At 37.3% G+C, this 138,537-nt stretch overlaps 2 protein-coding genes and 1 long non-coding RNA gene across 12 annotated transcripts in view; 2 read left to right on the forward strand and 1 right to left on the reverse strand.

Annotated features, from left to right (window-relative positions):
• The window catches only part of ect2 (epithelial cell transforming 2), a 45,286-nt gene extending 39,798 nt beyond the window's left edge, over positions 1–5,488 (forward strand). For all 7 annotated transcript variants that reach the window (XM_048172154.1, XM_048172155.1, XM_048172157.1 and 4 more), the window contains one exon: positions 4,628–5,488. Coding sequence is in view for 2 of the 7 variants with exons in the window: in XM_048172159.1 (XP_048028116.1) it covers positions 4,628–4,717 (90 nt within the window). In the remaining 5 variants the exon portion in view is untranslated. The remainder of the gene's footprint in view (positions 1–4,627) is intronic.
• A 26,557-nt stretch (positions 5,489–32,045) lies between these two features.
• Positions 32,046–121,606, reverse strand: LOC125257086 (spermatogenesis-associated protein 16-like). 4 transcript variants are annotated; one of them, XM_048173521.1, is made up of 11 exons: positions 118,663–118,723; positions 117,384–117,909; positions 115,799–115,944; positions 92,986–93,075; positions 71,399–71,483; positions 67,373–67,520; positions 57,904–58,053; positions 56,268–56,380; positions 50,793–50,957; positions 45,460–45,543; positions 32,050–32,610 (listed from the first exon to the last, which is right to left on the reverse strand). In XM_048173521.1, exons 1-11 carry the CDS (start codon positions 118,674–118,676, stop codon positions 32,371–32,373), a joined length of 1,761 nt encoding a protein of 586 aa, XP_048029478.1. In that variant the 5' UTR covers positions 118,677–118,723; the 3' UTR covers positions 32,050–32,370. The 4 variants fall into 4 exon arrangements, with proteins under 4 accessions (XP_048029480.1, XP_048029481.1, XP_048029478.1 ...); XM_048173522.1 differs by lacking the exon at positions 118,663–118,723 and adding an exon at positions 121,448–121,606 and having other exon boundaries at positions 32,051–32,610; XM_048173523.1 differs by lacking the exon at positions 45,460–45,543 and having other exon boundaries at positions 32,046–32,610; positions 118,663–118,724.
• A 15,184-nt stretch (positions 121,607–136,790) lies between these two features.
• LOC125257197 overlaps positions 136,791–138,537 on the forward strand; it is a 1,934-nt gene continuing 187 nt past the window's right edge. The window contains exons 1-2 of the long non-coding RNA XR_007182265.1: positions 136,791–137,317; positions 138,331–138,537. The exon at positions 138,331–138,537 is cut by the window's right edge and continues 187 nt beyond it. This is a non-coding gene — a long non-coding RNA (uncharacterized LOC125257197). The remainder of the gene's footprint in view (positions 137,318–138,330) is intronic.

A 138,537-nucleotide genomic window follows, 5' to 3' on the forward strand; every position in this document is an offset into this window, starting at 1 on the left:
ATTCATTATTAGTTTATTTACTGTAGTTTAAAAAAAAAAAAAGGTAATAAAATATGACAAGATCTCAGAGTTAAACTGTGTCAGAAAAACATAATCTTAATTATGTCAAATAACACTTAAGCAAAACTTGGTCAGGTCAAAGTGCCTGAATAATTTTTGGTCCCAAATTTTTTTTTATCAGTAGTAATAATAATAATAATAATAATAATAATAACTTTATTTTGTATAGTGCTTTTAAAAGTCATTTCTCAAAGTGCTTTACATAAAATAGGCGTAATAAAAACACATTACAAAAGGTATTTATAAACAATGGGGGAAAAAATTAAAATAAATAAAAAAAAAATACATAAAATACATCACATGACAACCACAAGAATCACTTTTTCACCCAAATGCTTCCCTAAAATAATGAGTTTTAAGGGATGATTTAAAAAATTTTTAGGGATGCTGCATTTCTAATCTCGGAAGGCAGAGAATTCCATAACTTTGGGGCAACTGAAGAGAACGCCCTATCACCCATTGTTCTTAACTGTGTTACCGGAACAACTAAAAGACCAGCATCAGCCGAACGAAGATCACGTGTCGGAATGTAGGGTATTAAAAGCTCAGTAAGATATTGAGGAGCAAAGTTTTACTGGTAGTCCACTGTATGAAGAATTTTTGGGTATAATATATCATAGTTTACTTTATTTTGCCATCCTTACATGAATTATAGTTGCCTGCACCCACTAGAAAAAAAAATATATCTAGTGTCTGAATAATTTTTGGTTTGACTGTATATATGTGCACACACATAATAGAGAGGGAGAGAGAGACCTTATTTGTATATTTTTATTTATTTATTTTTATTTACTTTAATGGTTATATATTTTTTTAAATGATTAGTTCACCCAAAAATGAAAATTCTGTCATCTACACACCTTCATGTCATTCCAAACCTGTAAGAATTTCGTTAATCTTCAGAACACAAATGAAGATATTTTTAATAAAATCTGAGAGATTTCTGTCCCTCCATTGACTGTCTAAGCAACTACCACTTTTACAATCTTTTTATGAACTTTTTGAAGTGTCAAACATTGATCGAGAACATAAACAGAAGCTCAATCGAACCTGCTTGATGCATGAGAACAAACTTTTTTTTTTTCTCTCTTGCAGAAGCTCAAACGTGCACACAAGAATGAACCTCATTGGTTCTCAAATGAGGAAAAAAAAAGTATGCTTGAGCTTCCATTTACACAACTGATGTGTGCATTGATGAATGTTTATGTGAATAAGCCTAAATTCAATCTGTTCGTCATATGAAGTGATTGTCTCTTAAGAAAAAAAAAACGCTAAATTCATATGAATTAGTTTTATAATCTCTCTATGAACTTTTTGAAATGTCAAAGTAGACTGTCAATGGAGGGACAGAAATCTCTTAGATTTCATTAAAAAATATATTCATCTGTGATCTGAAGATGAACGAAAGTCTTAAGGTGATGATACACGTAGCAACTTTTTGAGCAATTCTGCTGGGCAGTGTTGCCATCAACAGGCAACCTGGTGAGACACAGGGCAACTAATTAGGGCAACGGACAGTTGGCAGCAACCAATCAGAGAGGAGCAAATCTATTGCCAACCCAATAAATACTTTATTATTACTTGTTAGGCACTTTTTCAACTTTTCAAATATTTACAGTACAGTCCAAAAGCCACTAACCACTAAGATTTTTTATGTTTTTAAAAGAAGTTTCGTCTGCTCACCAAGACTACATTTATTTAATTAAAAATACAGTAAAAAACAGTAATATTGTGAAATATTATTACATTTTAAAATAACTGTGTACTATTTAAATATATTTGACAAAGTAATTTATTCCTGTGATGCAAAGCTGACTTTTCAGCATCGTTACTCCAGTCTTCAGTGTCACATGATCCTTCAGAAATCATTCTAATATGCTGATTTGCTGCTCAATAAACATTTATGATTATTTTCAATGTTGAAAACAGTTGTGTATTTTTTTTTTTTCAGGATTCCTTGATGAATAGAAAGTTCAAAAGAACAGCATTTATCTGAAATACAAAGCTTCTGTAGCATTATACACTACCGTTCAAAAGTTTGGGGTCAGTAAGAATTTTTATTTTTATTTTTTTGAAAAGAAATTAAAGAAATGAATACTTTTATTCAGCAAGGATGCATTAAATCAATCAAAAGTGGCAGTAAAGACATTTATAATGTTACAAAAGATTAGATTTCAGGTAAACACTGTTCTTTTGAACTTTCTATTCATCAAATAATCCTGAAAAAAAATATTGTACACAAATATTTTGTACAATTGTACACATTAAATATTTCTTGAGCAGCAGATCAGCATATTAGAATGATTTCTGAAGGATCATGTGACACTGAAGACTGGAGTAATGATGCTGAAAATTCGGCTTTGCCATCACAGGAATAAATTACTTTGTGAAATATATTCAAATAGAAAACAGTTATTTTAAATTGTAATAATATTTCACAATATTACTGTTTTTTACTGTATTTTTAATTAAATAAATGTAGCCTTGGTGAGCAGATGAAACTTCTTTTAAAAACATTAAAAATCTTAGTGGTTCCAAACTTTTGGACTGTACTGTATATGCTTTTCAGATCTGATTTGTGATAGGAAAAGGGAGAAGAGCGAGTTTGGCAAAAGGTGGATTTGAACCCGCGTCGATCGTGTCAAAAGCTACTTTCACGTGCCATGCCCTACAGCCTTACACCACTACAGACATTAAACAGAACACGTATTTTTAGTATTAACTGAAAACATTTGATGGCTAAACGCACATTAAATTGGACACCTGTTGGTATTTTAAGCATTAAATGAGGTAAATTTCCTGCTTTGGGTTGACACATGACAACATACCAGTGTAAAAAGAAATAAGTTCACGCTACTTTTCTTCACTCCACCGCCATCTTGTTTGAATTTTTTCTGAAATCTCCAAGCCGGTCATGTGATCAGCTGCTAGCATTCTGATTGGAGGATCTCAAAAAATTGGCCACAACCGATCTAAAGTATCCAGATAGAAATTTGTTGCTCATTCTCAATAGGAAAGTGCCCAAGCAACATTGCTCTGCAACATTCCTCAAAAAGTTGCCCTGTGTATAATCACCTTTACGGGTTTGAAATGACATGAGGGTGAGTAAATGATGACAGAATTTTCATTTTTGGTGAACTAACCCTCTAACGTTTTGCCTGTTATAATTTGATGGGTTTTTTTTTTTCGATCAGCTTATGTTTGATGCCAAATTATGTGCCAATTTAAAACTGAATGGCAAAATATTGAATATAACTAAATTTAAAGGACTTGTTTTTTTCATCAAAAGGCAATTAAAGTAACACTGAATCTGTGTGACTGTGGAAATATCAACACTGCAGAGCTTGACAGAGTACTTTAGAATTCAGTTAATGTGTAAATTCAATATAACATTTAATCTTTCAATTCTTGTTCAAAGCTACTACACCACTACATTTTTGATTGTGGCTCATCTAATCAGAATTTAGGGTCAGATTTATCAGTTTTTATAATGTTAGTTTAACTGTTTTTAGTCTTTTGGGGGTTTTTTTTAACTCGCGTTACATAATGCGAAATCATTTTTATGCTAATGCCAGATTTACAGCATTAATTTTATTCGATTTTTTTCTTTTTGCAACTTGAATGCAAATCAAAAGCTTATTCATAATAAATGTGGATTTGGATTATCTAATATAGGCATTAGTAAATGGGTATTTATTGTACAAGCTATTTCAAAGTGCTCCTATTAAGCTTTTTCGAATTTTACCTTTCATGCAGTGCCTAATATAGCAGTTTGTGAATGTAAAAGATCTGCCAAGTTTTACTAACATAGTTAATATCCTAAAAAGAATCGGTTCTTAACTGCCAGAACGAGTCTTCAGTAATTCCAGTCTCACGTCCTGTTACAAACCTATGTAACGAATTATAAAATATTGGCTGCCCGCAAACAACGTCGTCTTTGACCTGCCCTCAAACACTGTAGCTCTAGCTAAGGCCTGGAAGAGTTTGATTTGTGTTGTCGACATGTCGAGAAGACGCTGTTTTCTTTCATTTCCGACACTCATTGTAAGCTTTAGACGAATCACAACAGACTGGGCCATCTGACCAACCAGAGCAGAGTAGGCTCGTGGTTTTTAGAGGCTGAATCTTCGAACGAACCATTTTCAGATGTTTTGAGAAATTAGGTGAAAATTTAAAGTTGTTTTTTTTTTTTTACCTTGGATGCATGTACACCTAAGAAAAACCCCAAAACAAAATGAGGAAACTAAAATAACACTTTAACTATATCATTGTAAAATGATAGTGTGATTATAAAATCAATTTTTTTTTCATACCGCCCACTTCTATTTTATAAAAAGTACCCTAAAAGCCTTGCAGCTCAACGAACACTCAAACCCTACATTGAATCTTTAACAAGGACTCCTGAGTATGAAAATGCACCAAAGGTTAACACATCCACCACGTACAATTCAGCACTCTTGAGTCTTAAACCAATTACAGACAGGAATGGAAATAACTCAGAATAACACTGAAACTATCCTTTCATCGCTATATTACATTTTTTTTCTTTTCCGTTTTCTTTTTCCAGGCTGGTCATTCCCCATCCATGATCAACCTTTCCTCTGCCTTTGAGAGGAAGTACCATACCTTCAGCAGATCCACAACTCACCTGATCTGAACTTTGCCTCCTGCACTCTACAGCATTGTAATTAATTCCACACTATGGTACCACGTCCGCCCAACGCCTCTGGCCCATGCCCCCCACCTGGGTTTAATTTACAGGTCCAAAACCCACCAAATGAAGGAACGGCTTGTTGATGGCGATGTCTGTGCACATTTAATTAACATGGAGACATTTATATGACACGTTCTGATTTTATTAGAGTAGAGTTTTCACACAATTATTAACCACTGAAAGTATTTCTTAATGTTTTATGAGATAATCTAAACTAATCTAGTTTTCAGCTTTTATAAAGCTATAGACATCTGGTCATTGCATTTAAGAGGAAATGCACTGAGCTACCACAGTAATGCAGCCTTGTACTTTTAGAAGTGATTTTTATTGTTGATTCAGGGGTATTGGTTTCTGAAAGTAAAAAGAGAGTCGTTGCGGTCAGCCTGCCATGCCACATGCCACAGCCTGCCACTTCTATAAATGTTTATGTAAATCCTTCTTTCTGTCTCTATTTATGTGTAAATATTGTATTTTTCCACTTGTGATTGTCATACTAATAACAGTTTGGCTCTAACTTTTTGGAGTCTCTGCACTTACATCAGCACTAACATTACTTCATGTGTAAAGCAAAATTCACTTTTGTCTGTAAATGGGATTCATATGTCCTTGCCTACTGCAGATTTGTTTGGAGTGGGTTTGTTTTATGTTATTGGTTTGACTACTTTTGAAGGTGACTTCATTTATTCTTTATCAATAAAAGAAGCATAAAGCCTTCGTCGTGTTTTGTCTGTTTTGAAACGTTTAAAAAACATTTTTATGAAATATACAGAACAGTCCAAAAGTTTGGAACCACTAAGATTTTTAATGTTTTTAAAAGAAGTTTTGTCTGCTCACCAAGGCTACATTTATTTAATTAAAAATACAGTAAAAAACAGTAATATTGTGAAATATTATTACAATTTAAAATAACTGTGTACTATTTAAATATATTTGACAAAGTAATTTATTCCTGTGATGCAAAGCTGAATTTTCAGCATCATTACTCCAGTCTTCAGTGTCACATGATCCTTCAGAAATCATTCTAATATGCTGATCTGCTGCTCAAGAAACATTTATGATTATTTTCAATGTTGAAAACAGTTGTGTACTTTTTTTTTTCAGGATTCCTTGATGAATAGAAAGTTCAAAAGAACAGCATTTATCTGAAATACAAAGCTTCTGTAGCATTATACACTACCGTTCAAAAGTTTGGGGTCAGTAAGAATTTTTATTTTTTGGAAAAGAAATTAAAGAAATGAATACTTTTATTCAGCAAGGATGCATTAAATCAATCAAAAGTGACAGTAAAGACATTTATAATGTTACAAAAGATTAGATTTCAGATAAACACTGTTCTTTTGAATTTTCTATTTTGTACAATTGTACACATTAAATGTTTCTTGAGCAGCAGATCAGCATATTAGAATGATTTCTGAAGGATCATGTGACACTGAAGACTGGAGTAATGATGCTGAAAATTCAGCTTTGCATCACAGGAATAAATTACTTTGTCAAATATATTTAAATAGTACACAGTTATTTTAAATTGTAATAATATTTCACAATATTACTGTTTTTTACTGTATTTTTAATTAAATAAATGTAGCCTTGGTGAGCAGACGAAACTTCTTTTAAAAACATTAAAAATCTTAGTGGTTCCAAACTTTTGGACTGTATTGTATGTTTGAAATGGGATAATCTCAAATGAAAGTCTTGCACTCTAAACTGAGGCACAAAGTTTACTTCCATTTTATTTGTTTCGATCAGTCTGATGGACTGTGCGTAATGTAATTTTTGTCATTGGCACAAATCAAATTTTTTTTTTTTTTTGTGCCGTTTCATTTGTGTGCTCACTGCCAGTGGAGTTCTTTAAAAGACTTCCAAGACTGCGTGGAACACGGAAAATGAAGTATACCTTAAAGGGATAGTTTACACAAAAATGAAATTTCTGTTATGAATTACTCACCCTCATGTTGTTCCAAACCCGTAAGACCTTTGTTCATCTTCGGAACACAAATTAAAATATTTTTGATGAAATCCAAGGTTTTTTTATTCCCCATAGAAAGCAACATAATTATCGTCATTCAAGGTCCAGAAAGGTATTAAAGACATTGTTAAAATAGTCAGCTTGACTACAGTGGTTCAACCTTAAAGGATTAGTTCACTTTCAAATAAAATTTTCCTGTTATTTTACTCACCCCCATATCATCCAAGATGTCCATGTCCTTCCTTCTTCAGTCGAAAAGAAATTAAGGTTTTTGATAAACATTCCAGGATTATTCTCCTTATAGTGGACTTCAATGGCCTCCAAACGGTTGAAGGTCAAAATTATAGTTTCAGTGCAGCTTCAAAGGGCTTTAAACGATACCAGATGAGGAATAAAGGTCTTATCTAACGAAACGATCGGTCGTTTTCGAAAAAAAAAATGTAAATGTATATGCTTTATATAAACACATGATCGCCTTCCAAGTGCTTCCGCCAAAACAGTACTTTCGTATTCTTTAAAACGCTTACGCTGCAACTGTAATTTTGACCTTCAACCATTTGGAGGCCACTGAAGTCCATTATAAGGAGAATAATCCTGGAATATTTTCATCAAAAACCTAAATTTCTTTTCGACTGAAGAAGGAAGGACATGGACATCTTGGATGACGTGGGGGTGAGTAAATTATCAGGAAAATTTTATTTGAAAGTGAACTAATCCTTTAATGTTATGAAGAGACAAGAATACTTTTTGTGCAAAAAAATAAATAAAAATAAGACTTTATTCAACAATTTATTCTCTACCCTGTCAGACTCATACGCAGTGAATGCAGTTCTGTGTTTAAGTCAGAACGTCAGCTCAGTATTGGCTGGCTCCTGCGTCAGCATCACAAAGCATGCGTATCGAACAGGTATCGGCCAATACTGAGTCGGAGTTCTGACGTAGAAACTGGAAGCGCTGCAACGAAAATAGCATAGGAGAATGATGGGAGAGATGAATTTGTTGAATAAAGTCGTTATTTTTGTTTTGTTTTTGCGCACAAAATTATTCTTGTCATAACATTAAGGTTGAACCACTGTAGTCACAATCACTAGTTTATCAATATTTTTACTGCTTTTCTGGTCCTTGAATGTGGTAATTTTGTTGCTTTCTATTGAGGACAAAAAAATCCTTGGATTTCATCAAAAATATCTTAATTTGTGTTCCGAAGATGAACAAAGGTCTTCAGCTCTGCAGAGTTTGAAGCTAAAAATAATGCATCCATCCATAAACAAAAGTAATCCATATGACTCCAGTGGGTTAATAAAGGTCTTCTGAAGCGAAGTGATGCGTTTTTGTAAGAAGAAATATCCATATTTAAAGCTTTATAAATTCATAAAAATGTATAAAACCGTACGCAGAATGCACAAGTCGATTTGCGGCGGAAGAGTATCCTTTGACCTGACCTGATGAATGCGGAGGCGCAGAGGATGAAGCAAAACAAATCACCGGTCACGAATTATAAGTCTAAAACGATAATTTTTAACCCTTTGATGTGCAAGCTATGAAAACCCCTTCTAATGCGCAACATGGGTCAAAAATGACCCGAATTCATTTCCTATGTAATTTCAATCATGGTTGAGTGTTTCTTTGCTGAATCTTTGAAAGAAATGTATTTTATCATTCATTTATTTCAGGTATTCCTTAAATATCTTGTTTTGGATTGTCAAAAATCATTATGTTCATTTTTTCTTTCTTACTTTATAAACAAACACAGTTTTTGTATGTCTACATCAATTTTACACACATGGGTCAAAAATGACCCGTATTCATTTCCTATGTTATTTCAATCATGACTGAGTGTTTCTTCGCTGAATCTTTGAAAGAAATGTAATTTGTCATTTATTTATTCCAGGTATTCCTTAAATATCTTGTTTTTGATTTTCACACATGTGTGTAAAATTGATGTAGAAACTGTGTTTGTTTATAAAGTAAGAAAGAAAAAATAAACAATTATTTGTAGAAAATCAAAAACAAGATATTTAATGAATACCTGGAATAAATAAATGACAAAATACATTTCTTTCAAAGATTCAGTGAAGAAACACTCAGTCATGATTGAAATTACATAGGAAATGAATACGGGTCATTTTTGACCCATGTGTGTAAAATTGATGTAGACATACAAAAACTGTGTTTGTTTATAAAGTAAAAAAGAAAAAATGAACATAATGATTTTTGACAATCAAAAACAAGATATTTAAGGAATACCTGGAATAAATGAATGATAAAATACATTTCTTTTATAGATTTAGCAAAGAAACACTCAACCATGATTGAAATTACATAGGAAATGAATACGGGTCATTTTTGACCCATGTTGCGCATTAGAAGGGTAGTGATAGAAAAATGATTTTTATTCAAAAAGTAAGAAAAAAAAATTAAAATGAGGATTTGTGATGATCAAAAAGAAGTTAATTGAGGAATACCTGGAATACTGAATGATGAAATTAATTTCTTGCAAAGATATAGAAAATAAAAACTCAGCCGGGTCATTTTTGACCCATGTTATGCATCAAAGGGTTAAAGAGAAATGTCGATATAAGAGAAGAGGAGCTTGACTTTGTTGCACAGCTCTATTTGCTTGAACAGCGAGATACATCTAAGCTTGCGATACTCCTACATCCTGCGTCATACATCGCGTCAGAGGATTACTCATTCTGCGTATGGTCATCCACCGGAAGCTAGTTATTTGAATTTATAAAGTTTTAAATATGGATATTTTTCTTACAAAAATGCATCTCTTTGCTTCAGAAGGCCTTTATTAACCACATGGAGTTGCATGGATTCGTTTTTTTTTATGGATGGATGTATTATTTTCGACTTCAGAACACCCCCCTCCACAATTATTATAAACCTTAGAGGACTAGTAAGGATATTTTTTAAATATATCTCTGAGTGTGTTTATCTGAAAGAAGATATTCATATACACCTAGGATGGCTTGAGGGTGAGTAAATCATGGGATCATTTTCATTTTTGGATGAACTATCACTTTAACCCCTTCACACAAGCACTCAACATGGGCATCTATTTTTGGAACTGGATTAAATATTTTGAATGGTACTAATCCACAATCTGCCTTCTGACTTGTGATGCAGCCTGGAATTAAAGCACACCAGGTTGCTTCATTTGGCCAGAGGAGGACTGGTCCCCTGACCGAACCTGATTTCTCCCAAGGTTCCCAAAATCATGATTAGGAAAGGCTAAATGGTCCTGAAAAAATAGTCACACTTGTGCTCCTCAACTATGCTGATGACATTTATGTATACTGTGGTGTGCGCATAAAAAAAACGTAGTATACTTTAGGCCCATTACAAGTGTCTTTGTCCCAACTGAAGCTCTTATCCAAAACCAAAAAATAAGTCATATATATTCTATTGATAGTTCATCCAAAAATGCATAATCTTCCAATATATACTCATTTATTCTCCCTCATGTTGATCCAAATCCCTATGACTATTTTGAACAATAGTTAACCAGAAAAATAGTGTAGGCTTGGATCGCAGTCAACAGAAATGATAGTTCAAAATATTTGGATCCATTCCCAGATTGTTTGAGAGCTGTTTTGGGTGATGCGCGTCACATCTGAATGTCTTTTTGTTCTTTAAACGTGTGATTTGACTCATTGGAAGATGAACAGAAGGTTCACAAACATAACTGTGATGCAGCCAAACATCTGTTCGACAGAAAAAGTCGATTGGCGTCACTTGCAGCTTTATTTATGGGCTTGTAAAGAAACTCATGAAGACTGAAATGGACCATTGGGTCTGTTTACAAAAGCATCAAATAGACTAATCATTATGCAGTGTACCTTTAGTATACCGTTGACACTTTTTCAACCCCTTAAACAGTAGGTTTAGAGGCTTAAGCAGCTCCGTCCGGTCTTAAGCAAATCCGTTGTGCCATTCCAGGGTGCTCATTATTGCACCAGGAGGTCTTTGCTGGATACTTGTGCTGTTTTTTCCTCCTTCAAAGCACAATACAGGTTTTCGTTGTCTACAGTTTTTTCGTTGCCTTCATTTCCCCTAACTAAAGGCATAGATGTTGTTGAATAGTATCCTGGATACTGAGCTAACACTGGAGCCCTGAGGCAAAGAAAGGCCAAGAATATAAAAAAAAGGATAACAGAGGTCTTGATTTTCTTTTTATATTTGCCTCTTTTCCACTTCAAAGCCAATGAATGCCTCTCATTTATCGTCGGGTAGGCGAGAATAGGCCCTTTGTTCTTGGTTGCGTTTCTTAGACAAGACCAGGTCGCTGCCCTAAGCTTGGCTCTCGCCTCAAAGCAAGTTTGAAAGAGAGTTTAATACAGTAAAGATGACCGGACCTGAGGTGTGAACAAAGATTTTGTTCAGCATTTGTTTTGTAATGGGTTATTAGCTTGTACTGTTTTGCCGGTCATCAAGATTCAAGACTATTTTTTTTGCTCTAATATCTCTGCTAAGACAGGATGACTTTAGGATACAAGCTAACAAGGCCAACAGGGTTTATACAGAGCAAACGTTGCATCATTCTAGTTGTGGAACGAAGGCTCTGGAGCTTCACTCGCATGATTTTATATGGCAAAGTGAAATGTGTCTGATACAAACTCCTATGTCAAAATTTCATCATTTCGCACTTATCTCTACAGAGGGAGCAGAAAAACGCTAACAGTTGTTGTAGAATAGCTGCTTCTGGCAACTTGTAACTTGGGGTCCATTTACACCTGCAGTTTTGTTGAGCAAATCGGGCAGCACTTGACGAAACTAAAAGCAAGCTGCAAATGCATCTAAGATAATTTCAGATTGCTGAAGCCACATCCTGGCGGATTCTGACCACATTTGACATAGGTGTAAATTTGAATACAGTGGTTGCGCTACAAATAATGATTGCTTTGATGGACTGGGTTGTGAATTTCCATCATACTTTATTTGCATCTGTAAATATTGTGATGCTTGGTGTTTTTAATGTAACATTAATATCACAAGAACTTCTTATCAATGACCAGAGCTCTTTTAGTCATGTAAAGCAATGTTGCAGATTCATTTCTTTTGATTTGATTTTTGCAATGTGAAATACAACAGCACTGATTTAATATCTCATGAATTATTTCTCTACCGGAATCGTTCACACATCTCCCCAAATCCTTACTCACATCTCTCTCCTGGTCTGTTTTACTCAAGGTTCTTTAAAACTTTTTGTAACATTTTTTTTTTTCCCTGCTTCTAATACCAGTTAACATCCTTTACTGTAGAAATGTTCTCAAAGCGAGGAAATGCAGTAGACCAGATACCTTATTTCTGATGTCAAACTAAAGCATTTTGAATTTCTGTGAATGATTAAAATGTAGTAAATAATGATGTTAAATTTAATTTAACAAACAATTATTGGCTGGTTCCGATACCGATATTTGTCACTTGCTCTCTTATTTGAACTTGTCATTAAAATCGCAAAATTAGCCATTTTAAATTAGCAAAGTTCAAAAATGCATGCATTAAGGTATACCAGCTAGTTTATTGCTGCATCAAAAAAATTTTAGTTGAAAATTGATTGGATCCATTTAACATTCAACAGGCTAACATAAATACAACAGAACAAAGATGCATAAAATAAACAGTGCTTTTCAGTTAGGTGTTGCAGTAGTTTTCAGGTACAGAATTAAAGTAATCCAATGTAAAATATATTCTTCATTGTATAAATTACATATACATGAATCCTTATTAAAGTTACAAAAGTTATTTAGTTAAGAGTAGTGAGCGATTTGTGTTTTTTTTTTTTTTCGCAGCAGGAATATTAGGCTGCTGTCACTTTGAGAGCTGCACGGATCCAATATACTGATACACAAGTGTTTTGTTTCTCAACTGTTTGCGTTCATTTAAGACATAACTGACTAAGTTTACAAGGATATTCGTCAAGGGGCATTTTGATATAATTTTGTGTGAATTAGATTAGAAGAAAAAGAACTCAATTCAGTATTTGCGAGCTGTCTAAAATGCGGCTTTCCAGGCGTGTGTTTTGGATGTGTGTGCGCACAAAACTTCTCACACAACTGAGTTCTCTTTCGTGTCTTCTTGTGCCAAAATATATACATTTGCAAGGCTTAAAAAAACATGCAAAGGATAAACTTTTGTGAAGATGCAGCACTGATGGTCTGATCAGGACAGTGACAGTACTTATTGTTGAGCCCTGCTGTATTTAATACAGATTTCATTTCGTTTTAGCAAGTATTTAATTATTTTACCAAGAGAAAAACATTTGATTATGCAAAAGACGTTATACAACTATTCATTGCCTTCACACAGTTAATTAATAAAACACTGGTTTGTTATATCAGCCTTTTTAATGCTATAACCAATATGCCTTAAAATAAATTGATCAAAAATCAGCCGATAAATATAGCCAAATCTCTTATATAGATTGGCCGATCTACAGTATTTTTTCATGTGACAACACTGAAGAAATTACACTTTGCTATAATGTAAAGTAGTGAGTGTACAGCTTGTATAACAGTGTAAATTTGCTGTCCCCTCAAAATAACTCAACACAGCCATTAATGTCTAAACCGCTGTCCACAAAAGTGAGTACACCCCAAAGTGAAAATGTCCAAATTGGGCCCGAGGTGTCAATAATTTGTGTGGCCACCATTATTTTCCAGCACTGCCTTAACCCTCTTGGGCATGGAGTTCACCAGAGCTTCACTGGTTGCCACTGGAGTCCTCTTCCACTCCTCCATGACGACATCATGGAGCTGGTGGATGTTAGAGACCTTGCGCTCCTCCACCTTCCGTTTGAGGATGCCCCACAGATGCTCAATAGGGTTTAGGTCTGGAGACATGCTTGGCCAGTCCATCACCTTTACCCTCAGCTTCTTTAGCAAGGCAGTGGTCATCTTGGAGGTGTGTTTGGGGTCGTTATCATGTTAGAATACTGTCCTGCGGCCCAGTCTCCGAAGGGAGGGGATCATGCTCTGCTCATTCATGGCTCCCTAAATGAACTGTAGCTCCCCAGTGCCGGCAGCACTCATGCAGCCCCAGACCATGACACTCCCACCACCATGCTTGACTGTAGGCAAGACACACTTGTCTTTGTACTCCTCACCTGGTTGCCGCCACACGCGCTTGACACCATCTGAACCAAATACATTTATCTTGGTCTCATCAGACCACAAGACATGGTTCCAGTAATCCATGTCCTTAGTCTGCTTGTCTTCAGCAAACTGTTTCAGGGTCTTGGCAAACTTCTTATAGCCTACGCCATCTTTATGTAGAGCAACAATTCTTTTTTTCAGATCCTCAGAGAGTTCTTTGCCATGAGGTGCCATGTTGAACTTCCAGTGACTAGTATGAGAGAGTGAGAGCGATAACACCAAATTTAACACACCTGCTCCCCTTTCACACCTGAGACCTTGTAACACTAACGAGTCACATGACACCGGGGAGAGAAAATGGCTAATTGGGCCCAATTTGGACATTTTCACTTAGGGGTGTACTCACTTTTGTGGACAGCGGTTTAGACATTAATGGCTGTGTGTTGAGTTATTTTGAGGGGACAGCAAATTTACAGTTATACAAGCTGTACACTCACTACTTTACATTGTAGCAAAGTGTCATTTCTTCAGTGTTGTGACATGAAAAGATATAATAAAATATTTACAAAAATGTGAGGGGTGTACTCACTTCTGTGAGATACTGTGTGTGTGTTTATATATATATATATATATATATATAATATATATGGTGTGTGATGGTGTCTGTATATCTATTTATCTGTGTGTTTTTAATTGTTTGGACACTGAACAATTTATTCTGGAAATGGACTTTGCAGTTTTGGTATGAAATTGAACTGTTTGCAAATACATTATACTTTTTAATCATGTGAGACTTGCTGTGAAAGGGCATTTTCCCAAGATATCACAATTCTAAGATCGACTGAGATTGGTGGAAGGCAGTGGGACTCTTCTAGGGGGTTTGTTTAGGACATCAGACAAGCAAGGTAGTTCCTAATGTTCCTACAGTCCCTTTGTCTTCTCCTTTGCTTGCTGCTTGGAATCAATAATGAAGAAATGTGCAGCTAAATGATGTATTAGTACACAGCTGCTGTTGTAAGCCGAGTACAAATAGCTATAAGAAGCTGTTGGGTTGTTTGTAGTAGGACCGTGGATTGTGAAGTCTCTCATTAGAATGCCACAAGTTTTCTCTACAAAAAGACTGTAATGATTTATTGATGATGTATCCCAATGAGCTCCAGGCTTCCTGTTGAAGATCTCATCACAGGTGAGTCTCTAGTGGAAATGGAAAAAGACTGAAGGGCAATGTAGGGACTTATCGCTTAGCATGAAAAACATAGTTATAATTTGTTAGCATTCCTATTCATCTCAAGTTTAGCTGGTGCAGGATCTCATGAAAATCTAGTTAAAAAACAAAACTTGCCTTGTTATAAAATGGTCAAATTATGTTATTTTTGTTTGTTATTGTTTGCTGACGGATACTAGCTAGCATCTAACAGCAGGGGCTAACTGGTCCATGCTAACCAGCCAAACCAGCTTTAGGTTGGGCCGAGGTGCTAATATCTTTCTTTCTCCTTCTGATTAGCGCTCAAATTCCTCATGCGCTTCTACTTTTTCTCCACCAGTTCATTCTCTGCAAACTGCTTTGTCCGTTGAAGTGTTCGTTACGTTCAAAGGACTCTGATTATTCCCAAATGAGCGCGTACCACGTTAACTCTCACAAGGCTGCGATAATGACTGTAGCCCGAAACGGCTCTCTTCTGAAATTCAGACAGCACTTCTCATTTCAGAGAATGAGTTTGTTCAGTCTCCGGGAGACAAAATCAGAGTGTGCCTCATAAATGCGTCCAATTAAATATATTTTCGGAATCTTCCTCTGCGTCTAACGAGCATTAAAAACATAACCTTGAAAATTCCGTCAGGATTATAAAGATGTAACACGCTGCCTCTGGAGAGTGACTGTTAAATAAATCCTTTTGATATCCGGAGTACAGACAGCTACTAGTTAGCTATGGCAGCTCACTGCGTGTCATGTGCGATATGCATGCGCAAAACCTTTGTACCTCGATTTCCATCCACTCTTTTGGCATAAAGCATTGATAATTCGCCGTTATTGACAGTGCTGGCACAGTCTGAGACAATTTAAATTACTGCCACCCTGCGTCTGCTTTCAGATTACCCAGAGACGCCTGTTTATGTGTTCTGAATCTCCTGTGGGTGTCTTCAAAGATGCCACTTCAAGACTTGGTGAAGAAACTCCAGCAGAGGATTCAAACTCGTCCCTTTTGTTTGGGGAAATAATTAGAAAGTCTAATTTCCATGATCTTCCGCAGGCAGGCATTTCTGAGTATAAAATTGCACAAGATCAATAGTTCGTGCTGAGGAGAGGCGTAATAAGCTGTAATTGTTCATCTATTCAGTGCTACAAATACCTCATCCCTTTTACAAAGCGCAGTTACTGAAGTGTACCAGCTAAAGGTCACACATGAAACAGCTTTTTTGATGGTTTGCACGGCGGCATAAATGCTGCAGGTATCATGAAAATCTTAATTAGAGGCATTCCACACTTTAATATTCGATATAACCATAAATATTGCCGTATTTCATGCTTTAAATGCTCGAGAGTTGAATATAACCGTTAGCTTCCTATTTTTCTATTTGTGTGGCATTCTGTTTTTTATAGACTTAAAGACTTTATGATTTTGCAGTAAAAAGGTTTATAAGTTAATATTTGTCAAGACTTTAATAAATCTCATTCAGTGCCCGTAATTTACTACAACCGCGTTGTAAAACTGAAGTATTACCCTTTCCACAGATTTAATGGAAAGTCCCTTACATAATTCAGCAGTGCGTGCTTTGATCATAACCCTGCAGTATGGGGTATGAAAGTTACCAAAAATTTTGTCTCCTGATCACATTCATTCATTCAAGTTCATGCAGAATAGCCTTGAGTCTGATTTCTGCTAAGGCACGGATCTTTTATCGTGATGAAAAATGGTTGAGGGTCAATTTTTTTCAGTGATCATCAAGCCAAAAGAGAGATTTTTTTTTTTCAGGTTCTTTGATCTTATTCGACCACCATAGAAAACGAATCATTAGAAGTTAAGAATACCAAAAACCATAGAGGAATAGACAACCAGAAATTAATGTAAAAGACTTTCTTCCTTGAACATAAAATATGTGCTTGCAAAATGTCAAAGATGCTGTACAATGATTGTAAATGGTGACCATGGACAGGAAAGCTAAATAAATAAATTATGCCATACAATAGCCTTTGTATGAGGAACAGATTTAAATTTCTAAAGCCTGGAACACACCAAGCCGACGAACTAGTGGTGTCGAAAGCAGACTGCGGGGTTGGCTCACATCGGCATCGTCTAGGTCCAAAGTTTCCCTAAAAAAAACCCCAATGGCCAAGAAGCACGTCCGTTCTACGCCTGCGTAAGAAGAAATGCCTTTCCGTACCAGCAGGTGGCAGTAGCTGAACATCAGAATGATCATATGGCCCAACTAACCGACGAGCTCCGACGCCGATTCTACATGTCGAATCGGCTGAAAAAAGGCAGACGAGGACCAACTTTAGCCGACGATGTGGAACACACTAAGAAAACTTACACTGTAAAAAGTAATATGCTATTATCTACTCCATAAAATTTTGGCAACAGATTACAAGCAATATTATTAATTAAATTCAACTAATAGAATTAAATTAGAATTAATCAAATTCATTCCTTAAATGTCAACCATTAAAAACAAGTAAAATGTAAACAAAAATATCTGAATAACAGACAGATGTCAAAGATGAATGAATTCCATGAACTTTTTTTTTTTTTTGTGCTAACATTGAAGACACCTGATGATAACAAGCAGAATCACTGAAGAAAAGAGAAACACAAGAATTAACAGAGGTTTAGATGTTGATGTTGATTTTATTGAAAATATTTAGTCGCCATTATGGTGATCAGTGTTTTATTTAGTTGGGCAGTTTGACCCTTTGCTTTTTATGTCAGTTTGTGGTTTTTGTAATGTTGTTTGCTATTTTTACACATTTTAAATAGGTTGACTTTTACGGAATTCATTTGATTAATTATAACTCAATTTTTATATGTTGAATTTAATTAATAATATTGCGTGTAATCTGTTGCCACAATTTTGAGTAGATAGAGCGTATTACTTTTTATAGTGAGTCCACAAAAACTGCTTAAGTCGCAAGTCATTAAAATCTTGATGTGAAACACCAAATGCCATTGGTTCTTGCAAGTGATCTCCAGACCAGTCATGCTGTGTGAAGTTTGAATAAATAAGAATTTGCATGACTTCAGAGGACTTGGAAAACATCACAAGACTCATATGGACATACTTTTCAAGTATGGTGCATTTTTTGTCTTTTGTAGCTTGACTGGGTGAACTTTCTTCAAAATATCTCCTTTAAAATTCCACAAGAAGAAAGAAAGTCATACGAGTTTTGGATGACATGAGGGCGAGTACAAAAAATGACAAGTTTCTTTTTTGCATTCCTTTAATCTGTCTGATAGTTTAAATGTGGCCTGATGGTTTGATGTTGAACAATCTCCTGCTAAACCATTCCCTTTTAAATGTTTCGCGACAGCTTGAGAACACAGAGTAGCCTATTTCCAGACAGAGCCTTCACGAAACTTGTGTCGTCTTTAAAGCGTGAAGTTCTTCTGAAGAACCCTGTTTGCTTCTGATAGTGGAATAGTTTGGAATGAGATGGGCTCAGATCAGATTTTGTACTCCACACTCTAGTGACAGATTCACACCTGTCTCTACCTTTCCTCTTGGAAATGAGAGATGGGGAAAGAAGGAGAGAGAGATGAAAAAATGAAAGTCATACTTCTTCGGTCCCCCAAGTTCTAACTACAGCAGCACTTCTGTGTTCACTCTATTTGATCAGAAAGATCTCCCAACTTCTTCCTAGAGAAAGAGAAGAAAAAAGAAAAAAACATGGCAGGAGAGATGTTTACCTGCATGCTCTCTTGGGCTCAGAGCAAACAGTTTATTCCACTGAAATCACAGCAAAACCAGCACCTCCTTCCACACCGGGATCTGTCAGCCAAGCTCATCTTCTTTCTCTCTGACAACTGTATATTTGCTAGTCAAACAGCTTGGCTTTCCATGTACTTGTATAATAAAGTTCTGTATTTTCATGTTGCGACTCTCTCCACACGCTCATCCCACCCACATCTAGCTTATTCCTGTAAATATTCATCATATACAGTAGTTTAGCAGTTTGATCCATGGCTCCAGGAGCTGGGCAGCGTTCAGAACAGCAGGCGGTTAGGTTTCAGACCTTGCTGAAGCTCTACAGGGTGTTTAACGATTTTATAATATGCTTCTGAAAGATCTTTTTTTTTAGCATATGGAGTTATTATTGAATTGTGTTTGTTGTTCTTTCGTTATTATATAAAGTGGATAGTGGTGGTCCTAGGATGCCAATTGGTCAGTACAGCACTTAAGTCGTGTTATATATATATTTGACCCGTTTACCATATCACCGCACAGCTCCCATAATGGATCAATATATTTGGTGCATAGCAACACTATTACATAAGAGGCTGTATCTTCAGATGGATACCACTTAATGAATTTGCTTAAACATAACATTTAAATAAAAATGTATTGTATTGTATGATTTAAAAAAAGCATTTAAAAGATGTTCAGCTAACAGTGTAGGAATGGTAACAAGGAACAACAGAGTGATGTACAGTTTTTGTCTGTTGGATAATACATGAAGAAAAAAAAAAACATTTCAAAAGTTTGGGATCAGTAAAACCCGGAACACACCAAGCCGACAAGCTGAATTTGGTCCTCGTCTGCTTTTTTTGGCCACGTCGAATCAGCGTTGGAGCTCTTCAGTCAGTCAGGCCATCTGATCATTCTGATTGGCTGTTCAGCTACTGCTACAGAAACTGCTATGTATTTTAATATATTTTAAAATGTAATGTATTTCTGCAATGGTAAAGCAGTAAAGCTGAAATCACATGAATTTACAAAATGCTGATTTGGTGCTCAAGAAACATTTCTTTTATTTTCAATGTCGAAAACAGTTGTGCTGCTTAAAGGTGCCATCGAATTGAAAATTGAATTTACCTTGGCATAGTTGAATAACAAGAGTTCAGTACATGGAAATGACATACAGTGAGTCTCAAACTCCATTATTTACGTAACAGTCGGGATCATTAATATGTACGCCCCTAATATTTGCATATGCCAGCCCATGATCGAGGCATTACACAAGGGCAGGACGTCTGGATGTGCACAGCTGAATCATCAGACTAGGTAAGCAAGCAAGAACAATAGCGAAAAATGGCAGATGGAGCGATAATAACTGACATGATCCATGATTAAATGATATTTTTTGTGATATTTGTAAATTGTCTTTCTAAATATTTCGTTAGCATGTTGCATGTGCACATAAATGTGGTTAAAGTTACCATCGTTTCTTACTGTATTCACTGAGACAAGAGCCGTCACTATTTTCATTTTTAAACACTTGCAGTCTGTATAATGCATAAACACAACTTCATTCTTTATAAATCTCTCCAACAGTGTGTAATGTTAGCTTTAGCCATGGAGCACTATCAAACTCATTCAGAATCAAATGTAAACATCCAAATAAATACCATACTTACATGATTAGACATGCTGCATAAAGATCCATTTTGATTGTTATATTAACCCTTTCGCACGTAAGTTTAAAATATTCTGTCTGACCCCCCCAGCGTGAGTTTTTTAAGGCGACCGTTATTTAGAACGTATCACTTTATGGTTTCCATGGTGACGCGTCATTGCTTGTTACCTGACACACCGCAGCACTGTGAATGATGATCTGCTTTCATTTGATTTTTCCTTTTTTATTCAAAATATTCACAAATTTGTTAACTATAGCATGAAATATCTAATATTCCGATTGCCAAATATGTGCAAGTGGATGTGTTTTGCTGTTTAAACACCTTTATAACGATCGCGTTAGTTGAGCCATATGAGCAATGGGCGCCGCCATGTTAGTTTGCGCCGCACAGAGAATCGGATCTGTTGGATTTACAACCCATGAATTTATCCACTTCTCCCGAAATACATGAAAGTAAGTGTGCCGGTGAACTGGGGAAGAATAGAGTAGCTTTTAGGTTACTTTCACAATGTGTATCTGATATGAATTAAACGTGTTGTCAAGTTATAATGGAAAGGGTTGTTATTTCCGCTTCTATAGACATCATTGTGTATTTTACAAACTCTAAATATATTGTTTTGTTAGTACTCATGTGTATTTAAATGTCTGAAACCTGAAATGAACATTATTTGGTTGAAAACACTGCATATATGTGATATATGAAAAGCGCTGCGCGCGTCCGTCTCTGGTTTAGCGCCATTTAAAGCGCGCACACACATTTGAATTTGGCAGTTGATCACGTAATGCGCTGAACGTTCTAATCACACCGGTGTGATCGTACGCTCCTGGGGCCAGCCAAGACTGATCACACCGGTGTGATCGTACGTGTTAAAGGGTTAACTGTGTAAACTTTGTTTATGCACTGTTTAAGGCAAGCGCAAGCTCCGTGGGCGTGGAGCGTGAGCATTTAAAGGGGCCGCAGCCTAAATCGGCTCATATTTAATGATTCCCCAAAATAGGCAGTTAAAAAAAATCTATGGGGTATTTTGAGCTGAAACTTCATAGACACATTCAGGGGACACCTTAGACTTATATTACATCTTTTAAAAAGACGTTCTACGGCACCTTTAATATTTTTGTGGAAACGTTGTTTTTATTTGTTTTATCAAATGTCAATGCAGAATCAAAAGTGACCTAAATTTCTAGCATGTGTATGAAGGTTACCAGATAAAGGTCCTAATTGACCATCTCTGTGGAAGCGGAGGGTCCAAAAAATAAGACTTCTGTCTTTGCTTCGCTTAACTGAAGGAAACTGGCTAACATCCGATGTTTAACATCCCTCAAACAATCAAATAAACATTGTAAACTAGAAACTCCCTTTGGAAGTAAGGGAAAGTAACACTGGCATAACAGTGGTATGAAATATTTTATTTCCTAAAAATGGCATACAAAGGGAGCAAGTATAATGACAATTAAACTGGACCCAAAATTGAGCCCTGTGGAACCCCATACAAAACTGATGCACAAGATGACGAATAATTTCCAAGCGCCACAGAAAAGGTCCAATCTTTTAAATATGAAGCAAACCAATTTAAAGCACAACCCTGGATCCCAATGATCTGTAAACAATTGAAAAGGATGCCATGATGAAGAGTGTCGAAGGCCGCACTGAGGTCCAACAAAATTAGAACAGCACAGTTTCTGGAATCAACAGAAAGCAGTGAGTCATTTAATACTTTGAGCAACGCAGACTCTGTACTGTGCTGTGATCTAAAGCCAGACTGATATTTATCAAAAGTACCATGCTCCTTTAAAAATTAAGAAAGCTTTTTAGCTTCTCCAAGAAGACCAAATTCTGCACCCAAAAGACATTTGCTAAATCTTATTTAAAAACAACTAATGTAAATGGTAAACATAAAACCTAGAAAAATTGTTTTTATAGCACCTGTGTGTGTTGAGACCCACACTGGTTTTCCTGCATAAAATTGGACGGCATTCTAGTTATAGAAAACTAATAGCTTATCATGTGAACCACAGAGCACCAGTTATTTTGTAGCAGAATAGAGAAGAGCAAAACTCATCTCCTTTTAATTAGGGCCCAAGCGAAAATTCGCGCAGGGCCCTCTTGTTCTTCTAAATTTATTATTAGGGCCCAAGCGAAAATTCGCGCAGGGCCCTCCTCTAAGGATTATTATTAGGGCAAGCGAAAATGCGCAGGGCCCTGTTCTTCTAAGATTATTATTATTTTTTTTTTTTTTTTTTTTTTATTTTTTTTCCGTCTTCCGGGGCTTTTTGGGGCCTTAACATGCTCAAAAACTTTGAAAATTGGCACACAATTGGATCCGCGGCCATTAGGACGCCGGAGAGGCTGGTACCCGGGCGTGGCAGGGGGCTCGACAGCGCCCCCTTGAAAAAAGTCTGAAAATTTGGTCCATATATTAAACACGCTTGCACGTATTAGTATGAAACTCAGTACACATATAGACCTCATCGGGCCGAACAACTTTCGTGCTCTAAGTTAAACACCACGCCAACAGGAAGTCAGCTATTAAGGGTTGTTTGAAAAACGCATGCTCTGGAATTTGATATACTCCTCCTAGACGATTAATCCGATCGCCACCAACTCGGTCAGCATGAAGTCAAGACACTGATGATTAAAAATTGCCAGGGGATTTTTGATATCTCGAACGGTTTGGCCGTGGCGAGGCAACGAATTTATGGCGAGAAAAAGGAAACAGGAAATGTGTTATAACGTCTGCATACATATATTGATCTTTATGAAACTTCACGAGTGTGTTCGTTATAGGAGTCTGATCACATGGATGTGACATTGTGAGTCAAAGTTATAGCGCCACCAACTGGCAGCAGGAAGTTATCATTTTTGAAATGTTTGAGATCACCCTCTTATTTTTACCTGATTTGCTTCAAACTTCATCAGTGTAATGTCAATACACAGGATTAGACCTAACAGGATTTTTGAATTTGAAATATTGTTGCCATGGCAACAGGTCAAACTTAATAATATTCTTGAGTGTTTTTGAGGCTCTTAACATGCTTAAATTGATGAAACTCGACACACACATCAATATTGCAACCAGTAGCATGGACAAAGCCATAATGGGCGTGGTGGAGGGGCTCATAGCGCCACCTTTTGACAAAAGTGGGGGGTTAGTTTTTCAACACCAAACTGGTACCATATTGTTCTCATAGCCGGACAATTTTCTAATTTACATTCATTAGTCCGCAACAGGAAGTCAGCATTTTGGTTTGAATGTTAATTTTTTGAAAAAACAGGCTATGAATTTTATACTACTGCTCCTACAGGTTTATCCAATTTACACCAAACTTTTTTAACTTGTTGCTAACACATTGAAGTTGTTTAATTGCAAACGGATTTTGGAATCTCAAACGGTTTGGCCGTGGCGAGGCAACGAATTTATGGCAAGAAAAGGGAAACAAAGTGTTATAACTTCTGAAATTAATTGATTTTGATACGCACTAATTGCTGACCCTAACACTGGAGGGGCTGTGCGGACTCGACCAAGGGCTCCTAATTGCCTAAAGATACTGGACGGGCCCATCAGAAACTCAGGGCTAAGCACTATAGTTTGGGACAGTCTATAATTGGGTCCTGGCTAACGGAGATTGCGGGTACTGTATGTTGCAAAGCTCAAGGACTTAAATGAATCAGCACTGTGCATATGTGTGTGTGCATAGAGATTTCCACCGCTGTCAATACGGCCGGATGGCTGAAAACGGCTACCCCCACGGGACCCCTGTTGTGCGCGTGCGAGCGATCAATCTTCACCCGGCACGTGAGTGACGGAGCCTTTGGTGTGTGTGTGTGTTTACTCCTTGTGTTTTGAAGCGCCTGATCAATCCTCCTCCGCCTCCGACTGTAACCTGTGAATTCATACCATTAGTGCAGTAAATGTGGAGCGAATCATAGTCCTTTGATGTTTAACCGTTTTAAATGCCTATTGCCCGCTGTGCACAGTTGCAAGCCACCGGGGTGGCGGTGCCACCGGGCTTGGGCCCGCCATCGCTGCTCGCAGCTATATTTTTTTTTTTTTTTTTTTTTTTTTTTTTTTCCGTCTTCCGGGGCTTTTTGGGGCCTTAACATGCTCAAAAACTCTTGAAAATTGGCACACACATTGAATCCGCGGCCATTAGGACGCCGGAGAGGCTGGTACCCGGCGTGGCAGGGGGCTCGACAGCGCCCCCTTGAAAAAAGTCTGAAAATTTGGTCCATATATTAAACACGCTTGCACGTTTAGTATGAAACTCAGTACACATTAGACTCATCGGGCCGAACAACTTTCGTGCTCTAGTTAAACACCACGCCAACAGGAAGTCAGCATTAAGGGTTGTTTGAAAAACCTGTCTGGAATGATATACTCCTCCTAGACGATTAATCCGATCGCCACCAAACTCGTCAGCATGAAGTCAAGACACTGATGATTAAAAATTGCCAGGGGATTTTGATATCTCGAACGGTTTGGCCGTGGCGAGGCAACGAATTTATGGCGAGAAAAAGGAAACAGGAAATGTGTTAAACGTTGCATACATATATTGTCTTTATGAAACTTCACGAGTGTGTTCGTTAAGGATCTGATCACATGGATGTGACTATTGTGAGTCAAAGTATAGCGCCACCAACTGGCAGCAGGAAGTGTATCACTTTTTGAAATGTTTTGAGATCACCCTCTTATTTTTACCTGATTTGCTTCAAACTTCATCAGTTAATGTCAATACACAGCAGATGTAGACTATGACAGGATTTTTGTTTGAAATATTGTTGCCATGGCAACAGGTCAAACTGTAATAATATTCTTGAGTGTTTTTGAGGCCTAAATTATTGCATATCGACACACACATATTTGTCAACCAGTAGACTAACTGAAATGGGCGTGGTGGAGGGGCTCAAGCGCCACCTTTTGACAAAAGTGGGGGGTTAGTTTTTCCTAATCACCAAACTGTAATATTGTTCTCATCAAGCCGGACATTTTCTAATTTACATCATTAGCTCCGACCAACAGGAAGTCAGCTATTTTGGTTTGAATGTTAATTTTTTGAAAAAACAGGCTATGAATTTTATACTACTGTCCTAAGGGTTTATCCAATTTACACCAAACTTTTTTTAACTTGTTGCTAACACATTGAAGTTGTTTAATTGCAAACGGATTTGAATCTCAAACGGTTTGGCCGTGGCGAGGCAACGAATTTATGGCAAGAAAAGGGAAACAAAGTGTTATAACTTCTGCATACATTAATTGATTTTGATGAAACTTCGCTTAGCTTCGTTGTACAAGGCTACAATGGATAAATTCAAAGTAATAGCGCCAATGGAAGCAGAAAATGTGTCACTTTCAGCATTGAACACCCTCTTATTTTTACCTGTTTGCTTCATATCAGAATAATGTTAAAACTTGGCACATGTAATCCTTGTCAGGGAGGAGGGGCATTGGCACCTTGTAGTGCAGAAATGTGGAGTGAATTTGACATAGTCATAGTTTTAAGTGCATTGCCCGCTGTGCAATTGCCCTGAGGATTGGGCCCGCCATGCTGCTCGCAATATTTTAAAATCTTTCCTCTCAAGCTGTGGATGGGAATACTTCAAAATTGGATCAGTACACATTTATCGTGCTTTATCAAAATCCACAGCGTTCAGAAACATCATTATACAATCTAAACACCACCGAAAACAGCATCACATATTCTCTTTATAGTGCTGCTGCCGTGCAGTGAATTCCTCTTAATTTTACATGCAAGAGTGGATTACAATAACTGTTTACCATTTAGAAAACACGCGGCGGTAATTAATCTCTACAACATGCCGATAGTGTGCAATGCAAATGTCTTCCCTTCCCACGCCACTCGATGAATGCCTTTAATGTATTGAAATGAATACGCACTAATTGCTGACCCTAACACTGGAGGGGCTGTGCGGACTCGACCAAGGGCTCCTAATTGCCTAAAGATACTGGACGGGCCCATCAGAAACTCAGGGCTAAGCACTATAGTTTGGGACAGTCTATAATTGGGTCCTGGCTAACGGAGATTGCGGGTACTGTATGTTGCAAAGCTCAAGGACTTAAATGAATCAGCACTGTGCATATGTGTGTGTGCATAGAGATTTCCACCGCTGTCAATACGGCCGGATGGCTGAAAACGGCTACCCCCACGGGACCCCTGTTGTGCGCGTGCGAGCGATCAATCTTCACCCGGCACGTGAGTGACGGAGCCTTTGGTGTGTGTGTGTGTTTACTCCTTGTGTTTTGAAGCGCCTGATCAATCCTCCTCCGCCTCCGACTGTAACCTGTGAATTCATACCATTAACTCCCCTGCAAACAATAATATAGTCATGCTTCAGTGATGTGTTTTCTGTCTTGGCTTGCTGTTTTTGCTTTTACTGGTTGAGGTGCACCTGTAATGCTCAACAACGTTCCCAAATTTCTATATCCTAATTATTGTTAATATGTAAATCATTTTTCTAGGAGCACATTGCTTTTTCCTTCAGTTAAACTGCTAACAGTGTTTGTAAATTAATTGCCTAAATTATTACATTATTAGCTAACTGCATTCTTTAAATTGTAATGTTGACATGCATTCTCTGTAAAGCTGCTTTGAAACGATATGTATTGTGAAAAGCGCTATACAAATAAATGTGAATTTAATTGAACGTTATATTTTTATTTATAATAAGCAATATATGATTTGTAATTATACTAAGTGGCTGTTGAATGCTCAAATCTATTTGGTTGACCAACGTTCTAAAGTGTGCAATTATTTTCAGGGAAACGCACGGCTAAAGTAGTTCCAGCAGGTCTTGACCACATTGCAGTTCCATAACACTTCAAATGTTTTCAGTTATTTCGGTAGGTCCTTACAACCTACAACCGCAAAAGAACCAAAACCCACAATGACACAGACCAAGTAAATAAACATTGTAAACAATAGGATGAAAACAACAAATTATTTTCATGGTTCTTGCCACAAAATACGTTTTATTGTGTCCTGAAAGCACATACTCTCTTGCGCTCTCTCTCTTTCAAACGTACACACGTATTGTATAGTACGGACACACACTCGCAGAGAAACGTTTGGTCAGCGCTGCTCTGAAGAATGAATCAGTAAAATAGTTTAGCAACTTAAAATACATGATTCACCAGCGAGGTAATAACTGTGCAGTTCTTGAGATAAACTTTATAGTTTTGCTATTAGTAGAGACACTGCTGTCTTAGAGACGCACAGATCAGGTAAGTTAGGCTAATTCACATACAGTGGGTACGGAAAGTATTCAGACCCCCTCAAATTTTTCACTCTTTATTATATTGCAGCCATTTGCTAAAATCATTTAAGTTCATTTTTTTCCTCATTAATGTACACACAGCACCCCATATTGACAGAAAAACACAGAATTGTTGACATTTTTGCAGATTTATTAGAAAAGAAAAACTGAAATATCACATGGTCCTGAGTATTCAGACCCTTTGCTGTGACACTCATATATTTAACTCAGGTGCTGTCCATTTCTTCTGATCATCCTTGAGATGGTTCTACACCTTCATTTGAGTCCAGCTGTGTTTGATTATACTGATTGGACTTGATTAGGAAAGCCACACACCTGTCTATATAAGACCTTACAGCTCACAGTGCATGTTAGAGCAAATGAGAATCATGAGGTCAAAGGAACTGCCTGAAAAGCTCAGAGACAGAATTGTGGCAAGGCACAGATCTGGCCAAGGTTACAAAAAAATTTCGACGAAGACCTTCTCCAGTGTGCTCAGGACCTCAGACTGGGCCGAAGATTTACCTTCCAACAAGACAATGACCCTAAGCACACAGCTAAAATAACGAAGGAGTGGCTTCACAACAACTCCGTGACTTCTTCTGTTCTTGAATGGCCCAGCCAGAGCCCTGACTTAAACCCAATTGAGCATCTCTGGAGAGACCTAAAAATGGCTGTCCACCAACGTTTACCATCCAACCTGACAGAACTGGAGAGGATCTGCAAGGAGGAATGGCAGAGGATCCCCAAATCCAGGTGTGAAAAACTTGTTGCATCTTTCCCAAAATGACTCATGGCTGTATTAGATCAAAAGGGTGCTTCTACTAAATACTGAGCAAAGGGTCTGAATACGTAGGACCATGTGATATTTCAGTTTTTCTTTTTTAATAAATCTGCAAAAATGTCAACAATTCTGTGTTTTTTTTTTCAAAAATGACAAATGTCTTGAAATACAACATCTGAACAGTGTCTTGAGTTTAGCCGTTATAAGCGGAATAATTGACTTAGCCGTTGAATTCTTAGAAAATAATGCAAGAGGTGTAACAAACCACCTCGGGTGTGCATTATTTTCTAAGAATTCAATGACCCGTCATCAGTTATTCCTTACATATTCACTGCAAAAAATGCTGTTCTTACTTAGAGTTTTTCTCTTGTTTCTAGTCAAAATGTCTTAAAACATTTTCTTGACAAGTAAAAATTATTTTCTTGTTTTCAGAAAAAATAAGTCAAAATTAAGTGAGTTTTTCCTTAAAAAAGCAAAATAAGATGGGGTATATAATCTTATATCAAACCAAAAATAAGATATATAATCTTGTTTTCAGTTTGGATTAAGATTATTTTGCTTACACCATTGGCAGATTATTTTGCTTGTTTTAAGGAAAAACTCACTTAATTTTGACTTATTTTTCCTAAAATCAAGAAAATAATTTTTACTTGTCAAGAAAATCCTTCTTGATCTAAGAATGTTTAGATATTTGGACTGGAAACAAGACAAAAATTCTAAGTAAGAACAGCATTTTTTGCACTGTTGTAAAGTGTTTGAAACATGTAATGACAACTGTGCATGTGGGTAGGATGTGTCTGTAAGAGGTGTAGAAGGTGAGCAAGAGAGGAGATAACCAACTTTTGTTTTCTTTCCTTTATTTTCCTCTTTCTATTTGTGACCTGAGTTGAATGTTTATTTGTATTTTTTCTCACTCAATCCCCATGTATGCAGATGAGTATAACAGTGCAAGTCATTTTATTCAACATATATAGGACTTCACTAGACCTTACAGATTTCCAGATGTTACTTGAGCTCCCCTATCTTCTGTCTAAGATGTTTCCACATGAGCCCAGTTTTGTGGTCTGTTTATGCCATCTGATAATCAGGAATGCATTATGAGGGGTAACCTAGACCGGATGCCAGACTAACCTTTGCCTACATTTGTCACCCACATGCTGGGTGAATTTTATATAATTGAGAACTTTATGGTACTGTGTGGAATGTCTGTGATGGACCTTCTCTTGTGTGCACATGAGCTGCATGCGGTCTTACATATGCACCCCAAGTCAGTTCCTGCGGCAAGGCAAGTTCACAGTTTCAAGTGTTTGATGCCGGGGTTTACTTCCCATAACTATCCATCCTGTAGACTCCAGAATAGTCTGAATGTGCACTCAGGAGATACGCCCAATCGGCAGGTCGAACTGACTATAGAGACGCAGAATTCAGAACACCCAAGTAGTGTGTCGCGTACACTGGTTGCGAGCATGGGTGCCTCAGTTAGGCCCAGGTTGGGAAACAGAGGGGAGAGGATGTTTCAGAGAGGCAATCTTCCCCGAGACAGTAAATCTGGCCTCTCTTACCTGACTCATCTCAGGTCACTCAGCCTTCTCTTGGTCACGTTGAAGACCTCACATCCTCATCTTACCGGAACACACCTTTCCGTGTTCAGGTGAACGTTCTGACTAGTTACTACCGGCGATTAATTCACGAATGTGCACGACATGCTGAAGAGCCAATGCTCCTTTTGTGTGGACACAAGACTGTCATAATGTTATAGATTTCCTCAAAAGTAAACTGACGTCTGTGCCTATCTTGAGGTTTCTGTAGTTTTTACTCCCATTCTTCATGCATGTGTGTGATGTCGGTCTGGGTGCTGCTTTGATGCAGAGGGATGAGGAAGGTAGAAACTGTGCAGTCGCCAATGCCAGACGTGCTTTGCACAAGTCTGAACATGCTTACTCTACCCTCGAGAAGTGCCTAGCGGAAATTTGGGCATTTGAATAAGACTGTACACTGAGGGACTGCATGTCCGTTTTTTTCTGCCCACAGCAGTTTGAAGTGGTTGTCACAACCAAACCCCACTGGACGACCATTAGTCTATAGACCATTTTACCTGCATGGTAAATCGGCTGTATATGTGCCCCCACAAGCATAAGCAAAGCTTGGAGAGGCTGTAGGACATTTTCAATCAATAAACTGACTACATATCCTGATGCTGCTATTATAGTAGCAGGGGACTTTCAATCATGCTAACCTTAGGTCTGTTTTACTGAAGTTTTATAACAATGTGCATTTTGCTATTGGACTTCTTTGACAACTGCGCATGTGCGTAGAGGGTGTGTCTGAAAGAGATGTAGAAGTTGAGCAGGAGAGGAGATAACTGCTTTGCAGACTGTTATTTTCTTCCATTTATTTTACTCTTGCTATTTGTGAGTTTATTTGTATACTTTTTCTCACTCAATTCCTATGCATGTGGATGAGTGTTTAAGTCATATTTATTAAACTAAGGGAAACTACGTCAGCTCTCATCACTTGTGCATCTTTTCCTCCGACACCACATATTGTTTTTCTTTCTGGGCAACCAAACTGTTTTTGTAACTGATTATTTAATAAAAACAACTGATCACAGAAATGCACTGAGGAGAGGCTTCCGTCAGGGCCACTCTGCCATAAAGCCCCGACTGGTGGAGGGCTGCAGTGATGGTTGACTTTCTACAACTTTCTCCCATCTCCCAGCTGCATCTCTGGAGCATGTCTGGAGCTCAGCCACAGTGATCTTTGGGTTCTTCTTTACCTCTCTCACCAAGGCTCTTCTCCCCTGATAGCTCAGTTTGGCCGGACAGGCCAGCTCTAGGAAGGGTTCTGGTCATCCCAAACGTCTTCCATTTAAGGATTATGGAGGCCACTGTGCTCTTAGGAACCTTAAGTGCAGCAGAAATTTTTTTGTAACCATTGGCCAGATCTGTGCCTTGCCACAATTCTGTCTCTGAGCTCTTCAGGCAGTTCCTTTGACCTCATGATTCTCATTTGCTCTGACATGCACTGTGAGCTTTAAGGTCTTATATAGACAGGTGTGTGGCTTTCCTAATCAAGTCCAATCAGTATAATCAAACACAGCTGGACTCAAATGAAGGTGTAGAACCATCTCAAGGATGATCAGAAGAAATGGACAGCACCTGAGTTAAATATATGAGTGTCACAGCAAAGGGTCTGAATACTTAGGACCATGTGATATTTCAGTTTTCCTTTTTAATAAATCTGCAAAAATGTCAACAATTCTGTGTTTTTCTGTCAATATGGGGTGTTGTGTGTACATTAATGAGGGAAAAAAATGAACTTAAATGATTTTAGCAAATGGCTGCAATATAATAAAGAGTGAAAAATGTAAGGGGGTCTGAATACTTTCCATACCCACTGTATATATAAAACATTTTAACAGTGTAATGAGGATCATCATTCAGAATATTAAGAATGATTACAATAAACTCAAAGGTAAAATTTCAAATGCATTATGTTAGTGAGAATTTGGGCGGAAAATGAGCTTAATTGTCAAAAAAGAAATATTAATGGTACTAAAAACAGGCTTCAACAAAATATACAGTAATTTCTTTCTTTTTTCCTATTGAATTTGGGGTGAAATAGCCCATGAATGTGTTCATGAGATTCATCCATATTCTATACGAATGGTTACATAAGTGAAACAGACCCCTTTCAGTGCTACTTATGCTCTTTTATTCATGCCAACCCAATGTAGATATCCAGGAGATGGTACAGTCATGTGGGGAAGGGGTTTTCTTGTGTCAAGGAGGGAGTCGTAAAATGAATGTGGGATGGTTTGAGAAAAGACGGATCTGAATGATGGTTCGCCCACAAAGCCCATTTATTTCCGTCAGGGTGGAGTAATGGCCTTTTGGAGTGTCCTACTTCTTGGCAGAAGATAAGTGTTCGTGGGGTGGCAGAGGGTGCTCACTTATTGGATGACTGGGCTGCGGATCGGCCACTGCTTTTGGTTCGCCCTGGAGTGGTGCGGCGGGACTCCTGAGGGATGTCTTTTTTAGGGCTTTCTTCTCTTTAGCCTTTTGCTGTCTGGTGGCTCTCAGTGCCTTCTTCTTCAGATAGGTCTCCTCTAAATGATAAATCATATCCTTCACTGCTTCCACCTGTCCAAAAAAAAAAAAAAAAAAAAAATCACCCACACATGATGATTTGCTCACCCTCATGTTGTTCCAAATCCATATGCTTTTCTTTTATGGAACTCTGAGAGACATTTTGAAGAATATAGCTGATCTTTTTGAAAGCATATAGTGACCAGGCAAACTCTCCAACCACAACCCACAAAAAGAGAGAGAGAGAAAGAGCGCTGTAAAAATATGTAATATTTTTAAATATAACATTTTACACTTTCTAAGATTTTAAGTCTTTCTACTTAAAATGTCATGTTCAATTCAATGTGTTACTTACCATATCTTTGTAATAATTTGTGAAACTAGCAATTTCTAAGTGAAAATTGTTTCTACACCAAATATTTTTGGTGGTTCATTATGTGCCATCCTTTGAAAGCATACAATGTAGCTTTTACAAATTGTATCAAGTTGTTTTTCATTTTCCAAAACTCTCATATCTCATTTGCATTTTGCATATTTAAATGTGGTGATTATATGAAGCAAAAACCAATGGTGTCTGCTGTCATTGATGTCAAACTGGAATCTTGACATGCAAAGTTTGAATATGCGAATGCACAAATTAGATTTGAGAGCTGTCATGGCTTTTGTAGCACTTTTATGATGGTTTTTGGTTCTTTTTGAAGCTTGCCAATCCAGGGACTTACGGTTTGCTTTCCTTACAGCAGAATTCAATGTTTCAGCCCAAAAGATTTATTGTAAAATATAAAATGTTATCAAATTAAATTTAAATATATATTATTACATTTTACATTTTTATACAATACGGGTTGTACTGCATTTGATTATTTAAAAAAAAATGCATACTTTAATTTATAGATTAATTTATAGATTTAAAAAATCTATACTTTTTACTTAAAGGGGTCATGAACTGTGTTGTTTTAATGTTTTATAATGTTTCCTGGGGTGCACTTATAATGTTAGTAGGCTTTTTACATCAAAAATAAAAGGCATACATTTAGATTGTGGCATGAAAGGTTGCAGTGATGAACACTGTAGCCGATCACAGACATGTTGTTAAGCGCATGAAAGCAGTGATCTCGTCATTGCACACTAACGAATGCTTCATCAAAACTAACAGTGCAAACTCGATGTAACTAAGAGATTCGTTGAATAAAACTGGAGTTTTGGCATGATTCAGGAACTCAGTCACTGATAAACCAGCTCCAGCGCACGCTGTTTGATTGACAGCTCTAGTGATTGTAAAGGGAGCGTTCTTTGATCGTTTTCTATATATAATTTATCTAATATTAATATTAATTTATTTAATCACCGTTTAAATAACAGATTAATTTCATCCTACTAAGAGAAACAATGTGAAGTTGACCGTTTAGTCACTGGTTTGATTTTCTGACACATAGACAAAGAACATCTGACTGTACATGAAACATCAGATCAGGCATTAGAATTAACACAGTTACTTACATGTTGTCGCATTACTGTCGAGTCCATATCCTAAAAGTCAGTTTGCAAAGTCTGCACCAAAATGCGATTGATTTACCAAATAATCCACAGTGAAATGTGCCAAATACAAATAAAAGCTCAACTGAGACATTCACGTTGTTGAAAATAAATAACCATATTTCTAGCATTAGGATCCTTTGAAAGGTAATGGTGTTTTTTAGTCCTTTATCGCTCTTCTGTCCTCCTCATCTCACTAACACGTTGCACAGGTTACGTTGCAATGATGAAGTAGGTGTTGATTTCTTCTGCGGAGGTGGCGTTTCACCTAACTATAGATAGACACATTCCAGGATCAGTTGTGAAAGCTTTTATTGGACTGACAAGGAAGTTTTCAGTTCTGAAACTTACAGGATATTTGTCACGGGTGTTTGTGTTCATGTTTTTGATTTCATGTCTTTTATTTTGTAGTTTGTTTCATGTTGCTTGTTTGTGTCATGTTTCCCTTGCTCCTCATGTTCTCCCTTAGTCCATTGTCATATCTCATTGGTTGTTTATAGTCATGTGGTTTTCAGTTCTGTTTGGTCATTGGTTCTCATGTTCCTTGTGTCACTTCCCCATTGGTTGTCTCAGTCATGTGTTCATTCAGTTCTTGTATTTATAGCCCTCATGTTCCATTGTTATCTTGTCTAGCTTTGTTAAATGTAACCCCTTGGTAGTGTCAGGATTTCATGAAGCACATCCAAGCCAAGTCCAAGTCCAAGTCCAAGTCCAAGTCCAAGTCCAAGTCCAAGTCCAAGTCAATCCAAGTCCAAGTCCAAGTCCAAGTCCAAGTTTATGTTGGTATTTTGGATTCTTGCTAATAAAACTGCACTTGGGTTCTACCTACGCTCGCCTCCAGTGGAATTTCCCCTACGTTACAATATTCTTATAGTACGATGACCTCTTATATATCATAAGCTCAAGGAAAAGTTGATTTCTCAATTCATGACCCCTTTAAATTTCATGAAGCACATGCTTGGTTATGTGACAGGTTTGTTTACGATGTAATGAGAATCATCACAAGAATAATGTAAACATCATTTCTCATTTTCTGTTCTACTGAAAAAGTTGAGTTTAGAACAGGGGTGTCTAATCCTGCTCCTGGAGGGCCACCGTCCTACAGAGTTCAGCTCCAACCCCAATTAAACAACCTAAACCAGCTAATAAAGGTCTTACCAGGCATACTAGAAACTTCCAGGCATTTGTGTTGAGTTTGGACACCCCTGGTTTAATAATAATAATAATTTGTACATTTATATAGCATTTTTCTGGGTACTCAAAACACTTTAGACATGTTGCACAAGAATTCCCACCACACACCAGCTTATAAGAATGACATGAGGGAAACTAATGGTAATTTTTAGGTGAACCTTTGCTTTGAGACATACACAAACGCATGCTATCAGAGGACAGGGACATGTCATATAATTTTTATCAAGCTTTTGCATTTGAGAAGGTTGCAGATCAACACAGAAGCATGTTTTTGAGACCTTGTAAAGTAACCCCTGCCACCCCTTAGAGACTTAATTACCTCCTCAAAAACAAAAAGGGACGTGGCTCCCCTTTCGCTCTCTCATTTCTGAGTAGATGGCTGGGCGTGAGAATTTATTATGTCTGCTCTCGGAGAATGGGAAGGAGGGGGAGTGAAATATGAAAGTGAATACGGGATGTGAGTTAGGATATGGGAAAGAAAAGCAAGGTTGAGGGAGAGAGAGAGCGTCAAAGGCTCAGTAGTTCAGAAACACGCAGTTATGGGTAGGTGGTGAGTCGTGTTTGCTTATGAATTCAGTCCAAGTGTGTTTGTTTGGAAGGTTTTTCCTTTTTCTCCTCTGGGAACCGGCCTGAAAGCTCCACAGCAGAGGGCCGAACAGTCATTCCACGTTCAAAAGCATTCTCTCTCCCCTTTTGCTCACTTTTTCACTCAAATACACTTCCATTTTCTCTTTCCTTCTCGCTCTCGGTCCGTGTGTCCGACTCAGAGTGAGTAATGGGCACATGGGCCGGCCACCCACTCATAAACAGACAGATTCAGCTCTATCCCAGCAACAATTAGCTCTCCATTACTGTGCATATCTGTTGGGTTTTGTGTGTTTATGTGCAAGTCTTGGCTTATTGCTTCTGCTACCACTCAGGCATTCAGCAGCCGATACGAGAGCTGTCAAAATGCCTATCAAACCTGTCAGCACCCATCATTCAGTCCCCAAAACAAAAGGCCTTCTTGGCAGAGAGGAAACAGAGCCCTGATCAAAGAGTCCATTCTCTCCCTCAGAATACAGTAAAGCTCATTATGCAGTCAGACTGTCAGTCCTGCTGGCCTTTACTGGCCTTTTAACTGTTTACATAGTTGGACACTTATTCACTAGTTTGGTCCCTAAGTTGCCAGAGCCAAAATTGCTATGTTGCTTTTTAAGCATTTGAATATAAAAATATAAAATCATTTTTTTTATTTTGATGTAGTTATGGCTAAGAAAATCATTGCATGTTTTTTTTTTTTTTTTTCTGTGGCTTTTCGCAGGAATCAGCAATCAGCTTTTGAGCATGTGATACATTATTTGCAACAATTGTGATAGGTGTATTTCTGCCATTTCTGTGCATTAGGCTGTCTGCACTAAAGGTTGAAAATCCACTGAGTGCGAGTGAAAATCTGACTTTGGCAGTTCAAGCCATTTTGATGAAACAGGTTTAAATAGACTGAATGAAAATACCTCGCTGTTTGTTATCTGACGCGAGCAAATTAAATCAGACAATTGCTTTAGCAAAGTGACTTTCTAATAATGGTAAAGATTTTCTCTATTGACTGGCCTTTCAAAAAGCACATTTTGGATTCAGTATATGCTGCTTCAGATTTTCTGTCACCACCTCACCCTTTTCAATAAAAAAGCAACATATACTGTTGTGTTTTGTGGTGCCGGATTCAACTTGTTTAAAATAACTAATTTCCATCCATCCATCCATGAATCCATCCATCCATCCATCCATGAATCCATCCATCCATCCATGCATCCATCCATCCATCCATCCATCCATCCATCCATTCATCCATCCATCCATCCACTTTTACATTTTATTTGCTATTAATACATCTATTTTGTACTTGGGTCAATGACATGACGGGTCATTTTTTTAGTCCAAAGGCCTTAATAATAATAAAAAACAAAGATATGACACCCAAAGTATGTGAGGTAGTACAACTGGATCTCTTTTATCAAATCTAAAAGGTTTTAAAGGGCACCTATTATGCAAAATTCACTTTTACATGGTGTTTGACCATAAATGTGTGTTGGCAGTGTGTGAGCAAAACCACCCTAGAATGAGAAAAATCCACCCAGTGGTTTTTTTACAATCTCAATAATTCATAAGCACTGTCTCAGAACGCCCTGTTCTAAGATTGCTCTCACTGTGACGTAGAATTGCGCTAAGCCCCACCCACGTGGTTTGATTGACAATCTGGTTTTGGCATAGACCCCGACCTCGGTGATCTGTCAACCATCCTCCATTGTTTCAACGACAGCCGGTAATGTCTCCTAAGAAAGTGTTCTGTTGTGGGATGTAATAATGAATATAGTAGTTTTCACTTACTTCCGACATCAGAGCCACTGAAAACGCAGTGGATGGATTTTATTTACGAAGGAAAGGCGCCACTCAAAATTCCAAAATACGTTTATGTTTGCGTGAATCATTTTTTGACTGACTGTTTTGAGAACGAGGGTCAATTCAAAGCAGGTCTTGCTTCAAAGTTAATCCTCAAGTGTGGATCGTTGCCTACTGTTCGCGATCCAACGTCACCTCCAGAAGAAGTAAGTGTATTTAATGTTTTTTGAGCAAATAGTCATTTCAGTCGATGTCAGCCAGTTCAATAACAAATGCGTCTAAAGTTGTTGTCGTCGTAGAATGTCTGTGTATATAATTTAAACCTTGTTTGTATAGTGTGTATCCACACGTGTATATATATATATTTTAAAGATATTGTATTAAAAACTGTGTATGTTTACTTAGCAAACGTTATCACAGTATTTGTGTTTGTAGTTTCAAAAAATTGCGCGAACGTTATCACAGTGTGTGTGTGTGTGTGTTGCACATCCATAATTGCAAAGGAGACGCAATTAAAACTCTATAAGTACATAAATGTATCAAATAACCATTCAGAGACGTCCTGCTCCATTCTCAATTGTGTTTCTTCTGCCGGAGTCTCTTCATCATCTGGGTCTGATTCCGGTTCAAACATGTACGGCTGAATGCCATACAAAACAGCGGGTCTCTCACTCTCAGCCATTCTGCTTCTACCAACTGTTTATTGCCATAGGTATGCAAGTTACGCCCTCATCCAAAGGCAGGGCGGGGATATGCAGCTCATTTATATTTAAGGTGGTACACACCAAAACAGCTCTTTTTAAAACAGGCCCCAAAAATGACATTTTCAAATAGTTATAATAAATTAACTGTGGGGTATTTTGTGCTGAAACTTCACAAATACATTCTGGGGACACCCAAGGCCAATATTACATCTTGTAAAAAAGGGGCATAATAGGTGCCCTTTAATTATATTTTGCTACATATAAATGTATTTTTTAAGATTTTGAAGTGTCAATTCAAATGGTCATTCAGTTTAATCGTCCAATGGCCAATACAGCCATTTCATTTTTGATTAAAATATCTTATAATGTAATACATTTATATATTTTTTATTCTGGCATGATTTTATAACATCAAATATCAACATATATGCAAAATGGTATTAAAATTATGTGTAGAAGTCATTGCTTTGTTATGAGAAAGAATGTCCAGAAAAATGAATTTCATTGATGTCATTCGGAGTAACCAATATAAAGGGACCATTTTGGATCAAGTCATGCGGTCAGTATCATGTGAAAGGATGTGACATCATTCAGACGCCTGCAAAGGACCACATGGTCGTGAAGCAAATTAACTCTATTTGAACTATTTTAACAACTGCTATAAAACATGGAAAATGTTGTAATATTTTAAAAACTTGTACTAAATATAAAATGTTTGATTGTCCTTTTGCTAGCTAGCTAACTAGATATCCAGCTAGATATCAGCCTCTAAGCATTTTTTGAAAATATTGTCATTCGGTATAACCAAAAGTGTCATTCGGTAAAAGCGAAATTTTGGTTAAACCGAATGACTTTTTTGATGACAAATTTTGTCAATCTTGTAAAACATGACAAAAGCAGTGTTAATTGATTATAAAAACCACATAATCTCATTGTTAACATGTAATAAAACTGCAAAATTAATGATGATATCTCAATTATGTTTTTTTTTTTTTTTTTTTTTTTAAACCTTATTTGTCAGTGACCCACTTATATCCATATTGTCCTTGTGTTCACAGTATGTCCTAACATAAAAAAAATATATGTGTGGACATTATGTATGAATACCTATGTATACTAAGGAGATCAGGCTTCCTGAAGTTTTTCATCTTGGGAGGTCAAAGGTCACACGTCTGCGAGGTCTTTTCAGAAGTCGGATTGTTCTCTGCTCTCAAAGTGAATCGACAAGCACCAAAGCGCAGACTTAATGTAGAAACGATTACTCATATCTATTCTCCCTCTCGTGGGAGGAGTCAGAAATAGATGGGATGGCAGCTGGCAGAGAATGAAACGAACTAAGAGCATGTAGCTTATGCTCATACATGTGAAGACGCCCGTGTGCTGGGGCAGGAACGAGTGCACTTAAACTAGTGTGGTGGAAAAAAACAGCCCGAAACACAGCATCTAATGACTCTCCAAAAACAAACAGCCAAATCAATACATGTACGGCCACAATATGAGAACACCAGCACTCATCAGAATGTATCAGTTAATGCTCCTTTGATTCATTTAGAACAAATAGGGGTTGGAAATGAAACCTGCTGCTGGTGTATTTCTGAGAACCTGCTGCCGAGCTTCATAAATTAACTACTCAATAATTTGAAGGAAATGAAGGGCTGGGAAGCACTTGAGCTGCATATGAAGTTTATTAAGGCTTTTTATGCCTTTATGTGAAGCAGTTCATTTTTTTTTTTCACTGCAGTTTTTCACTACACGAAAAAAATTCTCAAGTTACTTTTTCTAAAATTTTGCATCTGGTAAATCAGTCGTTCTCATTTATGTCAGGCCACTGTATGGTACTGTTGCTATGATGGTATTTTTATCTTCTAAGGGCAGATGGATCACGTCGTGGAGATTAACAAAAGGAATCCATGTCCAAGACTGTATGTATGTATGCTGAGATATCAGTCTTCATTCAGTATTTGATAACAGAATTTCCCCTTGGGCTCGGATCCTTGTTGAGCGCTGGGTTGGCAACTGTTAATCTTTTGGCCTGGTCTCTCTAGAGACCCCTAGATGGAGATTTATCCAGTGACTTTATTTCAAAAACATGGTTCCTCAATGTTTAGTTTAAGATTAAAAACTTCAAAATTGGGAGATTGAAGCAGAGGACCACATGCTACACAGAAGAGAAAATACAACACCCACAGATTTGTATCTCTTTCACATGCCTCTGATCTCTGATTCCTGTCTGGGTTCTGATCTGTTCTATAAAGAAAAAAGAAACTGTGATAGTGCTGGGATTTAAAGATTTATAATATATTCAATATTAATTTGTTTTTAAAGACACTTTGTATTTATGTCTGAGAATCAAACATGGAGGAAATTTTGTCAGTTTGGCAGAGTTCTTTTTAGTATTATTTATATACTACTATAGTATTTATTAATATTTTAAATTTTTATTCATAACTTTCATTTTAATTTTAAAGCTTGATAATCAACGGCTAGGTGTGCATTACACAATTTTAATGCATAATGTGGAGGTAAAGAAACCACCCGAGGGGAAGCGGAGATTGTTTGTCTCCGCAAAGTGCATTAAAATTGTTTAATGCACACCTAGCCGTGGATTATCCTGCTTATACTATGGTTACTTGCCAACACTGACAAGAACGGTAATCAAACTACATGTACGTTACGCGGTTTGAATGCACACCTTCTGGCCAATCAGAATCGCATATCTGACAGACCATGTTATATATATTAGGGTGTAACGGTACATGTATTCATCCCAAACCATACGGTATGGTATGGATGCCATGGTTCAGGTTCATGGAGTTACACGACGAATACAGTCACACCATGTCAACACCAGACGCGACCATTGTCACGTCGCATTGCGCCGCAACAGCTAAAAGCTGTCTAGACTGAACGCGACAAACCGACATTGCAAAGCACTTGGACTACGTCAGAAATAGAATTTGGGGGGAATTTGATTGTGTTGCATTGCATCGCGCCGCATCCAGTGTAGACAATATCACATTATAATGGGTTCTATTGCCTTTTGACGTGTCATGTCGCGCCGCTTGCGTCCAGTGTAGACACGGTGTCAGTCACAGGCGATTCAAACTCTAATCCAGAAGGGGGCGCACGCGTTAATGCAACGCTGTTTTCTACCAGTAAATAGAGCAGAAGAAGAGACAGTCGCTCGATATGTTTACATGTCTATCAACCAGTGTTTCAACTGTGGAAAGAAATCAATAGAAGAGCTTGAAAATAACATCTCATGTAGCATTACATTTACCTCAGGTATTTAGTGTCGACAGCATGTTCGTTTGCTATAGAAGGAACTCTAGAGAGGAGCATTTCGTATATGCATATTAGCCTATTCATTATATTTACTTAAACTGTTAGTAATATCTTGATCATTTAATGTGTTTAAATGAATTTGTCATGAAAACAAGTTATGGCAGCCGCTGTAAAAATAAAATATTTAATAAATGAATTGGAGTAGAAAATTACCTTTTATAATTAGATTTAGAAGTTAAAGCGAAACCTGCCTTATGTGCAATTTACATTTTTTTTTTAAATGTTTATTATTATTATTATATCTAAAAATAAATAGCAACTTTTATAATACAATTTTTATAGTTATTTCCCAGCACTAAAATCCAGTTCACCTGATTTCTGGTTTCTATTGCAGTAATGATTTGAGACATGAATGTTGTGTGTGAAAACATGGCTTGTTGCTTTTACAGAGCAGTATCTTTCATCTTAGAAAGAAAACACACAATTGCAACCTTCTTCTAAACCAGCCATCCCTCCAGAGGTCTTGCCCTTGAGCAATTACACTGATGAACTCCATGGCTGTGCCAGAAATGTCTTTCCCCTGCCCCTGGATTTAGTATTTAAACATCACCGGCTGCAGGACGGCCTCATCTCTGCCCGTTGCCCTCTCTTCCTCCCTCACTCCCTTTGTCCCTAATGCTGGCTGGATGATGTATGAGACAGATCTGGAGTGAAAGGTCACGTCCACCAGAGAGTGTGGGCTTTAAAGAAGAGTGTGTGTTTTAGCAGCAGTGTGTGATGTGATCAGCTCTGAGGTGCAGGCAGCTGATGGAGTGATTAATAAGGGTCCATCAGTAACCCCTGGCGACAGGCGCTGCTGTGGCTGAGAGCGAGTGACCCGCTGATGCACTGTCTTTGACTGTGTGAGTGTCATCATTTCTTCCTCAGCGTAATTCATCACCGCCGTGGTCCAGACAACACATTCCCTTTCTAGACCCAACAATCCCCGACTGAACGGAGCCCTCGAGTCCAACCCATAACCCCACTGTCCTGAAAACAACATCCTCCATTCCACCACTAAAATGAAACCCCAGCATAGTTAATAACCTCTGAAACAACTGTTCCTGGCTTAACTGAAACACCCATTTCAGGCCTTGGAGCCTCTACTAATGAGCTGATGACCTGAATCAGGTGTGTTTGGCCACTTGAAAAATTCAGAATTGTTGGTCACCAGCTTAAAGGAATAGTTTGACCAAAAATGAAACTTCTGTCATTTACTCATCCTCAAGTAGTTCCAAGCCTGTATGAATTTCTTTGTTCTGCTGAACACAAAGAAAGATATTTGGAAGAATGTCAGTAACCAAACAGATCTCGCCCCCATTTAATACCACAGTAGGAAAAATAAATACTATGGTAGGCAATGGCGAGATCTGTTTGGTTACTGACATTCTACCAAATATCTTTTTTTTTTTTCTGTTCAGCAGAACAAAGAAATTCATACAAGAACTATGTGACGAGCAGGGCAGGCAAGAGCCGTGAGGGAACTGCGCAAGGCCGGTGATGCAAGTGATAACGAGCATCACCTGCGAGGCGCACCGGCCTGGAGTCTCTCACGGAGGAGCTCTGGGAGCATAAAAGGAGGAGCGACGACAGTGAAGGATGAGAGAGGACCAGGCCTGGACTTTATTTTATGTTTTATTATGTTTGTGTGCCGGCATTATTTCATTTTGCTCTTTATTTTAGTTATGTTGAATGTTCGCCGGTTCCCGCCTCCTTCTTCCCGTACATACCAACTGTGTTACATTGGTGCAAACCCGGGTGGAAGGAGGGACTGGAACCAGCATGGGTAGTGGGAGTTCTGGTGGACCACCTACACCAGCTCAGTTCTCAGAGAACAACATGACTTTCGAGGAGAGCACATGTGTATGCAAAGCCTACAAAATCTTATCAATTGACAAACTGTAAAAAATAAGTCAACAGAGCCCTCTGCTATGAACACTAAAATGCAGATCAAAATAATTCTAGATGCTGGCAGTGTGCAAAGCTACATCTGATAACAGTAAAATCTTTCTGTAGGCCTAAAGGAGAGCATATCAATACAAAATACAGGGTCGACATTAAGCCTTGTCATGTGCTTGTCCTTTGGGCAAGTAAATTGGTCACTTGTCCAAACAAAAAAGTTGCTTGTCTGGAAAAAAATTGAGTTATTTTGGTGTAAATATAATTTATTCTGAAGCTATATTCTCAACAGTGTTCCATCAGCTTTTGCATATTTATATCTGCATATTTGTGCATATTTACCCCAAGGGCATTTTTTTCCCCTAATCTTATTACATGCTTCATCTTTTATTTCTTTTTTCTTTTTTTACATTTGATCAATAAATTCAATAAGAAAAATAAAGCAGGACTGTTACGAATCAAATTAAATAATTTACACTGAAAAATTACAACTGCATTAAATAATGCTTTAAATATTTTGAATATACAAATAAGAAATGTTGGGAAAATTTAAACATGAAACTGAACCACTAGCAGGTGGCGGCAAGTGACTGTCCTAGTCATTCATTCAAACGATTTGTTCAAACGGCTGAAGTGTTACCAAAATAATGTAATGTAATGTTAACCCATAAAGCTAAGTAGTTTTTTAAGTTTGATAATTAATCTGCTATGTCATGTTTATGACAGGTTATGATGTATTGGTTTATGTCAAGTTGTCGTAACAAAGACATCTCAAACAATGTCATCTTTGCATTAAAAATGACATAATTGAGCGAATGACATTTAATGACAGTTGTCATAAACATGCATAAAACCTCCTTCATATTCATGACACGTGTCATGTCAAGATTATGAAGGTGTCATGTCAGTCTTATGCACACCCCTTCAAGTAAAGTGTTACCATTTCAGCTTTACTTTACTTTATTTCAGTTAATTTAGTTAGTTAACAATAATAATACTGGGAAGTTATGCATCAATAGAAATAAAACATTTACTGCACATCACCATAATCTGATAACTGCACCGCTCAAATCTGATATAGAGATTATGTAGTTATTGATTACAGACAGAAGCCCTCGAGCATGGCATCATATTCTACTGCATATATTTTGACATTTTTGTAACCTTCTCTGGGAACCTGATCTCCAACCTGAGCACCTCCTAAGCACTAACTAGATTCATTATCAAGCTTTAAGCATAAAAATTCCACTCAATAACTACAGATTTTAGTACACCCATGAATCCCTGAGAGGAACTACCTTTTTTGAATCTACTATACTGTAGCCTTCAAAGTTTACCCAAACTTCCCTTGGGAGGTAGATTCGATTCATTCAGGCACAAGGCGGTAAACAGGCGAGCATACACTGCCAATAGTTTCCATGGTGCTTCAGAACAACATTTCAAAAGGCTCAGCGTGTTTTATGAAATATGAATCATGATTCTAGGGCTTAATTCTGCTCTTCCCAGGCTCCTGGCTTCATTTCCTACTCTCAGTAGCAATTTGAATAACCTGAGCCAGGCTAATTACCAGGGGAAATTCATTTATAGACGAGAATTAAAGAACTGCCCACATCAAAAGTGCCATTTTGAAGTTCACACGACTTTGTTAACCATAATAGAGATGACAGTCCTGCCAAGAAGTCTCCACAGGCCCTGAAGACCACCTCGGAAAATGAATTTTACCCTTCAGATTTAGTGTATCAAATGTCTTTTTTGAATTCTGAAGAGTGTGCGTATGGAACAATGCGTGTGCGCTGGGCACTGAGTGGCATTTGTGCCCAATCTACACACGCTGTCATTGTCCTTTTCCCTTTCGCTGTCTATTTACCTTTTTTATTGCATTCCACACACGTTCTCGATCAGACCGCTTGCCTTCAAGGGTGTCCATGGTGTCTGCCATTAGAGCCAGCAGCTGCCAGGAGGAGATAAAGATTATCACAGCTCAGTTCACACAAACGCCATAACTTTTCTAAACACTGCACCTTAAAAGCTAATTAAAAATCATTTGTTGGCAGCTGATTTTTATAAGTCATCCCTCATATAATGAGGGCTTCCTTCTTGTTCCCCTTTGGGTAGTGGAAAAGGGGGAGGGGGTGGTCTTGGGTTTTTACAAGGCTGGTGGTTAGAAACTGAAACAATGTGGACAAATTGAGGAACAACACTCGTCCATCACAGGGCACAGCAGATGGGAATGTACACAGTGCTGCACGCTGAGACCCATTTAGCTGAAGGCCCAGGATGGAGGAGTAAGAGAGAGAAGGAAGGGGAAGTTAAAGAGACAGAGAACGCTGATCACCTGCTTCACTAAGTGCTGTTAAGTAGGGTGAGTTGGCTTTGTAGTGAATCCACTTTCGATATACTGTACACCCCACACTCTCTTCACATAACCGCTCTCTATACTCTCTTTTCTTCTGATTTATATAAGTACATACCATTTTCAGAAGCAGCATGTGGCTCTGAACCCATATTCACCAAGACGACAAAAACCGTCTCTTTTAAAGCAACAGTTACTTACATATACTTATATAGCCTACATATATGTGCTTCTATATTGTAGGTTTCTGTTTACAGTAACTACTCAATTAGGTCTTTGTAATTTGTCAGTATGATTCTGGGAGGTGTTGTATTGCACCTATAACAAACATCACACTAATTGAACGCCCCGTGGCTCTCCATTCATGGCAGATTTGGTCGCAATCTCGCATACATCACGCTCTATTGATCTGGGCTAATCTCACCACTGTGGAGCGCTAATCTAGTCAAGAGGCAATTATAGTGCTTCAGCACTGTATGCCAGAATGAGATTTATGCCATCTCCTTCTTCTATTCTCTCTTTTTTCTCACTCATTTTCTCTGTTCTGTTCCGTCACTTCTATATCTGCATGCACAATAGCGGTTGTCTTCTTTGTCTGCGCTAGTTTCTCTTTCAGTCTCATAAATATTCACAACAGAGCCGTGTTTTATTGCCGTGCATAATTCCAGACTTTATTAAACCAAGCTGGCCTGGTTCTGCTCTTGGGGTATGATGTTACATGATCGCTCCCTCAAAACATTGCATCAAGATTTTCTCACGGGTAAGAAGGAGGTCTATAACTTCCTGACTAATTTTTAGCACCGATTTCCTGATCTAAATATTGTATGCCTTTACGAGCACTCCAAAAAAGATTCAGGCTATAATATTAAATGTTGCTTGCTTGCAAAAAAATTGGATTTCCCAATTTAAATTAAATTCTCATTCACAAGCTCTCAATTCAATTTGAATGGATTCTGATTCAGTACACTGATCAGGCAGGACATTATGACCAATTTTTCTAATATTGTGTTGGTCCCCCTTTTGCTGCCAAAACAGCCCTGACCTGTCGAGGCATGGACTCCACTAGACCCCTGAAGGTGTGCTGTGGTATCTGGCACCAAGATGTTAACAGCAGATCCTTTAAGTCCTGTAAGTTGTGAGGTGGGGCCTCCATGAATCGGACTTGTTTGTTCAGCACATCCCACAGATGCTCGATTGGATTGAGATTTGGGGAATTTGGAGGCCAAGTCAACACCTCAAACTCATTGTTGTGCTCCTCAAACCATTCCTGAACAATTTTTGCTTTGTAGCAGGGCGCATTATCCTGCTGAAAGAGGCCACAGCCACCAGGGAATACCGTTTCCATGAAAAAGTGTAAATGGTCTGCAACAATGCATAGGTAGGTGGTACGTGTTAAAGTAACATCCACATGGATGGCAGGACCCAAGGTTTCCCAGCTGAACATTGCCCAAAGCATCACACTGCCTCCGCCGGCTTGCCTTCTTCCCATAGTCATCCTGGTGCCATGTGTTCCCCACATGTGATGCATTCATCCATGTGATGTAAAAGAAAACGTGATTCCATTGTTCCGTGGTCCAGTTCTGATGCTCACGTGCTCTGCGGCTATGCAGCCCAACACACAACAAACTGTGATGCACTGTGTATTCTGACACCTTTCTATCAGAACCAGCATTAAATTCTAGGGCAATTTGAGCTACAGTAGCTCGTCTGTTGGATCAGACCCCACGGGCCGGCCTTCGCTCCCCAATGAGCCTTGCCCGCCCATGACCCTGTCGCCGGTTCACCACTGTTCCTTCCTTGGTCCACTTTGATAGATACTGACCACTGCAGACCAGGAACACCCCAGAAGAGCTGCAGTTCTGGAGACGTTCTGACCCAGTTGTCTAGCCATCACAGTTTGGTCCCTTATCAAACTCACTCAAATCCTTACGCCTTATCCTTTTCCTGCTTCTAACACATAATTTTGACGACAAAATGTTCACTTGCTGCCTAATATATCCCACCCACTAACAGGTGCCGTGATGAAGAGATAATCAGTGTTATTCACTTCACTTGTCAGTGTATTTGCAGATAACAATGGAAAAAATGGACAGCGTGCCAGGCGCACGGTCCAAAAGTCTCTTAATGAGTAATGGGTGTGTTTTGGGCGTAATTCCCTGTGTGTGTAACAAGCAGAGTGTATGCCACGTTGTGCACCCGCATATAGGCGCATATTACTAACGAGCCCTTTAAATAACACAAAAATAAAATAAAAAATACTGCGCCATTTACTTTAGACCAGGTTTCAGTTGGTCAATGGTGCAGTCTATTTCAGTTGCCTCAAAATAGCAACACACCAACAATGCCCCTAAACACACCTCGTTTTCAGACCAGTACACCCATGGGCCATTTAAACAATTTGGGCGTGAAAATGACAACTGAGTTGGGCTGAAACTAGCTGTATACTGTATGATAGGGCCCAAGAAGTGTTAGTAATACGTTTCAGACATTGTTCAGAATAGTACAAGCTAGCAGGATACAAATAAATTGCTCACGGAAGAGATGAGTACTAGATGAGAACTATTTCTTGAATATTGTCAGGGATTTGGCTGGGGAAGCTGGGAAGATCATTCCACCAGCAAGGAACGGTGAATAAAAACATTCTTGAAAGTGATTTTGTGCCTCTCTGTGATGGTACCACAAGGTGCCACTTACTTACTGACAGCAGGCTTCTGGTGGGGAAGCCTCCATGTTTCAGAAATCAGACTAGACTGGTCACACTGTACATTTTTGAGTGACTAAAAAGAACCAGCTCATAAGAGTCTGTGAATCAGACACTGCATGGGCTCTACCAACTTGGGTAGAGCCCAGTGAGAGCAGTTACCATCAAAAACTGTTCTCAGATCAGTGTTAAATGTGCCTAGGATGGTCCAGAGCTTATCAAGAGATCTGCATAAGTAGCTCAGTCTGTTCACAGCAAGGGGAACACTTAAATAGCAATAAAAAGAAATAAAAGAATGATCTCTATGTAAATGTGCATTTAGACTAAATTCCCACTTCAGACTGATCTGAATCCGATAGAGGATGTTTATAATCCTTTGATTTCATTTCATTCTTGTATTTTTCAGTGCATGCACACTCCAGGGATCGCCACCGCATCTCATTCCAGCTGTATGCTTCCTCCACCTGTACTCAGAGAGGAAACTTGGCCCTGTGCAGCAGTTTATCTGCATATTATGAATGCCTTTTGGAGGAACATTCGTTTGAAGTTGGAGATGAGGAGAATAGCTTTGTTTTCATGTAACCTTTTTTTTTCTTTCATCGAATGACATTAAGAAGCACAAGAGAAATGTAAAAATCGGCATCCAAGAATTCGCTACAGGAATTTTTCACCCCAATAAAATAAACAATCCTGTCCATGAGAGGATACAAACACATGAAACTCTTATCACTTTCTCTTTCATGGAAAACAAAAGGAGTTATTAATAGGGGAATGCCCATGCTGCTCTTGTTCATACAATCAAAGTGAATGGTCACCATAGCTTAAAGAGATTTTTAGTTATTAACAGCTTAAATTTAAGTTTCTCTCACAAAGTTATTGTATGACTTCAGAAGACTTGGAATATAGCATTGTATGCCCTTGTGAAAGAGAAGTGCACTTTAGCATTCTTTTAAAAAGAGTACTTAATATACATTAAAATAATATACTTGTAAGTTTGTACTAAATGTTATATTTATGGGCACTGAAGTTGCAACTTATTTAAGGGATAATTAACAATCAACTCCACAACGGTGAGACAAAGAACCACCCAATGCTTTAATAAACAGCGACTTTACCTCATTGGTAATATATACCGAGTAATATAATGTAGCAATTCAGTAGTAAAGCTAATTTATAAATAAATAAATATTTATTTATTTATATTTATTTTATTATATATATATATATATATATATATATATATATATATATATATAAGGGTTCCCCCCTTCTGGTCTATGTATCCCTGCCTCTGCTGAATTATTTTTATCCCCGCACACTGTATAATTACTTTATTATAGCTTAAGCTCAAAAGAAACTATGAACAATGACCGTCGTTATTCGTCGTTGTTCATGAAATGACCAAACATGCGATTAAAGCTGCCTCAAAACTGTGCATGCATTTATTTGTTGACATGGTTTTAAATTACCCAATTTGTTGGCCTTAAAACGTCTTAAAAATGCACATGTCCCAGTACCCCCCTAGCAAACTACATTTTCTGGTCTGAAAACGAGGTGTGTTTAGGGGCATTGTTGGCGTGTTGCTATTTTGAGGCAACTGAAATAGACTGCGCCATTGACCAACTGAAACCTGGTCTAAAGTAAATGGCGCAGTATTTTTTATTTTAATTTTTTTGTTATTTAAAGGGCGCGTTAGTAATATGCGCCTATATGCGGGTGCACAACGTGCATACACTCTGCTTGTTACACACACAGGGAATTATGCCCAAAACCACTTTTTTGACACTTTTGGAGCTCATGTTCCCTATTCACTTTCATTGTATGGAAAATACCATCACATCGACATCGACATTTTTCAAAATCAAAAACGTTCTTTAAAGTCACCATGAAATCACAATTGACAATTCTTATTTTCATGGAATATTGCAGTATTTAATATAAATGATTTATCTGTTCACATCATTTTTTTTTATTATTGAAAAAATAGCAAACGATCCAACAATCTAATCAGTTCCTGATGGACAAAATCAATTCCCATCCAACAGTTTTTCTTGTCTGACACAATAGGGAAGAAAAGAAGATCTCAATTTCCGTTTCATGATGACTTTAATACAGTGAGGGGAGAAGGAAAAAGTAACTGACTCACCAGCTGTGTGTCAGAAGGACTGATGTCCTGCAGATATGGTGCGACCGCCAGCTCAGCCAGTGTGTACTGTAGTACATGTGTATGCTCTCTGAACCTATTCAGCTGTCCCAGGACACTAGCATACTGAAGTCTCTCTATGAGTCCAGATCCTGTGGAAAAGTCCACCTAGACAACCAACCAAACACATGCTCATTTATACACGTAATATGAACGTAAATATAAAAACACACTTATAGATTTTTTTGCCACTAGTAGCACCAAATGGAATTGCAATCTGCTTATTTGAACAGACCGTGTAGGCCCAACACTGGCTCAACCAATAGGCGTGAGTTTGGAGTGGGACTACTTGCTTTTTGACCAATGACAGACGGAGGAGAAGTTTGAAAATCCCCCAGAAACTCGATGGAACAGATTGGGCTAGTTTTGGACGGTTTTGGGTGGGTTTTCAATAGAATGGTGCAGGTATGATGTCAGAAGCCAGAAGTCTTATTCTCCGCTGGTTCCTTTGAGATTTTCCTATGGGGTTTTGTAATGGGGTTTTTCGATTAATGTGTAAAATAAATCATATGATAAACTTAACATGACCATACTTTGACATTTGGTTCGACAAAGTAAATGACACACACCCATAGTGAAAACGTACATTTTGAAGCAGTTATGTTCATTTTTTTTTTTTTTAAATAGATAAGACAGCTTGGGATGTGAGTGTGTGCAGTGTACGTTGTAGAACAAAACGTATCGTCAAGTTATGTTTACCATGACTTCCGGGTTCTGTCGTCATATCTGCGCCACTCTATAGCAATTGTGCTGGTTTTGTTACGTAAATCTGGCAACCCTGAATTTAGTTTCGTGCTGTGAGCGGTGCAGAAGATAAACATTTCCGCCACCTACTGGACTGGAGTGTGAATGGCTCAAAAGGAAAGCAATGGTTTTGCCACAATTTCCTGTTAAAATGTTTCAAATATCAGACATCATTTTTGGACTGACATTAGGGTGAGTATATACTGGAAGAACTTTTCATTTTTGGGTGACTATATCACAGAAAACTTTTGACCGAAAAGGTGTTACATTCATTCAATCTAACCAAAGACAAATCACACAACTCGTGTTAGGACTCTCAAGACAACTGCCATGCATCGCTTTGACTTCCACATGAAAAGCTGCTGTAGATAATGTCACAGAAGGGATTTCATGAAGTGTTAATGGTGCCTGAATGTGTTTTTATTGGGTTGTGAGTGTACAAGTGTGCTTCTGTCATGTTTCCTTGATGCCCTGAGTTGTGCTGTATGTAAATGAAGTCATTATAAATTGAAAAGGGGACGCTGACCTTTTCCACAGAGAGTAACAATACAAAGAAGAAGAACAAACACTTTTAAAAAGTGTCAGCATACGGCGCTTTTGTTTGAAACTGACAGCTCCCAGTGCCAAAGCGTCCCTCAGAGCCGTTTCACACACGCCGCGTCAGTGCTACAAAAGCAACTCCATGTTCCCTGATGATTCATTATGTCAAATACCTTTTGGCATCTTGTGTTACACACATTCTTCTCACGCTGAAACTTGACAAAATGCTACATAATGTTGGAAGTCAAGTTGAAAAACTGCTGTTCTTCTGCTATTTTGTTGTACGCTCAACTCCACCCCCCAGCCCAAGGTCGCCTCTTTACTGGTTTCCCCTGCGGACCGTTTTTGGCCTGTCGAGGTCGCTTGACTAAATGATGCTGCTCCTCCACTCCATGTCCTTTCTAGACTCCTTTTATATTGTGTAAGCTCTGTTACACTCTAGTGTCATTCATCCACTTTATGGTTATTTTTATTACCAACACATATCCTCCAGCAGGTATCATTTTTCACCACCACTGTCAGTTTTTTGGGAATTTTATTTTTATATTTTTTATCACAACTGTTTACTTTCCATAAGCCAAGCAGAGGAAACAGTGAGCTGGTTAGAGAAAAAGAAGAAGGAAACAAGAATAGTGTGTTCATTGCTCTTATTTAAAGGTGCCCTAGGACCAGTTTTTACAAGATGTAATATAAGTCTAAGGTGTCCCCTGAATGTGTCTGTGAAGTTTCAGCTCAAAATACCCCATAGATTTTTTTTAATCAATTTTTTTAACTGCCTATTTTGGGGCATCATTAACTATGCACCGATTCAGGCTGCGGCCCCTTTAAATCTCGGGCTCCCTGCTCCCCCGAGCTCTCGACTATAATACAGTGCATTTACAAAGTTCACACAGCTAATATAACCCTCAAATGGATCTTTACAAGATGTTTGTCATGCATGCTGCATGTATGCGTCGGATCATGTGAATATAGTATTTATTTGGATGTTTACATTTGATTCTGAATGAGTTTGATAGTGCTTCGTGGCTAAAGCTAACATTACACACTGTTGGAGAGATTTATAAAGAATGAAGCTGTGTTTATGCATTATACAGACTGCAAGTGTTTAAAAATGAAAATAGCGAACAGCTCTCTTGTCTCCGTGAATAGAGTAAGAAACGATGGTCAACTTTAACCACATTTAACAGTACATTAGCAACATGCTAACGAAACATTTATAAAGACAATTTACAAATATCACTAAAAATATCATGTCAGTTATTATCGCTCCATCTGCCATTTTTCACTATTGTCCTTGCTTGCTTACCTAGTCTGATGATTCAGCTGTGAACAGATCCAGACGTTAATACTGGCTGCCCTTGTGTAATGCCTTGAACATGGGCTGGCATATGCAAATATTGGGGTCATACATATTAATGATCCCGACTGTTACGTAACAGTCGGTGTTATGTTGAGATTCGCCTGTTCTTCGGAGGTCTTTTAAACAAATGAGATTTACATAAGAAGGAGGAAACAATGGTGTTTGAGACTCACTGTATGTCATTTCCATGTACTGCAACTCCTTGTTATTCAACTATGCCAAGGTAAATTCAATTTTTGATTCTAGGGCACCTTTAATATATTTAATAGATTTCCTATTAATATAATTTATTTTGAATTCAATTAGATTTTAGATAAATGAAATATATTATTTATGTAATATAAAATTAATTATATTTGTTATTTATCATATTTTGTCAATGTATTATTTAAAAAAAGCTAAAAGTATATATTAGGGCATTTAATCAATGACATTTTTAATGTCATTTTTGGATATGCTGATCAATAAAATCAATTTAATCACAATTATTTGTTCACTTGAATTTATGCATCAGCTACTGCAATAGTAGAATTATCACATTATTTTTATATTAAGTAAATTAAATGAATATTAAATCAATAATAATTTTATTATTAATGAGAATGCTGTTCATTCACTCCCTTCACCTACATTTCCTGCCGGAAACTCAAACCTGCGACCTTCGGGTTACAAGTCTGACTCTCTAACCATTAGGCCACAACTTCCTAATGTTAATTATAAATAATTTTCTAATATTTTATATTTATATCAACCTATATTTTACTGTGTACATACACTCTTTCTGGACATGGATACAGTGTAGCTGTCATTTCAGAAACTTTGATATATGAAATAAATCCTAAAATGCCCTGGGATAATTTAATATTGATGTACAGTACTTCATAATTTATATATTTGTATGATTCTGAGAGTCAGCAAAGGAGCATGTGTGTGGATCCAGAACAGAAATCCGCTGTACTGTTTGACAGCTTGAGTTCTTCATTCTCAGAATAAATGTGTTGCAACAAATTTCATCATAGTGAGATGAAATCAGCTCTGTGTTTTAATCGAGAGCTGATGGCTGTTCTCGGCTGGAGAATAACTGACTAATGTAATTTAGCGTTATGTCTGGGCCAATCAAACATTTGCTGTTGCTGCTCTAATTCAATCTCTGTCTTCTGAAATAAACACCCTGAGAGTTCAGTCTCCAAATGAAATGAAAACTTCATCTTTGGGTATGTTTGTGTCTCCAGTAGACCATTGTGAGGTTGGAGAAAGATTGTAATTATTAGTGGGATGTGGCAGGGATACTGACAGCACTGGCTTGTTAAACATTGACAGCAAGTGTATATAATTAGTGGTGTTAGCTAAGGCAAGAATCACTAACACTATTGCTCATACTTGGATAAGTGATTTGAACAAACTCCTAACCCAATATATTAACATTGCACATATATCTTCCTGCTCTGTGCTACAGACATGAATGATACATCAAATCATGAGGCTTGCTGAACTGAGGTATGCTATTACTTTTCTAAGTGATCAGACCATTTTTATCTGGTGGACGATGCAACAAACAGAAAAAAAAATCTCATATACTAAGTACAAAGTAACCACCTATCATGCTAAAACTCTCTCAAAACACCATAAATGGATAGTTGACCCAAAAATGAAAGTTCTGTCATAATTTACGCACTCTTGAGTAATTCCAAACCGGTATGCATTTCTTCTGCAGTACATAAGAAGATTGTTGAAGAAGAATGTTGGTTTCAGTTCCCAAAAAATACAAAGGAAGTCTGAAACTGTTTGGTTACGAACATTCTTCAAAATATATTCTTTCATATTCCACAGAAGACAGGAAATCATACAGGTTTGGAATGACATGAAGGTGAATAAATATTGATAATATGGAGTATAATACTTATAAATATCCTGTTGGACAGTCATTAAAGGGTTAGTTCACCCAAAAATGAAAATTCTGTCATTAATTACTCACCCTCATGTCGATCCACACAGTAAGACCTCCATTGCCAGCAAGATAATTAACACTTTCAATGTCTAGAAAGCTACTAAAGACATATTTAAAACAGTTCATGTGACTACAGTGGTTCAACCTTAATGTTATGAAGCGACGAAAATACATTTTGTGCGCCAAAAAAATCAAAATAACAACTTTATTCAACAATACTTAGTGATGGGCGATTTCAAAACACTGCTTCAAGAAGCTTTACGAATCTTTTGTTTCGAATCAGTGGTTCGGAGCGTGTATCAAACTGCCAAAGTCACGCCCCCCAGTGGTGAACCACTGAAATTTTGAAACACTTATGACGTAACGAAGCCTCGTTTACTGAAATCACATGACTTTGGCAGTTTGATACACGCTCCGAACCACTGATTCGAAACAAAAGATTCGTAAAGCTTCTTGAAGCAGTGTTTTGAAATCGCCCATCACTAAGTATTGTTGAATAAAGTTGTTATTTTGATTTTTTTGGCGCACAAAATGTATTTTCGTCGCTTCATAACATTAAGGTTGAACCACTGTAGTCACATGAACTGTTTTAAATATGTCTTTAGTAGCTTTCTGGGCATCTGAATGTGTTAATTATCTTGCTGGCAATGCAGGCCTCACTGAGCCATCGGATTTGATCAAAAATACCTTAATTTGTGTTCCAAAGATGAACGAAGGTCTTACAGGTTTGGAACGACATGAGGGTGAGTAATTAATGACAGAATTTTCATTTTTTTGGGTGAACTAACACTTTAGGCATAACACAAGAAAATAAATATATACCCACACTTAGCTTGGTGCACTTAATAAAATCTAGAACTGGCAGAATCTTCTTTCCTTGCATCTCATACATCTTTTCCAGGTCTCTATAGCTGGGAGAGGTGAATGGAGATCTTTGCCCTGTAAAAGAAAGCCATCAGACCAAAACTGAGTAAATGTTCAATAAGTCTTACGAAATGTTTTATCGTTTACAGTAGCGACCAAATGTCTGAGACCACATCAAAAATCTGCGATTTACACTTAACACACTAAAGAGAACATTTTAGGATTTAGTAAAATAATTATAATTCAGTAAAATAATACACAGAATAATTGTCATGCCATTCAAGATGATAGATAGGAACAAAAGAACAACAAAGAAACAGACAGATAATGCTGAGAGAAAAGAAAAGTTGGAGTTAGTGTTATGAAGGCTCAGTGGGAGTGAGTTCAAGAGTTTAGGTGCTATAATGCTGAGTAATCTACCACCCATTGAGGGAAGTTGAATTTTCATCAACTCTTCATAATATAATGTATGATAAGAGCATCACTAGCTGGGGGAAATGTTAGACTTATTTCTTGGGGGCCCATAGCTTCCAGGGTCCAAAACCCCAGCGACAGCTCTACATGGGCTATTCTATATGCAGAGCATGTTTACCTGCAACATCCTCTGCATATAAACACTGTTGTTCATACTATATACAGTAATGATGCTGCAGGTAAACACATGTGCAGCACAGAGAACAGCCTATTTACGAAATAGTATGACGAGAGTTGTAAAATGCAGTTATAGTACCTTTGCAGCAGAAGTTTGAAGTTGTCACGGCATCTTGAGGATGATTGATTAGTATAATGACCCATGCAGTGGCTGTACCTTTGAGACATTACACAAATGCCATAGATTTTCCTCCTCTTAATAGAGATCACTCACAAATACAGCCCCAGCTCTGCTGTGCAGGCTGGTTGACGGCAATACAGCCTTGACGTCTTTGCCTCTCTGGCTTTGCACGAACCAAGGTTAATTGAGAAATTTTATGCCATTGATGTCAATACATTGATTGGTCCCTGTAATCTCTTGTCTGCTTAAACAGAACAGAAAAGGGCTGAGTTAATAGGAATTTCTCATTCTTGAAAGACGATGATAGTGTGACCTTGGAGGTCAGTCCGTAAATTCGTACATTTAACATATGACACAGCCTTAGCCCTTGATTTCAATTGGACCAATTTCCATGCACTACTAGATAATTCATTTTTTTGTTGACCTAACAAAGTCATTGTGGTGAAAAAGTGTGACTAGAATAGAAAAGATCCCTCAGGGATTGTATTAAAACATTTTTGTCATTGTAATGGTTGTGAGGATTGAGAGGTCTATTTGTGCTGCGTATTCGACGCCGTAAGCTTTGTGATCCATTTAGCTTGCCTGAGGTTAGCCTATACTCGTTCATGTTCTTTCACAAGAGAGCTCCTAACGATGTCACCTAAGCAGATGAATGTGTTATGTCAAAGATGTATTGTGTAGCCGTGATTATAGCTGTTCTGTTCAGCACACTCTGAGAACCTTCATCTTATCAACACTATGAACATGCCGTGCTAAAAGTCTTCAGCTTGTGTTCTGTGAATGCAAATTCTAAACTTCTTTCAGCTAATATAGAGACCACACCAACCTGTGAATGTGGGACACCTCCTGTGGAGCAGTTTACCCAGGAAGTCTCCATTCTTACTCCTTCTGAAGCCAAGGGTGAGGAAGTAACTCTGTATGGATGAAGGCTGACTCCAGTCCGTTGTCTGGGGTAACAAATGACCTCCACGTGGATCTAGGTAGGGATGAAGAATAGTCATTAATTGTTATCTGAAACAGCTAATGTCTGTCTGTCAGTCTATCTGTCTGTCTGATTATCTAGATAGGGATGAAGAATAGTCACTAATTGTTATCTGAAACAGCCAGTGTCTGTCTGTCTAATTTCTCTGTCTATCTAGATAGGGATGAAGAATTGTCAGTATTTTTTTTTATAATCTGAAACAGCCAATGTCTGTCTGTCTGTCCGTCTATCTTTTTATTATTGGCATGGTTGTACGTAATACAATATTGTCAAAGCTGAGAATCTTTCTTTCCATCTGTCCATAAAAATTCCTCATCCATCCATTCCATCCATGTTCTCATGACTGTACATAATATAATATTGTCAAAGCTGGGAATATATGCAGAAAAAATAACAGTATATTATTATTTTTATAACATGACTTAAACTGAAGTTTAACAATATAACAAGATAGGGCATTTGTGAAAAGCTAGAAACTACAGTATTTAAAGGATTAGTTCACTTTAAAATGAAAATTACCTAATGATTTACTCACCCTCAAGCCATCCTAGGTGTATATGACTTTCTTCTTTCAGACGAATACTATAGGAGTTATATTAATAATCACCCTGATGCTCCTAAGCTTTATAATGGCAGTGAACGGAAACCACCTGTTTGAAATTCAAAAAAGTACAACCATCCATCATAAATGTACTCCACACGGCTCCAAGAGGTTAATAAAGGCCTTATGAAGCGAAGCAATGCATTTGTGTAAGAAAAATATCCATATTTAACATATAAAATATCTAGTTTCCGCCAAACCGCCTTCCATATTCAAAAAGTGTAACTTAAAACGCTTATGCTACGTCCTACGCCAACTTATGAAACAAGCGTAACTGATGTGATGGAAGCTAGATATTTTACTTTATAATGTGTTAAATATGGATATTTTTCTTACACAAACGCATCGCTTCACTTCAGAAGGCCTTTATTAACCCCCCGGAGCTGTGTGGAGTATGTTTATTATGGATGGTTGTACTTTTTTGAATTTCAAACAGGTGGTTTCCGTTCACTGCCATTATAACGCTTAGGAGCATCAGAGTGATTATTAATATAACTCTGATAGTATTTGTCTGAAATAAGAAAGTCAAATACACCTAAACTAATCCTTTAACAGAATACCAATGACATGTCTACATTCACATAAATTTAGACATACAAATCTACTGAGGGACACTGTGGTGGACAGTAGTAATGTAATCAGCCACTGTCTCTCAGGCTGTGCCATGTCCACATGTATCTCACAGCCAGTGCTATTGTGTCCCTCTCCTAGTATTATTTTCATTTGTTCATGTTTTGTCATGGCTCTAAAGTTGTTTGTGAATTTGTCCATGTAGATGTCTCTTGTTGTTTTGAGTTTGTGGCAGTGAAGGAGGAAGTGCACCTCTGTCTCGACCTCACCTGTCATACAATGAGCACGATTTCCTCTCTGGGTAACCATGTCTTCTTGTCTAGACTGTACTTACTGAGCCTGTACTTGTTCAGAATCTGCCTCTGCTTTGTATCTCTGACAGTCAGAAGATACTCTTCTCTTCCAATTCACAATTTGATTAGATTGTTTCATAATTTGATTTATTCTGATGTTTGACTGGAAAGCAGTGCTGGTCTGAGACTGGTTAGTATTGGTAATGTTAATCGGGTTAGTAAGTCTCAGGATCAGCTGACTGAGGGGGATTTTTTAGAGTTTAGTTCTTGGGTTTGTAAAGCTTTAAAATACTGTGGGACTCGATTTTATGGAATCTTTTTTTTTGCATATTAGTAATCAGTGTGAATTAGACTAATTCAGTGCCTATATAAAGGCCAATTCACACCGCCCCGACAACAGCCAACAAACGCCAACAAACTCGTCTGTTGGTGTTTGTCGAAGTGCGGTGTGAATTGGCCTTAAGCTTTATTGGGTGTTCCAGAATGAGTTTGCACAATTCTGTATGTAGACAAAGACTAGAGAATAACACAAGACGTGTCACTTGTATTGTTTTGAATGGGAGAAAGTGTAACGCGACATATGGCGGAAGTAGGGTCCCGACCTTCATAAAGCTCAAGGCCAATCGCCGACTGTAAAGCTCTGCATTTAACGGCCGTTAGAATCCAAGTTCACACACAACAGCAGTGAACACACACCTCTGGAGCAGTCTGGCAGCCATTGCTGATCGGCACCCGGGGTACGGTTTTTTTTGCTCATGATTCGAGGTTTAGAAACTAAATTTATGAGCCGGTTGTTGTTAGATTTCGTGGTATTTCAAATATGAAATTTAATCGTAAGGTTGGAGAGCGCTTTTGGATATTCTGACTCCCTTCACCAACAATCCCTGCCGGACCTGAGACTCGAACCCAGGATGCCCGAGAGGCGTTACAAGTGGCCGCCGACTCTGACTATGTCCATTAAAGGCCACGACTGCCCCAGTAGAGCTTCTGCTTCTGTTGGATGTCTGTCCCATTTAGTGTAGCTCTGATCACTGAGTGGACCCCACACCTCACTTCCATAGAGCGCTATGGGCTGAGTTACACTATAAAACTGCACCAAATTCAGTAATTGAATACTGTGTATTTTTTTCTTAAATGTTTAAAGCATTCTTCAAGCTTTAGTTTTGAGCGCATTCACAGCACATGCAGTGATAATCAGGCCACGGTAAGTGTACTGCATTGTGTATTAGGGTGGTGCTGCCTAGAGTGAACTGGTATCTGTTTTGTTGACATCTGGACTTTTTCTGAAAGACCAAAATATTTATCTTTTTTAAGGTTTTCCAGCAGGTCCAGGTGCTTCTGTAGTCCCTGTGGTATGGATGACAGCAGCACAGAAAAAAAGCTTGATGTTTTTGTCTTGGAGAATGAGTCCAGGGGCTGTAGACCGTCCCAACTGCAATGCTAATTCATTAATGTAAATGTTGAACAGTGTTGGACTCAGACTACAGCCTTGCCACACTCCTTTCTTCTGGGTGAAGAATTTTGTATGTTTATTGCCAATTTGTTTTACACATTTATTGTCCGAATACATTGATTTTATAGTGTCATAAACTTTACGCCCCACTTTGTAAAAGTTTGTAATATAATCTGTCATGCCATCAAATGCTTGCAAAAAGCATGCATATAATTTCCCATTTTTTGGTGTGTTTTATGTGTTTATTGATTAGGGTGTGTGGGGTGTTAATGTGGTCAGTTGTTGTATGATTTGGAAGGAAGCCAATTTGACTTGTGTTTAATAAGGATGTTTACAATTCCACTGTATAAAATGCAGCTAAATAACTTCTCCAGATTATTGCTCACACAAATTGCTCTGAAATTATTAGGGTCTAATTTGTCTCCACTTTTGTGAATCAGGCAATAAGCTCTTGGCTCCAGATGTCAGGAAAACAGCCTGAACTAAGTATATGGCTAAATAATTTGTGCTTCTACATTTTACCAATGAATCCTACCTCCCAACCAACCAACCAACCAACCAACCAACCAAGGTTAGACAGATAAATAAAGAGATAGATGTATGTTGAACTTCATTTCCCACAATGCATCATGTGTTGAACTGCCATTTCAATTCAACTTCCTACGAGGTGTGGTCAATTCATTTCAAATGCCAACTTATGAATTGAAAAGCAAATCTTCAGTTCTAAATTTTGTACAACTGGATGCTTGGAACATCCTAGCAACTGCATAGCAATGCACTAAAAGCCACCCTGAACATGTCAGCAACTGCATGACAATGCTTGGCAACCACCTACAACACTCAGCATCATGGTGGTGAGTTTTGCATTGGTAATTTCCACTTAAGTTTTAACGGAAAAAAAAAAAAATGTAAAAGCCTAGTTTTGCGTATTTAGTTGAGCTTATTTAATTTCATCTTTCTTTTTTGTTTACATTTTTACATTTTGTTACTTCATTAGTGCGCCACAGTTGATCATCACTGAACTAGATCATAGATGCAGAGATTTGATGTTAATTTAATTTAGTTGATGTGATGCTAAAACCGGCATTATCTCCTCTTACTTGCCTTATTTTAATGCAAATCGTACATTTATTTTAAAGAGATTGCATCAACAGATGGCTAAAGGCATTACATAGTCAAAGACAAGGACATCAACCATTTTTTCAGAGCTGGTTATGCACAGTGTTGAACTGACATGGATGTTGACAACCCTGTGATGAGTGACTGTTCTCCTCTAGGGTACTAAATTTTAAATCCAACGTGTCTTTCAGTGTCACATATTCATGTCATGCAGGATTATTTTTCCACAACGGTGAACATTATGCTAATTTAATTTGTTAAAAAAAAGAAATCCATGGTAAAGAAAAGAAAAAAGGCTGCATCCCTGAGGAATGAGAATACAGACATGGAGCACAGCAGGGGATTGATGACAACTCCATGGAATTTGTGGATTATAAAATAGATTGCATCATCTTCTCTGCTTAAAAAATGTTATCTTTACAAATGTCTCGTTTTGTATATTTCACAGACTGACTCAGCGTTCTATTATAGTCTTAAAATTAAATTCTGACGTTATTTACTCATCCTCATGTCATTCCAATTCTGTATTAGTTTTTTTTTCTCATGTGGAATTCAAAAGGAGATTTTTTTCCAGAATGTTCACACTACTCTTCAGAAGACTTAAAGGTCCCGTTCTTCGTGATCCCATGTTTCAAACTTTAGTTAGTGTGTAATGTTGTTGTTAGAGTATAAATAAAATCTGTAAAATTTTAAAGCTCAAGGTTCAATGCCAAGCGAGATATTTTATTTAACAGAAGTCGCCTACATCGAACGGCCAGTTTGGACTACATCCCTCTACTTCCTTCTTTAATGATGTCACTAAAACTTTTTTGACTAACCTCCGCCCACAGGAATACACAAGAGTTGCGTTTGTAGAGTGTGTTTGTCACCATGTCGTCGAAACGCTGTTATTTTCATCCCGCAGTCCAATCACCGGGTCTGATTCCGGCTCAAATTGATAGGGTAAAATTAAAGACATGTTTACAGTAACACTGAGCGCGTGCATCTCCACGTTATGGTAAGAGGCGTGACTTTTCCGGGCAAGGAGCGCTAAACTGCTGTCGAATCACAACACAGGAACCGCTGGCACAACCAGAACTCGTTACGTATTTCTGAAGGAGGGACTTCATATAACAAGGAAGTCATCAGCCCGTTTTTATGACAGTGGAAACAGCGGTATACAGATTAGTACATTATGTGAAAAATACTGTGTTTTTTTACATGCGAAACATGAACACATGTTATATTGCACACTATAAACACAATCAAAGCTTCAAAAAACCACGAAAAACGGGACCTTTAATATACTTGGGGTTATTTTTGAAACATGGCACTCCCTGTAACATCATGTTTAACATCTTCTTTTGAGGTCTATGCAAATAAATCATAGTGGTTTGGGAAGAAATACATAAATGATGTGAGTAAATGATGAGAGAAGTTTCTTTTTTACCTGAACAATTCCTTACAATATGCAGCTTTTCATTTTATCCAGGTTTTTGTGGCCTGTTCAGGAGAGTGTCTGTGAATGCATCATAAGATTGTGTCCTGCGGACAGACACCCTGCTGTGTCAGGGTGTTCTGAAATTTTCATGGTGAATCTACGCTCAATAAAGTGGAATGCTCTCAGACATGTTTTTTTTTCCACTGTGCCTCCATGAGGCGTCTTTGAATCGTTTGATCCAAGCAGGGGAAAGCATAACATTTGCGTCACCAGTGTGTATTTGAGCATTGCTTTGAAAGAAAAAACAGCCTTCAAATAGCTGTTCTTTTCATAATGAATTTGTCCAGAATAAATGTATAATATCAGATTCCGGCCATTTAGTGGCCATAACCCAGAGACTCTCCTGAGTCGCAGGATATTTCTATGTACTGTATCTTATTTATTGTAGGCCCTATATATATTTATATATATATATATATATATATATATATATATATTTTTTTTTTTTTTTTTTTTTTTTTTTTTATAATTATTTTATATTTCTTTATATTTTTGTATATATGGTCCCCAAATTTGATTGGCAGAGTGCCGTTCTAAGGATTGGTTCTGATACTTAGTCCAATAGCATTCACTTAAAAGATTTGTGCAAAAACACTGATTCATTAAGGAACAAAACAAGTGACTTGGTTTATGAATAAATCACTGAAACATTCATTCAGTTGTTTCATTCAAAAACAGTGATTCATTCAATTTGATTTTTTTGAATGAGCCATTAAATCATTCAAATCATTCGTTCAAAAACATTCCTTAAGGATCGAAACAAGTGACTGTCTGAATCATTGAATCATTCATTCACCTGCTTCATTCAAAAACACTAATTCTTTGAGAAATTAAACAAGTGGGCAACTTTATGAATGATTCATTGAATCACTCATCAATCATACGATTTTCTCAAAACCACTGAGTTATTTAAGAACAAAACAAGTGTGTCAACTGACTCATTAATTCAACCAATTCACTCAAACAATCTGCCATTTGTCATTACTCACCCTCATGTCGTTCCACACCCGTAGACTTTCGTTCATCTTCAGAACACAAATGAAGATCTTTTTGATGACAGAATGCTGTCTGAGGTTTGTTCTTCTGCGTCATTTAGGTTCGGTTGAGCTTGTGTTAAACTGCTCGATTCATATGGATTAGTTTTCTGATCTCTTTATGAACTTTTTGAAGCGTTAAAGTTTCAGTTGCGAAGGTAGTCTATGGAAGGAAATCTGACATCAAAAAGATCTTAATTTGTGTTCTGAAGATGAACGAAAGTCTTACAGGTTTGGAACGACATGAGGGTGAGTAATTAATGATATAATTTTCATTTTGGGATGAACTAACCCTTTAATTCAATTGTTTCATTCAAAAACAATGAATCATTCAAAAAAGAAACAAGTGACAGATTTGTTGAATGGGTCTTAAAATCATTCAATCGATTAATTCAAAAATACTGATTTAGTAAGGAACAAAACGTGACTGTATTTATAAGTGAATCTCTGCATTCATTCAATTAATTCATTCAAAAACAGATTCATTCACACAAAACAAGGGTGTTTCTCGATACTCAAACTGATGCTTCCTCGTTTCCTCGCTCCTCCAACCTTTAGCCCCTCAGCCATCTTGAAGGGCATCTCAATTCTCTAATTGCAATGCGAGGAGGTGAGGAGCGAGGAAGCCTGAGGAGTCATGAGCGAGGATACACGGGTGTATCCTTCCCTCGCATCCTAAGGGGGGGACACAAATAAGAAATGTGAAGCATCCCAAGTGACCAATTACATGAATGTGTCAATGAATAATTCACTTAAGTGATTAGTTCAAAAAACACTAATTCATTTAGGAACAAAACAAGTGACTTAATATGTCAATCACTGAATCATTCATTAATCGTTTCATTTAAAATCACTGATTCATTCTGAAACTATAGAGCCCCAGACATGACATGCAGGAAAAAAAAGTAAATCGTGCACACAATTTACTATTTCATTCCCTCGATTTGCTAAATCATGCGCACAAATTAGTTAACCTCTGTAGTTTCAGAATGAATCAGTGACTTTAACCCTTAAATGCATACCTCGGGTCTTTAGTGACCCGGGACGTCATTCACTACCCTCCTCCTCGTTCATTTTTTAAAGTTAGACATCAACCTTCTTAGTATTCCTCAATCAATTCATTATAAAGAATATAACAAGAAAAAAATGCCTATTTTTGTATTCGTTATTTGTAAAAATTGTATAGGGTCGCAAACGACCCGAGGTGTGTATGAGTGTACATATATGTTTTCTGCAGAACAATAATTGAATCTTAGATGACAGAATAAGTGCAATTCACCTTTATTCCATAAGGTGGCAATGTCTGATACACAATGCTGAAGTGACGACTCATTTAGACAGAAAACGAAATAATAAGAGAAACATGAAATGGCTCAGCGATTTACTGCAGAGCAAGTACTGAACGCAATCAAATATGACTGTAACTGTCACTGGATGGATCTGGTGAAGCTGTTAGCGATCGAAATATTAATTTTGAAGACGTTGAAAATTATATAGTTCTGAGAATATGTTTGAGATCGCTCATATTCGTGACCTCAAATATAAAACTAGCCTATTATTTGCTGAATTTACTGGGAAATGAGCTCTGACGAGGACAGTGATGATGGCATAAAACATCTGCTCAAACAGAGCCCTTTCAAGCTCCAAAAGGTAACAAAATACGATTTATTTTATTCTTCTGTAATTGTTACTCTAATATCAGAAGAGTTTTATATTATCGCGACAGGCAGAGATCCTTCCGTGTTAGATATAGATCCGGGTCAATAAAGACCCGAATATGTAAGAATGATTGGTGAAACAGTCATGCATTTAAGGGTTAAATGAAATGTTGAATGAATGATTCAACGAGGAAGCATCAGTTTGAGTACTGAGAAGCACCCTTGTTTTGTGTCTGAATTAATCTGTTTTTGAATGAACTGAATGAATGCTTCAGTGATTCACTTATAAACAGTCACTTGCACAGATATAATAAATCGAGGGAACGAATAAGTAAATCGTGCGCACGGTTTTTTTTTTAGCCTACTATTTTTTTTCCTGCATGTCATGTGCGAGGCTCCGTATGAAACAAAACCGTCCAACATTATTAATAAGTCATTGAAACATTCACTCAAACAATTTGTTTAAAAAACACTAACTCTAACTGAGTCACACACACAGATTGTCCAGTTTCTCTGTAGCAAAGACAAGCATGTGCTTTACATGCCTTACAATGCAATGACCTCAAATGAAAATCTCTGTAAGGCAACACTAATTTACAAATTAAATGAACAACTTCTGCTCACCAAACACACATACAATCACCCAGAGCTATAATCACGCATTCAGTATACTGTGTAAATGGTTGGGTAAATTGCAGCAAAGTGTGCAATTAGAAGTAATTCAGGTCTAAGGTCAGGATTTCGATAACATATACAAATCCAGTGCTGGATTATAGATTTGTTCATAATGGGGGTGTGTTAAAAAGAAGCAGGCTAACTGAAACATGAAGGTGCGCTCTTGACCTGCCTGTGTGAGCGGCTCAAGCCTCAGTGTTCGAACAACAAAGAGAGCTGCTTCACATCTCCGCACACAGCAAACCACACTAATTCACGACCTGTTGCTAGGGCAACACCTGCCTTAGACAAAGCTGTACCTATTTGTTAGACACAATCTAATGCCTGTGAACCTGAAACCTTCCTACTTGAGTGCTTCATTGTTGGAGGTCTTTTTTCTCACTATTTAATAAGCAGACGCTGAATTCGGAGTGTATTATTTTCCCCGTACCGGTAAAAATGTAGTCTGCGAAGGCTGGGTGAAGCTTCCGGAAGGCCTCCTCTGCTTTCTCGATAGTGTTTGAGGACGGCTTTCCAAACCAGGGAGTGAACATGACTGAGAAATTCGCCTCCATGGTGAGTGCCTCCTCCAGGAGCCCCTAATGAGAGGAAATAGAGATAGGGATTTGTTTTTAATACGCTTTTTAAATTTACAAATAATCAGATCATAAATATTAGGCCTACTGAAATGTTACTGAGATGCACAATGCGATTTTATTATATTTCTTGATGATAATTTAGCTTTTATATGTTGTTCTGGCATTTCTGTTAGACTGGCATATTTTTGATCATTTTAAAGTAAAATATGATTATACTTTTAAAAAACACAAGTGATTAAATCAAAAGTGTGCTAGATCTTATTTAGAGTTATGATTTATTTCTTATTCAAGCCTTTGGTGTGCAACTGTTTGAGATAATCAGCCACCTCCTGTCAGAATATAATACAATTATAATTATATTCAAGTATTAATACATCAAGCAGAAATTATTTTTTTTATTAAAACTTTGAACAGCTTCAAATATGAATGCAGTCTCACATAGACCAGTTATTTTAGTTTTCTTTATATGCTATTATAGTATTTATTAATATTTTGAATTATCTTTTATATTATATTTTTATTTGAATTCAGTTTAAGTTAGTAATTTTTTGTAATTTTTAGCTTCAATGTATTTAAGTCTTATTTTTAGTAATTTTTCAGTAGTACAGTAGTACTTATTTTATTTTGCCAAGGCAACATTTCTCCTTTAAGTTCAGCTAGTAGGCCTATTTATATATATATATATATATTTAAAAATGTTTTTTTTTTTTTCAGTTTTATTTCAATGAATTCAAAAAGATTTTGGTAACATTTCAATTAAAGCATTTATGTATAATGTATTACAGGGACGTGCACAGGAATTTTGAGGGGCAGTTGCTCTGACCTAACAAAAGGGCACCCCATCTTCCCCCCCCCCCCCCCCCCCCCCAAAAAAAAAAAAAAACTCACGGGCTATATGAAGGACTGAGAATAACAGGGTCTTTATTAAAATATATATACACAAAGAAGTAAAACACTGAAATACAGCACTCAATCACCTTAACTACTACTAATAATAATAACATAGAAAAACATGACTTGAGTCATGAAAATCCCTACATCAATATCCCTAACAATACCCTATCAAGTCACTGGAAGGTTTCTCCAAATTTACATACTAAACATGCAAAGCTTCAAAGGAGAAGCCGCCTAGTAGGGGCCATTTCAACAAAAATCTTAAGAACTTCTTTTTTTGTCGATTCCTATCCTTCTCTATGGCCAGCAGGAGGAGGTCTGACAGCCGCTCTTGACCACACTGATTTCTGACTGAGTGAGAGACGCAGGGAAATGAAATGCAGCTGAACGTTTGCTCTATGAAAGACATTGACAAAGATGAAAACTAAGGACATTTAATCTATAATTTTATTTTATTTTAGTTAGTTTTGCCAAACACACATTACAGTTTTGGTTAGTTATCGTTTTTTTGTAATGCCTCGTTTTTATTTTATTTCAGTTAACGACAATGTTTTTTCCCACCTAGTTTTCGTTTTTTCGTTCGTTTTCGTTAACTATTATAACCTTACTCACCTTTCCAACAACGTTAAGTCGTCTCACCCGACAACCGTGTTTATGAGTATTTAGAACTTATTTTTCTTTTGAGTTCACAAAATGGACACATTTTAAGTAATCTGAATTGTTTCATTGTTTTGAGTTTTAAAACTTGTTTCTTTTAATTTAGGCAAACTTAAATTTACCTGAAACTGGGCTGGGATTTCTATTTCCCAGCATGCTTTGCCATGACACTTAACCCCTTAAGCCCGAAGTGTCCCATGGCGGGACACCACCCCCTGCGAAAAAAATTATAATCAAATAATTAAGCAACCACTGACATGAAAATAGGTATCATTCTAAAGCTTAGAAACTTTGCAGCTTTTTAATGCATCCAACCATGTTGTTCACCTTCTTAACGAGTGCTGAGTCATCACTCTAAAACAAAGTGTACTGCCCGCGGGTGCCACCTAACTATAAAAAGATTAATAATCATATTTTTCCAAAACTCCTGCCTTAATCATCACAAAATAGGTGTCATTTGAAAGCTTAGAGTCTGAACTTTACAATGAATGTACTTTGATGAACTCCTAAGTACTGCTGAGTTATTTGCTGGAACATTATTTAAAAAAAAAAATCATAATTTATGAATTTTTTTTTTTTTTTTTTTTTTTTTGTACTATGTACTCCATTGTGTCAAAAGCATCATATAGCTCAGATAATCATGTGTCATATGTCATTTGAAAGGTCTCACGGAGTAGAATACAATGAGTATAGTTGTTTTGGGTTTTGACTAAGCTCGAGCGAGTTTTTGTACGTGAAACCCTGCAAGAACCCATATGTAAATAATAATATAGCATATACAGCATATATGTCACATTTTGGCTCGTAACTTCATGAAACATGCTTCGATTGTGGAATATTGGACATCATTATTTACAGCAGATTCTCATGATTAAAATGAGTTTCATTCTATTTTAAATAAGAAAGATATGTAAATTTTCCCTTTTTTTGTTGTTGTTTTTTTTTTTTTTTTTTAAGTTTCCTTTCAAACGATACCAACCTTTTGACTCTCCTTGTTATAGTTTTGGAGTTACGAGTCTACTTTTTTGTGTGTCACTTCAGAAAGAAAAAAAAAACTCTGAAAATACCCTCAGGGCTTAAGGGGTTAATACTCAAAATACTCAAGTTAGGAGTGATTAAAATGTATGAGTACAAATTTGAAATCTGACAGTTCTGCTTACTTAAAACTTTGAATTTCTTAACTTAAAAAATTTGATGTAACTGATTACCTCGTTATTATTATTATTATTATTTTTTTTTTTTGAGTTTTGCCAACTTATTTGGGTTTACAGTATAAATAAAGGCTTTAAGTTAAGTCTTACCACATTTTTTTTTATAGATTTAGTTAACAATAACACCGCTGTCTGAGTTTTGATCGCCATGAAGTCCAGTTCATTTTAGACTTTATTCTGACCAGGACAGGAAATGACCATCTGCCTGACATGAAAAGTGACCATTTAGGGACATAGCAGCCAACATGGTGAACTATTTGAGTTCTTTGAAACATTTTGAAATTAATTATGCTGTTGAAACAAAGTTCACAAGGATTTAGATAAGACATACACACAGGCATCTCGTAAAAAATATACAAAAAGATGCTCTTCTATTCATTTACTTTGATCAAAACAACATATACTTTCTCTGGCATCAGTGGTGTATGTGTTTCTATTGTACGTGAAAACCTTTCAGTAAGAAAAAATAAAACTCAGGACAGGGTCGGGAAGATGAATAAGCTCAACCTTACATTGGGCCATCAGAATAAACATACAAGTTGAACTGCAATCCATGTGGGATGAAAATGGATAGAAAAAAAATACATAAATGAAAAAGGAGAGGGCTTGATGTACACCGAGAGCTACCCCACACTCAACTCACTTCAAGCAAATGCAAATTATGAGACGGTTGCAGATACAACCAACTTTAAGAGGGTCAAAATGCATTCATTTTATATGCTGTAAATTAGAAAAAAGTGCTTTTCCCTTGAGTTCAGATGAGAGAGGCAGCCTGGGTTAAGAGCACTTATATTAGTATGAATATTTCCAGAGTATCCACTATCTTCAAATTTTTAATAAAGTGAGTACACATTGCAGATTTAAATGAAAGGAGTTTGTTATGCTATAAACCATGAAAAATGATTGTGAGTGCAGTATATGAGGAGAAAAGAACATTACACAACACTAAATAGTGTTCCTTCAGGTCAAAGTCGCTGATGTTTTACACACAGACATTTTTGTGATTGATACGCACTGATCTACCTCAGTCGGCACTCTTTTAAGCAATAATCATTCATTGAGCTTTTGATTGGGCGCTGGGCCGCAGTGGGCGCCCAATAGCCCATCCGTCCTCACCTGCCAATACAGTTTGATGAGCTTGCTTATGTGCCGGTTGTTGCCTCCTGACAGCCAGTAAATGTAGTCAGCAATCATGGCGCCCCTAATGACAAGGACAGAAACAGACAGACAGTATCAGACAACTTTCAATCAAGATGTTACACCGTCTAGAGGGAGACGGCACAAGAGACATGGCACATACTCGATAAGGGAATTCACTCGACAGACACACGTGCACATGCCAGTCTCTATAAAGTGAAAGCGCTTGCATCAGGCATTTGCAGGCACAAATATATGTCTCTCCCACTTCTTTCTCAGTGTCTCAAATGTGTACACATCACATCATCAGACTTGTGAGATGTGAAAGTAACCATTGACCCATGCTGACAAATCTTTATATAAAAATTTGAAATAATGATAATAATTAGTAGAAGCCATATGTATTCAGTTGTCAGAACATATAGTAATAAGGTCATATCACAATCACAATTAGATGGTATAAAATAAAATAATTATCTATGTATATTTTCACATACTGTTGTTTTTTTTTTTTTTTTTTTTTTTTTTTTTTTAAAGGATACAATACTGTACAGTCGGCAAGTATATCATTTCATGTGAAACAGAAGTTCTTATTATTTCCATGATTAACATTCTGAACAGTAATATGCTACATTGTTGTTACAATATAAAAGTTATGCAGTTATTATCATCAATATAAAAATTACAAAAATTACATTTGTCATCATCAGACTTGAGAGATGTGAAACTGGAAATTGATCTATTATGACAAATGTTTATATTAAAAAACTATGAAACGGAAGTCTAACCTGCCATACATTTTATACTATACTTTTATACTACTCTCACAATATTGAATTGATACTTCCTTGTATGTCCTTGTATTAATATTTCCCTATATTATATTATATTATATTATATTATATTATATTATATTATATTATATTATATTATATTATATTATATTATATTATATTATATTAATTTAATTTAAGGGCCCGAGCACCGATGGTGTGAGGACCCTATTATAATTGTTCAGTCTATTATTATTCTTCTCCGAAATGAATCCCATTTTTGAGGGCCTAAACATGCTTGAAAACTCATGAAACTTTGCACATGCGTCAGAAGTGGTGAAAATTTGCATCTGTTATGGGTCTCAGAATTAGGAGTGGCAAATGCCGCAATAGCGGCACCTACAAAATTTCAATTAAGCGCCCTTCGTACTACGTTTCACGTACAAGTATGAAATTTCGTAGACAACATGTTACCAGCCCAATACCTACAAAAAAGCCCCTGGGAGCAAAATCTGAAAACCCAACAGGAAGTGAGAGATTTTTAATTTTCTCTGCAAAATTTCAGCACACAGCAAAATCCCCAGAGTTAAATCAACTCTGCTCAGAGTACATATGGTCCCTCTCTAAGTAGTGTTAAAATAACACTGAAGCAGAGTTAAAGTAATGAGATAATTAAGCAGTTAATAAGGCTGTGACTTAAGTCACTTGTAGTTCTTGTGTTTTTTCTTATTTCTTCAGTGATTCTGCTTGTTAACAGCAGGTGTTCATCACTAATTCACACTCATTACTTAATTAAATGCTTAATTATCTCATTAAATTTAACTCTGGTTCAGTGTTATTTTAACACTATTTAGAGAGGGACCATATGTACTCTGAGCAGAGTTGATTTAACTCTGGAACTCTGGATTTGGGGATTTTTGCTGTGCAGTTTTTGCCATTTCCAGACGATGTACTTTAACTAACCTAGATAAACGAACCTAATCAGATAAACATCATATTTGGTCAGTGTAATTTAAAGGACTTGACAACATTACATTGCAAAGATCTTGAGTTTTTGCTGAACGGCGTGTCCGTGGCGGCCTGCCAAAAATTCGATGTTTCACCATGAAACAAGGAAGTTGTTGAAACTTGGGCATACAATGTCCGATTTTCTCCAAACTTCACATGCCTGAAGACATCTACATGCCAATATTCAGTTAGTCATAGCGCCATCTGTTGGCAACAGGAAATAGCATGCTATTACACTGTAATTCACTCCCTGAAACACATTTAAATATGCCACAAAGTATCAAACATGCTAGAAAAAAAATCATGCAACACTCTGCTAAGCACTAATATATGCAATTAATGCTACAAAACAGAAAGTTATATATTATATATATATATATAATATATATATATATATATATAATATAATATAATATATATATATATGTTTAGATAAGCCAAAACTCTAAAGCTCTTTTTTCTATATGTTTACTACAGTTTTGCTTGCAATTCAACGATCATATTGCAATGCATCACAATTTTACATTAATACAAAAAGTTAAATTACATTAAAAATTTAAATTAAATTAAATTGTGACCGGTATTGCCTGGAGTAATGCATTTCTATCAGATAAGGAAACAACATGTGACAAAGTAAATGTACAAAAACTAATGTGCTTGTTGTCTAGTGTAATATTGTGGTATTGTGGTATACCTATGGTAGTAGGCAGTGACAGATTCAGGAACTCAACTGAATCGATTTGTTTAAAAACCCTGATTCACTCAGGAATAAAATGTGACTATTTTGAGTGAGTCACTGAATATTTTCCTCATTTTTGTTAAAAAAAAGTGATTCTTCATCTAAGTGGCAATATTGTATGTAAAATATAAGTTACTTAATATTACTTTATACCTTACCTTACATTAATGCATAACCTCGTTTATTTAACTGTTATGAAACCAGTATAATTGTATTTAACTGTATAAAACCAATATTGCAACACTCACTGTCAATGCTGTTGGTCTGAATATCATTTATGGCTGTGATTAATTGAAACAATAGCAGTCTCGTCTGATATTTCTTACTTCTGCTACTTCATATTCCATTTATAATGACCTGACCCTTTAGTTTTGGATGGTGGTGTTGTTGTTGTTTAAGAAACTCAATACACAAACTCTTTTTGCTTAGGCAAGGACATAGAAGTATTGGAAAAATCTAAAACTGAACTTCAGGCTATCTTTTAAATGCGTCAGTAAAGAGCATCAGGTGACATGCATATGCATGTGTGAACTTCAAATTGATGATGCAGTTACGCGTTGCATGCAAAATCGCAGAGACACGTTAAAAAACAGCATAGTAATGTTAAGGATAAATTATTACCTTCCCCATCACACTACGCTAAGAAATATAATTAAGACCCCTCCATATTCACAAGTGCATTAGAAAATGTGTGACTTGGATTGTATTAGATGTTATTTCCCAGTACACAATTTGATAAACTAAGCCGATTAAATGATCTGGCCTGGCTGAATCAAATGGCTTGTTTTTTTTAAAGAGAATAGAATGATACATTGACCAGACCAAATTAACAGCTACTTTACTGTATATAAGGCAGGAAATTAAAACTTGGTTTTCCTACCATGATATAAATGAAATCTGATTTGAGAAAGCAGAGAAAATGGTTTTTAATTGAATGTTTCTTGAGAGAGACACACATCTTCCTGCCCATGTTGTTTGTCCAACTACTGTATAATTCAAGCATGTATTCTGCTCCTTGGCTTCCTCCAGAGAGCCAATCTACAATCAGAGCCAACATACAGATGACCTGACAATAACCCTTATAATTACTCCAGTTCTGATCTTTACACCAATCAGTGTAATTGCAATTAGTTAGGTTCTGACCATGTGAGAAAGCTGTCAGCAGTTGTAGTAGTCTGATCATCGTGTAGGTTGCTGTTTTCAGCAGATCTATAGATCTCTTTACATATTTGTAGGTGGTTGAGTGAAGAGAATCAATTGGTTTTGTTTTAGAAAACAGCTGCTATGTTTATATTGATTGAGTCATTTATTGACCCAAGATGACCCCACTCAAAGCCTCTTGGGTGATTTGCTAATCTCAACTCAAAACCTCTTGGGTGATCTGCTAATCTAGAGCATTTCCAGACAGTAAACGAATCGTTCTGCTTTCGTGAAGCTGCATCACTGAATAACAATCCAGCATCACCCCCTGTCTCGATAGCACTGAGCCAGGAATCATGGGGAGGCCTCATTTAGCTTGCTTGATTAATGCTTGATGAGGATGTGCAAGTGTCCTGCTGGGGTGAACGGAGCAATTCTCTTGGGTGTAAATGCCAATTAAATGTTTACAAATAATTAACCACACGACCTACTTGTCCCCTCAGGGGTTGAAATGTTGTTGTGGGTAAACATGACATTTACAGTTAAGGACGCAGCAGGGCTGGTTAAGTGTTTCTCGCTCTGTTTCGAGTTCTGCATCTGTTCAGGTGTCGCATTTGAAGCTTTGAATCGACAGTCACGCACTGTTGTGCGTCGACGGAAGAGCCGAATCCTGCAGTGTGATGGCGTTCGCTTTAAGAGGAATTCCTGGAGTGTGACGCTGCTTTCTCGTTTTGAAATGGGACGATTTTTGGATGAGAGCCGAGACATGGTGTGTCACTCATCCCTTGTTTTCTTACTCAAGCATCAAATTAAATGCTAATTGTTTTTGTCTGTGTATGATGTGGCGCTGAGCAGCACAGTGAGCTTGACTAGGGACCCGGCACACAGAGAAACTGGATGCTTGTGTGTGTGTGTGTGTGTGTGTGTGTGTTTTGTCATTATATTCCAGAGCACAAGCAGCACTTATCTTTCTCTCCCCAGAACAGGCCTGAATCGCCCTTTAAATGCCATTTAAAACCCTGTCATGCCATCAACGCACGACACCATCCCTTTTCTTTAAAAGAAGCATGCTGGATTTGTAAATTAACCATCTAATCGCTTTCAATAGCATCTTAGGTAACAAGGTTGAGAACTGACACCATTTACTAATAGGGTTTTTTAAACTCTGTAGCTTTAAAAAAAAAAATGTAAAAAAAATGAGTTTCAGTTCTGCCTTGTACATTCTTAGAAGAATTCTATATAGAACCTTAAAGGGTTAGTTCAACCAAAAATGAAAATTCTGTCATTTATTACTCAACCTCACTTTATCACCAAAAAGTCTGAAAAAACAAACAAAAAACAATTAAACATGAAAGTATTATTATAATATATATATATATAGTACAGTCCAAAAGTTTGGAACCACTAAGATTTTTAATGTTTTTAAAAGAAGTTTCGTCTGCTCACCAAGGCTACATTTATTTAATTAAAAATACAGTAAAAAACAGTAATATTGTGAAATATTATTACAATTTAAAATAACTGTGTACTATTTAAATATATTTGTACAAGTAATTTATTCCTGTGATGCAAAGCTGAATTTTCAGCATCGTTACTCCAGTCTTCAGTGTCACATGATCCTTCAGAAATCATTCTAATATGCTGATTTGCTGCTCAATAAACATTTATGATTATTTTCAATGTTGAAAACAGTTGTGTACTTTTTTTTCAGGATTCCTTGATGAATAGAAAGTTCAAAAGAACAGCATTTATCTGAAATACAAAGCTTCTGTAGCATTATACACTACCGTTCAAAAGTTTGGGGTCAGTAAGAATTTTTATTTTTATTTTTTTGAAAAGAAATTAAAGAAATGAATACTTTTATTCAGCAAGGATGCATTAAATCAATCAAAAGTGGCAGTAAAGATATTTATAATGTTACAAAAGATTAGATTTCAGATAAACACTGTTCTTTTGAACTTTCTATTCATCAAATAATCCTGAAAAAAAATATTGTACACAAATATTTTGTACAATTGTACACATTAAATGTTTCTTGAGCAGCAGATCAGCATATTAGAATGATTTCTGAAGGATCATGTGACACTGAAGACTGGAGTAATGATGCTGAAAATTCAGCTTTGCCATCACAGGAATAAATTACTTTGTGAAATATATTCAAATAGAAAACAGTTATTTTAAATTGTAATAATATTTCACAATATTACTGTTTTTTACTGTATTTTTAATTAAATAAATGTAGCCTTGGTGAGCAGACGAAACTTCTTTTAAAAACATTAAAAATCTTAGTGGTTCCAAACTTTTGGACTGTACTGTGTGTGTATATATATATATATATATATATATATATATATATATATATATATATATATATATATATATATATATATATATATATATATATATATATATTGTTTGTGTTTGTGTTTGTGTGTGTGTGTGTGTGTGTGTGTGTGTGTGTGTGTGTATACAGTATATATATACTGTGTCAGAAAAAAATGAATGCATTCATTAAGCAAAACATGGTCAGGTCAAAGTGTCTGAATATTTTTTTGGTTCCAAATTTTTATAAATTTTACTGGTAGTCCACTGTATGAAGGATTTTTGCATATAATATGTCATAGTTTACTTTATTTAGCTATCCTCATTTACATAAATGAACTATAGTGTCCTGCACTCACTAGTAAAAATAAATATATCAAAAATATCATAAATGTGTGAATAATTTTTGGTTTGACTGTATATGTGGTATATATATATATATATATATATATATATATATATATATATATATATATATATATATATATATATAGTCCTGATGGACTTCAGCCACTTCTTGCCTTTGCAATTTGGGCAGGAGCATTGTCTTAAAAATAACATCTGATCATTTGTCTTTAGGTAACAACTTTTCAATTGTGGGAAGCAAGCCATTCTGCAATATTCTCCTGTACTCCAAAGCATTAAATGACTTTTCACAGTGCAGTATCTCACCAATAAAAGCAGTTAAAAAGGCTCCCCACACAATGGCACCTCTTCCTCCATTCTTCACTGTGGTAGAGATGCATTTATTATTATTTCTCAGCAGATTTTTGAAGACACACAACTTCCCATATTCTGCCAAAAACTTCTTTCCATCTTTGATGTTTTTCTGAGAAAGTAATTGATTTTTAAGTAGTGCATTTAAAAAATTTAGCAATTTTCTTTAGCAATTTTAGCAATTGAAAGTTATTAGCAATTTTAGGCTTGGAACCATTTTTTTTTTTTTCTTCTTTTGCCCTGGATTGTGTATGCGTGTGTGTGTATATATATATATATATATATATATATATATATATATATATATATATATACACAGTGGGTACGGAAAGTATTCAGACCCCCTTAAATTTTTCACTCTTTGTTATATTGCAGCCATTTGCTAAAATCATTTAAGTTCATTTTTTTTTTTCCTCATTAATGTACACACAGCACACCCATATTGACAGAAAAACACAGAATTGTTGACATTTTTGCAGATTTATTAAAAAAGAAAAACTGAAATATCACATGGTCCTAAGTATTCAGACCCTTTGCTCAGTATTTAGTAGAAGCACCCTTTTGATCTAATACAGCCATGAGTCTTTTTGGGAAAGATGCAACAATTTTTTCACACCTGGATTTGGGGATCCTCTGCCATTCCTCCTTGCAGATCCTCTCCAGTTCTGTCAGGTTGGATGGTAAACGTTGGTGGACAGCCATTTTTAGGTCTCTCCAGAGATGCTCAATTGGGTTTAAGTCAGGGCTCTGGCTGGGCCATTCAAGAACAGTCACAGAGTTGTTGTGAAGCCACTCCTTCATTATTTTAGCTGTGTGCTTAGGGTCATTGTCTTGTTGGAAGGTAAACCTTCGGCCCAGTCTGAGGTCCTGAGCACTCTGGAGAAGGTTTTCGTCCACGGATATCCCTGTACTTGGCCGCATTCATCTTTCCCTCGATTGCAACCAGTCGTCCTGTCCCTGCAGCTGAAAAACACCCCCACAGCATGATGCTGCCACCACCATGCTTCACTGTTGGGACTGTATTGGACAGGTGATGAGCAGTGCCTGGTTTTCTCCACACATACCGCTTAGAATTAAGGCCAAAAAGTTCTATCTTGGTCTCATCAGACCAGAGAATCTTATTTCTCACCATCTTAGAGTCCTTCAGGTGTTTTTTAGCAAACTCCATGCGGGCTTTCATGTGTCTTGCACTGAGGAGAGGCTTCCGTCGGGTCCACTCTGCCATAAAGCCCCGACTGGTGGAGGGCTGCAGTGATGGTTGACTTTCTACAACTTTCTCCCATCTCTCCGACTGCATCTCTGGAGCTCAGCCACAGTGATCTTTGGGTTCTTCTTTACCTCTTTCACCAAGGCTCTTCTCCCCCGATAGCTCAGTTTGGCCGAACGGCCAGCTCTAGGAAAGGTTCTGGTCGTCCCAAACGTCTTCCATTTAAGGATTATGGAGGCCACTGTGCTCTTAGAAACCTTAAGTGCAGCAGAATTTTTTTTTGTAACCTTGGCCAGATCTGTGCCTTGCCACAATTCTGTCTCTGAGCTTTTCAGGCAGTTCCTTTGACCTCATGATTCTCATTTGCTCTGACATGCACTGTGAGCTGTAAGGTCTTATATAGACAGGTGTGTGGCTTTCCTAATCAAGTCCAATCAGTATAATCAAACACAGCTGGACTCAAATGAAGGTGTAGAACCATCTCAAGGATGATCAGTAGAAATGGACAGCACCTGAGTTAAATATATGAGTGTCACAGCAAAGGGTCTGAATACTTAGGACCATGTGATATTTCAGTTTTTATTTTTTTAATAAATCTGCAAAAATGTCAACAATTCTGTGTTTTTCTGTCAATATGGGGTGCTGTGAAATGAACTTTAAAAAAAATTAACTTAAATGATTTTAGCAAATGGCTGCAGTATAACAAAGAGTGATACTTGAATATTTTATATTTATATATATATATATATATATATATATATATATATATATATATATATATATATATATATAAACAAAAACACACACACAAACAAAAAAATGTTGACTTCTGTGACATTCTGTACATAAGTAACTTGCATCTACATGTAGCTAACTCTCATTGGCGCTTTTCCACTGCTGGTAAGCTCATAGGCTCGCTTAAATAGTACCACCTTGGTGGAGGTTCCAAGCGTGCCGTACCGATATTAAATGTGACGTGTAAACACTGAGAGAATTGTCACTAGAATGTCAATAGAATGTCTAAAGAGGACCATCAAAACCAAAAAAAAACTTGTCAAACAAGCTCATGTGTCTCGCTAAAGGGAGAGGAAGCTACTTTTGTACAGTATCTCTTCTTTACCCATGGGTAAAACCCAAGTTTCAAAGTGAATCAGTGAAAAATAAAACTGACAATATTAATTGAAGAATAGGAGAGTAATAATAATAATAATGATGATGATAAAAATAATGCTAAATGATATCCAGTATAATATTAGATTGTGTAGTTTTGTGTTAAAAGGGCATTTGAAGCAGTGAGATTTACAAGACAAAAAGTACTACAGTATATTAACACAAATATCACAGGGACATGAAATTGTATTGCATGACCTATTCTGACTTCAGTTCCCAAGCGTTTGTAAACATCTATATTAAAATATATAGAAGCAGTGTACAACTGTAGTGTATTGCTTTCTCAAACTCTGCATGCAGCCCTACTTCCCAGCTGTCAATGTTTGGGCCTGTCACATAAATCACTTTTATGTCCACTAGCAGGCATCGATGACAAAGTTACATTCAGTGTGTAGGCCGGGAGTCGAGGTAATTTCAAAGTCCTTGTTATTTCACCGTCTTTGGCCACACGGGGGTGTCAAACAATAAGATCTATGCCAAAGGGATACAAAAAAATGAAAGCAAAGAAACAGGGGTATAGAAGGATGGAAAGTAAGTGGAGAGATTTCCAAGCAGGGCACTTCATATCAAGATAATAACAAGTCTGGCAGTAGAGGCCCTTTGTGGCTGCCACAGAGAGAAACATGCCATTAGGGCTGATGTGTGAGGCCTACAAGTCCGACAGACTATTACATCCTTAAAAGTGAGAAGTGTTGGAGGGTAAAGATCCAGTTGTTGCCCTCAGTGGACAGGGGCACAGCCTGTCTGACCGGCTGCTGTGTGCCCTCGTGCCTAGGGCGATAGTTTTTGAGCTCCTGTGTGTTCTCACAGCTTCACGGGAACGCTGAGCTTTTAGAAGGCCACATTCCCTCTGAACAGCAGTGCTAAAATATGCAGGAGTATTATGCCTGTGAATAACAGCATGTCCCCTAATTCACACAGTAAGGCAAAAACTGAAGATTGGCATCAGGCAATCTGCATTGTTTTCCTATAGCGTCAGCACTTAGTGCATTCTTGGCTCTGCGGCGTGAGGTTTGGTTCACTGCTCCCTCATTCCTCTCATACCCCCTGACAACAAAGGTCCAAGCTTGACAAATCAGACTGTTTATGCATTTCACACATGGAGAAAAAAAACAACAACCAAATAATCAAAAATTTGCATCAGGACACACTGTGCTAAAACCTAGCCTTGCCTACATACTGTAGGAAGTGCATGATCGCTTCTGCATTTAGCCTGATTGTACTCAGTGTACGGAAATTATGAGAAAATTAAAGGTAGGCAATTTCGGAGAGGCTAGCAATAGCAAGCTAGCTTTGAAATCAAAAGACCCCCCCCCCCACCTTCAGAGCGTCTCCAAAGCCATGCCTCTTCCAAAACACATGACCACGCACAGCCAGAGCAGAGTTTGCAAAGCGTCACAAGAGACAGCGTTAAATTAACTCATGTCTCAAAGCACATAATAATAATGAAAGTAAACAATTTAAAGAGTGCTGACTTGTACCACCTGACTGCTGCAGATTAATTTCGGTATTGATAGTGTTGCCACAGGCATGCATAAATCCAAGTCTGAGGACGTGAACCACTCCGAGTAGAATGTCTCAGGTTGCCATGTCTTAATTACGGTACTTATGGCATGAATGCAGCATAAACTGTAAAAGGTGGCTGCTACTCAATGATTGTCTGTCTACAACTCTGCATAGCCTCATGAAACATGCTGATGATGTGTAATGTCTGCGCGAGCAGAGTGCGTGGAGGTATGCAAATATATAGGTTTACAGGCAGGTAGGACATCCTATTCATGCATTCGGACCACATGCAATGATTGTACGAATGTTTTTGGTCCTTAGACTTCCACAGAAGATACAGTATATGTAAATTTTTTAAAGGTGCCCTAGGACCAGTTTTTACAAGATGTAATATAAGTCTAAGGTGTCCCTTGAATGTGTCTGTGAAGTTCCAGCTCAAAATACCCCATAGATTTTTTTAAATAATTTTTTTAACTGCCTATTTTGGGCCATCATTAACTATGCACCGATTCAGGCTGCGGCCCCTTTAAATCGTGCCCCTTTAAATCCATCTGCCATTTTTCGCTATTGTCATTGCTTGCTTACCTAGTCTGATGATTCTGCTGTGCACAGATCCAGACGTTAATACTGGCTGCCCTTGTGTAATGCCTTGAACATGGGCTGGCATATGCAAATATTGGGGTCATACATATTAATGATCCCGACTGTTACGTAACAGTCGGTGTTATGTTGAGATTTGCCTGTTCTTCAGAGGTCTTTTAAACAAATGAGATTTACATAAGAAGGAGGAAACAATGGAGTTTGAAACTCACTGTATGTCATTTCCATGTACTGAACTCTTCTTATTCAACTATGCCAAGGTAAATTCAATGTTTGATTCTAGGGCACCTTTAATATTTCGACCTCTTCTGTGATTGATTGCTATCAGGATGTGAAAAGAGTTGCAACCAGCATAACAAAAAACACAAAACAAAAAGCACAAAATTAAATGTTGAGGAAGTGTCGCACAACAGAACAAAGCAATATTGATCCGATCCACCTTTACACTAAAGGATGAACCTGTCATTCCAACCCAATCTCATGGTGATTCGTACGTATTTCACGAGGTGGCTAATTTGTACGAATTCGTACGACCTCACTTCTACGAATTTGTACATTTTTGCTAAATTGTACATATTTCACGAGTTGCCAAATTCGTATGAATTTGTATGAATGACCTACCCTTAACCCTGCCCCTAAACCTACCCGTCACTGGGGTTTAGACAAATCACATGAATTCGTATGAGTGAGGTTGTATGAATTCATACGAATTATCCACCTCATAAAATATGTACAGATTGGTAGTGAGATAGAGTTGGTCATTCACATCATAAGATCACAGCAATAGCAAACCACAACAATCAAATCAATTCCAGATGGACAAAATCAAGTACTGGCCTACATTTTTTCTAAAAAAAAGTTCAAGAAGGCATTGCACTCGGATATATACATCACAATAGCAAAGAAAAGACTATCGCAACTTTCTTTACATGCTGACTTTAAAGACCTTCTACATCTCTAAGCATTAAGGTCAACCTTTTGAAATGTATTGGCTATACTGTCTTGTAGGCTCTTTGAGAGGTGCAGACTGCTTCATAAATGTGCCATAACACTCGACAGCCCCACACACTTTAACAATCCATGTGTGTGTAACGTTATTGTGATTAAAAACTTAAGGGTCTCGCACAGATATTGAGTAAAGGGCTGCCACAATTGACCTTGTTTGAGAGCGATAAACACCATCGGAGCTTGCAGAGACGGAGATGTCATTGCTGTAAATGGGGCTGAAAAAAAGAACGTTAGCTCATTGAGCTTCTTTCTCTATGCACACCTCCCATTCAAGACTGATGGCTCTGTCGACGGCCTCACTGACGGCACGCATCTGGCCTCATAATAGCCAAAATGGACTAATTTGGCTGTCCAAAGACATACACCCGCAAATGCACTTTTCACTGAGAATGAAGCAACTTGGCTAACCAGAGAGCTGTCAGGGGTGGTTGAATAAACATTCTTATTCAGTCTTTTAAAGTGGCAACCTGTAATATTCAAATCACTAGATAGGGCGCTATTGACAGGAAACGCACTCAATGTCAAAACCATCACACAGTAGCTCTGCATCTGGGCATGACCTCAAGACCACTGCAGGAGCTTGGAATCCTCACAACTTTCTTTGCCGAACAATGGAATGATGCAGTGTATAGTCACAAATTTCACATTCCCAAATTTAAAATGGATTTATGATGTTGAAAATTGGTTGTCTATTTAGGATACATAGGGCCAGATTTACTAAACAGGGCAAATTAACGTAAAAGCGCAATTCCAAAAAAGTGCAGATGGGGCGCAAATTAAAGAACACAGACGCAGGCAGATTTCCATAATGATCAAGGCAATCTACCAAGAGCAGGGCAAATTAGCCTCTGGTTTCAGACAGGTTTTTTTGGCGGTATGTAATGGTGCGAATACCAGTTAATTGACTAGAGCAAACCTTAGTAATCACCTTGCATGATTGATTTAGACACACTCCTACCATAAATTTTGCATCTGAAAGCGAAACTCCTACAAATGCATATGCAAAAACATCCGCAAAAATAACTGTCCACACCTTTTCAGTGCTAATTTTTCACAGCAAGACTGAGTAGACAATTTTATTTTTTCAACATTTTTTTTTTTTCAATTTCCATAATTTCCATTACATCAAAATATATTTTAAGATGTGATGAAAATGACATTTGTTGGTTTAGAAAAATGACTTCTCCTGTGATGTTTGTATGTCCACAGTTTGACAATGATTGAAGACAAATAAACAAGAGAAGCTGAGAAGTGTGTTCATTTTCTAAAAGGCACTAAAAGTGCCCTATAATTATATAAACACCCTTAAACTTTCAGTCAAATCATGCACAAAAACTTGACTGAAAAACAAACCTGACTTCTGGAAATGAGCCACAAGATTAATTTTTTTTTCTTCCCAGTGCTAAATGCTGACGGCGCATTTAAGAGTGTTTACTGTTGTACTGGCTTTCGCTGTGAGCAATGGATACCACTTTCCTAAAGCAAATTCTGCCAGAATCCATCAAGAGCAAAGGTTACACTGTTAATTTTATTTCTGCATTGAGAAAGCTTGTCTCCAGCACAAACGGAATGATATTGCCTTCTAGAATAATTTCCGTTTTCGAGTTCAATATCTTGATGTGTCACTCACTCTCTGACAGTTAAGATTGCGGTGGGAGGAATCTGTGCTACTAAACTTATGAATCTATATGCACATATTTCCTGGAGAACATGTTACTGTTTTTTAATGTTTTCTGATGGTGCGTGTTGTCATCTGACTTTGATACTTCTTACAGAAATGAAAATAACAACAACAACAAAAAAGGAAGCCACAGCTTTTCTGTTCACAAAAGAAATGACGTACGTATCAATAAAGGAGTCATGGATGGATCTAAGTAACCATTACCCGAATGAGGAAGAAAATTGTACAATGATGAAAATGTGGAGAATAATTTAGTTTCTTTGTGGTGGAGAGCTATTGCCTCTGTGAAATTTACTGGCATGTGAACTTCAAAACACAGATGCATTTTCCTCTTAAAGACCTCAAATGGCTGAGCAGCATTTGCCGGAGGGAGGATGTGATTAGGTTAAAGAGTGGCGCCAGCTTCAATGGCATTGCTCGCTTCTTTCAAAATGCACAACCATGCATTGTGGTCTGACAAACTGCACTCGGACTCTGCCTTAATATAGCATGAGGGGTTTAAGGAGTGGACCATACTGAGCAATGTCAGCAGAGATTCATTTGATGGGAAAATGTAGAAAGATTTGAATTCTGTGCCAGTCGGCATGAACATCATGAGTCATCAAGTTTGTCCTTACAAAATAAATGTCCAACCATATGCAACAATGATAATGATTTTATATTATTATTAGGCTATATGTAATACACATCAATGCCACGAGACATAACAAACAATTCCCTAAAATGCTTGTTTAAATAGATGGATACATACAGTACATTTTTGACAGAACAAAGTGATACTTGCAATCGTAATACAACAAGGAATGTATTTGTAATACACTACATCAGAAAAAGGCTATTGAGGTATTTTTGCAGGCAATAAACGAGCCTGCATGGGAAAAGGAAATAAACAATAATGAATAAATAAATAAACACTTGTGCCTACCTTACAGACTTGCACTCCTAAGTGAACCATTCATTCAAATCAATTTGTTGATTCAGAAACATCGATTATTTCAGCAACAAAACATTTTGCTTAGATGTGCAAAGGTGCTTTGTTTGGACAAAAAAAAAAGACAATATGTGTCTAAAATGTAAGTTACTTTCCTCCCCATACATTTTTTTTTTTGTTGTTCATTTTTATGGCATTTTTTCCACAAGCCCTCAATAATTTCAGTCCCTGGTGTGCGTCAAGAGGAATGAAATAGTAGACTTTTGAGAAAGTAAACTATGTAAGAATTAAACTGTTAAATAAGAGAAAAGCTCGCTGTCAATAAAAACATACATGTTATACAGTATATGTGAAAATTAAATCAACTCAATGTTTCGAAATATTGGAAATATTCGACATTAACCCTCAGGGGTCTGAGGATTTTTGAGGCCCTGGAGAAGTTTTGACATGCCCTGACATTTGTGCTTTTTTCAGTTGTTCATAAACATATTAATGGAAAAAGTGTCATTACACTGTATTCAACACAAACTAGGCTACAATAATATGTGAGGACATGTATGTACATGTTTGTGTTTTTGAAGGAATAACGTTTATGTGTGGTTATTGAAAAAACAAAAAACTTAAGTCACTGAAATAACGCCAAAAAATATATAAATCTTTGTTCACAAAACTTCTGGGTATTGGAGGTTGTAGACTAGAGTTTTTGCTTCAAAATGAGGTAAAAATTATGCTGCCTGCTTGTTCATATAAAACAATAGAGAGATTTAAATTTTCTAAAACATCTTTGGTCAAGAAACGCAGTATGCGTGGAGGCGTGAATGATCATGAATAATGGGTGATTCTCACCTGAGAAGACAAAAGAATCACATAATGAGCTGCGTATTAATGAGCTCTTTCAGACAGGTAGGCTGTGAAAAAACCCTCTGTGATCATGATTCAAATCTCATGGTGTAAATCAAACATACAGAAAAAACAGCAATACTGTGAAATATTATTGCAATTTAAAATAATGGTATTCAATTATATTCTTTAAAATATAATGTATTTCTGTGATGCAAAGTGTCTGAACAAGTATGTTACCTCTATGGCATTTCATATAGGCTTTTAGCTTAAAAGCATGCACATTTGGAGAAATATTGATGGATTCTCATATGTTTGTCAATTTTCTATACAGAGGAGTAATATTTATTCAGGATATATTGTCATTACTATGAGCGCTGGATACTGTGTTTTCAATTCATACTTGCAGCCGGAGGGCGCTCTGTGCACCTTTAGTCCACAAATGCCTGCTAAAGAAGAATAGGCAATCCAGGAACTAACTGAACTAACAGAGGCCAGAGATCGCTAACTATGGCTATTCAAAACACTTTTCAAGACAATAAATACACGATTGAGACGATGTATGCATGTATTGACTGAATTTGCGTCTGAATAGCGCTCGCTCCGTGGGCGTGGCTGCATTAGCAGATAATGAGGTGAATCACGGACTTCTGACATGGCTCTCTTTTCATACAGATTACATAAACAGAGAATATTTGTTTTCGTTATTTGTTACACGATTTAAAACCTGACATTTCAACATTTTTTTAGACATAAGTCAAATTTTTTTGTGATTAGTATTCACTAAGTTACAGTTCATTTTCTGAGAACTATCAGATTGGACTTCGTTCAGAGGGAGACGAGAGATCACGCATCATGTTAGTTTTCTTTATTTTGCAAAAAGCACAACATTTTGTTGTTACTCTGAGTGTACACAAATAAAAGAAGATATTCCACAGATTAAAATGGTGTATAACTCTTAATTGTATGTGCAACATTGACTGAGTATTTTGAGTCTCTTTCACACTGGTTAGAAAAAAAACGCGGTGATCACGCCGGCGTGACCGCTGACCCGAGGGAGTTAAAAAGTATATAAATCACTAATTTTTCCAAAGCAACATACAGCGACACCGGCGATTAAAGTTACAGCAGGAGGCAGGATTTCTCATGCCTCCCCTGAACCTATTGAGTTTTAACAGACCCACTAAAGTGTGCTATGGGTTTGGTGGGTGGTAATTAGGGGCCAAGTAAAAAGTTGTAAAATTTTGGCCTTCGTCCATCTTGAATTTTGTGCTAAAATGCTGTATTTTACGAACGCATTAATGTATCTTTACGAAACTCGGTATGGGTCATCAGCACAATGCCCTGAAGGAACCTGAGACGTTACATACCAGCACCACCTTGTGGTCAAAAGTTATAACAAAATTTACAAAAATGTTAATAACATTTGACTATATTAACCGATTGTAATGAAACTTGTCTCAGTAGATTCCTTGGGTCATGCTGAGATCATAGATATCAAATTTGTCATAGTCGGTTGAACTTCCTGTCCGCCATATTGTTTTACTTTAAAAACCTACTTTTTCTAACTCCTCCCAGACCGTTGCTCTGATTTTCACCAAAATTGAAATGTATCATCTTCAGACCATGCCGACAAATAGAGTTACCGGAGTAACGAATTTGAGGCATGATGCAAAACACACTCTTGAACCTGTATCTCTGCACTGCTTTATCGTACTCAGACCAAACTTGGTACCTGTCATCACAAGCATGAACCTGAGGCATCATGCAGTGTTTCGGTGCAGCGCCACCTATTGGTGCAGAGATATGAAAAATTGGGTATTTTTGCTTATAACTTCTGATGGGTTTGTCCAAAAATCATAAATTTGGTCTTGTTAGATTCGGGGCATCATGTTGCGTCGATTGATATCCAATTTTCCCATATCGGTCATTTTGGCCATTAGCCATTTTGAATTTTGTGTTAAAATGCTGTATTTTACGAACGCATTAGCATATCAATACAAAACTCGGTATGGGTCATCAGGACAATGCCTTGAAGGAGCCTGAGAGGTTTCAGACCAGCGCCACCTTGTGGTCAAAAGTTATAACAAAATTTACAAAAACACTAATAACTTTTGACAATATTAACCAATTGTAATGAAACTGGTCTCAGTAGATTCCTTGGGTCATGCTGAGAACATAGATATCAAATTTGCCATAGTTGGCTGAACTTCCTGTCCGCCATATTGTTTTTCTTTAAAAACCTACTTTTTTGAACTCCTCCTAGACCGTTGCTCTGATTTTCACCAAATTTGAACCCTATCATCTTCAGACCATGCCGACAAAAAGTTATGGATTTCTAGTTGATACGTCAAAGAGTTTTCGTATACTGGAGCAACGAATTTCAGGCATGATGCAAAAACGACTCTTGAAACTGTATCTCTGCAATACTTTAACATATTGACACCAAACTTTGCAAGTATCATTGTCACCACACTCTGACTATACCACATTAATTTGGTCACAGCGCCACCTATTGGTCGACAGTTATTAACCAGTAAATCCTTGCTTTTGACAGTATATATCATTTTTCAGCTCTTTTGCCTAAAATGATCTCAATAGGTCTTTAATTGCTCACTGTTGCAGTTGATCTGATGCTCCCAGCCATGTTGGCTGGCTTCTTGTGCCGTTTTTGTGCTTGGCCCCGTAATTGCTGCTTGCAGCTATATTTGAGTTATGAGGTAATTATGCTAATGGGGAATAGTCACGTGAGAGCAATGCCTCCTTTGCACTGTGATTGTCTGTACATGTGACAAATCCCACCCCTTTTTTTAAGGCATAGCCTGAATTAACAAATAATGGTGTTAACACTCTGAGGTCTGAAAACGCGCCGGCGCGTTTTGCAGGTTTTTTTTCACATTGCAGCAAAACAGACTTAAAATACTCCGTCATTTTTTGTCATAGGGACATAAGTAATATATCAATTGAAACTATAGAATATCTTCTTTTATTTGTATACACTCAGAGTAAAAACACAATGTTGTGCTTTTTGTAAAATAAAGAAAACTAACATGATGTGTGATTTCTCCTCTCCCTCTGAACGAAGTCCAATCTGATAGTTCTCAGAAAATGAACTGTAACTTGTAATCACAGAAAAATTAAACTTATGTCTAAAAAAACGTTAAGATGTCAGGTTTTAAATCATGTAAGTCAAATCGAAAACAAACATAAACAATATGCAAGTCATTTCAGCTCATTACTATCCAATTCTTTTGTCTTCTCAGGTGAGAATGGCCCATTATTCAGTGGTGATTCACGCCTCCACGCATACTGTGTTTCTTGGCAAAAAGTGTCTTACAAAAACTAAATCAATATATTGTTTTATATGAAGGAGTAGGCAGCATAATTTTTACATAATTTTGAAGCAAAAACTCTAGTTTACAACCTCCAATACCCTAAAGTATTGTAAACACAGATTTACTATACTTTTTTGGCCTTATTTCAGTGACTTAAGTTTTTTGTTTTTTCAATAACCACGCATAAATGTTATTCCTTCAAAAACACAAACATGTACATACATGTTCCTCACATATTATTGTAGCCTAGTTTGTGCTGAATACAGTGTAATGACACTTTTTCCATTAATATGTTTATGAACAACTGAAAAAAGCACAAATGTCAGGGCATGTCAAAACTTCTCCAGGCCCCAAATCAGCCTCAGACTCCAGAGGGTTAATGGGAAGACTAATTAAAAAGTAAGCAAACAACTCACCCACTTAGACATCACCACTTTATGTCATGTCAAAATAAACTATAATGATTAGATAACACTTGTGAGGGTTTTTTTTTTTTTAGTGCGCAATCAGCTTAGTGAAATTATCGGTGACCATCATGACACATGCAGTGTTTACTAAGCTTTCATGATCCGAAAATCAGTTTATCATTAAAAAGAACAGCTGAACATCAGTTCACAAACAAAAATTGTAGATGTAATCTAAAATTTGTTACTGGTATAGTTATTATTTTGAAATAAATGCAAAAAAAAAAAAAAAAAAATGCTTAAAAGTAACGGAGTGTCTATTTACACTAGTGCAAATAGTGTCCCTTGTTGGCAAATGCTATTTACACTAGCTCCACCAACCAATGTCCGGTTGGACCACTCAAGTTTTAAAAAATATATATTTTTATATCAGATTGCAAAGGCTTAGTTTAATTTTACTGCACAGTTATGATTTCTGGAGGCGTACAGGAATTTTTATTTTCTGTGACATTGCAGAGGTTTATTTTTAATTTTATATCAAGTTACCTGTCGTAAAGTTTCATTTTTTCGCTTGAAATAAATATTTCTATGTTCTGTATCCTTTAAATATCCTTTATAAAAGCTTTACGGGGCATAAATAGTCCTCACTGAGTAACTGTCTAAATAAAAAGATGCATAAATTTACATTTAAATCGTTTATTAATCATTTACTTACACTTTCTAAATGATCTTATGAACCACTGACGACTCCTAAATAACTGGTTTGTAAATAATATAATACATAATTTAGAAATGATATGAAAGTATGAAAATACAATTATTAAGCAAATTATAGCTATGCTTATAAATCAAGAATAAAGCATTTATAGCTGTATTTATAAACTGCTTATTTATGTCTATTAATGCTTTATAAATGATGAATTGACTATTTACTAATGCTTAACTAATGCTTCATAGCGTGCAGTTATTATAAAGTGTTATCCCATAAGGACACCTGTTTTCAACATTGATAATAAGAAATTAGCATATTAGAATGATTTCTGAAGTGGTAAATGTGGCACTAATGGCTGCTAAAATTCATCTTTCCCATCACAGGAATAAATAACATTTAAAAATATATTAAAACAGAAAAAAATTGTGATCATATTTCACAATATTACTGTTTTTACTTCATTTGAGCAAAAAAAATGAAGCCTTTGTGAGCACTTCTTTCAAAAACATTAAAGTTTTAAAGAAGTATTATTATGCTCTTTTTCTTTAAAATAATTGCCACCTAAATGCAATGACATTTAAGTGTTTCAGTAGTATCTAAATACTCTTTGGGCCACTATAAGAACAATTTTTCTTTAGATAATGAGTCCCACAGTCTAGCACAATAGTAAGCAAAGCTAGCCAGATCTTATCCATAACTACTGCAGTAAAAGAGCACAAAGAGCCTGAATCAAATAGTGCCAGTGTAACGTACCAACTTCATATAAATGCACTTCTGCAATGTTCCCAGAAAACATCTTTTCCCCCACTGGGACAGTATAGCACTAAATTTGTAGGCAGGGTGGCGGAGTTGATCTATTTCTGCTTGCAGAAACTCAAATGCAAGAGGGGGTGGAAAGAAAGAACAAGTGTGTGAGACAGAAAGAGACCAAAGTATCCGTTTCTTGCTCTAATCTATTTCAACTTGGTTAATGTGGCTTGATAATGATCAAACAGAATATGACTTCCTCGCAATAAATGGCCCCCGCAGCCACCAGTTGGCCATGGCATTTGGCGCAACCGACGCCTCTAAACGATTTATTCCACTGCCATCCAATAACTAATGGTAGCTGTCATCTGTAAAAGACCAATGATGGGAACATAGGCATTTGATAACCATATCATTAAAACACATATGGAACATCAATGCGTGGAGGCTACAGGGGAAGATGTCAGTCGGCAGTGGCGGGAGTGGATGTAATCCTAGCTCTAATTGTCTTCTTCCACACGCAACCCACTAAACCACCAGTATTTATGTATCACCCAGAACATATTTTTCCAGTACAGGCTGACAGAACAGAGGGAGATGTAACAAACCACTGGGCAGACATGTTTGCAGGGTTTGTCTAAATGACTGGGAGCTTTTCTCCTACTGAATCTGTCTTCATTTTGAGGAAAGGACGCTTTCTGAGCCCTCCATTAATGCCAATTTTACCTTGCTGCCTCACAGGGGTTTCCCAGCAGTCGATACGCCATAGCCTGTTGAAGGTAGTTCTGAAAACGAATGGGGTTTAGCTGGATACTCCTGCAAATCAAGAGGAGAGAGATGGGAAAAATGTAAAATCATGTTTCCAGGAACAATTTGCAACCAGACTACATCTAGATCAATCATATCCCATAATGGGATTTATGAATAAATAAATAAATAAAATAAATAATAAATGTAAGACACTGATGTCCATTAGCAGAAAAAAAATCCCCTCAGAATGTTGTTCCTATTTTAAGTCATTTAAAATGCATGAGATGGATGGCATATTCTGAATGATGATGAAACAGAATTAAAAAATAAAGGAATACACTTCAACAAATAATTTATATAACATCAGTCAGAGTGGAGTTTTGAAGTTTAATTTGAATGAAAAACATAGTAAGTAACAAAAGCCAACAACAGTGATGTCAATCAATCAAGGGCATAGAATTTAATAGGGTTGCTAAGGACATGTCTCTATCAATATCCAGCAACTACTGAATTGTCCCTAGCAACAAACAACTGTCCCGATGAAACAATTAAATTAACTACTGTTGTCTGTCAGTGTCTTGTTTGTTTTGTTTTTTTAACCTATCCACCTTATTCCTATGCCCCATGGTGCTTTGTGTGAATTATGGGTGTAACTTCCGTTAAAGGTGCCCTAGAATCAAAAATTGAATTTACTTTGGCATAGTTGAATAACAAGAGTTCAGTACATGGAAATGACATACAGTGAGTCTCAAACACCATTGTTTCCTCCTTCTTGTGTAAATCTCATTTGTTTAAAAGACCTCCGAAAAACAGGCAAAATCTCAACATAACACCGACTGTTACGTAACAGTTGAGATCATTAATATGTACGCCCCCAATATTTGCATATGCAAGCTCATGTTCAAGGCATTACACAAGGGCAGCCAATATTTACGTCTGGATCTGTGCACAGCTGAATCATCAGATTAGGTAAGCAAGCAAGAACAATAGCGAAAAATGGCAGATGGAGCGATAATAACTGACATGATCCATGATTAAACACTGCATATGTATTAGTGCATATTTGTAACAACTTCATTCTTTCTAAAGGTCTTCGTCCAAACATGTTGCTGGAGCATGTAAACTCATTCAGAATCAAATGTAAACATCCAAATAAATACTATACTCGCATAATCCGACACATGCATGCAGTGTGCATGACGAACATCTTGTAAAGATCCATTTGAGGGTTATATTAGCTGTGTGAACTTTGTAAATGCACTGTATTATAGTCGAGAGCTCGGAGGGCAGGGAGCGCGCAATTTAAAGGGGCCGCAGCCTGAATCGGTGCATAGTTAATGATGCCCCAAAATAGGCAGTTAAAAAAATAAATTAAAAAAAAAAATCTATGAGGTATTTTGAGCTGAAACTTCACAGACACATTCAGGGGACACCTTAGACTTATATTACATCTTGTAAAAACTGGTTCTAGGGCACCTTTAAGCTGTAAACAGTCAGTGAAAGGTTCGCTCTTTGAAAGCAATAATACAATTTTTTAAAAACTGGGTACAGTGAGATGACATTATTCTACTCACCCTTCAACCAACAAACATTAAAAGGACATTGAAAGTCTCCCTGAAATCAAAATTTAAGTTTCTTAGCTTTTAGTATAAATATGTTAGCCTTAAGGTTATGAATAAGCCGGTGTGTTCCAAAACAATGACAAAATTCGCATTTAGGAGATATAAGCATCCAAAACTTAGTCTCTCACTTCCGCTAAAATGGATCACAGATTTTCATGACATCACATCGCACTTCAGTTTCTCATCAAATCTTCTGTCCAATCAAATGCTCTCTAGAATCTGAAGTCCAGCCTCCTCCTACACTCTTACCATGCGTTCGCACCGCCGCTGGCGAGAGCGTCAAAGTGACAGGAAGTCATTCAATTTTCAATGTGAGCCGGTGGCGAGCTCTGGCGAGAGCAGCGCGGCGTGTCTAGGACCGTGAGAGCGTCGAGGAGAGTTGAAGTCAGGTCAACTTTGTGGTAATGAGCTATGACGCTCTAACCAATTGAAATGTAGAGGTCCTCGCTTGAGAGGATTCCGATTGGTTGCCACAACTTGTCATTTACTTTGACCCTACCGCCGGCGGCGATTTGAACGCAAAGTACAGCGTTGTTGGCAGGGCAGCCAAGGCTAATTTTGACTCTCTCGCTGGCGGCGAAGCCTCGGCTGAAATCGGTCATTTGCTCACACATTTACTAGTTTTTACATGGTGAATTGCACATAGTGCACTATATAGAGAATAGGAAACGATTCAGCTTTCCTTTGACGTGAATGAAGTCTGTTTTTGCGTTAGTGTCACATGAACCGCCGCAATGCGAGCACAGTCTGCTCTGGCCCAGGGACACGAGAGCACAGAGAGGATCGTATGCACGAGTCGGCACAGACCACAAAAGGTATCGGACCCATTTGAATTCTGCACAGAATGCTGTATATAAGTGATATAAAGGACATTATGAGGATAAACGGTTAGAGATTAGAAGGAAACAGAGGTTTTACAGAGTCTAACAACTCTGGCGAGCTGTAACATAAACGAAACGCTATTCGCTATTCACTGTTCAAAAAAAGGGGCGGGGCTGTTCGATATATCGCCCTGTCTTCCTGTTTCAGTTGAAATTACGTCAACACATTGAATAATGCTGCGCGTTCCAACGCTCTTCAGTGTGCCTTTAAAAGTGTAAAAGCATCAACAAGGTACTTTCAACAGACAGTGAAAAAGCGTGATTCTTTCCACAGCAATAACGGACGGGTTAAATAGAACTATAGTGATATATATCTGTATTATGTAATATATGTTGCCTTAATAAAAAATGTTCATGAACTTCAGCATTGCGTGATACTATTTCAAAGTGATTTCCATCATTTTTACAGATAATACAATTGTATTTACCTGTGAAAAAAAACCTGGAAAAAGACGTGAGGTTTGAGGAGAAAAACAAGAGATAAATTTGTGCATTCCAGTGAATTATTAATGAGATATATCGTAAATTATATCGGGAGAACAGACCAAAAATGTGCAGTATATGTTGTCCTTTTTCATACTATTACGTCGGTATGCAAAGGGACAAAAGAAAATAATCACGAGGATAGAAAGCAGCGACTGAAAAGAGAAATGTTATAACGTTACGTTAAAATACCAATCGTTACGTTATTCTCACGATATCTGAAAAAAAAAATGAAAGAAAAATTGACTGCTCATTCAGTCAAATTGACGGATAAGCTTTATTTGTAGGGCAACCTTATGATTTGAAATGATTCGTTTCAGTCTTTTTAAATGGAAGTTCCCCAAACCGGAAGTGCAACCCATAATTCGAAACGCAGTAGTCTAGTCAGGAATAAGGTGGATATCAGAGACTTTATATACAGAAAGACAGTGCACAGGTATTCCAATAGTTGCATCTCGAATTACGCACTATACACTATATACTCTATATACTTATACACTATGTACTCATCCATGTAGTGTGTGAATCTTATAAGGGTTATTTTGTCATTCAACATTGGAGTCTGACAGCCCCTTGCCCTCCGTTACGTAATTAATACTGCAACAGTTGAGTGCATGAAGTGTCCAACATTCCACACTTAGTTTTTTTCAGTTAATTTAGTGCATCATCTGGGTATTTTTTCTTTTTCAGGCCCCATTTGCACTGGTGCGTTTTCGTTTTTCGTTACCGTTATGCCTGTCGTTTACACTACGCCGGCCTTTTTGAACCTTGAAAACGGAAACTTTTGAAAATGCTCCAGAGCCTGTTTTAGTTTGAAAACGCCAGGGTTGCGTTTCAGTATAAACAGACAAAAATGGAGACTTTTGAAAACGATGGCGTGGCTGCCCACGTTCACTCTGTGTATCCTTGAGGATCGTATAAACAATAACATGGAGACTAAACTGCAATCTTTGCTGATTTTGTTGTCATTTTTAGCAGCCATTGTGCCCAGTGTGCATGAACAGTCATGTGACATGCGTTTTTGGTCATGTAATATAGACGGAGATTGTTTCTGAAACGTTGTGGAAACGTCAGTGTAGACAAGGATCGTTTTCATTTTAAAATACCATTTTAAAATGAAAATGCACTAGTGTAAACAGGGCCTCTGTGTTTTAAAAAGAAAACAATCCTCGTCTACACTGGCGTTTTCACAGTGTTTCAGAAACGATCTCCGTCTACACTACACGTCTGAAAATGCATGTCACATGACCGTTCATGCACACTGGGCATGCGCGTACAAGTGTAAACAGTTGCCTCTTGCGCATTTAGGTAGCTGCAGTATTAAAAAAAGCAGTCTAACTGCACAATGGTTGCTAAAAATGACAACAAAGCCAGCAAAGATTGCAGTTCAGTCACCAAGTTATTGTTTACACGGTCATCAAGGATATGCAGAGCGAATGTGGGCAGCCACGCCACCATTTTCAAAAGTCTCCATTTTGGTCCGTTCACATTAAAACGCAACCCCGGCATTTTCAAACTAAAACGGGCTCTGGAGCGTTTTCGAAAGTCTCTGTTTTCGAGGGTAGAAAATGCCAGAGTAGTGTAAACGAACAGGTGTAACCATAGCAAAAGTTATGAGTTTTAAAACGTCATAGAATAGTGCATAAGTACGCAAACTGGGATGCATCTGAATATAAAAAAGCGCAATGCACAATATGGCGGAATAAGTCCCGTCTTCTAAATAAAAGAGCCTGCCTTTACATGGACATGAACTTTAATTATATCCCAGGGTTTAATATAGAATTGGCCCACCCTTTGCAGCTATAACAGCCTCAACTCTTCTGGAAAGCCTTTCCACAAGGTTTAGGAATGTGTTTATGGGAATTTTTTATCCATTCTTCTAGAAGTGCATTTGTGAGGTCAGGCAGTGATGTTGGCAAGAAGGCCTGGCAAGAAGGCCTGGCTCACAGTCTCCGCTCTAATTCATCCCAAAGGTGTTCTATCGGGTTGAGGTCAGGACTCTGTGCAGGCCAGTTAAATTCCTCCACACCAAACTCACTCATTCATGTCTTTATGGACCTTGCTTTGTGCACTGGTGCGCAGTCATGTTAGAACAGGAAGGGGCCATCCCCAGACTGTTCCCACAAAGTTGGGAGCATGAAATTGTCCAAAATGTCTTGGTATGCTGAATCATTAAGAGTTCCTTTCACTGGAACTAAGGGGCCAAGCCCAACCCCTGAAAAATAGCCCCACACCACAATCCCCCCTCCACCAAACTTTACACTTGGCACAATGCAGTCAGGCAAGTACCGTTCTCCTGGCAACCGCCAAACCCAGACTCGTCCACCGGATTGCTAGACAGAGAAGCGTGATTCGTCACTCCAGAGAACACATCTCCACGGCTCTAGAGTCCAGTGGCGGTGTGCTTTACACCACTGCATCCACTGGGTTTCACTGAGCTCCAGAGGGCGACCCATTCTTTCATTGTAGAAGCAGTCTGCATGCCTAGGTGCTTGATTTTATATACCTTTGGCCATGAAAGTGATTGGAACACTTGAATTCAATGATTTGGAGGGGTGTCCCAATACTTTTGGCAATATAGTGTATCTACAAAATTAACAAACACACTGAATGTGGTTTATCTGTCAGTCAGATGCACGCAAAAGTTTTGCTCTTTACTACAGCAACCGTAATGTCCCAAAGTGTCATTTTTAATGCTAAAATAATGTCGCATGCATCACTTTTATGTCCTCACCAAAGTCAAAATCAAACCAATGCCCTTGCAATAAATCAAGAATGGCACCGCAAACAACAACCAAAAACATAAGTGTTCTAAACGCTTCATGTCCTGATCAGCCGTTCACCGTTAAGGAACAAACAAATGGTATTTCCTCACTATTCATTAAATTCTGAGACATCTCTGACAGGTGTGCCATGCAGCGAGAGACAGACAGACAGGAAGACAGGCGTAGAGACCTCAGTGAAGCAGCGACACCTCCTTAAAAAAAGGGAAAATGAAAAAAAAAACAGCTGCCTGCCAGCGATCATAGCCAACTTTGAAGCTCCATTAATTGCCGTTCCGTCATCACTTGTCGCAACATGCGGGGTGTTACTTTGCACACACGCTCTCTTTCACTCAGCCTTTTAATGCTTGGTGAAATTAACTGCATGTTCCTTGTGCTTTACATGTGCTGGTTACAGCCGAGGTCGCTGGTAATTGAAGAGCCGGCGCCGTATGTTTGACGAGGCAGATGAATTGCCACGGCGCTTCCTCCAGACAGAGACAGAGTGTGAAAAAAGCCAGGCCTTACTCATTCTCTGGCCAGGACTTTCTCTCTGTTATCTATTTCCTTAATAATTTACAGAGCTGAAACATCACAGTTATTAAACTAGAGCCCCATTAACCTGTAAAAACTGGATTTTCTTCTTCTTTGTGCTCCATAACTGTCTGAATGTCAGAATATGACACTTTAAAACAGCCAACCCAGTTAATGACTTGGTCCTTATTGCAACATATTCTGGTCAAAAAAGTCAATTTAAACGAGAAGGGGCCATCTTAAAAAGATTTTTTTAACCATTTTAACAGATTAAAATACAAAAGCGAAAAAATCCTGCACACTATCAATACTTGCACATGTATCAAAATAGCTTTAGCATAGCATTCACAATGTTTGAATCCCATGACCCTCATCAGGCAATATACAAACAAATAATTCAAACACAAGTCTTGTGTAAAATCAACACATGACCAATCACTGCAATGATCCATCATTAACAATCACAATCAGTGATGTAATACATCATTGTATCCGAATCATCATATAAAAGGGTTACACCGAAAATTTACATATTACATAAACAAATAGAAAGAGACAAAAAAGGGAACATCACAAATAGTCACTTTATAGCATAACATTGAACAATGCTCCATTGTTCATACCAATAGGTGATAAAGTCTGAAGAATAACAATCCAAAATAACTCACATCTCTGTAAAAGCATTTCTATATCAACCACACTCAGTGGCACATTCACTTTTTCAATACCACAAAAGCATAAGGAGGAAACATTAACAGGATAATTAACATCTTTTCTTCTAATAGTATTCTTATACAGTATTCACTAATTCCTTGTTTTAGTTGGCATGATGTTTTCCCAACAATAGACAACATGAGTGGGATCACAAGTAATGACAGAATTCCATATTATAAATAAATAAATATATATAGCCTATAGAGGGTATGCCTAGACTTCACTTTCCCGCCGGAACACGCTCCCTCAGTTGGACTGAGTGGCAAAAGAACCTGCTGGATGACTGGATTTAATAGAGGAAACTGCGAAAACGCGAGTAAAACAAACGATTACACTAAAGGTTGGGCTCGAAAGTGTTCCTTATGACATGTCAAAGAAACCTAATCCATGGATATTGGCATGCAGCCAAGAATTGTGTTTCCAGATATTTATATGTGCCTGATTTCGGCGCCGTGGAAATACATAAAGCAAATCCGACTGTGAACGCTTTATACAAATACAATATAGGTAGGTCTAAATCGGAGTGATCACTTATATCAATGTTATGTATTTCGTCTCATCGTCCAGCCCTAAAACTTTGTCAGTGTTTATTTAAAAACACCCAATTATGTAGACTATAAGATGGTAAATTGATGAGTTGTCAACACAATATATTACAATACAATATATAGGGTATGATTTTACCCCAAAATCCAAACATTTTGACACAAAAAGATAACTGCAAAACATGTTTCTTTGCCTGGAGTCCAACTGTTTCTGTGAATTGTAGCGACCTATTTACTTCTTTTTTCTGTAGCTTTCAGCAGTCTGTAAAAATATACCTCAGATTTTGTGTCAAAGCTTTTTGTACAGTCGGTCGCAAAGCTCTTTCCCGTTTTGGGAATGTGTTTTGTGTGTTTTTCACGGCATTCACACTGAAAACGAATGCTGCCACTCAGTGGGCGTAATCACAGTTTTAAAAAGGGGATTCAAAGTGCAAGTTTTTGAAAATGATACTTTTATTATCTCTGAATTTGTGTGTAGTGTAGGTGCGTAATGTTTTGTTGTTGTTGTTGTTTTTTGTGACATCGCCAACTACTGGGCTGGCATTCATAATACAGCGTTTTAGACAGTTCTGCTGATCTGTGTGATCATTTTGACAACATTATCACCCGTACGTGGAAAAAAGCAAAGGAAAAATGTTTAGTACACTGTTGTTGCATAAGCGCTTTAGCAACACTGAGGTACATGACGATATAACCAGGTACAATATGTGTCACATGATGCCTCATCATTTTTTAATACATATGTTTTTACAGTCCACACTACAATGCAATTCAAATACAATTTCAAATGTATCCACTTGGGTGAGCATCTTCAAACTACTTTTGCAGGACAAAAACTCAAAATTAATGTAGAAATAGTCTATGTCAGATGGTCAGTGAAAAGATTGAGGACTGTGGGTGAGAGAGTTTCTGTTTGGGGATAAAAGGTTCATAATCATACACTTGAACCTATAAATAATAAAATACATTGAGCAGAATCATATCAGCAATGTTTTGCTGTTGCCTGCATTATGCTTGACGGTGGAAATATAATGCAGTGCATTGTTTGTTTTTGAGACCTTCTCACTGGCTGATCTTCTAACCTCAACCTGTGAGACAAGGCCGGGAGACAATGACAGAAAGTTATTTTAATAATGAATTTTGAGAGTAGAAAACATAGCTTTGAGTTACAGAGGGCAGAGAGGTCAGACTATATCAAATGTGGTTCTGATGCACTGCAATGTGGACTGTGTTGTGGAGTGGTTGTTTCATTGGCTGCTTTAAAATAAGTTTGAGGATCTTTGTTTAATTTTCATGGCTCATATTTGTCTTCTATTTTGAAACCACAGGTTATGGCTTTTATTTTGAAGTCTTGTTTTTTTTTTTTTTTTTTCTGGATGGTTTTTCTCTGCTCCTCATGATTATATTCACATGTGGCTTGTTACCTAATTAGCTGATAAATATAGTTGTGTTTGTCTACATCTGGTGAGTTTTTGGTTAAAGCTTTATTTGTTCCAGGTGCTACGGTGCTACCTTGAGAATTATCTTAAATTTAAAACCAAAATTATTTATTATAACACTGAATATTCATCAAAATATTATCATGTGAATAGATTAACCCGATAACCAGATTGGCCACTGACCATTACACGATTAAATTGAGAATGATGCATAATATTTCGGTGCCATATTGGTTATATTACTGGTAGGTTTTATCATATAAGTTGATAGTGTATATTTAATTGTACATGCTAATTTAGATTAACTTTGGCCATGACATGTAAATAATATTATATATTACTGCAACCACTCAAAACAAAATTAGCCTTTTATCTTTCACAATCAATGTGTAATTTGACTTTGCTCTTCACATTAGCTTTTCTAGCATTTCCTCCATTTTTACTGACATAAAATGGGCATCTTTGGGCATTTGAACAAATATATAGTTCAGTCATGAAACTTTAGATAGCACAGTCTGATATATCTGATTACATGCAATCTGCAAACAACCACACATTACCAAATGGCACAAGCTGATTAGCCTCTGTTTATTCTGCAACCAAATGAGATTGCTTGATCAACATTTAAATTTTCTGGTTTATTGTTTGCTGTAGGCTAGTGCTACAGTTAAAGTTCAGAGTTCCTCTGAAATCCTCCACCTCTCCCAGGTCAACCTGCCTACAAGACTCATGCAGCATCAGTATATCTGAGGTTCTCAACTCTTGCCCTCGAGGTCCACTTTTCTGCAGAGTTTGGCTCCAACCTGCCTGTAACTTTCTAGTACAGTAGTCCTGAAGACCTTGATTAACTTGTTCAGGTGTGTTTGATTAGGGTTGGAGCTAAACTCTGCAGGAAAGTTTGGCTGTGTCCGATAGCTTAAAAATGCTGCCTTCAGAGAATGCATTCCAAGGAAGGAAGGCATCAAGGCGCATCCAAATTCAATGTTAGCTTCACTTTTTGTCTCCTGAAATACCTTCATCTGATCGATTTTTGAAGGCAACATAGATGTGTCCTTGCTGCCTTTATCTTACAACCCTTTTCCGATCCATTCTGTGACAGATGAGCTAAAAAATAAAGATGACATCTGAAAGTTGCGGTGGTCAGTTTGTGTGTAAATGTACGTTTTTAACCAACATTTTCCACTTCTGATGTCATTCCTAGTGAGAAGTTACTATTGTAGTAATTAAATATTTGCTTAGTTATCACCAAAACTTGCTCGATTTTGCTGTAGATCATTAAACCGTTTTGTGAGGTACCTTTATGTGTAAAAGGTTTCCTACAAAGTCATTGCCTGATAAGGCTGTGAGGCAACAAGGCAGCTGCCTAAATTTTTGGACACAGCCTGGATCTCGAGGGTCAGAGTTGAGAACCCATCTTACATGCTCACAGCGGTGTGTCTGCATATCTATTGGCAGTAGCAAGTCCCTACTTTTTCTAAAGCAGCAGCGTAGCAGATCTAGACCAAATACATTAACATGCCAAAACTACTCAGAGTGTTGCGATATTGAATTACATTTTTGCATAACATTGACCTTTATTAACCTTCTTTATTAACTTCTGCTAAAACTTCACAAGTGTGACAATGAAGAAAGTAGAAAGGTTAGAGTGATTGCTTTACTGTTATATGGAATAAGTTCTAACCCAAAAAGTAATGTGACATATCTTTGGTACGATGAGGAAAACGTATAGAATATAGTTTTGCATCATTAATAATTAGCATTGTAGTATTGACAGTTAAAAAGACTGTAATCTGTCATGAGAGGAAGCAGTTTTGATGTTCCTCTGTCTGCCTTTAGCTTAGTTTCCTTTTAGAGGTTGCTCAAGAAGCCTGACAATAATTATTTGTAGATCACAAATTTATTTTTGCATGGTGACAGACTGAAAAGGAACATTGTTCGAAAATTGCACCTCCAACCTGAGAACATGACAGGAAGAGGCATGTAGCCCTACGACTTTAAACGCTTTAGAAACACTGTCATCACACGGAACACAAAAGCCGCTACCTTTGTATTTTTATCTGAATTGTGCTGTTGCATTCCTGCTTGTCGTGCACGGAGCTAATATATACAAAATCTGTTCGACAGGAATCAACAAAGCTGTCTTTGATGGGATTCCACCCACATCCTCATGGCAACTCAAAGCGAGTTCCTATGAGGAGAATGGAGAGATAACAATTGACATCCAAGGTATTCTCTCCATTTTTTTTTCACTGAAAGAGGCAGATAAATGCACAAGCCAAGGAGTAATCCAAAAAGGCTTTTAAAGTATTCGGAACATCGTGTGTGTGTGTGTGTGTGTGTGTGTGTGTGTGTGTGTGTGTGTGTGTGTATATATAATTACCCAGGGCCACAAAACATGGCATAAGTCGCACGGGTATATTTGTAGTGTATATTTGTTATAGCCAACAATACATTGTATGGGTCAAAATGATTGATTTTACTTTTATGCCAAAAATCATGTTAAATGAAGATATTTTGTAAATTTCCTACTCTAAATATTTAAAAATATATATTTTTGTGAGTGGATATGCATTGCTAAGGGCTTCATTTGAACAACTTTAAAGGCGATTTTCTCAGTATTTTGATTTTTTTTGCACGCTCAGATAGTTGTATCTCGGCCAAATATATCCTAACAAACCATATACCAATGGAAAGCTTACTTATATTTATTATTAAACCATACATGGATAAAAGCTTATTTATATGATATATAAATCTCAATTTCAAAAACTTGACTCTTATGATGGGTTTTGTGGTCCAGGGAGACACACACACACACAGACAGTGTATACTGTATGTATGTACCGTGTCCTCCACAAATATTGGCACCCTTAGTAAATATGAGCAAAGGCGGCTGTGAAAATAAATCTGCATTGTTTATCTTTTTGATCTTTCATTCAAAAAATTCACAAAATTCTAACCTTTCATTTAAGTAAAACAATTGAAAATGGGTGGAAAAGCTCATTATGAAATAAATGTTTTTCTCTAGTTCATGTTGGCCACAATTATTTGCACCCAATTATTGCAATGTCCTTTTCCCAAGATAAGAGTCTTCTTTTATAATGCCTGATGAGTTTGGAGAACACCTGAGGAGAGATCAGAGACCATTTCTCCATATAGAATCTCTCCAGAACCTTCAGATTCCAGCTCCATGTTGATGCTTCTTCTCTTCAGTTCACTCCAGTCATTTTCTTTAGGTTTCAGGTCAGGGATCTGGGATGGCCATGGCAGAAGCTTCATTTCATGCTCAGTGACACATTTTTGTGTTGGTTTTGATGTTTGTTTTGGATCATTGTCCTGATGGACGATCCAACCACTGCCCATTATTGGATTTCTAGCAGAAGTGGTCAGGTTTTGATTTTTTTATCTGTTGGTATTTGATAGAATCCATGATGCCATGTATCTGAACAAGATGTCCAGGACCTCCAGCACAAAAATAGGCTCACAGCATTAAAGATCCAGCAGTATATTTAACCGTGGACATGGGGTACTTTTTATCCATGTGTGCACCAAACCCATCTGGTGGGTTTGCTGCCAAAAAGCTATTTTTTTAGTTTCATCTTACCACAGAAGCCGGTCCCGTTTGAAGTTCCAGTCTTGTCTGACAACTGAATATGCTGGAGTTTGTTTTTGGATGAGCAAAAACGGATTTTTCTTGAAACCCTCCCGAACAACTTGTGGTGATGTAGGGGCTGTTTGTTTTAGGCTTTCTGAGACTCAAGACTCAACTAATTTCTGCAATTCTCCAGCTGTGATCCTTGAAGAGTCTTTGGCCACTCAAACTTTCCTCCTCACCGCACATTAGGACGATTTAGACACACGTCCTCTTCCAGGCAGATTTGTAACATCTTTAGTTGATTGAAACTTCTTAATTATTTCCCTGATGGTGGAAATGGGGATTTTCAGTGCGTTAGCTTTTTTTCTTATACTCATTTTCTGAACTATATTACTTGTTTTTTTTTTTTTCTCATTGTGATGAATGATTAAGGGGATTTGGCCTTTGTGTTTACACATATTTGTACTCCTGTGGAACAGGAAGTCATGGCTGCACAATTTCATGCTCCCAGTCACCCTGATGTGCTAAAAAATGTAAATGTGAATGGGAATATACTTCAGAGATATTTTACTCATAAGAATTTCTAGGGATGCCAATAATTATGGCAAATGTGTATTGGAGAAAAACCTTTATTTCATAATGAGCTTTTCCCCACATTTTAAATTATTTTCCTTAAATGAAAGGTTAGAATTTTGTGAATTTTTTGAATGACAGATCAAAAAGATAAACAATGCAGATTTTTTTTTTTTCACAGCCACCTTTGCTCATATTTACTAAGGGTGCCAATATTTGTGGAGGGCACTGTATATAAATTGTGTATTTGTTGTATTTTTTTATATTATATTAACATACTGGACAGTATAATTGGGGTATTTAACATTTGCTAATGTTTGGATATCATGTAAATACTTAATTTTAAAAGGTCTGTCTAGAAAACAAACATGACTTCACAGCTTTAACTTTATTTTTTTTTTTTTTTTTTTACATTTAAAAAAGAAATGCCAATATAAAGTGAAATATAAGAGATATTGAACAGAAAAATGAGCTTTTCCTTGCCCTTGTATATTTTGAACATGGGCCTAAATGGAACTTGAACTTGATTTGGTGATGTTCAGGACAGAGAATGCTGATTTGGTGCTGTACTGTAGAACCTAACATCGTCAGGATGTGTTTATGAATGCTTGTTCAATGGTGCGCCACATCATTTTTCATGAGCACTATGAAGCAAAGAGAAATTAATGTAATAGTTGCAGGAGGGGGAATAAAGCACTTTATCCATTTGTGTTTAATGGTTCTGATTACATCATCAAATTTGTTTTTTAAATAATCTGCTGTGTCATTGGTCACATAGTCTGACATACCTGTATCCATCTCTATTCTAGATTTAAAGCATAAACACACATCTGATCAGATAAGTTGCAATCAAATTTGTGCACATAAACTGTGTTTGATAAACTATGGTAGTTGAAATATGGACATGTGTAAACATGATCTCTCCACAAACCAGTTATATGTAGATATCATCATCACAGGCCTTTAAGAATAGTGGATGGCTGACAAGAGTTGTATGCCTAAATCACAGATGTGCTGTTGTGTTAAAAACATTGGATTTTATGCAAGCTGCAGCTATATACGTGGTTTCTATTTCTTTATATTATGTCCTTCTGTATTCAACTCACCTGTCTGCAACCATTCAGGTGTACAAGATGTATTTATTTATTGTTCTAAAACATCTGGGTTGACAGTGAAGGAGTGTTTGTGTGTGTACAGAAACAGCAATGTTGCAGTCTTGGCTTTGGATGGGCAGCTGAATTCTGTGCTGAGTCCTTTTCTGAAGGTTTATATCTTACGTATTATGTATATCAAAACATAACTTCAAAACATTAACTTTAAATTATATGAGCAAACAAAAAACTTGTGAGCTACAGTTTGTGTGAATTATACAGTCACATGTTTTTCCAACTTGGTGTCATCTTATTCTCATGCTTTTTAAGTGTTATTCAAAACTGTTAATTTTCTACACAGCAAAATCCCCAGAGTTAAATCAACTCTGCTCAGAGTACATAATGGTCCCTCTCTAAAAATAATGTTAAAGTAACACTAAAGCAGAGTTACTGAAGCAAGTTAATGAGATATTTAACCCTTTAACTTTCACCCCTAGATGGAGCCAATGAAAAAAATATTTTTCTTAAAATTCTTATTACTGAACATATAAAAAAATGACCTAAAATTTATGTTTTTATCCAAAAGATATAAAACTCTACCGTATGGTTGAGATGTCAGTTCATGGTAAATCTTTTTTTACCACATTTTTTACATTTGCAGTACTATTTTAATGGCTTTTCTGAATAATAAACATACCTGTAACAGTGTTAGTATGTCTTAGATACCTTCCATAATTATCAGGGTCCACATGAAATTAAGTTTATTTAAAAAAAAAACATTTATACATTACATATTGTCTTGTGGTGGTCAATATAATATCCAGACCATTTTCAGTGAATTTAATTCAGAACCATGTCAATAAATTCAGCAAATTTCAGTAAATTCAGGTAATATGTAAATTTAAAGCATTTTTCACAACAGGAATACTGCAAGTTTTGTAAAATATCTAAGTCTATTTATCGTCCATAAATTCTATTTTTAGTCATTTTTACTTGAGCTCCTGAATGTTCAAACCAGAGTTTTTCTAATTTTTTGGTTTGGTTGACCGGTACAACCAACAATTTCAGAGTGCTTTTATACATGTGTTACTTTATAAGCACTCTCTAATGCTCTGCTGAAGCTTGCAGTGTGAAACAAATCATACCATATGTAGGAGTGTGAATGCAAATACTAGCTACACTTGCTTGATTTCACACATTGTGAAATGAATTACCAATATTTGCAAAAATGGACACTATTGCTGTAGCCATAATAGTCTTCTTCTTCATCAGCTTTCTCTAAAAACTTGCAAAATCTCTGTCAAAGTACTACAATTGAAGAAGAATTTAGTTTTATATTAGCCACTAATATAAAAATATGTTCTATATCAGGGGTGGGCAAACTCTGATGGGCCACTGCCCTGCATAGTTTAGCTCTCCAACCCTGATAAAACTCACCTACTTTGTAGTTTTCTAGTAATCCTGAAGGCATTGATTAGCTGGTTCAGGTGTGTTTGATTAGGGTTGGAGCTAAACTCTGCAGGGCACTGGCCCTCCAGGACCGAGTATGCCCATCCCTGTTCTATATGAATGCAATCCAGACATGCTATATCTGCCATTTTTGGCATTGCAATGTAAATTGTGTTGCTTCCATGCAATTTACAAGTCCTCTTCCAAGGCCTCATGGGATAGTAAAGTGTCTTTGTATGTATGTAACACTCACTTTTCATTACCCGATCAGTTCCTTTCCACTATATGTAAAATAAAATACTGCATAAATGTATGTGTGAGTAACATTTATGAAATTGTATTTTATATTCGATTAAGTTTTTACTATGTCTGCTTGAGGAAAAAAAAAAAATATATATCCCCATGGACATCCTCATAATCCACTCTTAGATGACCCTATTGTCACACTTCAGTTCCTACCATCTGGCTATTTTTACCCTTTACAGACATATCAACCGGACGGTCACGCATAGTTTTGGAAAGTCATGGCAAACAGGTGTTTCTATATTGCCATATTTCTATTGTTTAGACTCTACCCTACTAACTACAACATTGTGGTTTGATTCCCTCCTTAACTGATACCATGTTTGACCCTATTATTCGATGACCGATCAGCAATTTCATCCTTTCGTGTGACCGACTGAAGTGTGCAAACTGATGCGGTCACCTGAAAATTGAAAAGTCCCATCCCTCCATGACAAAAGCAGATAATGGGGTGGGACAATAGAGCTGTGGTACATTTTTGTCTCATCTCCTTCATTTGACAAATTTTTTTCACACTCAAAGTAAGGTCTACCGTACGGTTGAGAAATCAGTTAAAGGGTTAAGCAATTAATAAGGCTGTGATTTAAGTCACATGTAGTTCTTGTGTTTTTTCATATTTCTTTAGTGATTCTGCTTGTTAACAGCAGGTGTTCATCATTAATGCACAATCATTACTTAATTAATTGCTTAATTATCTCATTAAATTTAACTCTGCTTCACTGCTATTTTAACACTATTTAGAGAGGGACCATATGTACTCTGAACATAGCTGATTTGAAGAGTTCATTTGCAAAAAATGATAAACGCCACTTTAAAAAAAAAAAAATGAACCAACTGCTGTGCGTTATTCTCCACATATAGCACATTCTGTACCCTAAATCAGTTTTGTCAGAAAAGCCGGTATTGTCCACTGTCAGGCATCGCAAGTTCACGTTTTACAGCAGAAACCGACAAGTGCCCTTGTTGTTTTTGTACAGAAACCGATATGTTCGTTTTAGCGAATCAGTGCACAGTATTCAGGTCAGGTGACAAGGCTTCTAGTCACTTCAAAAAGACGAGCTGGCTGAGGGAAGTTTTGTCAAAGCTGACAAAAAGTGATCGAGGATTTATAATTTCGACTCGGAATTACACCATACACGACTTACATGCTGAAACCTTGGTTGTCCTTTTGCGTGCGCGTGTGTGTGCGTGCGTGCGTGGATGCGCGTATGTTTGTGTGTGTGAGTGTACGTGTACGCCAATCTGTTTATGTGTGTGTGCGCGCACAGTGAGTGGATGTGTGTGTGTGTGTGTGTCGATCTGTTAGTGTGTGTGCGTTTGTGTGCACACGTGTGTTTGAGTGTGTTTTAAATGCAATTACATAGCAATTACTTGGTTTTGTTTACCTCTGAAACATGAAATGTGGAGTTATCTGCTTTTGCCAAAAACGACTGTTGGAGTTATCTGCTTTTGCTAAAAAACAAACTTTTAATATATATAAAAAACATACTTTCAATGAACTTTAATTTTTTAATTTACCTGTATTTTTTGGAGTTATTATTACTTAATCAAAACAACCCAACTGCAGTTTGATTGATATTATTTGGAATGCATAATAAAAAAAACATGATTTGTGAGAATTAATAAAAATGGAATTAACTGTTTTTGCAAATGAACTCTTCATTTAACTCTGGGGATTTTGCTGTGTATGCTGTTGTTTCCTCCAAAATTACATTTTCCCGAACAACAAACTGCTCTCCAACTGGCTTTTAGACTGTGTGCTTTTGATATGCTGTGGACCGAGAACCTGATTTCAACCAGAGAATTGTTGCATTACATATGGCTCATAATGTTGCCACGACAACCCATCTGCTTCTATTAAACGCATATTTCCTATCATATTTCCTACCTCAGCTCATTATATATAATAATATATCTACAGTACATATGTATTCATGTGTTTTACATGTGATTTTGCCTCTACCTTCCCTGCTTATGATTTCATTTCTAGGCTGTTTTGAGTGTCAGGTTTATTTTTAATGTTCCCAGTGCTCTGTCACTGAAAAGCATTTCTATATATATATAATAAATAGCACACTGCTAGCAACAAAACTGACAGATGGGACACAGGCTGACAAGATTTGCAGACATTACATGTTGTAGCATGTGTTTCTATTTCTAAGGCATGGCCTCCATGTTAACCAGGCATGTGTTACCAAATTCCAACCTCTTGACAAAACCTGCTGATAATAAAGTTTGATTAAAGGGTTAGTTCACCCAAAAATGAAAATTCTGTCATTAATTACTCGCCCTCATGTTGTTCCACACCCGTAAGACCTTTGTTCATCTTCGGAACACAAATTATGATATTTTTCATAAAATCCGATGGCTCAGTGAGGCCTCCATTGACAGCAAGATAATTAATACTTTCAATGCCCAGAACTAAAGATGTATTTAAAACAGTTCATGTGACTACAATGGTTGAACCTTAATGTTATGAAGCAACAAGAATACTTTTTGTGCGCCAATAAAAATGAAATAATGACTTTATTCAACAATATCTAGTGATGCGCAATTTCAAAACACTGCTTCATGAAGCTTCAAAGCTTTACTAATCTTTTGTTTCGAATCAGTGGTTTGGAGTGTGTATCAAACTGCCAAAGTCACATGATTTCAGTAAACGAGGCTTCGTTACGTCATACGTGTTTCGAAATTTCAATGGTTCACCACTGGGGGGTATGACTTTGGCAGTTTGATACATGCTCCAAACCATTGATTTGAAACAAAAGATTCATAAAGCTTTGAAGCTTCATGAAGCAGTATTTTGAAATCGGCCATCACTAGATATTGTTGAATAAAGTCGTTATTTAGTTTTTTTGGTGCACAAAAAGTATTCTTGTCGCTTCATAACATTAAGGTTGGACCACTGTAGTCAGATGAACTGTTTTAAATACATCTTTAGTAGCTTTCTGGGCATCTGAAAGTGTTAATTATCTTGCTGGCAATGCAGGCCTCACTGAGCCATCGGATTTTATGAAAAATATCTTAATTTGTGTTTCGAAGATGAACAAAGGTCTTACGGGTGTGGAATGGCAATGATTGAAAGAATGCTTAAAGTCAATGTGAACTTCTTTTTACAACCTTTTTTTCTTACGTAACCACACACAAACACACATATATATATATCGAAATTAATCAGGATATTCAAAAATAATGTTGGGCAGGAATTGATTATAATTGGAGATTGATTTGGTGATTAAAAGTGGGTGTTACCTGCCTACTTGACATCAGTGAGAAATCAATTATTACATTTTGATCAATTGATTTTTTTTTTTTTTTGGATTTCACATTAATAGTTTTAATTCAGAATAAATACATATCTAGTATTACGTCAGCTTACGTTGTCTGTTCTCATCACCCTCTAGTCTGCAGAGGGAGCTGCAAAGGCTTGCATTTCATTTCTTAAGCTGTTCAGAACTTTTCAAGGGTACAATGCAGTCAGGATGAGTTATTGCTCAGAGAAACCACAAACCCTCTCTCTCTTTCTCTCTCGCTAATGGAGGAGCAAAGGAGAACAGCACAGGGGCATGTCTAACTGGATACAGCAGACTCAGTTAACTGGAGGTCAGGAGGCTTTACTCTCACCGTCCACTTAAAAAATGACTCTTGTCACACTACACTCAAACATACCAATCAACATCCATCTACTTTGAGTGAGTGTTGAAGATTATTTGTAGACATTGCAGATTGAACCTAGATGAAACTGTCATACAGACCCACCATAAGATGTCTTTTTTCAGCAGTACATGAGTTCTGTCTTTTATGAACTACAGTATTATAGTTAAGTATGCACATATTTGCAGCACCATTTAAGTTTTCAGCCAATATTGGCACTTCTTTATCTGTACTGCCTGTTATTGGCTCCATTGGCCAACATTCTGTATTTCCTCTGCCTATTTTAAGATTTAGATAATCATCCGGCACTAATTTAAGGGCATTGAGGTTACTTGTGGAGCAGTTCCCTTTCACGGAACTTGACGCTGTGTCAGTTGCTGAAGCTATGGGGACGCCTTCAGTATGCAGCGGTGTCTAAATCACAGGTACACTCAGGTCAATGCAATTGGCTACAGGAGTCATATGACGTCACCGGCACACTGGAATGACTATAAAAGGGTGCCTGCATAAAACGTCATCAGCTGCTTTGTCCTCAGGAAGTGCTATAAGTGTCTTGTGAGTCTTATTTATTGTCTTGTGACTCCAAAAAACAAAAACAAATAATCTGATAAGATGGAAGTGCAAGAGAGCATGCATAGATTTAATTAGTGTGCTTCACTTTTCCCCTGCTTTATTACAGGTGAGGATGCACACAATCTCTATGTATTTTCTTTGGGAGAGGAGCATGCTCAGTTAGCTCTCAAGGGAGCTGGCTGCGCTTACTGTGATCTGTTCATAGTGAGGAAGCTCTGCTCCTGCCTGGCTCTTTTTGTGGGGGATGGGAGTTGGGCATCTGCACCTTGCAGTTTGGGTCTCGCTGCTCCTGAGGCATCACGCCGACTTCAATCGTGGGTGTCGCAGATGGAGTTCACAGAGGAGATCGATATGGGAACATCTCTTTCTCTGGCTTCACCCATTAGCTCCAGTGCTCTCACACCAGATCTGGAAGCCCGCTCTGCGACCTCTTTCGATCTGGCCGAGAGAATGTTGTTGCCATCTGGCACTGAGGAGTTGGAAAGTAACAGGAGTTGAGGTGGACATCGTTAATGAGCCCGTCTCCTCCAATATTTCCACACATGTGGAGCTGGTCGAGCTCGTGATATGCCACAGCTAGACACAGTCTAGACTGATCAGCAGAGAATAAACAGGAAGTCACTCAAATCAGACTTGTTGAGCATTTCCTGGTTTGTCATTGACGCTCCCCCCCTTTTGTTTCTCCCCAATCTTCATGGTACGGCATCGAGATTGTGAGGGAAACCATATTTGGCTTGCATGGTAACCTCAACTTCTTCAAATTATTCAAATGTGGAAGGACTGCGTGAGCATGGTTATGAGAAGATGTCTTGGGTTGAAGAGGCGCTCGTGAGCTATCTCTCAAGAGGTGCAGTGTCTTCCCTGAAGGCTCCAGTCCTGCCCTCTAAGCCGTGTCATCTAAGCCGGTGGGCAAGGCCTACATGGCAGCAGGTCAGGCTGGTGGAGCCCTGCACACTGTGCTCCAGGCTTTCCAGGCTGACCTCCTGAAGGGCCTGGATCAAGGAGGACAGCTTCCAGCGGAAGACCTCAAGCTCTGCAGAGTCATGGATCTCTCCCTCCACTCCTCCAAGCAGATGGCCCGCACCATTGGACATTCTATGGCTGCTATGTTTGCCACAGAGAAACATCTGTGGTTGAACCTCTCGGGAATAAAGAAGGAGAAATCCTTCCTCCTTGATTCCACGGTCTCGCCCTCTGGCATCTTTGGCACTGCTGTAGACACTGTAGCCCCCCTTTTCATTTTATGGAGGGTGTTGGGTTGTTTGGAGGTTGTTTAGGCCTTCGGCCCTGCTCCCACTTTGGGAGTGGATGTTTTATGGTATTCCAGCTTTAAGGGGTGAAGGCTTAGCCAAGTAGCGGTAGATGGTTTTGCCATGAGAATTCACCCTTTCTAGAGATGATAGTGCAGGCATGGTTAGAACCACATTAGCACACTTCCTGAAGGCTCACCAGGAATGGGTATTGACAGAGAAGATGAGTGGACTTATCGCTATTAGCGTCCCACTACTTATCTGTTGCCCCCTCCAAGCACAGTAAGTCTTGAGGCGATGCTGTGCACATATAACTGTTAGCACACTTCCTGGAGGTTCATGAGGAATGGGTAGTCTGCCTCCAGCACAGTTAGTCTGGAGGCGAAGGTGCAGCGTCTTCATGCTTCCATACTGGAACCAAGATAAGAATAAGTAACCATTAAGCCGAGGTATGGCTAATCTAGTGGAACGTTATCCCGCCCCCTCTTCAAGAGGGAAGTTGGTGTCCCTGGTCAGCTCTGCCCCTGATTCTGTTTTCAAGGGCATCAGAGTTGCCCCTTGGTATGTGTCTATGTATGGCAACCTGAAGCAGTCTCGGGCTGGACTATGCTTAGTTTGTGGTAATTTTTTCAAGTCACAGCTGGTGAGCAGGCATTTGTTCAGTATGGCGTTGTGGGTATTCACATTCCCATAGTATCAGCAACTGATGCAGTGTCGAGCTTTCTTTGAAAGGGAATGTCTTACGGTTAGGTATGTAACCTGGTTCTCTGAGAAGGGAACGGTGCACTGTATCATGCTGCCATACTTCTGGCATGCCTGCGCGTCTTCCTTCAGACAAATCAGAATTGATGATGTTTTAAGCAAGCACCCTTTTATAGACATGCCGGTGCGCCAGGGATGTCTTATGACTGCCATAGTGAATTGGCATGAGTGTACACGGATGCACACTTTAAGTGTTCCCCATAGCATCAACAACTGAAGCAGCATCTCATTCCCTTCTTTGTGAACCGGATTACATAAGTAGCCCAAAGACGTTTTGTCCTTTTTAAGAGTACTATCACTTGATGAGCAGTTTCTACTTAAGAGTGAATGCCGAAACGAGTTGATGTGTGCATGTAATGATAGTTTTTATTGTGTTTTAATTTTCTTTTTTTAACAAAGTAGTATAGATTTGCAATATGGGCTGTTTATTGGTTATTGGCCAAAAAATAATTTTAAAAAATCTCATCAATATTGTTCACAATTTCAATATTGTGCATTCCTATTATCCTAGTATTCATAGTATTCATGGTGTGTGCTGTTTGTCATGTTTGTGATGTACCTGTAGGAATGTAACAATGCTGGGTTTGGCGTTTTCATTTGGAGATAGCAGGCAACAATCCTGGACTCAATGAAGCTGGCAACTTTACAAATGTCTTCGTAATCAGCATTAAAATGTTTCTCAAACACAGCACCTTTGGAACAAAGCTGAGAGAGAGAAAGGGAAGAAGAAATTCAAGGTAGCATGCATTAATTGAGAAATATTGAATAAATAAAACCTTGCTTTTCACAGGTAGTTTTTTAAGTGATTTTCTTTTTTTTTACAGATTATATTTGAGTAGTGCTACAGTTTATAATGCTGCTTATAACATAGTTGATCAATTTTCTAATTAAATTTTCGAATTATTTTTTTTTTTTATGAAAGAGAGTGGCAAGTGTCACAAGTCCATTTGAGCTCAGCCACATAACATCACATTTCAAGACTCATGCACTTCTGTGACCTGAGCTCAGATAGTTTAAACATGAATGCAATGTAAAAATCCAAATACAAAGAATTTCACCTTGAGCATTGGATTTTTTGAATGTACTGTCTGCTCAGTGATGAACATACAGCTTAATTAAAAGCAAAACATTCTATTTACTTTCCACTTTACAACAAAGCATACATAAATATTTTGGCCTTGACCTCATTTGACCTCATGTATTGTATGACAACAATTCGTATTTATCTCAGTGGAGAGAAATTAAAAAAGAAAGGTTATTTGTGACGTTTAAGACTCTGCTGATCCCCATAAACACGTTGAGAGTCTGGTAATGTGGGATCAGGTAATGGCAATAACAGATCTAGAATTATGATTTAAAGAGTCTCTGAGCTCCAACAGTTTGTAAACATTAATTAAAGCTCTGCTCTGTGCCTCGGAATACCTTCAATAACATTTTGTTAAGGTGATGAGCAGCAGAGTCAGAAATCATTTTATTAATTTATTTTAATTCATTTAATTGTGCATACTTATTTCCTTTATTTATCCATTTAGATTAGTCCTACCTTTGCCACCATCTAACACTCAATTATATCATTTTATTAATTAATAACACTATTAAATGCAGTTTTTACCACATCTCAAAATGAAGATACATTTTTCAGTCTGTACATTTATAATATTCACTTGGAACATTTAAAATGATTGATTTTATTTTTCATTTATCATTTTTGGCCAATTTTAATGTCCCTAGTCCCTAGTCTTAACAAGACTTAAAGTAGAGGGACAGTATAATGGTACCAGATGGCAATATCACAGTACTTTGATAAATACCATGGTACTGAATGATTACCTTAATTACATTTATTATGGTACTCTCACAGTTTAGTTTTTAGGCATTTAATTTGCCCTTTGAATGATACCTCAATTCTTGTATTTAGTTGAAAATAGGTGTGCTATCAATTTTTTAAGCAATCTTAAGATTTAAGCTTCCTACCACCCTGAACATCCAAGCAGCTCCATATAGCAAACATGACTTCAAAAACACCTTAGGATCCCCATAACAGTACATGCACATTCACATTTTCCAAAAATTATAGTGTGTTAAATCAACATAAAATGGTCTGCAGGTCGGGAAACGTGTGGTAAAATTTGAATATCGAGTACCTCTAGTGCAGCAGTGAAACGGCTGGCTGCAGTGGCATATTTCTTCAGTTGGTAGTACGAGTTGGCGTCCTGTAAAGCTACATCGAGCCATTTGTCAATTTGAGGCAGAAAGCTGAGATTAGGTCCACTCGGAGGCCCTCCTATTTCAGCCGCTTGACACATTAATTGTGTGGCGGTGCAGGCCAGGGACTTGTGGGTAATGTCCTGTTCGTCACCGAACACTAACTTTGTCTCAGCCTCCATCAGGTCTCTTAGAGAAATGCGAGGGGGTGCAGAAAGGGGGCTTCGTTCATTATTTGCCTCCGCACAGTCATCCAGCGATCCATCTTTTCTTTGGGTGTCATTGTTCTTGCTCCTCTTTGGGACACCGCTGCCTGTCCTTTTCCCTTTTCTCTTGTTTTGGCCCTTTTCCTCAGGCAGGTTTGACCGGACGGTGGCAGGCATTGGATGTTCTGTGTACTCAGGGAAAACAGGCTGCTGTAGTCCCTGGAGCTCTGGGCTTCCAGTTGAATTTGCCATGATGTGCCTGAAAGAGATTTCAAATTAATGCTATGCTTTTCATAAAGCATTCAAAAAGCAATCAAAGAAAATTTGGAAATAACGGACACCTGAGACACAGGACATCCTATTCATATGGGTTACTCCCCATGAATTCAAACAGCCCTGGAAATATGCATTTTACATCCCAATGAAGGCCCGCTCGCCGCATACAGACAGAGTTCAGACAAGTTCTCAATTCTCTAAGCGGGCTGAAACTTTAATACATTCGCTGCTATTATTCTTCTGTAAGAGCGCTGCTGTTAGTGTACTGTTAGAGAAGTCACTTAAATAATGTAGAGGGCCGGGGTGCTGATTCACTGCCACTCTTGAGATGTGCTGAGGAAAAGGTCACTGTGACATATACACCTGTTGGCAAAAGGCCGAGCTCTTGCTTTAAGAGTAGACTGCAAATTCTGCCATCTTTATGTGTGTGTGTTACTACCGTGTGGGGAGAAAGAGAGGTTTTTTTTTTCTTCTTCTTCTTTTAAATACATTTTTGGTACAACAGGCTAAAATAATAGATGAGATGTAGGCACTTGATAAGGATTCACTGTAGTGCCCACAAGGTGGCAATAAATAAGTTTATATATGAAATCATTTTTAAACAGTAACTATTGATGCATCCTGTGTATTTGATGCCTTGACTGGAGGAAATGAGGATGACTGCAACTACAGTATCTCAGAATAAAGTAAATATATTTCTGTTAAATAATCTTTGATTATGCCAAGCTACACTTACCTTTCAGTTTTCATAGAGAAATGTGTCCTTTTGAATGCTTGAAGAAAAACATTCTAACACTGACATCACCACACAACTTATGGAACTGTGTTGTCCAATCAGATTAGAGCATTGAGACTGACTGTTATAGAGTGCAACAGTGCCCGCCCACTTTTTCAGCTGCCTTGGTTTCGGAAGTATTTTTTCCATTTGGGTTTTCTTTAAAAGCCTTTGTTAGAGTTATATGCCATGAACCAAACTACTGATTTTAAATGTGCTGAGTATGTATGCAGAAACTATATATCATGTATGTATATATGTTTGTTATCTTAAATATGCATGCATCCACACAAATATTTAAATTCTTTTTAAATGAAAAAAAAAGTACTTTTTTGTCATACTTCTTCATTTTGAAAATAGCTTCAGTTCCTTCTTCCTTCAATTGAAATGGGGCTTAACCTGCATCTTTTAATAAAATGCTAACCTAATAGAGTTGGGTTATTTATCAAAAAGTTCATATCCTTAAAAATCATTCAACTTGAACAAATAATGAAGTAGTTTGAGAGTGTAGAGAGAATGACTCGATTATGTCATTCATGGGAAAGAGTTCTTTGGCCAATATTTGTTTGTTCTCTTCTCTGATTGGTGGAGAGTTTTTTTTTTTTTTTTTTTTTTTTTTTTTTGAAGAATCATGAGTAAAGTAGTTTTTCTACCAGGAATTCCACTGATAAACATTAGTTGAAATTATGTGGGCTGATGGCAAATTTCATCAATTAACAAGCTACACACTGTTAAAAAAAAAAAAAAAAAAAAAAATGTTGGTTTAACTTAAAAAAAATAAAAACCTGGTTGCCTTAAAATTGAGTTCATTGAAATTAAAAATTTGAGTTAATACAATGAAGGCAATTGGTTTAATCAACAGAAACTCAAAATATGTTATCTGAACCACATTAATTATCTAAGTTGATTTGACAAAAGAAAAAAAAATGTTCTGATAATAAATCACGAAAATAATTTTTTACAGTGCAGTTGGTCTGTTTTTTAGGGTTTATAAGTTATTGTTAAAAATCACTTTGGATTTTTTTTACATCTGGAACCCCACTGTTGCACTCTGTAACATAAATAAATAAATTCTGTGCTTTGACTGGTTGAAATAATTAGCCAGAGAGACATTCAGATATATGTGTAGTGTCAACATTTGAATCAGTTCTTGCCCAACTACAGATGTCCGCACTGTTTAAAATGAAGCTTGTTATTATGATGTGTGAAGATGGTTCTCAACTTCATGCATTTCTCATTACTGATAATAAGTTGAACACAACTCTATACCATCACTGACAGCTTGCCAACGGATGCGGAGCTCTGTCTCAAAGGATAGTCTGCCAGTTGCTTAACGTTGCATAAATTAATTTATAGTACAGTCTAATTTTACATTTACAGAATAGTATACGACAGCAATATATTGACATACGTAGGGCCTACTGTTGTCTTTTCAGTTAATATCTCTCAGCATACGAAATATGTTTCTACGTTTATAGCTTAATGTGATGCCAAAAGAACCGGTAGCTCGGTACCAAGTTGATACTAAATATATAATGATAGTCTTAAAGCAGTTTGCTTTCAAATGCTCACATGCTCATAGGTGTTGTGACACCTAGTCCCAATTAAATTACAAAAATGTGTCAGTTTCATGCCTTTTCTTTATCCTTTCTTTCTCTTATATGAACTAGACATATGCCATTGGAATAAAAGCAAAACAGTGATTAATTTACCAACAATTGCACACAGATTCCCTCTACAGTTAGGTATGGACTCACTATATAGTTATATATAACATATCCTAATCATTAATCATTTCTTTTCTCCCCCGGTGGCCAGACGAATAGCCATGCTCTTGTTTTGCTGTGCTAAATCTTCATAAGACTGTCTGTTTCGATTAACCTTGACAATGAGCATCGCTCAAACAGTATGTCAATTGCTGGTAAGGTGACGATGAGGTAATGTTTTCTTCTGACAATAAAATACTTGTCTCTCATACTCCGTGAGGAGGACAGCAGTCCCTATTGGAATGTCAACTTTATAAAATAAGACTGTGTGTGTATGGGCTTCAGTGTGTGTGTGTTTTTTACAGCCTGGGGGGAAATAAACTGTGTCTGCGGATGCGCCAGAAGATGATAAACCTAGAAGGGACTTCATATGTTCAAAAGAAAAGAAAAGAAAGAAAAACCATATGAGTGGAAGTGCTAAAAGAAATCACATAATGCTCATAATGCTTTTCTATTTCAGAGTTTACAGGGTATTCAACAGAGCCCAAAGCTTATATGATTACAGTTGTCAATGGTAAAGAAAAGGGAAAATCTTTTTAAAAATCCAGTTTAAAGCACACGTGTCAAGTTTTTTAGAAATGCACTCTTTATGGACATCGCGCCACATGACATTTTACAACCAATAATGACCTTGCCTTGACTTAAAAAGGTCAAATTTGTAAAAAAAAAAAATTCTGCATGTTGGTTGGGCCAGTAGTTTTTTTTTAATAATAATGATGATAATAATAATAATAATAATAACAATACGTTTTATTTATAAATAGCCTTTCCCAAGCTCAAGGTCGCTGTACAAGAAGATAACGCATACACAGCATCAAACATAATATGCATCATATAGTACATAGATATACACATACAAATATACAGTAACTAAACAGCAGAACACTAAACAGGGGAGGGGTTGGAAGTACTGTAAGAAATATATTTGAAGTTGAGATTTGAATGAGAATATAGTCGCTTTATATATAGGATATAATTACCTTGTGCCATCTCATCTGTCAGGCATTTAAGTTTCAACCGTCAAACGCATAGCACGACCACGGTTGCAACGCTAGCGTATTAGATCAACAGCGCTCCTATTATAGTCAGTGCCAGTGGAGCTCACGGCAACTTTGTTAGGCTACATTTGACAGTGATGTTGTGTCGTGTTTCAGCCCTGGTCGCGCATTCGTTTTGTCGGCTGTGAAACTTCCGTGGTGGCGCCGCTTTGAGTGTAGATGCTGCGTTTGTAGAAGGCTAGCATTCCAAGCAGACTGCGGTGTACATGTATATAAAAAAGGTAAAATGTGAGACTACAGACGTTTTCCTCTAATAATTTGATAGGATACAATGTAATACAAACCTTAATTTCATTCAGGAATTTCCCCTCAGGAGGTTTTCTCTCAGAACAGAAAAAATGACCATTAGTTCACTTTCAAATGAAAATTACCCCAAGCTTTACTCACCCTCAAGCCATCCTAGGTGTATATGCCTTTCTTCTTTCATCAGACCGCCTTCCATATTCTACTTACGAAGAAAGTGTAAAACTCTCGCAGTTCATCAAGCTTACACTACATACGCCTTCCCTATTCACCTTACGGAAAAAAGCTTAACTGACGAAACGCAATGGTCTGTTGGAAGCTAGATATTTTACTTCATAATTTTGTTAAATATGTTTTTTTTTTTTTTTTTTTTCACACAAACGCATCACTTCGCTTCAGAAGACCTTTATTAACCCCTTTTCTATGGTTTTCTATGAGAGCAAAGGGAGGCATGACTCCTGCTGTAACTTTACCTGCGGGTGTGTTCCTTAAGAAATACGAGTGACTTGCGCTCTTTTTATTGTCATAATTTGTAATATTTGTGTTGTTTTATATGTAATATGGATTATTTTCTCATCGTATTTTTTTTTGAGGAGGCACTGCCTCCCCTGCCTCCTCTGAGGAAACACCCCTGGTTTATGATGGATGGATGTGGATGGAATCACTTTCTTCAGCTCATACTCGATGATCTTGCTCACTGCCATTATAAAGCTTGGATGTGTCAGGATATTTATTTATATATCTCCGATTGCGTTCTTCAGAAAGAAGAATGTCATATACACCTAGGATGCGCCTTGAGGGTGAATAAATCTTGGGGTGATTTTCATTTGAAAGAGAACTAATCCTTTAAGTTCCAGTTTTAACCGGTTTGGTCTACCCAACATAGGGTTATTACCCAGCACTGAGCAGGTATGTGAGGGGGATAATTGACATTAAAAATGACCCAGCAGTTGAGATACACAAAAAGTACCCACCACAAACTATTAAGTAAACATTTAGCACTTTTTAAAAAATTAAGTTAGCCCAGAGAAGGTAAGGTTTAGATGCGGTTCACTATACAGATGAATGGTTGAGAGTTGTCTGTTGCAGTATAAATTGGGTTTATTTTATATCTAGAATGTCCAGCATTGATTTTCCAACATGTCTGAGTTGCTGCAATTGTGTACGTTATCCATCATACACACACACACATACACATACACACATACACATACACACACACACACACACACACACACACACACACACACACACACACACACACACACAGACACTAAGGCAAAGCCAGCACCTTTCAATTTATTGGGTTCTCCTGCAATAAACTGTACAGACATCAGTGCATGTTGTCTCAGCGTCTGGCCTGGACAATCAGCACTGGATGACAAACACACTCTCTCCTGTTCACCCTTGATGCATATAAATAGCTGCTTATTCGTTTATCCATCATGTACCACTTCTGCTTTTCTCGGCAGACAGTGATTCCACACGGTGTCGTCAACAATTTACGAAGACCGCAGACCTGAGTTATTAGTCTTCCACTAAAGGACGTTTTGAATAGCTTCAATGTGACCACAGTAAAGTGGAACATTTGTAAGAAATACTCTCATTGAGCAGCTCAGCCCTCTTCTCTCAGCAAATTTTTTCTTCTTTTTAAGAACACGTAGAATTTTCAGAAAGGCTTCTATTACAAACAGTCATGCTGTCATGCACCACACTTTAAGGAAAAGCATGGAGATACTGCACCAGTGTTTTTACGGACCGCTTTAATGTTCCCCCCATCTTTCGCTGTTAATGAGATGTCTCATCCATATTAATCCAGATTATTTCCGGAACCTTGAGAGCCTGTTTACTCTTGGCTGGTTCAAAGTGAAAATGGAATAGAGAGGCAGTGCTGGGGAGTAAAAAATAAAAAGAAGAAAAACATGAATAAATAGATTATTTTGTGACTGAAATAAGGCATGGGTTGAAGAAAGACATTTACGATTAAGTGAGAAGTCTTGACACTGTCACCGCTGTGTCCACCAGTGAGTTTCAAGGTATTTGTCTCATTTGGCTTTTGTAATTGGATGATTTGTTCATCGAATGCACAGGCTGACAGGATTCCGTTTTTTGTTTCTGTACCAGGCCACGGCCCAATGATGTGAAGCGCTTTAGGATTTGCATTAGTTAAACAGGCCAACTGTCATAATACATTGTTGGTTCACAGAGAGAGTTGCTCTATCAAAGCGTTCTTGCCATTGTGTGTTTCTCGTGCTGTTAATTAAAGTGTTCTCGACTCTTTAAAATCATAAAAGAAATAAATGATGGTAGTGGAGGGGAGAAAGAAAAAATATAAAGAATATTTCCTGAGAAGGAAATGTAAAAGAACTGATAAATTATGTAACTATCTGGAGATCATTACTGCACACAATGGTCTGGTTTAAAGGTGAAGTTCACAAACCCTGAGGGAGTTTTCTACTGATGCGCTCTGTTGTGTGTGTGAGTTTGTGGATGAAAAATGAAATGCAAAATCCATGGATTTTGTTAGTTTTATGTTTAAAGAAATTGCATGAGCTCATTCAAACTCTGACTTTTATTTCTTTCTTATGTTTACCCTCATTCAGGCCTGAAGGCTAAAATCCACTGGGCTGAGCTTCGCATTACACTAGTGGACTCTCATTATGCCACTGGAATCTCATAGGCCCGGCTTAAATCATAAACCTTAACTATAAACCTTACACCATGCCAATGCTTAATCTCATCCATATGTCAGCTCATTTATAAGCGGATAAATCAGAGGAGGATAAGTATCTGCTCCCCAGATTAATAGACCTTGGTGAGGAATAAAAGTGGATTAGAAAATGTTTTAGGGCCACACTGAGAGACCCACAATCCTCCACTCTATATATTTTCTCTGCAGGGAAAGACTTGGTTAAATCTTCAAATTTAAAGATGGAATAAATAAATGAATTGTTTAATGAAGTGAATAGAAACCTGCAGATTTTTTACTTATCTCTAATTCTTCAAAGAATAGTTCATCAAAAAAAGTTGTCATTATTTGTATTGCATTTTTTCTAATTATATTATTATTGAATTCCTCATGTCATTTTGAATCTGTATGATTGTTTTGGTAACACTTTACTTGAAGGGGTGTGCATAAGACTGACATGACACCTTCATAATCATGACATGACACATGTCATGAATATGAAGGAGGTTTTATGAATGTTTATGACAACTGTCATTAAGTGTCATTCGCTCAATTATGTCATTTTTAATGCAAAGATGACATTGTTTGAGATGTCCGAGTTATGACAACTTGACATAAACCAATACATCGTAACCTGTCAGTGTCTTTGTCATGACAACTTGACATCATTTAGCTTTATGGGTTAACATTACATTAAACTGTCATGTGGTTGGTTTTGACATTGGCTGTCATGAGGCCATTATAATAGTGTCATGAATATGTATCTTGAGCTCAAGTACAGTGGTACAAATTGAACTTGTCATTAAAATGTCATTAAGTGACAATACTCTGACAAATAATTTTATAACAGAGTCATTACTATTTTTCATTTCATGTTTTTTCCTCCAACAGAAGGTCAGATAATAGACAATTTCAAATTTCGTAAAAAAAATGACACTGTTATAAAATAATGGTAACACTTTATTTTAGGGTCTTTTAACTAGTTGCTTATTACTATTAGCATTCATATGGCTAAAATATTGGCTATTTATTAGTACTTATAAAGCAGATATTAATGCCTTATTATGCATGACCTTATTCTAGATTCTTAATCCTACCCAATACCTAAACCTAACAATTAACTATAATAAGCAGTAAATTAAGAGTTTATTGAGGGAAAAGTCATAGTTAATCATTTATATATGTGTTCCCTATACTGAAATGTTACCAAAATAATGTAATGTAATGTTAACCCATAAAGCTAAGTAGTTTTTTTTAAGTTTGATAATTAATCTGCTATGTCATGTTTATGACAGGTTATGATGTTTTGCTAATGTCAAGTTGTCATGACAAAGACATCTCAAACAATGTCATCTTTGCATTAAAAATGACATAATTGAGCGAATGACACTTAATGACAGTTGTCATAAACATGCATAAAACCTCCTTCATATTCATGACACGTGTCATGTCAAGATTATGAAGGTTTCATGTCAGTCTTATGCACACATTTTCAAGTAAAGTGTTACCATTGTTTTTTTTATTATCACAAAAGGTCATTATTCACTGATAATCTGCACTTCCAGCGAGCTGTAACTAGAGAATCACTGGAACCAGATCATTGAGTCAGTGAGTTTAACTTGACAATCAGATTCAGTCTGATTTATGAACTAATCATGCAGGTCAGTTTTGCAAACTGGATCAACTAGTCTCAAAATAATTATCTGTTCTCAAATTGGACATTGCTAATTCTGTCATGAATGAGAGAATATTTAATATTTATTTTGGCCATCACACAATATTTGGAATATAGCACACAAGTCATATTAACTACTTTCTTGAAAGTTTTATGGTGATTGTGCATCATTTTCAAAACTTGGAAGCTCCAGTTCCATTTCAGTGTAACTCTACACTCTTAGAAGAAAAGGTTCTATATAGAACCATAAAGGGTTCATTTCATATATACAGTATCTCACAGAAGTGAGTACACCCCTCACATTTTTGTAAATATTTTACTGGCAACATCACAGAGCTGGTGGATGTTAGAGACCTTGCGCTCCTCCACCTTCCATTTGAGGATGCCCCACAGATGCTCAATAGGGTTTAGGTCTGGAGACATGCTTGGCCAGTCAATCATCTTTACCCTCAGCTTCTTTAGCAAGGCAGTGGTTGTCTTGGATGTGTGTTTGGGGTCGTTATCATGTTGGAATACTGCCCTGCAGCCCAGTTTCCAAAGGGAGGGGATCATGCTCTGCTTCAGTAGTACATGTTGGCATCTACAGTACAGTGCCGGCAGCAATTATGCAGCCCCAGACCATGACACTCCCACCACCATGCTTGACTGTAGGCAAGACATGCTTTTTGTACTCCTCACCTGGTTGCTGCCACACACGCCTGACACCATCTGAACCAAATAAGTTTATCTTGGTCTCATCAGACCACAGGACATGGTTACAGTAATCCATGTCCTTAGTCTGCTTGTCTTCAGCAAACTATTTGCGAGCTTTCTTGTGCATCATCTTTAGAAGAGGCTTCCTTCTGGGACGACAGCCAAGCAGACCAATTTGATGCAGTGTGCGGCGTATGGTCTGAGCACTGACAGGCTGACCCCCCACCCCTTCTACCTCTGCAGCAATGCTGGCAGCACTTATATGTCTATTTCCCAAACATAACCTCTGGATATGATGCTGAGCATGTGCACTCAACTTCTTTGGTCGACCATGGCGAGGCTTGTTCTGAGTGGAACCTGTCCTGTTAAACCGCTGTATGGTCTTGGCCACCATGCTGCAGCTCAGTTTCAGGGTCTTGGCAATCTTCTTATAGCCTACGCCATCTTTATGTAGAGCAACAATTCTTTTTTTCAGATCCTCAGAGAGTTCTTTGCCATGAGGTGCCATGTTGAACTTCCAGTGACCAGTATGAGAGAGTGAAAGCGATAACACCAAATTTAACACACCTGCTCCCCATTCACACCTGAGACCTTGTAACACTAACGAGTCACATGACACCGGGGAGAGAAAATGGCTAATTGGGACCAATTTGGACATTTTCACTTTGGGGTGTACTCACTTTTGTGGCCAGCGGTTTAGACATTAATGGCTGTGTGTTGAGTTATTTTGAGGGGACAGCAAATTTACACTGTTATACAAGCTGTACACTCACTACTTTATATTGTAGTAAAGTGTCATTTCTTCAGTGTTGTCACATGAAAAGATATAATAAAATATTTACAAAAATGGGGGCATCAATGAGCCTTGGCAGCCAAGGCTCATTGATGTGGGAGTGAAGGCTAGCCCGTGTGGTCCGATTCAACAGACAATCTACTGTAGCTCAAATTGCTCAAGAAGTTAATGCTGGTTCTGATAGAAAGGTGTCAGAATACACTGCATCGCAGTTTGTTGCATATGGGGCTGCATAGCCGCAAACTGGTCAAGGTGCCCATGCTGGCTCCTGTCCACCGCCGAAACTGTGGGCACGTGAGCATCAGAACTGAACCACAGAACATACAAGTTGTTGTTAAATAAAATTGTTATTTTTGTTTTGTTTTTACGCACAAAGTATTCTCACTGCTTCATAACATTAAGCTTGAAACACTGTAGTCACATGGACTATTTTAATGATGTCTTTACTACCTTTCTGGGCCTTGAATGATGGTAATTTCATTGCTTTCTATAGGAGATAAAAAAAATAACAAAATACAAACACTCATATTTCATCAAAAATATCTTAATTTGTGTTCCGAAGATGAATGACGGTCTTACGGGTGTGGAATGACATGAGGGTGAGTAATTAATGACAGAATTTTCATTTTTGGGTGAACTAACCCTTTAAGACATTTCTGTAGCACTTTATTTTAAAGTGTCCTGTGCCCCAGGTACATGTACTTATTAAAGTAATTGCAATAACTGGGTAATAACTAGGTACTAACCCTGAACCTACCCTAAACCTAACCTTAACCTTAACCCATGTAGTTACCTTATATTACCAGTACTTTCTTAGGTAAGTACACTGTAAGTGCACATAAAATAAAGTACAACCTTTTTGGCATAAAGGGTTTTTAAAATTGAGTCAAGAACCCATATGATTCTATATAAAACCCCATTTAACCTTTTTTTTTCTTCTTCTTTTCTAAAAGTGTATGGAAAAGAGTGACCAGTTAAATTTTGAAAAAAAAATAAAAAAAATAAAATAAAAATATTTTTGTTTTCTATAGAAGATAATCAAGTGATTAAAATCACACACAATACGTTAATAATATTTACAACGTTCTCATACTCGGTAAGGTTTCTTCACATATAGTCAGGAGTGTTTCATCAGAGATCAGCTCTACAGGGACTCATAAAATGTTTTAAAGCTTGATTGCTCCCTTTGTTTGCAGTTTTTCATCTAACAGTTTTCCTGCAGTGCCTCTGGTGGATCTGGGTGACTACAAGCTAAATCCTCTAAGAGACTGAGTTGGCATTACAAACCTCTTAATGTGCAAATGTGCATGAAAAAAAAAAAAACTTCAGTGCAACCTCAGAGGACTGGCGTAAACAGGCAGTGAGAGACAGATGGACATTAAAGACAGACAGAGTCTCTGACAGATGGAGGTGGAAAGTGCCGTCACAATCACTTCAATCAGGTGATGAGTTTTGGGCATTTTTTTTTTTTTTTTTAGTGAAAATGAATAAAAAGGGGAAATATGTGCAATATATTGTGGGTCAGTTTTTTTGGTGGATCGTGACCAAAAAATGTTTTTTTTATTTTTATTTTTTTATTTATTTATTTTCTTGCGACTAAGTGACTAATTCAAATTTGGTTGACTAAGCCTCTTCTCAATGACCAATGGTTAGTTGACTATTAGGGCAGCCCTGGTTCACATAACATACCCACCCTCAAACCATGAAAAAAAAAAAAAAAAAAAAAAACATTCGATGTCCTGAAGAAAAATTGGTACTAACTACTAAGTTTCTGTGTGTGGAATTATTTAGTGCAACAATGTGCCATAAAGGCCAAAACATGGCCTTGAGAAGTTGGCTAATGTTCTGGTGTGGGCAGGGTCAGAGCAGTGCAAACATTTCTCAACTTTTGGCCCTGACTATACAATAGATGGCCAGCGCATACATATTCTAAAGGTCTTGATGAGATGGAATCGATTTCTGTGGGTTATGGCAGAGGTTGTTGAATTCCAAAGTGAGTTCATAAACAATATGTGGAATTTGATAGCTGATAATTCAGCATCTGCTCTTTAGAATGGAATAAACAAGTTGGTGTCTGATCCTGGATTTGTCACAGAATTTGTTTTCCAGCAGAGCAGTAGTAAACAGAGAAGAGGAAAGTAGGTGGCTCATGGGCGAAAAAGAGGGGGCACTTCATAGAGAAAGAGAGCGAGCGAGATAAAGGAAAAGAAACGTGTCTGAAGGGAGAGACAATGTGAGAGAATGATAGAGTGAAAGACAAGAGGACAAAAAGAGTTCAAGAGAGAAAGGCACTGCAAGTGCGCTCTGATTGTGATGTCAAAGCGGATGGGGCATTCATCATCCTCTCTGTAGATTGGGGAGGGTGCCACAGAGGGACTGACAGCACTGAGGCTTCTGTCAGAGTTATAGATAGAGCTGTAGGCCGCCGAGCTCCACACTGGTGCGGTGAACAACGCTCGCTCTGGGCCTCCTGAGGGACGCTAATTACTGGCATGTTAAATGACTCTATAGGCCAATTCACCAGTGCAATAATGGATTGGGGTGGGGTGTACTCGATTGAGACTCTTCCATCATTGCTGGGATCATGGAGGAAATTGCTTCTTTGGGTCTGTGAAACTATAGTGTCATCTAAGGTTACAGAGAGGTCGTTACTATATTTGATAATGCGAATGGTACTAAGCTTAAATTAAATTTAACACATGCTTTTCTCTTGTTAGTTGAGATAACTAGATAAAACTGGAGACTGGACAGGAACTGCAAGGGAAAATTACGCTTTTTTGCTCATTTCTTCCTATTGAATCAAGTGTCGGGGTGCTACTTTGAAACTGGCTTGTCATACTACAAGCTACTCATAATATATTTTTACAGTTTACATGCTATTTAGACTTTTTTCTCAGAATTATGATATAAACATGCAATTGAGAATTATAAATTCAGAATTGTGAAATGTAAACTCACAATTACGAGTTATAAATCCAAAATTGTACACTCTACAAAATACTGGGTTGTTTCAACTCAAATTTGGGTCAAATATGACAAACACGACCATTGGGTTAAAATTGTAATTTAAAAATGTAACCCAATGGCTGGGTTTGTCCATATTTGACCCAAATTTGAGTTGAAACAACCCAGCATTTTTTGTGTAAGATATAACATTTCTCTTGCAAAATATAAACTCACAGTTGCTCTATTTTTTCTGGCATGCATGCAAATAATGGTTTTTGAATCAATGAACGCAGTTAGTGACACTTTGATGAAGCTTTTGATGGTCCCCCAACAGACATTCTACTAACTATAACAAACTTTGCAATTACATGTCAACTTTACTGAATTTTTCAATTCTACTAACCCTAACCCAAACCTAACGGTCTACAATTCCAATGAGAGATAGCTGACATGTAGTTGCAAAGTTACTTATAGTTAGTAAAATATATAAAGTGAAATAAAGTGTAACCATATACAGTGCTCAGCGTAAATGAGTTTGAAAAGTAACATTTTAAACAATATCTCAATGAACACAAAAACAATTTCCAAAATGCTGACAAGATTAAGTTTTATATAACATCTGTTTAACTTATATTAATAACCTTACTTTCAAGTTATAACTTAGAGAACAAAATTTTAAGTTTTACTCAAATTAGGGTGATGCAAAAATGAGTACACCCCACTGAAAGTCTCGGGAGCAAAGCTAAATTTTAGACTACAAATGTCTAATTTAAAGGTCCCGTTCTTCGTGATCCCATGTTTCAAACTTTAGTTAGTGTGTAATGTTGTTGTTAGAGTATAAATAAAATCTGTAAAATTTTAAAGCTCAAAGTTCAATGCCAAGCGAGATATTTTATTTAACAGAAGTCGCCTACATCGAACGGCCAGTTTGGACTACATCCCTCTACTTCCTTCTTTAATGACGTCACTAAAACAGTTTTTTGACTAACCTCCGCCCACAGGAATACACAAAAGTTGCGTTTGTAGAGTGTGTTTGTCGCCATGTCGTCGAAATGCTGTTATTTTCATCCTGTAGTCCAATGTGAAAAATACTGTGTTTTTTTACACGCGAAACATGAACACATGTTATATTGCACGCTATAAACACAATCAAAGCTTCAAAAAACCACGAAAAACGGGACCTTTAACAAGAATTCAACCACAGGTGAGTCTAATTATTCATAACACAGGTGTCCAGCAGACAGTTGACTATAAAAGAGTGTTAAAACCCCTTCCCATTTCATGCAGTCAGCAATGGCACCACATGGAAGAGAAATGTCACAAGACCTGAGGAAGAAAATAATTTCTTTACACCAGACAGGTGAAGGCTACAAGAAGATCAGCAAAGCTTTACTTATCAGTCAGAATACTGTAGCAAAAGTGGTACAAAAATTTTAAAATGATGGAACTGCAACCATCTCACAGAGACGTCCAGGTCGTCCACGGAAGTTAACACCTCGACAGGAGCGTCTTCTGATGAGAAGGGTTAAAGAAAATCGGTATGCAAGTTCACTGCAGTTATTTATACTTAAAGAAGTATAAAGCCAAACTGGGGTGACTATTTACCGTGACACAATACGGCGTACACTGCAGAGGAATGGCATGCATGGGTGCTGTCCACAAAAGAAGCCTTTCCTAAAGCCCAGGCACAAAAAAGCCCACCTAGAGTTTGCCAGGGCCCATGCTGACAAAGATGAAGACTACTGGGACTCTATACTCTGGAGTGATGAGACCAAGATACATGTTTTTGGAACTGATGGCTTCAAAACTGTATGGCGTCGCAAAGGTGATGAATACAAAGAAAAAAGCATGGTGCCTACAGTGAAACATGGTGGTGGCAGTGTCCTTATGTGGGGCTGCATGAGTGCTGCTGGTGTCGGGGAGCTGCATTTCATTGATGGCATCATGGATTCACAGATGTACTGCTCTATACTGAAGAGAAGATGCTACCATCGCTCCGTGCCCTTGGTCGTCATGCACTTTTCCAACATAACAATGATCCTAAACACACATCTAAGGCCACTGTTGGATTTCTGAAGAAGAACAGGGTGAAAGTGATTCAGTGAGTCCTGATCTGAACCCAATCGAACACCTATGAACACCAATTGAATTCTGAAGAGACAAGTTGAAGCATCACTATCCATCCAGTCTCTAAAAGAGGTCATTCTTGAAGAATGGAAAAAGATAGATGTTGCAAAATGTCTCCAACTTGTTCATTCCATGCCTAGAAGACTTGGTGCTGTCATTAAGTAGTGAGGATTGTTGAATAAATAAGAATTTGAAATTGTAATGGTTCTTAAAATAAACTTAATTTCATTGAATTAATGTTTTTCTTTGATATTGTTTTTGAAATATGACCTCGACAGACTCTTGACAGGTTTTGTCGATATGGAAAGGGACTGATGTTTTTCTTTCTAGCAGGTATTATGTATGCCCATCATGCAGTGAACACTGGCCGACTGACAGCGTTGAGTAAATGTAATGTTATCTCAGACACACTATCCTTCCCCACTTTTTAGACCTCCTACTAATGATGCTTGCTGTTACACCAACAGGTTCCGGCTGTGCTATGTTCGGCATTCAGTGATCTTGAGTTCACTACAAGTTGTGTCTTCATGTCTAAGGAAGCTTTAATTGTGATTCATGCATTTATATATTTATATACATAGTGCCATGTTGGTATTCAGGACCTCTCAGCCATTAAATCACACTGTCTGTCATTTCTCCCTTGCATGGTTTAACAGCCAAAACAGAGTGATGAGCTTCTGATTGGCCCTTATGCCTCATGTTCATTTTAATGAAACTCACACCATTGTGCAGCCATGAGCAGTCGAAAGACATATTTCACCCTGACACACAGCACCCTGCTCTCACAATTCACTTATTTCTAACAGCTTTACACCAGACAGATGGGTACATAAATTTCCCCACGCAGCAAATATAAATACCAATAACAATAAATGCTGCTTTAAAAATGAAGGACTTCATGAGAACGCGTATGTCACGTGACTCGAGAGATGAGTAGCGGTTGTACAGTCACACTGCGTGTTGATTTCTGACTGACAGCGGTGTGCTTTCAACGTGAAACATGCACAACAACCATTTACACGGGAATCAATAACTCAACAGCGCAGTTGAACAACGATCTGTTTCATCTCGCCTTTCAAATTTGCTCCTAGTCATGTTCTAAAACTTTCCAGAGAGGAAATATAAACTCCAATAGGATATGACTGTCAAATAGGGCTTGCCAACTGTATATCTTTAAATAATACTTCAACAACCCATTTGCCAAACAACATAGTTTACTGCTCTGTGTGGGTTGTAATCTGTGGATCACAAAACATCTCGGCCAAGTTGTTGCCTTTAATATTTCCAGATAAAATAAAAATACAGCATTCTATGCCTTAACCTTGACAAAGTAGCTTTAGCGTTTACATAAGCACATACAGTATGAGAAACCATGTGCTTTTTCTTCTTATTGCTGGATGTTAATTCTTCTGAACAGCTCACAAACTACAGTGACACTGTTGTATCTGTAATGAAGTTATCTCAGCTGTAAATGATGGTACGATTATTTATTTACCTGGAAAATAGCCCTTGTGTATATGTCTAAAAGAGATTCATCCATCTTTGAAAAGCTCTGTATGTCTTTGGAGAAAAAAGAAGCAATAAGGAACAGTAATTGCATAGTGGGAAAAAAGAAAACAGGATTCAATCAATGATTATGGTTGTGAAGGTCAGATACTATGATGGCTGTTGAAATTATTGAATTAATGAATGAATGAATGAAATATAATATAATATAATAAATAGGTGTCTTGAAGAAGGTCATGATTATGCTGGAGGCTTAATGCCATAATTTAAAGTATTTGCACTCATATAATTAATATTGAAAGTAATTCAGATTCCTTGTACATATAGCTAAACAGCATTTGATGCAGTGGAAAAAAAATTACTGAACCAACCTATATAAATCAATTTATACCACCAAAACTATTTTTTTATGGGTCAAAGCAGGTAGAAATAACTCTTTAAGCTAATAATGGCAGGTTACCACTTTTTACAGTGCAGTAACAAACCATTCAGTGGTTTCTATGAGCACAGAAAACATTGAATGATCCGCTCACGATAGCTCATTGCTCTTTGATCTTTATGTAGATAGACCATACACTTTTGACCCTTATCAATCAACTGTTTCATTTGATTTCATCAACCAAACTAGACAATTAGACAATTGATTAACCTTTAGCACAGCACCACTGACTCTATTACTGGACAGTGTGGAGAGAGAAGAATAAGAACTCATGTACATCTAGCCATTGAACATCTAATATAGGATAATTTGTTCAGAACAGCCGATATCTTATTTTCAATCTTGATTACACTATTGATTCGAAGCACCCCAGATTACACATACATTTATGCATCAATGTCATAGTTAACCTTCTAATGTGATTGCAATACATTAAGTGACAGGTTAGTGACTTTTTCTCGCTTTTATTGATACTAAATTGCAGCCCTCTGACCATAGATATATATGCATAGATGTCTCATTAGCATTGGGCTGCTATTCACCAAACCATTCACCGTATTGGAACAGTCAAAGCCGATCTGTAAACATTTGAGCAAATTGTGTTTCCGCAACTGTAGTTATACGCATGTATAAATAAATATCTATATCTGCAATAGACCTCAGCAGATGATTTTCATATTTAGTTTTTCATTGACACAATACAAGAAGATTAAGGCATTAGCTAACATGACATTAAAAAGTTACCATAGTTTAAAAACCTGTAATATTGAGTAAATACATATAAAAACACAAACCAAAACATTCTCACCTGTGAAAGGTTATCCTATTTCTTCGGAAATCGGGTTTTTTTTTTTTACAATCAGAGGCTGCGCACTCAGAGGCATCTTAGAAAAAACTCATTTTCACTGTAAGTGACGAAAGTATCTGAAATGTTGACTGTTCCAAGATGGCGGATTGATGGATCGACATGTATAGAGCGGTCGAATGTGGAATCTAATTATGTACACCATATATATTTAGATGATGTCATTCAGAAAAATAGTTGATCATTATGGGCAGTGATCTAGAATACAGAGTACCTCAGAGATTACGTGTTTTTTAGCCCAACCCGGAAGTTAGCGGTGCACGGGTTCCCTCGATCAAAAGCCTAGCATTTTTCCCATAGACTTGGAAAATCGCAAAAAATAAGCTCTGTGTTTAACAAAGGGTTATGACACTTACACGTTTTGTCTATCAAGATAATCTTTACAAGTTAACACAACATTTATACATTCTGAAGCCTAAATAAAGTCATCAGATATAAAAGGCTAACAGTAGGCTATAAACGGACTACAGCACACCATGGTCGCGGATCAACGTCACCACAACCAACCTTCCTCAAACTTTATTTAAAAAACAACTTTATTTTAAAACGTGCTCGCTGATTATGATCTGCGCGGTGTATGAATACTTATCCACTTTTATTGCTATCCAAATGTCCTGTTTGTCATGATGACGTCTAAAGTCCCTGCCAAAGGAAGTAGTCCCTTGTAGTAACTTGTTAGCAACCACCGTTTTTAAGACACAATAATGGTTAAAAAAAATCACAAGCTGGTTATAATTGGTGTTTTATGTAGATCAAAACGTGAAAATATTTAGAGGCTTTGTTAACCACAGACCTCATTTCAGGCGATTTAGCAAAAATCCTTTAAAAAAACCCATAGACTTTAGGGCGATGGAACCGGAAGTCCTAAAATGCTAACTCGCTTCAAGGTTTTGCATACAAAAACATTTAATCTCTGAGGTACTCTATTTGCTAAATTGTTTGATTTTCAAGCAAGTGTTGCATGTTGAAATAGTTTTTTTTATTTTATAGAATTTTCTATTTATATTTTATATATTTATTTTAGCATATTTATTTATTTTTATATTTTATTCATTAATTAAATATTCATATTAATATTTATTATTCTTTTTAACCTATTGAAGTGTATTTAAGCGCGTGAATTATTTAAAAAGTCCATCATGGCATTAGATTTCTGTCAAGTTAGGGGTTAAAATGCACTTCCACGATATAATTAGCGAAGCTACGACGACAGTACAGTACTGTATGATATCCATTAACCTATATTATCTCCGGTTTTTGCTTTATCAAACACCTTGTGCGTCACTCCCTCATCTACGCAGAGGTTTCTGCAGAATCCCTTCCAGTTCTTGGAAGCCGCTGTGTTTCTTCGCTCATCTGAAGCGTCGTTTTCTGTAATAAATTGCAAACTCAGTTCATTATTTATTCTCTCGTATTCAGCTACGGACTATAGCAACAACACTAGGTGACTGTTAACGCCAGATGTGCGCTATCAAATCCGGACACCATCAAAATCATCGACCACTGGAGGCACTGAAACTTTACAGAGAAAAAAACGGTTTGAACTGAGACTTGGCTAACGTCTCGAGACTCCACAGAGCTTCAGTGAGAACATGTGAACTCGCCCTCGTGAATGTTTCACGGGATTCTGATCCTCTCGTCCGCTCCTTTCACGTCGAAGCTCATTTGAATCAACATCACGCGTTTGTCAACATCTCGGTGTACGTTTGGGGATTTTTGTCGCGCTCACCGAATTTCTTTCAAATACTCGAAGGATTTAATGGACCACGAAGATACACGCAGACCAAACATCGTTCTGTCTTAACTAAAAACCGAGGTAGGTTTGAATATAGGTATGTTTTAGCATTTTAATGGACAGAACCGTATGTATATAGTATTTAAACTGTGCTGTTGAAGTTGTTGTTGTTGAATGATTCAGTCAAAGCAATAATGTAGTACTGTATGAATGCATCTGTCTCAGCATCAGTTGAAAATACAACGCTGAATTCCCGGATCTCTCGTGCTGGATGAAAACGGATTAAGTATTGTTTATTAGGGAGAAAAATCATCCTGATACCTCTAAACGACTCCATTAACTAGTAGCCTACTTTTAGTACTTTTGTGGGAGAATTGGAAAAAATAAATGCTTATTGCATTTACTGCCCTCAACAATTTGTTGCCAAATGATGATCATTCTGATTTAAACATATATATTTTTAAAACGCCTTTCAATATTTAATGGCTTTTTAGAGAGCATAAATGCAATCCAGTAACTTTACCAACACACCGTCATATATGCACGACCAGTCAGTATAGCTATTTATAGCCTAATAAGCTTAAGTGCAACATATCACAGTATCAGTCTTCTGTTCATTTTATTAAGTGAGGCATGACAACATTAATAATGACTTACGTTTTTGTGAAACAGTTTAATACACTAACTGATGTGACCGATTCATAAGTGGGTTTGATTCACTTAAAAGAACCGGCTCAAACGACTCATTCAGGAATCTGACTGCACTGGTTACGCTTTATGGTTTTGACTTACTAAAGAGAACCGACTCATACGAGTCACATTATTCGTTTGAAAATAGGACTGTATGTTTTCTGAATAGTAGGTCACGAAACACTGTCAGAGTACGGCTGTGGTTTCAGTTAAAGTATTTGTATATATTTCTCTGAGGAGAATTCATATTGAAAAGGGTTAAATTTACTAACTTTCACTGTGAATACTAATGGGCTCGCGGCCGAAAACTGACGGTCTCTGTCCATTGTGCTGAAGTACACTAACCAGTAGAAATAGCGAGGTGTGGACTTGCAGGCTAAACCTACTTCGTTCTCTTCTTCAAGCGAGGAGGACAGTTAGGATATGACTGACACAGGTGAAGCTGCTCCTCACAGCAGACCTCGGAGGCTCTTCCTTTCCTTCACCACCCACCCCTCGAGTTCTACTCCTGTAGATGGCAGTGCAAATCAAATATTAACGCTCAATTTGACGAGTCGTCGTGATAAGTTCCTGTCAGGTCGCTTGTAAAGCGGACCATCACTGTGGACTAA

This window comes from Megalobrama amblycephala, linkage group LG21, assembly GCF_018812025.1.
Source record: "Megalobrama amblycephala isolate DHTTF-2021 linkage group LG21, ASM1881202v1, whole genome shotgun sequence".
Lineage (NCBI taxonomy): Eukaryota > Metazoa > Chordata > Actinopteri > Cypriniformes > Xenocyprididae > Megalobrama > Megalobrama amblycephala.

Coding starts and splice junctions, on each gene's coding strand:
- LOC125257086 (XM_048173521.1), bottom strand. Junction 71,484..92,985: donor AACCCCTGTGAGGCAGCAAG/GTAAAATTGGCA, acceptor CCTTGTCATTAG/GGGCGCCATGATTGCTGACT. Junction 56,381..57,903: donor GAGGTGTCCCACATTCACAG/GTTGGTGTGGTC, acceptor TTTCTTTTACAG/GGCAAAGATCTCCATTCACC.